This window comes from Tachyglossus aculeatus, chromosome 16 (assembly GCF_015852505.1).
Source record: "Tachyglossus aculeatus isolate mTacAcu1 chromosome 16, mTacAcu1.pri, whole genome shotgun sequence".
NCBI lineage: Eukaryota > Metazoa > Chordata > Mammalia > Monotremata > Tachyglossidae > Tachyglossus > Tachyglossus aculeatus.
Window position 1 is genome coordinate 24681466 of NC_052081.1, and position 144179 is coordinate 24825644.

A 144179-nucleotide genomic window follows, 5' to 3' on the forward strand; every position below is an offset into this window, starting at 1 on the left:
AGAATGAAATGACTTTCCCCCTTTTAGACTGTGAGCCCACTGTTGGTTGGGGACTGTCTCTATATGTTGCCAACTTGTACTTCCCAAGCGCTTAGTACAGTGCTCTGCACACAGTAAGCGCTCATTAAGTATGATTGATTGATTGACTGATTGATTTCCCCCTCTAGACTATAAACTCGTTGTGTGCAGGGAATGTGTCTGTCCATTGTTATATTGTACTCTTCCAAGCACTTAGTACAGTGCTCTGCACACAGTGAGCACTCGATAAATACGATTGAATGACTGACTTTCACTCAGAACCAACTCTTTAAGAATCTCATGAAATCACTAATTATGGGAGTATATTACCAAGGCTGCTCCTGTATTTTTTATGGTATCTGTTTAGCACTTACTATATTTCAAGCACTGTTCTAAACGCTGGGGAAGATATATGTTCATCAGGTTGGATACAGTCCCCGCCCCACATGGGGCTCACAGCCTAAGTAGGTGGGAGAACAGATACTGAATCCCCACTTTACAGATGAGGAAACTGAGGCACAGAAAAGTGACTTGATCATGCAGCAGGCAAGGGGCAGATTTCTAAGTGAATTCCTGCCACTCGCTGCACAAGCACCACTCCCAAGAATACAAAGAGGTGGAAGAGAAATTTGGAGAGCAGATAATAGTATTTCTTTGCTCAAATCCAACACATTTAGCTCCCAGCTTTAGCTCGTCAGCTGAGTGAGAGGCAGAGACGGGGAGAGAATTAAAGAAGCTGCTTCTAAAAAAACGAGAATTGGGCCACTTTTCCCTCAACACGTCACTCGACTGTGGGCAGCAGACTGATGGCAAGTGATTGTGGAATTCCCCAACCAGGTTTCCCTCCATAGCCTGCTAGGATTATACTGGTGTAGCCCTTCCCTCACACTAGGTAGCCTTTCTCTCTCTCCAAGTATGGCCACATCTATGACCTGGGCAGACTAGAATGACTAGAATCTCTGAAACCAGAGCCCATGTCGTCAGGCTCCTTTGCAGTTCTGAATGCATGTTCATTATTCATGATCCCAGGGACTGGACGGATTGAAAAGGAAAAGGAGCAGGTGAGGAGGTGGGGTAAAGTCAGTAGAAAAGTATAATGTCGGAAAATAAAGTCACGAAACACCGGCAGGCTTGGACTGAAAGCTCTGAATGCTTGATAGAATGACAGACTTGATTAGCCACCTGCTACTTTAGCAAAAGAGCACTAGCAAGTCAGCTGTTTTGCTTCCCAATTAGATTTCATTGCCAAGATCCGCCCTTTCCTCTCCATCCATACCGCTACCCTGCTCATTCAAGCTCTCATCCTATCCCATCTGGACTACTGCATCAGCCTTCTCTCTGATCTCCCATCCTCGTGTCTCTCTCCACTTCAATCCATACTTCATGCTGCTGCCCGGATTATCTTTGTCCAGAAACGTTTGGGGCATGTTACTCCCCTCCTCAATAATCTCCAGTGGCTACCAATCGATCTGCGCATCAGGCAGAAACTCCTCACCCTGGGCTTCAAGGCTGTCCATCCCCTTGCCCCCTCCTACCTCACCTCCCTTCTCTCCTTCTCCAGCCCAGCCCGCACCCTCCGCTCCTCTGCCGCTAATCTCCTCACCGTACCTCGTTCTCGCCTGTCCCGCCATCGGCCCACGTCATCCCCCGGGCCTGGAATGCCCTCCCTCTGCCCATCCGCCAAGCTAGCTCTCTCTTTCTCCCTTCAAGGCCCTGCTGAGAGCTCACCTCCTCCAGGAGGCCTTCCCAGACTGAGCCCCTTCCTTCCTCTCCCCCTCGTCCCCCTTTCCATCCCCCCATCTTACCTCCTTCCCTTCCCCACAGCACCTGTATATATGTATATATGTTTGTACATATTTATTACTCTATGTATTTATTTATTTTACTTGTACCTATCTATTCTATTTATTTTATTTTGTTAGTATGTTTGGTTTTGTTCTCTGTCTCCCCCTTTTAGACTGTGAGCCCACTGTTGGGTAGGGACTGTCTCTATATGTTGCCAATTTGTACTTCCCAAGCACTTAGTACAGTGCTCTGCACATAGTAAGCGCTCAATAAATATGATTGATGATGATGATGATGATGATTTCAGGCTGCAAGGCCCATCTGGGTATTGCACGTCTACCTAGATAGAAATCTCCTTCAGATTCAGAGATGGTCCTGCAGATGGGGACTGTCCACTTGAGTCTGAAAAGCTTTATGGGAACCTCTGTCCCGAGGGCCAGAAAAACCAGGGCTTTGCTGCCCGTCCTGATCATCGGGGCGGCTTTGGAATTGATCCCTCGGCACCCGCATCTTCTCAGAGTCCAACCCCTCTCCTGGTTCGTGGATACCAGGTTTAGCTCCTTCTGGATTATTATTTCCAACTACATGGGTTTAGTGTAGCGGTTCCTTTGTTTCGTGACCGTTGGGCTGCAGAGAGCACTGATAATGACAGTTTCTAGAGCATGGCCTCGGAGTCAGTGGACCTGAGGTCTAATCCGGCTCTGCCATTTGTCTGCTATGTGACCTTGGCCAAGTCACCTAACTACTCTTTGCCTCAGTTAACATCTTTAAAATGGGGATTAAGACTGTGAGCCCCACGTGGGACAGGGCCCAATCTGATTAGCTTGTATCTATCCCAGTGCCTAGCACGTAGTAAGCGCTTAACAAATACCATTTAAAAAAGCATTTACCACGTGTCAGGCACTGTACTAAGCAATGGGGTGGATTCAATCAATCAATCGTATTTATTGAGTGCTTACTGTGTGCGGAGCACTGTACTAAGCACTTGGGAAGTACAAGTTGGCAACATATAGAGACAGTCCCTATGCAACAGTGGGCTCACAGTCTAAAAGGGGGAGACAGAGAACAAAACCAAACATACTAACAAAATAAAATAAATAGAATAGATATGTACAAGTAAAATAAATAGAGTAATAAATATGTACAGACAGTAATAAATATGTACAGACATGTACATATGGGGTGGATTCAAGGTAGTGTATGAATGAAATCCTTGGATTGGTGGTGATCAACAACAATGCAGCATGGGCTGGGAGTCAGAAGGACCTGGGTTCTAATTCTGCCTCTGCCACGTGTCCGCTGTGTGACTTTGGGCAAATCACTTAACTTCTCTGTGCCTCAGTTCCCTCCTCTGTAAAATGGGGATGAGAGTGTGAGCCCCAAGTGGGAAAGGGACTGTGTCCAACGTGATTAACTTGTATCTACCCCAGCTCTTAGAACAGTGCTTGGCACATAGTAAGAGCTTAACAAGTACCATAACTACTATTACTGTTTTTATTATTTTTAGGCCTTGTCAGCTCTACTGCATGGAAAATGTTTCTTTTTATTAGGTCAGTGGTTTGGGAGGCACTCCCTTTTATCACGGCCTTGAGTGGTGGCAAGGTGTTGAAGGCTCCTAGTGGGCAGAGATCATTCCAACCGACTCCATTTTCCTCTCCCACGCTTAGTACAGTGCCCGGCACACAGTTAGTGCTCAAGAGATGTCACTGATTGACCACTGATATTTTAGATTAGTTTACCGCCACGCTTGTTGTTGCTTTTAATTTCTGAGTCATTTACATCAAACCAACCACGATGGTGTCATTTTGCTTAACCCAGTCTGGTTGGTTTCCTGAGAGACAGTATCATCATCATCATCATCATCATCAATCGTATTTATTGAGCGCTTACTATGTGCAGAGCACTGTACTAAGCGCTTGGGAAGTACAAATTGGCAACATATAGAAACAGTCCCTACCCAACAGTGGGCTCACAGTCTAAAAGGGGGAGACAGAGAACAAAACCAAACATACTAACAAAATAAAATAAATAAAATAAAAAGTATTGCAGAGAAGTGGCCATTCTCTGTTCACCCTGCCATTTCCGGATGGGACTCGGCCCTAGTATGACTTCCGTGATGGCTTACAAAGCTTATGCCAAGTTCTTCATTCTCCCAGACTTTGACACGGATGGTATGGGCTTCACTTTGCAGTATGTTGCCAACCCAATTTTGCCATGGATCAGGTGGCATTCGATCAATCAATGGTATTTATTGAGTGCTTACTCTATACAGCCTCATATGCCACCTGTGAGCCCATCTGTAAAATGGTGAGAATAAACCATCGCATCTACCACCCTAGACCCAATCTCTGTGCTTGAAAATATGTATCCCTCTAGACAATCAGCTCCTCATGGACAGGTAACATATCTACCAAATTGTTGTATTATAAATGCTTAAAATAGTTCTCTGCACACAATAAGCATTCAATAAATACAATCGATTAATTGATCGGTTACACAGTTACGTGGAGTCCTTAATAGAGAATAGCTTTAGAAGAGCAATTTGCATGTGTGATAGATTTAAATAACAAAAATAGAGATTTTATAAAAAAAACCCATCTGCCCCTTAAAAACAGTGGCTAGTTATCTATTCATTAAACTTTACTCTCAGTTTTCAGTTCTGTTTCAATATGTGCATCTTTGAATCAACTTTCTTGGTGACTTTCATTTGCTCATCTCCTTGCATGGCTTAGTGAATCTGCCCTTCCTCTAATCATATTTTGATTATGTTTTCATTCTTGAAGGGCTTCATTCTTTTAAAATTTTCATATCACATTTTAATATTTTAACTGCGAGTCCAACACATTTTTCTAAAATGCTCAAAGATATTTGATATAAAAGGCATTTTATATTGTTGAATGTCTTAACCTGTTTCTTCTCCCACGCAGCTCCCTGACACACTCACCCACTTTCCCAAGACAATTCCGTGTCTCAGTCCTCTCTTCCAGCTGGATCGGTTAGCATGGCAATAATCCAGCTCCAACGATGGACGGCTGAATGTGATGGAGGGAGGAGAGTAAGGAGCTAAGGACTCTGAGAAGACCCAGGAGTTTGGGGTAAGGATTGGTTCTTGTAGGTTGATGAGAGGTTTACAGTTAAGGAGAGGGGAAGAGGATAAATAATTTGGAGGTCCAGAGGAGGAACAGAAAAGTTCAAGGGGTTCTAAAGATAACCTTCCCAAGGACCTGCTTTCTGACCTAAGTTGCTTATTTATTCATTCAATCACATTTATTGAACGCTTACTCTGTGCCCAGCATTGTACTAAGTGCCTGGGAGAGTACAATACTACAATAAACAGACACATTCCCTGCCCACAAAGAGCTTACAGTCTAGATTGGAGGAGACAGACATTAATATAAATAAATGACAGATACGTGCGTGAGTGCTGTGGGGCTGGGGTGCGGGGGAGAACAAAGGGAGCAAGTCAGGGTGTGCAGAAGGGAGTGGGAGAAGAGGAAAGGGAGCACTTAGGGAACAGCTCTGGGAAATGTGCCTTCAATAAGGCTTTGAAGCCGGGGGGAGAGTAATTGTTTGATGTGTGGGAGGAGGGCATTCCAGGTATGAGGCAGAACTTGGGCAAGGAGTGAGTGGCAAGACAGGTAACATCGAGGCACAGTGAGAAGCTTAACATTAGAGGAGCTTCTGTGTTTCTGTGCTTCAGTTTTTCTCATCCATCATTCATTCATTCAATCGGATTTGAGCACTTACTGTGTGCAGAGCGCTGTACTAAGTGCTTAGAAAGTACAATTCAGCAACAGTTAGAGACAATCCCCACCCAACAAGAGGCTCACCATCTAGAAATTAGAGACAGACGACAAAACAAGTAGAAAGCCATCAATAGCAATCAATCAAGGGTATTCATTGAGCACTTGCATGTGGAGCACTATACTAATCAATCAATCAATCAATTGTATTTACTGAGCGCTTACTGTGTGCAGAGCACTGGACTAAGTGCTTGGGAAGTACAAGTTGGCAACATATAGAGACAGTCCCTACCCAACAGTGGGCTCACAGTCTAAAAGGGGGAGACAGACAACAAAACCAAACATACTAACAAAATTAAATAAACAGAATAGATATGTACAAGTAAAATAGAGTAATAAATATGTACAAACATATATACATATAAACAGGTGCTGTGGGGAAGGGAAGGAGGTACTAAGCTATCAATAGTATTTATTATACACTCCCTGGGTGCAGAGCACTGAACTAAGCACTTGGGAGAGTACAATAGAGATAGCAGACCTGGTCCTTGTCCTCAAAGATGTTGCTCAGCGCTTAGAACAGCATTTAAATACCATCATTATTATTATTATATCATAGCAGGGGAGACAGAAACTAAAATGATTTACAAATAGGAGGAAAGAGGAAAAAAAGGGAAATGGCTGATTTTTTTTAATGTGCCAGGAACGTACTAAGTGCTGGGGTAATTACAAACTAAGCAGGTTGGACTAAATCCAGGTCCCACACAGGGCTCACAGCCTTAATCCCATTTTACAGGGATTAGAGAAGCAGCGTGGCTCAACGGAAAAGAGCCCAGGTTTTGGAGTCAGAGGTCATGGGTTCAAATCCCAGCTCTGCCAATTGTCAGCTGTGTGACTTTGGGCAAGTCACTTAACTTCTCTGTGCCTCAGTTACCTCATCTGTAAAATGGGGATGAAGACTGTGAGCCCCACATGGGACAACCTGATTACCTTATAACCTCCCCAGCGCTTAGAACAGTGCTTTGCACATAGTAAGTGCTTAATAAATGCCATTATTATTATTATTATTATTATTATTACAGGTGAGGTAACTGAGGCAAAGAGCGGTTACGTGACTATCCAAAGGTCATATAGCGGACAGGTGGCGGAGCAGGGATAAGCATGCTGGTCTTCATTTTATTTGTACATACTTACTATATTTAATTAATGATGTGTATATAGCTACAATTCTATTTATTCTGATAGTATTGACACTTGTCTACTCGTTTTATTTTGTTGTCTGTCTCCCCCTTCTAGACTGTGAGCCCACTGTTGGGTAGGGACCGTCTCTATATGTTGCCGATTTGTACTTCCCAAGCGCTTAGTACAGTGCTCCGCACACAGTAAGCGCTCAATAAATACGATTGAATGAATAAATGAATTAATGGTCCTTCAGACTGCCAGGTTTCAACTAGGCCATGCTGTTTCTCAAGACCTTGGGCAAATCACTTACCTGAGTTTCCTCATCTGTAAAATGGGGTTCAATCCTACCCTGTCTGCTTAGACTGTGAGTCCCATGTGGGTCAGGGATTGGGTCCACACTGATTAGCTTGTATCTACCCCAGCACTTACAGCATGGGAGTCAGAGGGCTCTGGGTTTGAAATCCTGCTCTGCCACTTGTCTGCTGTGTGACCTTGGGTAAGTCACTTCTCTGTGCCTCAGTGACTTCATCTGTGAATTGGGGATTATGACTGTAAACCCCATATGGGACAGGGACTGTGTCCAACCTGATTATATTCTATCTACCCCAGCGTGGAGTTGGTACATAATAAGCACTTAATAATAATAATAATGATGATGGTATTTGTTAAGCTCTCATCCTATCCCGTCTGGACTACTGCACTAGCCTTCTCTCTGATCTCCCATCCTCGTGTCTCTCTCCACTTCAATCCATACTTCATGCTGCTGCCCGGATTATCTTTGTCCAGAAACGCTCTGGACATATTACTCCCCTCCTCAAAAACCTCCAATGGCTACCGATCAATCTGCGCATCAGGCAGAAACTCCTCACCCTGGGCTTCAAGGCTGTCCATCACCTCGCCCCCTCCTACCTCACCTCCCTTCTCTCCTTCTACTGCCCAGCCCGCACCCTCCGCTCCTCCACCACTAATCTCCTCACTGTACCTCGCTCTCGCCTGTCCCGCCATCGACCCCCGGCCCACGTCATCCCCCGGGCCTGGAATGCCCTCCCTCTGCCCATCCGCCAAGCTAGCTCTCTTCCTCCCTTCAAGGCCCTGCCGAGAGCTCACCTCCTCCAGGAGGCCTTCCCAGACTGAGCCCCTTCTTTCCTCTCCCCCTCGTCCCCCTCTCCATCCCCCCGTCTTACCTCCTTCCCTTCCCCACAGCACCTGTATATATGTATATATGGTTGTACATATTTATTACTCCATTTATTTATTTATTTATTTATTTTACTTGTACATTTCTATCCTACTTATTTTATTTTGTTGGTATGTTTGGTTCTGTTCTCTGTCTCCCCCTTTTAGACTGTGAGCCCACTGTTGGGTAGGGACTGTCTCTATGTGATGCCAATTTGTACTTCCCAAGCGCTTAGTACAGTGCTCTGCACATAGTAAGCGCTCAATAAATACGATTGATTGATTGATTGATTGATTAAGCGCTTACTATGTGCCAAACACTGTTCTAAGCACTGAGCACTTAAATACCATAAAAAAAGATCACACAGCAGACGAGTGGTGGGGGTAAGATTAGAACCCAAGTACTCTGACCCCCAGACTTCGACTCTCCACTAGGATAAGGTGCTTCCCTGAGCTTCCCTGAATAATTATGATTGATCGATTGACTGGTTGACTGATTATGAATTTATAAGCACGCATATATCTTCTCAATTCCTTTATTTTGACTACTCTAGTTGAAAATATTTTTATGTTTGTCTTCCCTGTTACAGTATAAGCTCTTTGTAGGTGGGGAATATGTCACTTTTGTTATTCTGTACTTCCTCAGCACCAATTAGGCACCCAATAAAATTATGTTATTTCTACCACTATTAATTATGGTACTTGTTAAGCACTTACTATGTGCCAAGGTAATCAGGTTGGATAGAGGTCCTGTCCCACACAGGGCTCACCCCCTTAATCCCCATTTTACAGATGAGATACCGGAGGCCCAGAGAAGTGAAATGACTTGCTCAAGGTCACACAGCAGACCTGCGGCAGAACTGGGATTAGAACCCATGACCTTCTGACTCCCAGGCTCTTAGTGCTCTATCCATTAGGCCACGCTACTTTTCCACATTACTGCTGCCACTACTACTACGATTCCTGTGACAACTATCTTGACGCTTGAGTCCTACCCTCATTTTTAGTGCTACAACCAGTCTGAGTTCATTGATGCCTCTTCATGATATGCATCACAAAGAGTGGTGGAGGCCACCAGGCCCGAAGATGACCACCGTAACCATCTTCATCTCTAAATGGCAGAGGGAGCCAGGCTTAAACAGATCAGGCCAAGCAGTTCATACAGCCAACCATTTCTTCAGGTCTTTCCTAAGAAGCTGGAGTACAAACCTAAAAGAAGTGAGAGGGCCTTTTTTTCCTATAGAAATGCATCAAAACCTAGATCAGTAGCATTGCTAATGGGGGAAAATGTGAAAAACTCAGTGGGTGCCCAGTAAATGTGAAAAATGAACAGGCAAAAAAAGCCAAGCCAAAAGGAGATGAAAGGAACGAGAGTTTGGGGAAATTTTTTTTCTTAGCCACCTGTCACTGCTGTGACAGCAAACCACATTTCAGAGCCCCCTTTCCCCAACTGTCTTGAAATCCCTCTCCCTCCCACTTTTGGGCTCACGACCAGGCTCAGATCCAGAAATCAACATTCCCACTGGTAGCATTTAGTGGGATTCCATGAAGCAATTAATCCCAATGGATTAAAGCAACCTCACAAAGCTCCTTCAACTGACATTGTCATTCACATCTGAAGCCGTCTCAGGTCTTACTGTCATTCCCAAAGCACATGCTTTCTCTCAAACAGTGTTTAGAACAGCATCCAATACCTAGAACAGTGCTTGACACATAGTAAATACTAAACAGATACCATAATATTTTTTTAAAAAGTGACTCTTGAAAGCATTCAGTCTTGGCTGCTGGCAACTTGAGCCCAGGCTAGTGGTTAGCCCCACTGAAATATCCTAGGAATGATGGGGAGAAGAAATCCAGAAATCCAGGGGAGAAGAAGTCCAGGTCCATTGAAACAGATTCCTAATGCTACCTTTCTTTCATTTTTCAAAAATGAAGAATTACTGCACTCAACTCAGCAACCATTTTATCTGTGATTTTGGTCTCCACCACTCAGAAAATTAACAGTATTTTCTGAATGTTTGCATTCAGAATGAAATCTGAATTCGCATTCTGAATGTTCGCAAAAGATTGTTCTTGTGCAATCTTTTAGCTCCAGTGTATCATTATCATCATCATCAATAACACCATCACCATCGCCAGTTTATATGGAGAAACCTGCAGCGTGAAAAGCCCCTGCACTTGGCTGCTTTGGAAAATACGCAATAAGCATAGAAGACACAGTCCCTGCCTGGCTTAATGGATAGAGCACGGGCTGGGAGTCAGAAGGACCTGAATTCTAATTCTGGCTCTGCCACATGCCTGCTGTGTGACCTTGGACAAGTCACTTCACTTCTCTGTCCCTCCGTTACCTCATCTGCAAAATGGGGATAAGAGTGTGAGGCCCATGTGAGACAGGTACTGTCTGACCTGATTAGCTTGTGTCTACCCCAGTGCTTAGAACAGTGCTTGGCACATAGCACTTAAATACAATCATTATTATTATTATTACTATTACTGCTTTCAAGGAGCTTGTAATCTAATTATTTATGTCCATGTTTTTCATCTTTCCTATTTTGGCAAGCCTGCCCTGGCTTTCATTCAGACTTTCTGAATGGCCGAGTTAGCCGTGATCTCACAGGTGACCCTTGTTTCCATTCACCCTGCTGGGGTTTTTCTATAGAAACTGGCAAGTTGTTCTTCAGCCCTTTCAAGGGGGTTGCCCTGAGCTGTCTGTCTGTCGCCTAGTAGGGATGACCACTGAGTCCTCACATAGAACTCAGCTTGTCTCACTGCACGTGCCTCTTTCTCTGAACACAATCAGTCGCTCTTCTGGGAAGACGTCTAATTGACATTCACGTAGCTGAACCTCTCAAACAAGGTGTTTGCTTCCTCCTTGGTGTCTTAACAACTCAGAACAAAAATCAAACCTCATCACCCACTTTGGCTGAATTTGGACCTCTACTAGCAAGAGATACGGTTAACAAAGCTTTAAATATACTCTGGTTCGATTCTCTAAATTTTTCAGAACAAAAAAATCCCTATTCACCTGAACTCTCTGAATAATTAAAACAAAAGGTTGGGATAATTTGCTAGCACAGTTCCTTTGGAACTGAATAACTTTTCTTGCCACTGCATTGTTCCCGCAGTTACAGTTATGGATGGGGGAAATCACTGAAACTCGGTTACTTCAAATAAAATCTACACACATACAATATTTCATTTTGAACATTTGGGTGAAAATGGAGCTTGAGGGGAGCAGGGTATCTCAGCAGATGAGGCGGGAGGGGGGAGTAAGAGGGAAAGAAAGGGTTAGGGAGAAAAGGAGGAGGAAAGGTGTAAGAGGAAAAAAGAGAATGGGGAAGAAAGTAAGGGAAAGGAGAAGGGGGAAGAGGGTAGAAATAGTGGGAGTAAGAAGCAAATAAGACTCACTCATGCAGCCTCTCTTTCTCTTCTTCCTCTTCCTCCACCATTTTCTTTCCAGTCCTCACCGAGAACTGGGTTAGGCATGAGAGGTTCCTAAAATAAAAACAAGCACTGAACTAAGCAATAGGGGAGGTACAAGATAATCAGGTCAGACAGAGTCCTTGTTCCACATGGGACTCACTGTCTAAGTGGGAGAGGGGAACAGGTGTTTAATCCCCATTATATAAATGGGGAAATCGAGGCCCATAGAAGTTAAGTGACTGACCCAAGGTCAACCAGCAGGAAAGGGGCAGAGCCACTCTCACTTCTGCCCCAGAGCCTCAGGGAGGAGAAAAAGCATACCCACCCCTCTCGCCTGCCTGGTCAGTCCAGGCAGCCTGGCAGTCCCAAGGGGTGAGGGAATTGGAGTTCTGGAGTTGCCAGGGGGCCGCACAAACAAGGGTCGCTTTCAGGCGAGGATCTGCGGCCATTCTGGCAACCTAGCCCCATAGCTCTGAGCCAACTTGCTTCCCATGGAGCTGGGATCCTTGGGCAGGCAGAGTAGCTGCAGCTGAGACCGCTAGACCAGGCTTAAATGTAGCCCAACTTCATCAGATGCGGGTGGGAAATGTTAGTCATGGCTACTCACATTGCCCCAAAAGCTATGAGACTTAGCCTTATGGGTGTGGGGCAATTGGCTTCCTTGGCCCCGGAGAAGAGAATCCCATTCATACACGGCTTTAGCTCTAGTTTGAAATCCCAGGCTAAGACCACCGAAGTCCGATGAGCCTCATCCAAGCCCCTCAGTGACCCATGTATGTGTACTGCAGTGAGTTATGTTCTCCTGTTAAAGCTCTCATTAATTAGAAATTCGATTTCAGTTTAAGCAAACATTAGAGCTCAGTTATAAAATCAGAACACTCTTGCATTTCTTAGTGCCCTTAAAAAATCATCTGCTTTCCTGATTTTTACTGCAGTAAGGAGAATTAATTAATAATAAAAAGCTAAAAAATAAAGTTTTCTAACCAGGGCTTGTTATGTTCGATGTGATTACTTACACTGTGCCAATTCCAGCAATATTAACTTGGCATCTGGCTCCCTCCACAGAATACGAACATTGTTCTTATGGTAGTAACTGATGTTTTAGGCAGGGATTGCTTTGCACACAGTAAGGTAAGCACTCAATAAATGATTGATTGATTGAATACAGCCTCTAATCTAAAATCTTACTTGGAGACTCAGGGAAGGAAGTACCTTAACTGGCTACTCAACCTCAAATGATAATGTAGTATATAGCGTGCCTCTTTTGAGGGGCTATCATTGAAGCCCTGGAACTCAAAAAATCAGGCCAATTCACCCAGACCCCATATTCCTGGTCATTACGGCAGCTCCTCCTTATTTATATCCTTCCTTCACAGCATAATATCCCCCTTTCTCTCCTTGCACTTATGCTGGTCTAATTGACATGAAAATCTCCCAGACAAAGCCTCAGTCTAACCCTTTCACCACACATTTTACCTATTCAATGGGGTTAAAATCTTCATTTTAATCTGGTGTTTCCTAGAGAAGCAGTGTGGTTCAGTGGAAAGAGCTCGGGCTTGGGAGCCAGAGGTCATGGGTTCTAATTCCGGCTCCGCCACTTGTCAGCTGTGTGACTTTGGGCAAGTCACTTAACTTCTCTGGGTCTCAGTTACCTCATCTGGAAAATGGGGATTAAAACTGTGAGCCCCACGTGGGACAACCTGATCACCTTGTATCCACCCCAGCAAGCGCTTAACAAATGTCATTATTATTATTATTATTACTATTCTAATTAAAGGAATTTAGAGTGACTAGTTAGTCCCATCTCCATCTCTTGGCAGAAAACACTGATAATTGTGGTATATGTTAAGCATGTACTATGTGTCAAACACTGTACTAAGCACAGAGTTGATACAATGCAATTGGATCAGGTACAGTTAAGAAGCAGCATGACTTAGTGGATAGAGCATGGGCTTGGGAGTTAGAAGGACCTGGGTTCTAATCCCAGATCTGCTATTTGCTGCTGTGTGAGCTTAAGCAATCACGTCTCTGTGTCTCAGTTCCCTCATCTGTAAAATGGGGATTAAGACTATGGGCGCCATGTGGGACATGGATTGTGTCCAACTTGATTAGCTTGTACATACCCGAGCATTTAGTACAGTGCCTGGCACATACTAAGCCCTTAACAAATACTATTTAAAAAAAATACATTCCCTGTCCTACATGGGGCTCACAGTCTGAACTCCGGGAAGGCTGGTGACTGTCATAGTAGTTGCTATGGCTATGGATGTGCCCTGATCTCTGAGACACAAGGAGCCTGAAATTCTGCTCCTCTAGCCACAGCACCCTACTGATCGTGTTTGGATTTTATTTGTCTGTGTTGTGTTTTGCTTCATCATTCCTGATGCGTCTGTCTCCAATCCCTTCTTCTCGCTTAGACTCATAGACTTTGAGCCTCGTGAGGTACAGGGACCATGACTAATTGCCAACTTTTGTTGCCTCTTCCAACGCTTAGTACAGCATTCTGGACACTAAGCACTCAATAAATACAATTACTACTACTATTACTATTGCTACTATTACTGAAGCTGGGGAAAAATGGGTAGTTAATCCCTATTTTACAGATGAGGACGCTGAGACCCAAGGAATTTAAGTGACTTGTCCAAGATCACACAGATGGCAGTTTCAGAATTAGAACCTAGGACTCCTGACTCCCATTCCTGGGCTTTTTCAGGACAAAGACCTGTTTATCTTTTTCCTAAAGGGTTTCTGGCAATGAACTTTTGCAACTTCACCAATTCATAGAGAAGCAGCGTGGCTCAGTGGAAAGAGCTCGGGCTTTGGAGTCAGAGGGCATGGATTCGAAACCAGGCTCCACCATATGTCTGCTATGTGATCTTGGGCAAGTCACTTAACTTCTCTGAGGCTCAGTTACCTCATCTGTAAAATGGGGATGAAGACTGTTAGCCCCACGTGGGACAACTTGATCACCTTGTATCCCCCCCAGCACTTAGAACAGTGCTTTGCCTATTGTAAGCGCTTAACAAATGCCATTATTATTATTATTTAGTCACTTCTTGTAGTCCAGATTTGCCAGGGTGTGGCACCGATGCCATTTACCACAAATGAGACTGCCTAGGAAGACAAACTGCCTTGGCCCCTGACAACTCCAATCAGCAGCGAGGTGGCCAGAGGCCAAGATCCCCTGGTTGTTAGGCAATCATCACCCCTCAGGTAAAAAGCTTCCTTTTTGGTATGTTCTCAAGCACCTGGTAAAGTGGAATACCACAGAAAAGGCATATCCAAAGCCCAGCATGGCCTTCTGCTCACAGTAGGGGCCTGCTCACACAGCGCTCTGTTCTGATGATGATGATGATAATGATGATAATGATGATGTGAGTCAGCCTAAGGCAGGAGAGCAGGATTGGGGTCGTAGTTGGGTCTCGGGTACAATATAATAATGGGTACAGCTCCAAAATTTGTGTCTCTCTCAGTTCTGAATTGTGGGAGACAGCTAAATCCTTCCTGTAGCAATTTAATGATCTGTCCTGTGGTTCAGTTCTGTTTCAGTATATCTGGGCAACTAAATTCACCTTGTGACTCTCGTCTTATGCACTCAGTTCTCCTGAAATAATACTAATAATAATGGTATTTGTTAAGCGCTTACTATGTATTAAGCACTGGGGTGGGTACAAATTGAGTTGGACATAGTCCCTGTCCCACGTGGGGCTCAGTCTCAATCTCCATTGTACAGATGAGGTAACTGAGGCACGGAGAAGTGAAGTGACTTGCCTAAGGTCACACGGCGGACAAGTGGCAGAGCCGGAATTAGAACCCATGACCTTCTGATTCCCAAGTCTGTGCTCTATCCAGTAAGCCATGCCACTTGGTGGATAATGCCAAAAATGGGCATTATGTTCCTGATGAACCCCAAGTTCAGAAAAAGCCATGTGATATTTTGTGTGTTTTTACTGGTGCCTTGAATATGCTCACAAGCTTCTCTTGGAACATTGTTCTGTGTTCTATGCAGATAAACACACACTTTTGGTAGAATGTTTTCTTTCTAATTGCCAAACAGTGTTCTCTTCTCCAGAAGGGTTTCCCCTCTGCATTGTGGAATTATAATAATTGTGGGATTTGTTAAGCGCTTCCTATGTGTCAAGCACTGTACTAAGCACTGGGGCAGATGGAAGATAATCAGGTCGCATAAGGGGTACACAGTCTGAGTAGGAGGGAGACAACAGGTATAGAATCCCCCTTTTGCAGATGAGGGAACTGAGGCACAGAGAAATGAAGTGATTGCCCAAGGTCATGGAGCAGACTAGTGGCAGAGTCTGTGGTCTTTCCACTACATCACACTGCTTCTCCATAAGAGCTGCATGAATTACCTTTTTTTTTTAAAGAGAAATGTGTTCACAAGATTCAAGGCCAAAATTACTCCCACAAAGGGAGCCTGTCGGGGAGTGGAGAGGGATGGTGGGTGCGACCGTTTCTGAGACTTTCTAGGCTCAATGTCCTGCTGCTCTGTTGGTGATTAAATAGGAATATGTCTCCGGGCCTGATATTTCTGGTTCATTAGCATGACGTTTCTGAGCTCCAGATGGATAGCCCTGTCTTCCTCATTTGGGGAGGGTGGACACTGCCTTTTCCTAGCTCACTGAATAGCAGTAATGAGGAAATTTCTCAGAGTTTGTTGGTGCAGTGGATATGGAATTTTCTAACAGGGAGTGTCACACGCTCATTACCGACCTCAATCAATGAGTGTTGGCTGTGTGTGTGTGCGCACACATGCATTTTAAAGCAGCTAGAAAGATCCTGTCTTCTATTTCAAAGGATTCTACTGAGGCTGTTCCAAGGAAAGCATTTCTCCTTTTTCTCTCCAAGATAATCAGCCTACTCATCTATACCTTTAGTCTAGACAGACAGGTAGGTAGATTGGTAAATGACAGACAGACAGAAAGATAGTCATGCACACAGGAAGGGAGGAAGAAAGAAAGAAAAAAAGAAAGAAAAGAAAAGAAAAAAAAAAGGAACGACTTCTATACTGGACTCTCTGTGGACTCCCTTCTGACTTCTAGGAACTCTTGGGGGGCCACCAGCCTGATCTGGAGCCTGCCTCTCTCCCTGCTGCCTGAATAAATTCCCTTAGGCTCCCTTAGGACAGAAAGCAAAACTCAACACCCATTTTAATGGGCTGTGTGTTCAATCAGCCTGGACAATTTCAAAGCTTTTAGTCAGGTCAGTTCTTTTCTCCTCTTAATTCGGAGGCTGGGTTTTAGTGCTCTGAGTTCCACCTTGTAAATCCACTAATAGCTATTACATAATTCCATGTTTTCCCTAAATTAGGGACATTATTCATTTTTTTTTCCACAATTTAATGGTATTTGAACTTTGTGTCACTTTCAATTAAATGACTTTCTCCTCTTAGAATTGCTTCTTTCTCCTCAAAGTTCCCAGCCCTGGTCTGCCTGGCCCAAGCTACCCAAACATGGGCCAGTGGCAGTACCACTTTCTGAAATGGAGAAGATTTTGACTTGCCACCATTGCATCCTTCACTCACCATCCTGCTCCCCAAAGAGCTCCTATTGCTGAATGCCCCAAGGTCTTCTGGAAAAAGGCTGTGTCAGCAAGGATTGGAAGGGGAGGGAGAGAGAAGCAGCTCAGAACAAACTCGCAGCCCATGAAACGCCAAGCCAGCCATGGAGGGAACATCTAGGCTCCGCTCAATGGCCCACGAGCTTATTTTGCCATACTCCCAGTTGTGAACCCACCTAGTGAGATTGGAGTGGGACTCTGGTCTGGTGGCAGGGCCTGGAGGGGAAAGCAAGAGGGCAGCCACCATGCTTCTAGTCCATCAGTCAGTCAGTCAATTGTATTTATTGAATACTTCGTGCAGAGCACTGTACGAAGCGCTTGGAAGAGTATGATATAACAATATAGAAGGCACAGTTCCTGTCCACAGTGAGCTTACAGAGGGGGTAGGAGGCCTCCTTGACTCCTCCCAACATTAGGGCAGCCCCAGAACTCACCAGGAAATGCCACGCAACTTCGGGTTCAAGTCAAGGATGGGCAGTGCCAACATGCCCACTTTCAGGTCAGACCCTGAGGAAGAGGATGACCACCCAAGTGTCTGGTCTGGGTCAAGCGTTGTCTGCATTTATACGAAATCTACGGTGACTGTGAGATATTCCTCATTGATGCTGTGCAACGTTGTGCTTAACACGTGTAAAGTTAAAATACAATAAATACTGGAGCCCTTCCAGTTTCAGAGAGCCTGGTATTTTCCTTTTATGAGACATTTTCTGTATTGGTTTTCAGTGCTTTTTGCAGTTCAATATTCATGTTTCTCTTTCGCTCTCCGCTCGATTCTTCATTTCCTTAAACCAATAGTTGATACGGTAATAAGAACCCTCCTAGGAGAAAGCCATTGTTTAACTCAGTTAGGGCACTACTACTAGAGCAAAGAGGACACAGCAGGCCTCTCAGTTATTATATATCCTGGAAACTTTGAATTTTAAATTCATAGCTGTAAGCCACTTCTTGCTAAAGCATAGTACAGTTCAATTCTAGAATTTCTGTTCTGGGTCAAATCTAGATCAGAATTGAATCAACAACTCTGGGAAGAAGAGAAGGAGCACTTGGGGCTCCTGCTGATTTTGAAATGAATTACAAGACCAAAAGGAAGCAACACCAAGATCAGTAATATGTTTTGAAAAGTGGCAAAGTAGAAAATGAGCCTTCCCCACGGCTTCGGATGAATCCTGTTGGAACTGTGAATGTAAGAGAATCACTGTTCTGAAATACCATCCATTAGGTCCTCCTGCCAGGCTGACTTTAGGGTCCAGTTGGAGATAAGCTCTCTGACGCGGTCATTTGATGTTTGCTGATTCCTCAGGATGGATTCTGTGGACCATCAGGTTGGAGCAACTTGGATGCAGGCACTCCCTTCCCACACACAACCAGGCCTGGAGTACCGAGGTCCGGCATCCTCCTTCCGTCCCCTGCTCCAAGTGACACCTGAGCAGGTCTTTGGACAGCTGCAGGGGTGACGTTGGTTGTTGTTCCTGTTTTTCTTGGCTTTCTTCAATCCCCCAAAGCCAACTGGATATTGTTCTTTCTGTCTCTGGGTTGGTGGGAGATCCAAACGAGGAGAGAAATGAAGGTGAGTTTTCGCCTTGGCCTCAAATGGCTGTGTATCAGAACGATGACGGCCTGACACCGAGGATGGAGTACGACTTCTGGGGGCCGACCAGAGCGAGCACGGGGAAGGGGAGGGATCTTCTGCTGGATTCAGCTAATCTAGACTTAGACCATCTCTGCCATCACTTGACACAGATGTATCACAGACCCCTCTGATTCCCTCTCTCATTGAGGTCATCTGCATGGCTCTAGAGCCCCAGGATACTCCTCCTCCTCATTGCCTAATCTTCCCTCACCCACCAGTCCCAAAGCTTTGCCCTCTCCTACCCAGCTGTTGACAACTCTGGGCCTGGGAATGGCTTGGGGCTGAAGGAAGGAAAATCTAAGACCTCACAGCTCCCCAGCCCACTGGGCATGAGAGATGGATAAATAATAAAAATAATAACTGTGATACTTGTTAAGCACTTACTATGTGCTAGGCACTGAACTAAGTGCTTGGGTAGATACAAATTTGTCAGGCAGTGCCTGTCCCACGTGGGGCTTATAGTCTTAATCCCCATTTTACAGATGAGGTATCCAAGGCCCAGAGACGGAAAGTGACTGCCCCAAGGTCCCACAGCAGACACGTGGCAGGGATTAGAACCTAGATCCTTCAGACTCCCAAGCCCGTGCTCTATCCACTAAGCCATCCTAGGGACAGGAGGATTACTAGGAGAGAGAGGGGGAGCAGGGAAGTGGGGCAAGCTGGAAGGGGATTTGGGAGGATCACGAGAGAGCTTCGTTCAGAATTGAGGACGAATCTCAAGATGATGGCTGAATAGGAGAAATGCCCGGGCAGGGAGATGTTACTCTGAGACTCTAACTTAACTCCAGTGCCACCCCAACCCTTGTGACCAGTTGGCTATGCAGGCCACCATCTTGGGAAGGTGTAATTTGGTTGTCATTTTGAAAGTTCCAGATCAACCCCCACCTTCAGCGTTCAGCCCCTCCCACCACTTGAACCGTGGGGTTATGGTTTAGTTCATCTGCCGCCTGAACTAACAGTCCCCCTCCAGACTATAAACTCGCTGTGGGCAGGAAATGTTTCTGTTTATTGAAAATGGAGATTGAGAATGGGAGCCCCACATGGGACAGGGACTGTGTCCAACCTGCTATGCTTGTACCTACCCCAGCGTTTAGTACTGTGCCTGGCACGTAGTAAGCTCTTAACAGATACCGTTATTATTAGTAGTACAGTGCTCTACATATAGCAAGTGCTCAATTAATATGATTGAATGAATGAAGAAATGAATGAATCTGAAGCCAGCCCTGCCCCATGGCTCTGTTTGAAGAGGTCAAGGTGTCATATGCAATGTACCAGAGCTACTGAATGGCTTCTTGTCCTACTGGGCAGCTGTTCCTACCCTAGAGAAGCAGCGTAGCTCAGTAGGAAAGAGCCCGGGCTTTGGAGTCAGAGGTCATGGGTTCAAATCCCGGCTCCGCCAATTGTTAGCTGTGTGACTTTGGGCAAGTCACTTCACTTCTCTGTGCCTCAGCTACCTCATCTGTAAAATGGGGACTGAGACTGTGAGCCCCATGAGGGACAACCTGATAATCTTGTAGCCTCCCCAGCGCTTAGAACAGTGCTTTGCACATAGTAAGCGCTTAATAAATGTCATTATTATTATTATTATTATTCAGTGCAATTCTACTTAGGAAACTCAGCCTGGTTCTGTCTTTCTGCTTGCTGGAAGAATAAACTGAACAAGAGGGGAGTTGGGAGATGTATGAGACACCTTGCTCAAACTGCCACCAGCCCCCAGTGCTTATAGAGTGTGTCGGGGGTGTTTCTCACTAGAGCACAAGATCCAGAGGTGATAAGGCCAGCAACTAAACATTAGCTTCATTTCTGCAAGTTTTGGGGCATGGCAAGCAGCAGTAGCTAGCCTCTCTCTCCCTCCTGCTTCTCGCAATGGAAAAGCTTGGGGCCACCAGAAGCCAAAGAGGTAAGCGGGGCCGGGCATCCCGATTAAGGGACCCTACATGTCTCATTCCTTCCCAGCTGGGAATTGGCACCCTAGGCCCCACCCAGCCCCAAGCTCAGGCTGCTTCGTAAAACGGGTGTAACAATAATGATAATTATAATAATAACCATAATGGTATTTGTTAAGCGCATACTACGTGCCAGGTACTGCACTAAGTGCTTGGGTAGATGCAAATTTGTCAGGCTGCACACAGTCCCACATGGGGCTCACAGTCTTAATTTCCATTTTGCAGATGAGGTAACTGAGGCCCAGAGAAGCCACACAAATTGCCCCAGGTCACACAGCAGACAAGTGGTGGATCTGGGATTAGAACCCATGATCTTCTAACTCCCTGGGCCCGTGCTGTGTCTGTTGTCCTTCTCTGGTCTCCCCTCCTCATATCTATGAGTGTCTGTGTTCTTTCCCCGGTCTCCCCTCCCTGGGACCATGTGTGTTTTGGTATTTTTTCCTGGCCTCACCCCTATATTCACCATGAGAAATGGGTCTTAGGATTTCCCAGCTAACTGGTAAGTGTCAACGCCTTCGAATTACTGTTACATCAACCTTGATTATGTGTTTATGTGCTGGGCCAAGACTGATCTGATCTCTGGGGGAAAACAAAGCCCTACTAAAATCATATTTCCTCCAGGAACCCTTAGCTGACTAACCTCTCATCTCCCCACCCTATTTTCCTTCCCTTCTGTGCCACCTATGCCATAGAGTCTGTACCCCTAAACATTTTAACACTCACCCCACTCCAAACCCACAGCACTTATATACATACCCTTATCTTTCATTCATTCAATCGTATTTATTGAGCACTTACTGTGTGCAGAGCACTGTACTAAGCGCTTGGGAAGTACAAGTTGGCAACGTATAGAGACGGTCCCTACCCAACAGCGGGCTCACAGCCTAGAAGTACTAGAAGTACTAGAAATACATTATCTCTGTAATGTATTTTCACGTCTGCCTTCCGAAGTAGATTGTAAGGTCCTCCTAGGCAGGACTCAGATCTACTGACTCTACTGTACTCTTCCAAGCTCAGTACAGTGCTCTGCAAACATTAAGTGCTCGATAAACACTGGTTATTGATTTAGTGATCGATAACCCAAGGGAATCACTTCAATCCCATTCCTTGATAGCAAGAACTCGAGACCTAAGTGAGGAAGACAGAAGCATAGAGCAAGGACAATATTATACAAACAGAATGGAAATGTGTTAACGCTCAACAATAAAAACATGAGAAATACAAAAAAGAAGGGTTAAACGGGGATTAGAAGGGGCAGTCCTTGGACTCCTCCCCACCCCAGTATGGAGTCTTTGGTCATTCATTCATTCAATCATATTTATTGAGCGCTTACTGTGTGCAGAGCACTGTACTAAGCGCTTGGGAAGTACAAGTTGGCAACATATAGAGACGGTCCCTACTCAACAGCGGGCTGGTCATAAATATCTACAGCCTCCTCTGAGGCTCTCCCACAGTGGATCACAACTCAATCATGCCCAGAGAACTCGTGCAGGCAAACTGTTCCTGGGATGAAAAAAACTGTGGCCTGAGAGCAGGTTGCCTTCCAACCAAGGGGAAGCCAGGAAGGAGATAGAACAGTGTTTTGCACATAGTAAGCGCTTAACAAATACCATCATTATTATTATAACAATCATCACCATGGCAACGAGGAGAGTGAGGTCCAAAATTGGGAGTCGATAGGCCTTGGGAATGCAAAACTTCCAATCTGGCCAAGAGAAGCAGATCAATAACATCGCGGTTTTATGCTATTTGTTAAGCACTTACTATGTGTCAGGCACTGTACTACGCACCGGGGAAGATACAAGCTAACCAGGTTGGACATGGTCTGTGTCCCATGTGGGGCTAGCGGCCTTAATCCCCATTATACAGATGAGGTAAATGAGGCACAGAGAAGTTAAGTGACTTACCCAAGGTCACACGACAGATAAGGGACAGAGCTGGGGTTGGAACCCAGGTCCTCTGACTCCCAAGCCACTAGGCCCCGTTGTTTCCTAAGAATAATAATAAATGCGGTATTTGTTCAGTGCTTACTATGTGCCACGCACGATACTAAGCACTGGGGTGGTTGCAAGCAAATCGGGATGGACACAGTCCCTGATGAATCCCATGATGGGATTCACAGTCTTGGGGAAAGCAGCATGGCGTAGTGTTTCTGGGAGTCAGAAGGTCTTGGGTTCTAATCCTGGCTTTGCCACTTGTCTGCCATTTGACCTTGGACAAGTCACTTTACTTCTCTGGGCCTCAGTTCCCTCATCTGTAAAATGGGGGTTAAAGACCGGGAGCCCCATGCGGGACAGGAATTGTGTCCAACCCAAATTGATTGTATCCACCCCAGCTCTTAGTAGAGTGCCTGGCACGTAGTAAGCGCTTAACAAATACCGTAATTATTAAGTCCCCATTTAACAGATGAGGTAACTGAGGCCCAGAGAAGTGAAGCGACTTGCCCAAGGTCACGCAACAGACAAGTGGGGCAGCCAAGATTAGAACCCAGGCCCTTCTGAATCCCGGGCTCATGCTCCATCCATTAGGCAGCACTGCTACGTGCTCCAGGGGTATAGCGGGTTGTGGACGGTGGCAGCGAAAACAACGGGCAGGTGGGATGGAGGTGGGGAGGACGCCCACAAAGGCCAGGGTGCCAGGGTCGCCTTTGGGAGACGTCGGGCTGTTGTCACCCCGAGACAATCACCACGGCCCCAAAACCACAACGACGCATGTTACCTACCACGCTTCTCACCGCGAGCCGCACAGCACGTGACGAAGAGCTCCAGTGGACCCCCCTCATTCTGTGACGCTGGGATTTCGTTTCCATTATAGCAACTTCTACTAATAACAAAGCTCTGACTTTAGACACTTTTCCCTGAAAATCCTCCAATCCCACGGTCTTTAGTAGACCTTTTTATCCTCTCAGGCCATTTGCAGAGAGCTTCTAAACTGTTTCCTGCTGTCCCGCATGGGGCTCACAGTCTTTAACCCCCCTTTTACAGATGAGGGAACTGAGGCCCAGAGAAGTAAAGTGACTTTTCCAAGGTCAAATGGCAGACAAGCGGCAAAGCCAGGATGAGAACCCAAGACCTTCTGATGCCCAGAAACTGAACTGGGAGCACCTGACAGGAATCCATCATCATCATCATCGATCGTATTTATTGAGCGCTTACTATGTGCAGAGCACTGTACTAAGCGATTGGGAAGTACAAACTGGCAACATATAGAGACAGTCCCTACCCAACAGTGGGCTCACAGTCTAAAAGGGGGAGACAGAGAACAAAACCAAACATACTAACAAAATAAAATAAATAGAATAGATATGTACAAATAAAATAAATAAATAAATAAATAGAGTAATAAATATGTACAAACATATATGCATATATACCGGTGCTGTGGGGAAGGGAAGGAGGTAAGATGGTAAGAGGTAAGAATCCAGCAAGTCAACTCCTGGCCAGGAAGATAATAAAATAAGGCTTTCAGTGTCTCCCATCTAAAAGAGAGAAGTGTATTTGCTATGTGCAGCTGGCAGAGTTTATTCAAATTCTGGTCATGCAATAGTTTTCACTAGCGCTCGGCTTATTAGTTCTGGTCTTTAAGCAGAATCTCCCCTATCTTTGGTGCACCTAAGTGTGTGACAGCATTTTCTCCATTGTGATTTACTGTGGCAATAAGGGGGAAGGAAAACTTTCTATGCTGCCTCTCTGGGAGCGAACATAAGTAATTCCATGAAACTGCCCATTGATACTAATTACAATGGCAAATCAACTTATCTACCGCATGAAGAGGACACATTCCTGTAATTTAAATTCCACCTAGGATTTGTTGGGAAATGAGCACATCGACTGAAAAATGTTATGGAATCTCTGGAATGCTCTAAGAAACCGTGAGGAAGATTTTGTCGCCTTAGATAGTCTATTTGCTGTTCCATGAATGTCTATTCATCAGGAAATGATACAGAAGAATATATATGTTATTACTGTTGTGTTACTGTTATACGAGAAGCAGTATGGCCTAGTGGAAAGAGCACAGATCTGAAAGAAGAATCTGGTAGTTGGAAGAACGGGGTTCTAACCCAGCTATGCCACTTCTCTGCTGTGTGTCCTCAGGTAAGTCGCTTTACTTCTCTGGGCCTCAGTTACCACATCTGCAAAATGGGGGCCAAGACTGTGAGCTCCACATGGGATGTGGGCTGTGTCTGACCTGATTAGCTTTAACCACCCCAGCACTTACTACAGTGTCTGGCACATAATAAGCATTTAAGAAATAGCATTAAAATATTTATTAATAATAATAATAATGATGGTATTTGTTAAGCACTTACTATGTGCCAAATACTGTTCTAAGCGCTGGGGGAGATATAAGGTAATCAAGTTGTCCTTCATGGGTCTCACAGTCTTAATCCCCATTTTACAGATGAGGTCACTGAGGCCCAGAGAAGTGAAGTGACTTGCCCAAGGTCACACAGCTTACAAGTGGTGGAGCTGGGATTAGAACCCATGACCTTTGACTCCCAAGCCTGGGCTCTTTCCACTGAGCCACGCTGCCAACTATGTGCAGAGCATTTTACTGGGCATTTCAGAAGGTACAATGAAACTAGAAGACTCAAACCTTGCCCTCAGGGTGCTAATAATTCACGGGGAAAGACAAGAAGACAAAAAATAGTCACCAAAAGTGGAAGCAGGAGAAAAAAAACATGTAGCAACTGTTAGAGATGGGAGTTAAGCAGAATAAATAAAGTAAAAGTGTAAATTAGCACAAAACGAGACACACAGAAGTGGTAAGGATCAATTTATAAACCAAAATCGCTGGATCAACCTGACCTGGGAGGAAGGAGATTAACTAGGGGCAGGTGGGATTTCAGAAGGACTCTGGCAGTGAGAAGAGGTGGGATCATCCATATGCAATTGAGTAACAATTGCTATGCAGAAAACATCTGCAAGTTTGGAAAAGTAAATGATTCCAGTACAGTCTGCCTGAACTGGAATTTTTTCAAGGAATCCCACCTGGATGGCCAGGCTGTTGAGGCCCCCTACCCTCCACATCTTTGATTTCCATGGCTTGTTATCATTATCATCATCATGTTGACCCTCTCCAGAATGCAATTCTGCTTTTCATCCTAATTGACTCGCTCCACTTCATCATGCTTGGGTGACAATAATAATAATAGTAATTGTGCCATTTGTTAAGCGCTTATTATGGGCCAGGCACATTTGTTAAGCGCTGAGGTAGGGACGAGATAATCAGGTTGGACATAGTCCCTGTTGCACGTAGGACTCACAGTTCTAATCCCCATTCTACAGATGAGGGAACTGAGGCCCAGAGAAGTAAAGTGACTTGCCTAGGTCACACAGCAGACAAGCAGCAGAGCCAGGATTAGAACCCAGATCCCTCTGAACACCAGGCCCATGCTCTATCCACTAAGCTGTACTGCTTCCCTGATACCACCCTGACCTCCATTGTCAGAAAGATTTGCAGGCTTATGAACACTAAGAAGGTGAACTCAATCCCCAAAGCCACTGTTTGAAGTGTGAATTACACCATTGGGTGGCCTATAATTATTAAATCAGCCTTCTATTTAAGTTTCTCTTAGCCCTGTGTGAAATCAGCTTATAGAGCTCTGTGGGGAAAGCATGCAGTGTTAGGCCACTGGTTCCATATCTGCAACAGAAAGAAATCTCTAGGAGGACGGAGTCGTTGGGGAGTCCCAAGACCTCATGAATGTCCTACCCCCTAGAAGTGGCTAAGGGGCCATTGATCGTTTTGTCCAGCTCTCAGACAAATCCAATAGGCCCTTGACTTCTCTGCCACTTTTGACTTTGTGAGCAGTTCCAACCTCCTTAAAACACTTGGTTTTCGAGAACACGGTTTTTTGGTTTTAAATGGTATTAAGCACTTACTATGTGCCCCCCACTGTACCAAGCACTGGGGCAGATACAAGATAATCAGCTTGGACAAAGTCCGTGTCCTCCAATGGGGCTCGCGATATTAATTCCTGTTTTACAGATGAATTAACCAAGGCCCAGAAGAGTTAAGTGGCTCACCCAAGAGTACACCACAGACAAATGGTGGTGGCTGAATTAGAACCCGGGTCTTTCTGATTCCCAGGCCAGTGCTCTATGAACTGGGCCTCACTCTTTCTCTATTGCTGTTGTTCCCACCAATTTCTCCTCCTATCTCACTGATAAATCCTTTTCAGTCTCAGTCACAGATTCCTCTTGCACCTCTCAAGCCCTCACTGTAGATGTTCTGCCAGATTTTTGCTTCCTTGCCTCTCAACTCTACCGCTCCAACCTTGACCTCTTACCTAATTTGCAATCCTGGATTTCCTCTTACTCACCAGGATATCTCTATTTGGAAGCCCTGCTTCTCAAACTCAGCATGTCTAAATCTGAACTTCCCATCTTCGTTCTAAAACCGCGCCTCCTCTGAACATTTCCATATCCATCACGCTACTATCCTCCCTTTCCCAGAACCCTGGAATCAGAGCATCATCCTTGATTCCACATTATCTTCCAGTTCACACTTTTAATGAATTGCTAAAGATGGTCAGTTTTTACTCCACAGTTCCCAGATATGACCCATTTCCCTCCAGCTTCCAACTTGCTTCCCTCCAGCCTTCTTTTTTTATTATAGCCCGCTACTCCTCCTGCCCACCTCCTAATTATCCTTCCTTCCCAATTCTCATCCCTCCAACCCCTCACTCCTGTTTCCCAGAGAGGGCCAAATTACAGCTCTCCCTATCTTCAAAGCCTTCCTAAAATCCCACCTCTTCCAGAAAGCCTCAAAGATTCTATCAATGAAGTTCAGCCAGTTCTATTTTTCCTGAGACGTGAGGATGTAGGAGGCTGCCTTGTTCTGTCTGGGAAATAGACGAGACTGGCAGCCCTTTCAGCTTCGTGCTTTACTTCAAAGCAAATTTCTTAATTTTAGAGGCACTGTTCAACCCTATTCTTGCATTTTTGGAAATAGTATAACAGGGCTAGAGCGACGGAGAAAAATCCAAGCCTATTATCAAGGCTTCGAGCCATCAGGCAGAAATTGAAGCTGCAGCTCAGCTGCGTGTACACAAATGATCTGGGCACTGATGGGAAGATGGTGTGCAGAATTCACTTGGTACTTGGCATTCTGCCTACCTAATGCAATATACAATGAATGGAATCAGAGGGAGAATCGAGTCTGTCGGTTTCGGATTTACAAGTTGCAGTCATTTCCCTGGAAGAACACGGTCCAGTATCTGTGGGGACGAAGCTCAGTTTCATCATTCTCAGTCTCCTTTGCCGGCTCCTCCTCCCCCTCCCATCCCCTTACTGTAGGGGCTCCTCGAGGGTCAGTTCTTGGTCCCCTTCTGTTCTCTATCTATACTCACTCCGTCGATGAACTCATTAGCTCCCACGGCTTCAACTGGCATCTCTACGCTGATGACACCCAAATCGACATCTCCACTCCTGTTCTCTCTCCCTCCCTCCAGGTTCGTATCTCCTCCTGCCTTTAGGACATCTCCATCTGGATGTCTGCCGGCCATCTAAAACTCAACATGTCCAAGACTGAGCTCCTTATCTTCCCTCCCAAACCCTGTCCTCTCCCTGACTTTCCCGTCACTGTAGACGGCACTACCATCCTTCCCGTCTCACAAGCCCACAACCTTGTGTCATCCTTGACTCCGCTCTCTGATTCACCCCACTCAACCAATTCATCAACAAAACCTGCCAGTCTCACCTCCACAACATCGCCAAGATCCGCCCTTTCCCCTCCATCCAAACCGCTACCTTGACGATTCAATCTCTCATCCTATCCCGACTGGATTACTGTATCAGCCTCCTCTCTGATCTCCCATCCTCCTGTCTCTCCCCACTTCAGTCTATACTTCACTCTGTTGCCCAGATTATCTATGTACAGAAACTCTCTGGGCATGTCACTCCCCTCCTCAAGAATCTCCGGTGGTTGCCTATGAATCAAGCAAAAACTCCTCACTCTCGGCTTCCAGGCTCTCCATCACCTCGCCCCGTCCTATTTCATCTCCCTTCTCTCCTTCTATAGCACAGCCCGTATGCTCCACTCCTCTGCCACTAACCTCCTCACTGTGCCTCATTCTCGCCTGCCCCATCATTGATCCCTGGCCCTCGTCCTTCCTCTGGCCTGGAATGCCATCCCTCCACACATATCCGCCAAGCTAGCTCTCTTCCTCCCTTCAAAGCCCTACTGAGAGCTCACCTCCTCCAGGAGGCTTTCCCAGACTGAGCCCCCCTTTTTCCTCTCCTCCTCCTCATCCTCTGCCCTACCTCCTTCCCCTCCCCACAGCACTTGTATATATTTGTACATATTTATTACTCTATTTTATTTGTACATATTTACTATATTCATTTTATTAATGATGCGTATATAGCTATAATTCTATTTATTCTGATGGTATTGACACCTATCTATTTGTTTTGTTTCACTGTCTGTCTCCCCCTTCTAGACTGTGAGCCCGTCGCTGGGAAGGGACCGTCTCTACATGTTGCTGACTTGTACTTTCCAAGCGCTTAGTACAGTGCTCTGCACACAGTAAGCGCTCAATAAATACGATTGAATGAATGAATGGATGAATCCATCTCGCCTCCTATCCCTCGCCTGCATCCTCCCTTGGGGCTGGAACTCCCTTCCCCTTCATAATAATAATAATGATGGCATTTATTCATAGCCACCAGTCCCCCACTCTCCATACTTTCAAACCCTGTGGAAATCCCATCTCCTCCAAAATCCTTCCCTGACTAAGCCCCCATTTCCCCTACCTGCCCTTTCCACTGCTTCAACTAAGCACTCGGCCACGGGGACGAGCATAAGCACTTTGATGATCACCTCAGTTCCACAATTCTCGTGCACATATTCTTATACTCTACTATTTCCCCCATCTCTAATCTATTTTAATGCCTGTCTCCTCCTCTAGACTGTAAGCTCCTTGTGAGCAGGGATCATACTTACCAACTCTGTCCCAAGCGCTTAGTACAGTGTTCTGCATACAGTAAGAACTCAATAAATACCACTGATTGATTGATTGATTGATTCTGGGAGATAGATTAGGTTCCCAAACAGTTAATGCAGTGTGAAAGCCTCATGGAAATGTCCCTGTTTACACGGACAAAGAAACCTTTGGGGATTGGAAACTCGGTTGGCCATAGGCACAAAAATCCTTGTAAACAGGGATCACGTAATGTCCTCTCCCAAACGTTCAGCAGAGTGCTCTGCACCCAGTAAGCACTCAATAAATACTACTGATTTGGACTTTTGGGCTTGGACTTTCAATCACTGCACAGCAGAGAGCTCAGACCTCGGCAGACGACATGGGGCACAACTCACTGAGGCGGCATGGCATAGTGGGTAAAGCACGGGCCTGGGAAGCAGCAGGTCCTGTGTTCTAATCCCGATCCACCGCCTGTCTGCTGTGTGATCTTGGGCAAGTCACTTCACTTCCCTGTGCCTCGGTTCCCTCATCCGTAAAATGGGGATTGATATAGTGAGCCCCACACGGGACTGGAACTGTGTCCAACCCAATTTGCTTGTATCCCCCCCAGAACTTAATTTGGTGCCTCACACATACTAAGCATTTAATAAATACCATAATAATTATTATTATTGTTACTTCCAGCAGTTGCCTGAATGAGGAGAAGGTTTATGTGGATACAAAGAACTGGTGACTTGCAGTGCTGACTTACTCCTTTCACATTAGGCCCAAGTTCAATGGTACCTCCAAAGTTGGGTCCATGAATATCCTAGTCACTGACTCCTTTTTTCAATGGCATTTGTTAACCGCTTATCCTGTGCCAAGCACTGCACTAAACACTGAGGTAGATATGAGGTACTCAGGTTGGACACAGTCCCTGTCCCACAAAAGAATCACAATCTAAGTAGAAGGGAGTGGATTGAAATCCCATTTTACAGATGAGGAAACGGAGGTCCAGAGAAGTTCAGTGACTTGTCCAAGGTCACACAGCAGGCAAATGGCAGAGCTGGATTAGAATCCAAGTCCTTTGATTCCCAGGCTCATCCCTTCCCTCATTCCCATGCTTCTCTACTGGCTGTTCCTTTTGCTTTACTGGTCCTTCGTTGGCCTCGCTGGCATTGGGATAGAGAAAGGTTTCGAGCTCATTTTATCTTGCATTTGAATTTATGCCCAAGCATTCACTGAGGGTTGATTATGTTCACTAAAATATGTAATTATCCCTGTGTTCTCTTTCAAGGGGACCTCCTCTTCTCCCTTTCCCCCAGTTTAGAGACCAATGCTATGCCCTTGGTCTGTTCTCTCTCAGTCCCAAAGCACTTAAGTACATTCCCCCTTTTCGACCGTGAGCCCACTTTTGGGTAGGGACTGTCTCTATATGTTGCCAACTTGTACTTCCCAAGCGCTTAGTACAGTGTTCTGCACACAGTAAGTGCTCATAAATACAATTGATTGATTGACTGATATCCATCTGTAACATATTCTTGTATTACTATACCATACCAAGCACTGGGAAAGAGTTTTACAGGTGGGAATTAGAATTGTATTTTAATGTCTGTCTCCCCCTCCAGTCTATAAGCTCCTTGTGGGCAGGGATTATCTATTCCTACTCTTTTATATTGTCCTCTCCCAAGTGCTTAGAACAGTGTTCTGCACACATAATTGCTCAGTAAATAACACTGATTGATTGACTACAACAGTCAGGGTAGAGTTGGCCTACTGCTTGTCCGCCTCCCCCCAACTCCAAATATCATGTCCAGAAAATGCTCCGCCTTTTACCCTTCCAGCTCCCACCTACCACTCTCCAGTCTGTGTGACTTTGGGCAAGTCACTTAACTTCTCTGTGCCTCAGTTACCTCATCTGCAAAATGGGGGTTAAGATTGTGAGCCCCACGTGGGACAACCTGATCACCTTGTAACTAACTCAATGCTTAGAACTGTGCTTGGTACATAGTAAGCATTTAACAAATACCATCATTATTATAACCTTTTTTTTTGATGGTGTTTGTTAAGCGCTTATTATGTGCAAAGTGCTGTTCTAGGCGCTGGGGGGATACAAGGTGTCCCACGTGGGGCTCACAGTCTTAATCCCCATTTTACAGATGAGGGAACTGAGGCACAGAGAAGTTAAGTGTCTTGCCCAAAGTCACACAGCTGACAATTGGCGGAGCGGAATTTGAACCCACGACCTCTGACTCCAAAGCCCTTTCCACTGAGCCACACTGCTTCTCTGACCTGCCATCTCACCCACATCCCCTCCTTGCCTGCAGACCCACCCCCTCACCATAGCCTCCTGACTCTGGACCCACTCTGCCTAATAGTAACAATAATTAGGGTATTCGGTAAACACTTACTATGTGCCAGGCACTGTACTAAGCACTGGGGTAGATTCACGATAATAGGATCAAATACAGTCCCTGTCCCACATGGGGCTCACATTCTAAGTGGGAAGAACAGGTATTGAATCTCCAATTTTCAGATGAGACACAGAAGAAATCAAGTGACTTGGGCAAGGTCATACGGCAAGTAAGAGACACAGCTGGGATCCTCTGACTCTCAAGGCTGTGCTCTCTCCTTTGCACCGTGCTGCTTCTTCCACCCATCCCAGGCCATCACACTCCTCCTTCTTTCAATCGTATTTATCGAGCGCTTACCGTGTGCAGAGCACTGTACTAAGCGCTTAGGAGTACAAATCAGCAACATATAGAGATGGTCCCTCCCCAACAACGGGCTCACAGTCTAGAAGGGGGAGACAGACAACAAAACAAAACAAGATGGCCTTCCCAACCCTTACAGACCTTAGCGCTAAAATCCACATACTGAACTTTGCCCTCTCTGCCTTAGTTTCTCCCCCTGTTCTGAGATGAGTCAAGTTTTCCTGTCACCCCTGCTGCAGACTCTTCAGTCATCAGCGGGGCCTCTCTGGGCAGGGGGAAGGGGAAGGTGTGGATGAGAGAGTCCCCTTTCTCTCCATCCTTTCCTCGGTCCTGGGGTAGATACGAAACGTCTGCATTGTGACCTTGAGCGAGTCACTTCACTTCTGTGGGCTTCAGCTACCTCATCTGTAAAATGGGGACTGAGACGGAGAGCCCCACATGGGACAGGGACCGTGTCCAACCCGAGTTGCTTGTATCCACCCCAGCGCTTAGTGCAGTGTCCGGCACATAGTATTGCTTAACAAAGGCCACAGTTATTACCATTATTATTGTTGTTAAAATGATTCAGGCAGAGCCTGTGTCACTTCAGGGGCTTACAAGCTTCGTGTTGGGGGGATAGTCACATGGAGGGATGTTGACTGGTCAGAATCTTCCACTACACACAGACACACACGCTTTCCACTCTAATGAAGCAGGACAATTGATCGTTTCATCAAGTGTGGTCTCCCCATCAATGCAATTCTCCCTGGTAATATGCCTTTAATGGAGGAGAACAGGCGTACAGACATAGACTTCCTGATTCCTCAGTCTAAGAGGGGAGAATTCTGTTCATATTATATATATATATATATTTGATTCTAGTTCCATTTTCATTTTAGCCTATCTTTAGCAATTATTACTTTGCTAGATAAAGCTGATTCACTTTTACAACAATAAAAGATAGATCCGAGTTTTTGCCTCCATACTGAATAAAGATTTTAGTAGGACCTACCCCCATGCTTCGCGCGTGGCTCAAGAGAAAGAGCACACACAGGCTTGGGAGTCGGAGGTCATGGGTTCTAATCCCGACTCCGCCACTTGTATGCTGTGTGACCGTAGGCAAGTCACTTCTCTGTGCCTCAGTTACCTCATCTGTCAAATGGGGATGAAGACTGTGAGCCCCACGTGGGACAACCTGATCACCTTGTATCCTCCCCAGCGCTTAGAACAGTGCTTTGTACATAGTAAGCGCTTAATGTTGCCAACTTGTACTTCCCAAGTGCTTAGTACAGTGCTCTGCACACAGTAAGCGCTCAATAAATACGAATGAATGGATGAATGAATTTGTTCCCTTCTCCAATTTCACTGTTATGGGAAGCAGTGTGCTCTAGTGGACAGAGCACAGGCCAGCGAGTCAGATAACCTGGGTTCTAATCCCAGCTCTGCCACTTGTCTGCTGTGTGAACTTGGGCAAGTCACTTCACTTCTCTGGGATTCAGTTCCCTCATCGGCAAAATGGGGATTCAATATCTGTTCTCCCTAGTACTTGGATTATGAGCTCCATATGGGACCTGTTGATCGCGTATCTATCCCAGCGCTTAGGGAATACTAGGTCAGTTGACCACAGAACATAAGGCCAGCAGCCCATGGAATACAAGACAAGCCGATTCGGGAATCGCCAACAGCGAACAGAGAACAAGTCCAGGTGAACAAAGAGTACAGAGCCAGTTGACCTCAGTATTGAATAGATACCCTTTAATGGGAGAGAGAGGGTACAATTTTTGCCCCCTAATTAAACATGAGAAGCAGCGTGGCTCAGTGGAAAGAGCCCGGGCTTTGGAGTCAGAGGTCATGGGTTCAAATCCCGGCTCTGCCAACTGTCAGCTGTGTGACTTTGGGCAAGTCACTTCACTTCTCTAGGCCTCAGTTCCCTCATCTGGAAAATGGGGATGAAAACTGTGAGCCCCCTGTGGGACAGCCTGATCACCTTGTAACCTCCCCAGAGCTTAGAACAGTGCTTTGCACATAGTAAGTGCTTAACAAATGCCATTATTATTATTATTATTATGTCCCCTAATTCACTGGCTGTCCATATACTGCCCCAACTACCATATCAGCCTTTTTGCTGACCCCCTGCCTACAGTCTCTAGTCTCTCCAATCCATATACCACTCTGCTGCCCAAATCATTTTTCTAAATACAAACTTTCAGTTCACATCTCCCCGTTCCTCAGAATTTTCCGGTTGCCCATCCATTGTCACGTCAAGCAGAACTGCTACCAGTGGTTTTAAGGCCCTCACTAAGGCCCTCATTCAGCTCTCCCCTTTCTAGGGAAACCCCCTAATCTCCTACCACAATCCAACCCAAAAACTTTGCTCTTTTGTCACAGCCCTACTCACTGTTACTTGATCTTATCTGTCTCCACCAACCCCGTTGCTCACATCCTCACTCTGTCCAACTCCCTTCTTCTTCTTATCTGACAGACCACCACTCTCCCCATCTTCAAAATCCTACTAAATTAACAGATCTTCCAAGAGACCTTCCCTAATTAACCTCTCCTTTCCTCACCCATTTGCCCTCCCTTCTGGGTTGCCTATGAAGTTGAGTCTGTCCCCTTTAAGCACTTTAATTCTCTCCCCACCCCAGCCCCACATCACCCTTAAACACTTTGTTATTCAATCCACCCCCTAGCCCACAGAACTGATGTTCATATCCTTATACTACGCCACCTCTCCTATCTGTAATATATTTTATCATCTGTCTCCTCGACTACACTGTAAGCTCCGTGACGGTAGGAATCCTGTCTACCAATTCTATTGTATTGCACTCTCCCAAGCACTCAATACAGTGCTCTGTATGAAGTAAGTGCTCAATAAATACTATCGATTGATTGATTGTTTGGTGGCATCATGCTGATATAGTCAAAGGTATCATTGGGTCAGATACTTACCCACTGTTGGGTAGGGACTGTCTCTATATGTTGCCAATTTGTACTTCCCAAGCACTTAGTACAGTGCTCTGCACATAGCAAGCGCTCAATAAATACGATTGATGATGATGATGATACTTAAGGATTGAATTCCCTTTATATGGTGCCCGACTAACCCAGCAACAGAACAAAATATCTCATGGACAGAGCGCGTGGAAATTAAAGCTGATCTTGTTTTCTGTCTTTTCCTTGAGAAAGTTGCGAACTCTCTCCGCACCAATTTTTACACTATGTGTGTGTGTGTGTGTATGCAACTGTGAGCAGCACAAGCTCGTTTTCAAGCTGTCATGGAGCACCAAGCGCATCACAAAACTTGCCATTCTTTTCCTTTCCTCCATTATTCCTCCTTTCCTGCTCTCCCCTCTGTGGCTTACCCCACTCGGGAGACAGTTCCTCTTGCTACTGAAAAGGTTCTTGCGTCTCCTGCCAGCACTCATCCTGCCCCTTTACTTCTCTTCCTCTTCTTTATTCTGGGCCTCACAAGGAATCTTTTCTTCTGCGGCTCCCTGCCCCGCCCCCCAGCCTCTAATTCCAGGGAATCTTCTCCGCTGGCTCGGCCTGGGCCACCGCTTTTCTCCTACCTCCACAGCTGCAGCTGGCACAGTCCGGGTTCGGACCAACGCCTGTCAAAGCAGCCACTTTCTTCTGAAAATGAATCCCCTGAGTTGTATGGTGACATTCATTTAGCCTTCTTGTAGTGAGCATTTAGGCCACACAAAAGCCTAAGTTGTGCAAACACCTTCCAGGGGCAAGGAGTAATTAGTACAGAGATGGAGATTTTGTTGAGCGATTCTTCTCCATTCTCAGCTGGACCACAAGCGGCAGGGCCTGGGGACCGTGAGTGGCACTGCACAAATCGCTACCCGTTCTAACTGAAGCATTTAAAAATCTAAATCTAAATTCTGCGGTCTGGAGTTCAGTCGTTTTTCTTGATGGGAGACCCTAGCATCGCCATCTTCATCCCAGTTAAAATTTATTTAGCAGATAAAGCAATCGTCTTTTGCTCTACAAAGCAGAGGCTCTACAACATAGGCTCCTTTTTAAAAAAATGGTATTTGTTAAGCACTTACTATCTGCCGGGCACTGTACTAAGCGGTGGGATAGATACAAGTTGGATACAGTTCACGTTCCATACAGGAGTCACGGTCTTAATCCCCGTTTTACAGATGAAGTAACTGAGGCACAGAGAAGTTAAGCAACTTCCCAAGGCCACACAGCAGGCAAATGGCAGAGCCAGATTTAGAACCCAGTTCCACTGAGTCCCAGGCTTATACTCTTTCCACTCTTTCCTTGTGGAAAGAGAACTTATTTGCCAACTCTGCTGCATTGCATTCTCCCAACCAGTGCTTTGCACACAGTAGTCACTCAATAAATGCCACTAGTCAAACGCTTGCAAACCACCTAAAATGTGCTTTTCTATCACTACTCTGGAAAGCAGCATGGCCTAGTAGAAATAATAATAATGAGAATAATAATGTTACTTGTTAAGTGCTTACTATGTGCCAGGCACCGTTCTAGGCGCTGAGGTAGATACAAAATAATCGGGTTGGATAAAGTCCCTTTTCCACACAGGGCGCAGGGTCTTAATCCCCACTTTACAGATGAGGGAACTGAGTCACGGAGGAGTGAAGTGACTTGACCAAGGTCACCTTGGGCACAGTAGACAAGTCGCGGGTCTGGGATTAGAACTCAGGTCCTTCTGATTCCCAGTAACGTGCTCTATCTGCTTTCCATAAAGGACAGAGGCCTGGGACTCATAGGACCTGTCTAATCCTGGCTCTGCCATGTGCCTGCTGTGTGACTTTGGGCAAGTTACTTAATTTCTCTGACCCTCAGTTTCTTTATCTGTAAAATGGGGATTAAATTCTACTCCCTTCTATTTAAACTGTGACTCCCATGTGGGACTGGGATTGTGTCCATCCTGATTATCTTGCATCCAGCCCAGTACTTAGTATAATGCTTGGAACATAGAAAGTGCTCAACAAGTACCAAAATTATAATTATTAAAAAAATATTTCTGCAATGTTAAACTCTAGTCCTCATCCCTTTTTCTGGCTATCTACCTGGATTAATGGGAGTGAAACAGTGGTAGATAATTAGGGATAAATATGAACTAATCTCTCCTGAGCACTTGTCTTCCACAGAGATGCCTACTATACACTAATCCAAACTTCCTTTAGATTTTCTACAATTCTGGTGTGAATTAAAAGCCTTCTCTTGGATCCCTCAAGACCCTTTAGCTGTTGCCGCATCTCCCTGCTTCAATCTCTGTCCAAACTCTTCTCAATAATAATAATAATAATAATAATAATGATAATAATAATAATAATAATGGCATTTATTAAGCGCTTACTATGTGCAAAGCACTGTTCTAAGCACTGGGGAGGTTACAAGGTGACCAGGTTATCCCATGGGGGCTCACAGTCTTAATCCCCATTCTGCAGATGAGGTAACGGAGGTACAGAGAATAATAATAATAATGCCATTTATTAAGCGCTTATTATGTGCAAAGCACTGTTCTAAGCGTTGGGGAGGTTACAAGGTGATCAGGTTGTCCCACGGTGGGGCTCACAGTCTTATTCCCCATTTTACAGATGAGGTAACTGGCACAGAGAAGTGAAGTGACTTGCCCAAAGTCACACAGCTGACAGTTGGCAGAGCCAGCATTTGAACCCATGACCTCTGAGTCCAAAGCCCGGGCTCTTTCCACTGAGCCACGCTGCTTCTCAGGAATATGTTCCTTCTAAAGGAATATATTAGAATTTATAATTCCTTCTAAAGGAATATATACATCTGTTGTCTCCACTTCCTCTCCTCCAAATCCCACCTTGATCCTTTACAATCAAGTCTCTGATCCCTGGACTTCCCTAAGACTGCGGTCTTCAACGTCACCAGTGACCGCTCGCTTCCGACACCTAACCTTCCTTGACTTGTCAGTCGATCAATGAATTGTATTTATTGAGTGGTTACTGTGTGCAGAGCACTGTACTTGGCGCTTGGGAGAACACAACAGAGTTGGTAGACATGATCCCTGTCCACAAGGAGCTTAGGGTCTAGAGGGCAGAGACAGACTTTTTTTTTAAATGGGATTTATTAAGGCTCCCGGGATTTATCCCGGCTCCGCCACATGTCTGCTGTGTGACCTTGGGAAAGTCACTTAACTTCTCTGAGCCTCAGTTACCTCATCTGTAAAATGGGGATTAAGACTGTGAGCCCCACGTGGGACAACCTGATCACCTTGTGTCCCCCCCCAGCGCTTACAACAGTGCTTTGCACCTAGTAAGCGCTTAACAAATACCAACATTATTATTAAGCTCTTATTATTCATTCATTCATTCAATCGTATTTATTAAGCGCTTACTGCGTGCAGAGCACTGTACTGAGCGCTTGGGAAGTACAAGTTGGCAACATATAGAGCCAGTCCCTACCCAACAACGGGCTCACAGTCTAGAAATGTGCCAGACACTAGTAAGCACTGGGTAGATACAAGGGACGCTGACCTCCCATCACCTCAAACTTCATATGGCTAAAACTGAACTTATCTTCCCACCCAAACCCTGTCCTCCTGCTCACTTTCTCATCACTACTGGTGGCACCGCCATCCCTTCTGTCTCACAAACCCGTAGCCTTGGTAATAGCCTCGACACCTCTCTCATTCCACCCACGTAGTCAAGCTGTCACTAAATCCTGTCAGTTCTATCTTCACCACCTCACCAAAATCCACCCCTTCCTCTCTATCCGAACTGCTACCACATTAATACAAGCACTTATTCTATCCCGCCTTGATTATTGTATCAGCCGCACCTGCCTCCTGTCCCTTTCCACTCCAGTCCATACTCCATTCTGCTGCCTGAATCGTTTTCCTTCGAAAGCATTCAGACCATGTTTCCCACTCCTCAAGAAAGTCCAGTGGTTGCCCATCCACCTCCGCATCAAACAAAAACTCCTCACCATTGGCTTTAAAACACTTGATCACCTTGCCCGCTCATACCTCACCTTTGCTGCTCTCCAACTGCAATCCAGCCTGTGTACTCGGTTCCTCTGTTGCTGTGTTCACTGCACCTCGATCTCATCTGTCTCGCCGCCAACTTCTCACCCACATCCTACCCGTGGCCTGGAATACCCTCCCTCTTCATATCAGACAGATAATTGCTCTCCCCCATTTCAAAGCCTTATTGAAGGGCATCTCCTTCAGGAAGCCTTCCCTGACTGAGCCCTCCTCTCCTCTTTTCCCACTCCCTTCTGCGCCGCTCATATTTGCTCCTTCATGCCTCCTCCCTCCCTTCCCCACAGCACATGTTTATATATCTGTATACATCTTTTATTTATTTATTTATCTATTTATATTAATTCTGTCTCCCCCTCTAGACTATGAGCTTATTGTGGGCAAGGAATGTGCCTGATGTCATATTGTACTCTCGCAAGCATTTAGTACAGTGCTCTGCATACAGTAAGCACTCAATACATGCGATTGAATGAATGAATGAATGAATGAATGTCTAACACTGAATTCATCTTCCATCCTAAATTCTCTCTTCCACCTACCTTTCCTTACTGCACTACCATCTAGACTGTATGCTCCTTGTAGGCAGGGAATATGTCTACCAGTTCTGTTCCATTGTACTCCCCTAAGCGCTTAGTACAATGCTGTTCTCACAGTAAGGATTCAATAAAAAACACTGTTTGACTGATCACCACCTTCCCTGTTTTTCAATCCTCCAACCGTGGCATTATTCTTGACTCCTCCCTCTCTTTCAATTCTCATATTCAGATGGTCATGAAATCCCATCAGTTTCTCCTCCTACGATATTTCTCAGGTCTGCTCCTTCCTCTCTATCCAACTGACCACTCTGGTCCAAGTTCTTTTCATATCTCAATTAGACTACTGGATCGGCTTCCTCCTTGTTCATCCTGTCTTCAGCTTTTCCCATCTCCTGTCCATTCCTCACTCGGCCGTCCGGATCATTTTTCCACAATACCGATTTGCACACACCTCCCCGATCCTCAAAACCCTTCAGCGGTTATCCACTCCTCTCTGCATCCCACAGAAACTCCTGACCGTTAATTTTAGGGCATGCCATCAGTTCTCTCCCTCTGGCTTTTCAACTCTTCTCTATCGCTATGACGCCCTTCTTGCCTCTCAAACAAGCCTATTCATTGTGCCTTATTCTCATCCGTTCGTTCTCCATCCTCTTGTTCATGTCTTTACTCCTGCCTGGAGCATCCTGCCATTTGATATCCAGCAGAAGACATCTCTCCAATTTTCAAAGCCCTTAATTTCTCCTTCCTCTTCCAAGAAGCCTTCCCTGATTAATTTTAAATCTCCCCAGGTCTTAGACTTCCAATTACCCCCTTAGTACCATTGCTCCAACTCTGTATTTATTCATTCAATCGTATTTATGGAGCACTTACTGTGTGCAGAGCACTGTACTAAGCGCTTGAAAACTACAATTCAGCAACAGAGACAATCCCTACCTGACAACAGGCTCATATTTATGAACGAACAACCACTCATAGCAATTCTATATGTATTTAAGGACTTCCACTAGACTGTAAGCTCAACGTGGGCACGGAAAATATCTGTTTATTGTTACACTGTACTCTCCCAAGCATTTAGTATGGTGCTTTGCACACAGTAAACAGTCAATGAAATCCAACTGAATGAATGAATGCTCACCCACATATCTGTAATTTCATTCTCTTTCTCCTCCAATCTGTAAATTATTATGCATTGGTCTCTCCTGGAAGACTGTAAAATCCTTGAAGATAGAAACTGTGTCTTTTAATTCTACTGTTCCTCTCAAGGGATTAGTACGCTGCTCGGTACACAGTAGTGTTTTAGTTAATACTACTGACAATGTATTGGAGAGAGGAAATAGGCCTGAGAGGGTCAATTACAAATCCAGTCTTTGGATAGATGTGCCATCATCATGGGGTTTCAAGATTCACGTGGAAGCAGGATGGCCACCAAACAATCACACTTGCCCCCTTCAAAGCCCTACTGAAGGCTCACCTCCTCCAAGAGGCCTTCCCAGACTAAGCCCCCCTTTTCCTCGGCTCCCCCTTCCCTCCGTGTCACCCCGACTTGCTCCCTTTGGTATACACCCCCTCCCCACCCCACAGCACTTGTGCATATACGAACATATCTATAATTCTCTTTATTTATATTGATGCCTGTTAACTTGTTTTGATATCTGTCTCCCTCCTTTTAGACTGTAAACCTGGTGTGGGCAGGGATTGTCTCTCTTTATTGCTGAATTGTACTTTCCAAGCGCTTAGTACAGTGCTCTGCACATAATAAGCGCTCCATGAATATGAATGAATGAATGAATGATAGAGCATCAATCAATCAATCGTATTTATTGAGCGCTTACCGTGTGCAGAGCACTGTACTGAGCGCTTGGGAAGTACAAGTTGGCAACATATAGACAGTCCCTACCCAACAGTGGGCTTGGGAAGCAGAAGGTCATGGTTCTAATCCCAGCTCCACCACTTGTTTGCTGTGTGGCCTTGGGCAAGTCACTTCACTTCTCTGTGCCTCAGTTACCTCATCTGTAAAATGGGGATTAAGACTGTGAACCCTATGTGGGACAGGGACTGCGTCCAACCCGATTTGCTTGTATTCACCCCAGTGCTTAGTACAGTGCCTGGCAACTCAACAAACACTATTATTACTATTATTATCAATATTAATACAATCTATGAAAGAGTTCAATATGACCGCTATATTTACTATATCCTTTTAAAGATGGAGTGTATCTTCCATGCAAAATGCCTAATTTGATGTCCTTCGGTGGTGAAAGTGGGCAAATATCCCTAGGGCTGTGGTTTGGTTTGAAATTTATAGGAAGCAAACAAAAATACACTCGGCTGATTACGATAGCACAAATGGCATCTCTTGGACTGGAATAAATGGAGTATGGGTATACAGAGGTGGCTATTACAAAGAGGCAGATGCTGAAATTCAAAAATGAAAGCAGCCCTTGTTTTACTTTCTTAACCTGTTCCTTTCACTAAGAGAACTACATCATAATGCTCTTAATTTCTTATATGGTCTAGCTGGATATATTTCTGTTGCATTTTTCTAAGGAGATTGCAGCATTGCTATGAAATAATAATAATAATAATAATAATAATGGCATTTATTAAGCGCTTACTATGTGCAGAGCACTGTTCTAAGCACTGGGGAAGTTACAAGGTGATCAGGTTGTCCCACGTGGGGCTCACAGTCTTCATCGCCATTTTACAGATGAGGGAACTGAGGCCCAGAGAAGTTAAGTGACTTGCCCAAAGTCACACAGTTGACAAGTGGTGGAGCCGGGATTTGAACCCATGACCTCTGACTCCAAAGCCCGTGCTTTTCCCACTGAGCCACGCTGCTCCTTTTTAGAGAACAAGAAATAGAGAACAAGAATGCACTGTTGACTTGCATTAAATCTGCATTTACCTACAGTTTGCACCATCAGTTTTCAGGCAATGTTCAAGACAAAATTTTGCTCCCGAAATAATTTTCTCTTATTTTTCCTGCACCTCACATCATTAACGTAAATCTCATCCCCCCGAATTGAAGCAGTAGACTGGGGCAGGTGATGATGACTATAGGACTTGTTAAGGGCTCACTCAATGCAAAACACTGTTCTAAAAGCTGGAGTAGATGCAAGTTAATCAGGTAAGGGACATTCCCTGTCCCACATAACAGTCCAAGTAGCGGGGAGAATAGGCACTGAATCCCCATTTTACAGACGAGGAAACTGAGGCCCAAACTTATCCAAGGTCAAACAGCAGACAACTGGTAAAGTCAGAATTAGAACCCAGATCCTCAGACCCCTGGGCCTGTATGCTCTTTCCACTGGGCCATGCTGCTCGATGCCGAGATCCAGAAGAAAAAGAAGGGTCATTAGAAGAAATCTGTGTCTGGTCACTTCTGAAACATCAAACCAATGAAAACTGGAAAAGTTATGGAAAAAATATGCATAATTGTGATGAATATCTGCTTTTCTAGGTAAGATTTGAGTACCTTTGGCAACTCCGTCACATGATTAAGTCAATAGTTTGTCTCTCTTTGCCACTTTCCCTGTTTATATTCAGTTCCTTGGGGATGTTGTGAGGTAAATATCTCCCTAAAATTCACAAAGGTCATTTATGACTTCCATGTTAACTGTATTTGGGGGCATAATTTGCCTTTGAAACATTCAAAGTGAGACTTCAATACAATCTGGAAGAGCCCCATGAATGGTGAGGTAGATTCATTCATTCCTTCATTCAGTCGCATTTATTGAGCGCTTACTGTGTGCAAAGCACTGTACTAGATTGAAAGCGATACAGCGTTTGCAATATCGAGGGCACTTACTGCTCATTCTGGTTGTCAAAAAGAAATGACAACATGCGGATATACAAAAACCCACATTCATGTGCAGCTTTATTGGACCATTACAACGTTACACTTCCTTCATATTAACAGAGCATGAAATTGAAATACATTGATCCACAAAAATGCCTTTCCTGGTACGCACTGGTAATTACGGCTCCTAAGGAGTCATCCATAAGATTTTTCTTTATTACATCTATTGTAACTCTAATTACATTTTAATCAAAGTTTTTATGTGGCCTGCTTTATGATTCTCAATTTAATTATCTCCATTAAAGATACTTTATTATTTGTTGCTTTGAAAAGTTCTTTTCAGCCATTTATAATGAAATAAACATAGTTATGCTGCATTATCCCAGAATTTTAAGTTGCTCCTCATCTGTGACGTACCCCTTCTGATCCCAGCTAATGAGGGAGACATTTCTTCCATATCAAAAGCTCTTATAAAACTGGATCCCAAAGCACTGCATTAAAGTGGTTTTATCTATTCAATAGGTTTTAAAAAAGGAGAAAAAAGGCAAAATATCCTTTTTAGAGCATCATTCTTTGAATATCAATTTTTTTAACATTTCTGTCCATTATGCAGAAACTGTTGCAACGCCAACAACAGAACCATCTGGGGCCTAGTTATTGTCCAATTTCTTACACCTTTTGGCCAAGGAAGTTTAAGAATTAATCTTTAAGGTACTGGTCTTGTTTAGTTTTCAAAATAACTCACCAATGTGATGGTGTGATTGACACAAATCTCCAGCACCCACTGTGGATGGAAGCGGCTCGCAAGTCCTTACAGCTTGAAATTGAACTTCACGCCACGGAACTGCTAGAACCAGATAGGTTTTGGAAAAGGATCTCGGGTTTTGCCAGCTTGAGTGAAGCCCGATCTGCATGATGTGCATAAGGTGGTTTATGCAAGATAATTATAGTTTTGGGGTGATCTACCCACCAAGAGCATATAGCAGCTGAAAGTTGCCATTCTTGATTCATCTCCGATGGCTGATCAAGGCCATAAGCTCGTTATGGGGCAGGGAATGCGTCTACCAATTCTATTGTACTCTGCCAAGCGCTTAGCACAGTGTTCTGCACACAATAAGCACTCAAACACCACTGACTGATTGATTGATTGATTGATCGATCCAGGCAGGAGCTGATCCACTATTAGAGAAAATTGTAGTACATTCACTTTGGTCTTCCAAAACCATCTGCTCAAATAAACGAGAAGCAACGTGGCTCAGTGGAAAAGAGCACGGGCTTTGGAGTCAGAGGTCACGGGTTCAAATCACGGCTCTGCCACTTGTGAGCTGTGTGACTTTGGGCAAGTCACTTGACTTCTCTGTGCCTCAGTTCCCTCATCTGTAAAATGGGGATTAAGGCTGTGAGCCCCCCGTGGGACAACCTGATCACCTTGTAACCTCCCCAGAGCTTAGAACAGTGCTTTGCATGTAGTAAGCGCTTAATAAATGTCATCATTATTATTATAAGTTTGAGGAAGTGCCACTCTTTGGGAAGGTTTTGGGGCTTTCGGAAAACGCGTCGTTCATCTAGAACAATAGTAACACCAGCTCTTTTTTTAAATAGAGCTGGGTTGACTCAACGGACAGGTGTCTTCCCCGAGAAAGAGTACACACATTTGGTCCACTGGTAGAGAGAGAGTAGCGTGTGTCCCAGTTAAAAGAGGAAAACAAAGGAAACGGATCCTTTTCCTAAAAGTGCCCTTGAAGAACTCTCAGGCCGAAAGTCACCCTGTCACATCATAAATGTGAAACTCACTGCTCCAAAAGGAGTCTCTGCCATTAGGACTGGGACTTTTAATCCTTGGTCTGTCGATTGTTTGTTCTTATTCTTACTCAGTCTTACAGCGATGGGGAAGTCCTTCTACTTTGCAGTGTCCCTGTTTCTTCATGGATGAAAAGAGAACCCCAGATACTAAATGGGCCCATGCAGAACGGTGGTGTAGACGGAGAATTAATGCAATGGTGGTAGACTGTGCTTAATTTGTACTGGATGAGAGTCCAGGAGCCAAATTCCCTATACCTCTTCCACTCTGCTCATCCCAACCCAAATGTATTGTTTCTCGGGTCGATTTGAGGAGTGGAAATTGCTTTTTGTGAGCCAAGTGTTGAGGGTCTAACCCTTGCACTGTGTGTGGATCTGGTCCTTGTGATGACTGCTGCAGAGAGGAATTTGCACGTCACTTGCCAATAAATCAACAGACGCCAGGGCTACGCCCAGAGGTTCCAAGGCCCAGAGATGGGCCCCAACAAGTCCTGGATCCATTAAGCTCTGAGGGCGTAGCCCTCTGCAGAGGAAAAATGCAAACATCATTAGCTCCTTCAGGCTGGAAGAACCGATGGCCAGGCTTCTACGTGGGGCTTAGCCATCAAGCCCTGGTTCCGTCGCCTCCGCATCGGCGGCTGCTCTTAAGGTTTTTGGCACCTGGCGGCCTACCTGCAGAGCTCTTCTTTCCATTTCAAACGGAAACCAAGCCTCTTAGAGCTGTGAAAACGCTGGGGTGGGAGAACAGGGTTTCCACTTCACCCGAGACACATGTGTTCCAGCGCACTGACAAATGAGAACGGTCCCCAGCAGAAGAGGAAACAGCATTGGTGTCTATTCCAGAGCCTCTCTCGTCTATGCCCTCCTGTGCCCTTGCCGCTTTGGCTCCAAATCGCTCCTTCAAACGGGAGGACCAGGGCACAGGATCCATCGGGCGGAGATTTACTACGGTATCGTGAAAAACGCAAGTCCAAGATACGTCTAACAGGAGTAGATAAAGGACCACCTGGAATGCCCTGGAAACAATTTCTTAATCGCTTTTGCCATCTTCCATCCGTTTGCCTTCCAGCTTAAAAATGGAACTCAACAGCACGGTATGGATCCCGATGTAAAACTGAAGCAAGTAGAGAACAGAGTCCAAGAAGAGGGCTGAAAAAGCACCAAAGCCACCCAAACTACAGGGAATGTTCGCTCCCAAGTGAAGACACCAGGACGGAGGGGGAAACCCGGTGGGCTAGAGTTCTCTCGGCTTGTGGGTGGGTCATATAGGTCCTTCGCTCATCCCCTCGAGAGGCAGCCCCGGGCTGCTGTCCACTGCAGACCCCTCATCTTTCTTCAGGGGCGTCTGAAGTCGGAGACTCACGTAAGGTTTGTGACACGCTAGGTTAGCCAGAGGAGGGTAGTGTTGCCTATAGCAAATGTAAGCAAAGATGAGGCCAATTACTCCTCCCACAAAAGAATCTAGGCAGAAAACAAGAATCGAAAAGAGAGCAGAGTTACTATGGGCACAAATTAGAGCCTTAAAACAGTAATATGCACACTGGTCTGGTTTAGTGACCAATCACCAACCCCGAGAAAAAGCAATGTATTTCAGTAAAATACTGTTAGCGGTGAAATTTTCATTATGGCATTTGTTCAGGGCATATTATGGGACAAACACTGTGCTCAAGCCCTAGGATATAAAATGATTGTGGGATTTGTTAAGCCCTTACCACGTACCAAGAACTCTATTGTGCACTAGGGTATGGACAAGATAATAATAATAATAATAATAATGGCATTTATTAAGCTCTTACTATGTGCAAAGCACTGTTCTAAGCACTGAGGAGGTTACAAGCTGATCAGGTTGTCCCACAGGGGGCTCACAGTCTTAATCCCCATTTTACAGATGAGGTCACTGAGGCACAGAGAAGTTCAGTGACTTGCCCAAAGTCACACAGGTGGCAATTGGCAGAGCGGGGATTTGAACCCATGATCTCTGACTCCAAAGCCCATGCTCTTTTCCACTGAGCCATGCTGCTTCTCTTGCTAATCAGGTTGACCAAAGTCCCTGTCCATACTGGGTTTACAGTCTAAGTAGGAGAAAGTAAGATTTAATCCCCATTTAACAGAAGAAGAAACTGAGGCACAGAGAAGTTAAGCGACTTGCCCGAGGTCACACAGCAGACAGGTAGCAGAGCCAGGATTGGAACCCAAGATAAACAATCAGACCAGGTCCCTGCTCTACGTGGGCCTCCCCTTCCAGTTGGGTAGAGGCAGAAACACGGCAAATGGAAACAAATTACAGACAACCGATTACCGACAATTGGAGAAAATTGTAGTCAACCAAGATTAAGACTATTAATTATGTAGAGAATCAATCCTTGAAGAGGGGGCAAATGGGGGTAGAGGAAGGGGAGCTCCTCTGGCTCCTCACTGCTTCAGTTTTTTCCAAATTGCCCTAGCCTCCGCAGCGATGGCCTCTGGCTCCTTGGGGAGTGGGAAGTGGGACAGAGCCCAGAACTGAGCAAATGGTGGGTTTCCTCACTCAAAACATCCTCATGCAGAATGCTTCTTTATCCCTGCCGTCTATTTTCATAATTTCCACAGGACTCTGAAATTACTTGGAGGCTACCGAATCAAAATTGCGAATTTCCAGATGTTCCGCATCTGACAGGAGGATCAATTCAATGCTGCACACGCATAGCGGAGAGAACTTCCTCTTCCTTCGAGTGCCCTAAAAGTGCTTCTGTGTTGAGTTCCAAAACATAACTTAATAAAAAAAATTCTCATTCGTCTCGAGTATTCTCATTCTCATTCGTCCCCCTCTCCATCCCCCCCATCTTACCTCCTTCCCTTCCCCACAGCACCTGTATATATGTATATATGTTTGTACATATTTATTACTCTATTTATTTATTTATTTATTTTACTTGTACATATCTATTCTATTTATTTTATTTTGTTAGTATGTTTGGTTTAGTTCTCTGTCTCCCCCTTTTAGACTGTGAGCCCACTGTTGGGTAGGGACCATCTCTATATGTTGCCAATTTGTACTTCCCAAGCACGTAGTACAGTGCTCTGCACATAGTAAGCGCTCAATAAATACGATTGATGATGATGATGATGAAGTATTTCCTTGGGCGGAGAGGAGCAATTTAAACCCTAGACAGATTGATCACGGTACTTCCCGATAAATCAACATTGGTAAGCCTATATGTTTTTCAACGAGAGCCAACTGGAAGAGGAAATCAAGCAGAGAAGGCTGAGTAAAGTGTTAACTCTTTCCATCCACAAAAGGCCCAGGTAGCACCGTTGTGAGTGTTAGGTTTTCTAAGTGGGAAAGAACATCGTGTAATTAGACTGGTCTCAGGTGGCCACCGGAATGTTTCTCCTTTCCTCTCCCCACCTTAACAAAATGAACGGACGACTGCTCTCCCCACCTTCGGAGCCACATCTCCTCCAGGAGGCCTTCCCCGACTAAGCCCTCAATTCCTCTGCTCCCACTCCCTTCTGCATCGCCCTTCCACTTGAATTTACACCCCTACCTCAGCCCCCCAATACTCACATACAAATCCGTAATTTCTTCTGATATTGATGTCTATCTCCCTCTCTGGACTGTAACCTCCCTGAGGGCAGGGAATGTGTCCACTACTTGGCTATACTGTACTGTATAATAGTACTTGCTAAGCACTTACTACGTGCCAAGCACCGCTCTAAGTGCGGGATAAATACAAGTTAATCAAGTTGGACACAGTCCCTGCCCCACATGGGGCTCACACTCTTAATCCCCATTTTACAGATGAGGGAATTGAGGCCCAGAGAAGTGAAGTGACTTGCCCAAGATCACACAGCAGACAGGTGGCAGAGGCGGCATTAGAACCCAGGTCCTATTGACTCCAAGGCCGGTGCTCCAGCCACAAAGCCATGCTGAGGAACGTAGCCGGAGTGGCTGGGCTATAGAGGTAGGAGCTGCTTCTTTCCCTGGAGAATCCAGAAAAGTGAAAACTCGAGTGTAAATCCCTTTTAGAGGAAGTGATTTCTGCTCACCTGATGTGGTACCTCTTGATTCGAAAGCTACCGTACCTGAATTCATTTCCAGAGACCAACATCCCCCAGGCTGATACCACTTTGGTTACTAAACTGAGATCATATTGAAGCCTTCGGATGTGAAGACTCAGAATACTTGGAATACTTCCCTTAGGAAAGGGATGAGTTGTGTTAATAGGGCCACAAAGATCATGGCAGGAACCTAGGAAAATAAAGCAGCGACAAGGCACCAAACCTCCTCCAAAAAAACTCCTGAAATGGGAAAATGCTTGATATTTCACCTCCATTTCATCAGTCGATTACTCATATTTCCTGAGTGCTTACTGTGTGCAGAGCACTACACTAAGTGCTTGGGAGAGTACAGTCTAACAGAACTGGTAGACAGATTCATTCATTCAGTCGCATTTACTGAGCACTTACTGCATGCAGAGCACTGGACTAAGCACTTGGAAAGCACAATTCAGCAACAAAGAGAGACAACCCCCGCCCACAACGGGCTCAGTCTAGAAGTGGGGAGACAGATATCAAAACAAGTAAACAGGCATTAATAGCATCAATATAAATACATGGAATTAGAGATATATATACCCAATAGAACAAGTAAAACAGGCATTAATATAAATAAACTGAATTATAGATAGGTATACACACAGGACTGTGTCCAACCTGATTGTCTTGTATCGGCCCCAGTGCCTGCTACTAAGCACTTAATAAGTACCATTATAAAAAATAAAGTTTGGTCCCGAAGCCTCCTGTTCTCTCAGAGAACCAGGCCCAGAGCCAGCTTACAGTCTAGAGGGACTATTGGCCCGCACCTTGCGGGGAGGATTCCTAACTCTCACACTCACTAAAGCTCCCTTGGCTGGTAGGGAGAGACCCCCACAACTCCTCCAGCCCCTCAGGAATGGAAAATGGTGAGCTGGGTAAGGAGCACAGCAGCCAACAGCTGCTTCACGATGAGCCGAAATGGGATAATCATGAACTAGCAGGTAAGACGGATGAAATGCTTTCAAGCCACAGCGATGTGACAAAGCAACAAACCTGAGACCAGGTGTAAAACACATTCCAGCCTCCTTGGAATATAATAATTAGAATAGGGTGTCCTTCTGGGAGAAACACAAACAGTGCCTGAGTGTGTAGGAGCCAATGCAGCAGTGCAGAAAGGGGAAATCCTTACAGACCTCAGTGATGAACAGTGCTTGGCACATAGTACGAGCTTAACAAATACCATCATTATTATTATTGTCCCCACGTTTCGGCAGAGGAACACTCTAATAGGCACCTGGAAGCGTATGAGGATATCAGGGTTCGCGCCCTAAGCAGTCAAGGGAAACAGACAAAAATGACTGTACTCTCCCAAGTGCTTAGGGCAATGATCTGTCCGAGGAAGAGCTCAAAAAATACCACTGATCAATTAATTGACTCATTGATTCATGAAAGCAGGTGGAAGAATCTGGCTGTAGCAGGAGATAGAGTAGATCAGGGTGAAATAGCTGAATCAACACTTGATGTACAAATGAATATATAAAGAAAGAAAAAGAGTTCCCGTAGATGTTCACGAAGGCTTGGTTGTTAGGGGTGGGATATCATGATTTAAGCGGGAAAGGAATCCTGGACTTGGTGGGAATTTAGGAGATTTTTGAAGATGGGGTGAGTTGTAGAAGAGTAGATTGCTGAGGGAGGGAGACCCGAGATGGGAGAACAGCATGGGTAAGGGTCAGAATTGGGGGAACTGTAAATGAGGTACATTTCCAAGGTGGATTTCAAAGGAGCAAGGACTGCAAGCTGGGAAACAGTGGGTGAAGTGAGCCAATACGGAGGATGGAGGGAGTTGGTGGACAGCCTTGAAGACAATGGGAAGGAGTTTCTTCTTGATGTGTAAAGAGAAAATGGTAGCAATAGGAGGTTTTTCGAGATGTGGAGAGATGTGAAAAGCAGCCTGCCTGTTTACTTGTGTTGATGTCTGTCTCGCCCCTTCTAGAGACAACCCCTGCCCACATGGGGCTTACTGATTCTTCCCCTGCTATAGTAGTTTCCAGAGTGGTAGCCTGGAACTATTTTTACTATCAGATGCAACATCTTTTCTGGACATCAGATGTACGGTAAGGATTTCATTGATGAAAGCATCATCTTCAAAGACGAAGAATAACTCTCTCTCTTTCTCTCTTTTTTTTACAAGGTAACTTGAAAAAGATGGAAGAAAGCCCTGAACAAGAATAAAATAGACTATAAAATTGAATGCTAGTCAATTAAACTATTTCTTCTGAAGAAACAGCATGGTCCAGTGGAAAGAGAATAAGCCTGGCAGTTAGAGAGCCTACGTTCAAATTCCAGACCTGATGCTTCTCAGCTGAGTAGCCCTGGGCACGTCACTCAACTTCTCTGTGCCTCAGTTTCCTCGGCTGTAAAATCAGGACTGAGACTGTGAGCACCATGTGGGTCATGGACTGTGCTTACCTTGTATCTATCCCAAAGCTTAGTACAGTGCTTAACAAAAACCTTTGGAAGAAAAAAAGGAGAAGCATCTGAGGCATTATTCTATACATATGGGATGGATACCAAGAGTCTACATTTACGCAGATGGAGAAATAAATCTAGGAGAAATATGAGAAGCTCTTAATGGTGAGATCTAGAGAATCCTTGTGGTCTAATTTAGAAGGACCTGGGTTCTAAACCATGCTCTGCCACTTGTCTGCTATGTGACCTTGGGCAAGTCACTTAACTTCTCTGTGCCTGAGTTACCTTATCTGTAAAATGGGACCCATGAGCCCCATATGGGACATGGACTGTGTCCAATCGGGTTAGCTTGTATTTACTCCAGTGCTTAATACAGTGCCTGACACAAATTAAGCCCTTTACAAATATCATAAAAAAGACTACTAAACCTAGAATGAGACAGGGAGAGAAATTATTTTAAGAAGCTTAAACACAATAAATATTTTCATCAGTCTATGACGGGTATATGTGGTCCTGCCTGAACTAAATAGTAATGGCCTCCCACCAATTTAAAATTGGTGTCCTATATGCAGCACACTGAGAATCTGTGAAAACTGTTTAGAAGGTCTCTACCAGTCCCATATCACAGTAGCTCCATATGGCCCCAAATTTCCTACAAAAGATTGCTCTGGGACAATACCATGGTAACACTTTGGAGGTGTTTGATTGGATAAAGCAAGTGCTTAGTTTAATGCTTTGCACACAGTAAGTGCTCAATAAATATGATTGAATGAATGAACGAAGCGTTCAGGAAGACCAAGACAAACATGTCTGGGTGTGTGTGAGGTTTGTGGGTCAGCTTATGAGTTCAGGAGAGGAGCAGTTATTCAGGGCCTGGGGTTTGAAGTTGAAGAAAGGCACATCAAATTGAGCTTTTTAAAGTTAAAAAGTAAATTATCAGCAAATCTCTCCCAGGACTTGTTTGCCAGGAATATTCTGAAACAATATTTCAAGCATGGGGTCTGTGAGCTGAGAGATTTTGGTTGAAGCTCAGCATTCAATCGTATTTCATTCAATCGTATTTATTGAGCACTTACTGTGTGCAGAGCACTATACTAAGTGCTTGGGAAGTACAAGTTGGCAACATATAGAGATGATCCCTACCCAACAATGGGCTTACAGTCTAGAAGGGGACTTCTAGGCTGTCTAGACTGTCAGCACTTTCTCCACCAGCAAGTAATTGTCATTGGAGACAAAATAACACTCTACACATGAACTGTGCCTGGTGGACACCATCTCTCTGAGTTACGTGGTAAGAATGTTGTCTCTATGTATGTTCTTTATATGTCTTTCAGCTACAGAGTATTTTGAAAGGACCATTTCATGCCTCAGTGACAATAGCGATAATGATGTTGGCTTTAAGAGACTTCTCAAACATATGGAGTAAGGCTAGAACTGCCTGTATTCAACTGAGTGTGGCTAACTCTTCTTAATCACTATTTTCTGCTGTAAAGACAGAATGATGTAGGTGGTTATACAATATTTTCATGCCACAACTGCAAATTTTACTGATGGCAGCTATAAATAGGCTCTTCTGATTTTGAACCATGATCCCGATTATCGATGCATGCTTATATTGCTTCCCTGCCTGAATTTTCACATTTATTTTCTCTAACACTAGAATTCCTGGAGATCTGTGAATTATTGAACACACTCTCTTAGTCACATGGTTGAGATTCTTTACTCCATATGCCCTCTAGTGCATTAAAGGTCTGGACTTTGATGTAAAGTTTAAGATACTACAGAGAACACAGAAATACAGGGACATTTGAGATTCTTGAAATGTCAGGCAGTGGCGGTTTGGGAAAATAGGCTGATCGCTATGTTTTGCCAACCCGTCCCCTTCCCCCCTCTCCTTATCCTCAGCTTTAAGGCATCTAAATATTGATAGGGAGGAGAGAAGAAGGAAGAGGATGAGAGGGGGGATTGCAGTGGGAAGGGGAAAAGATGAGAGGAAACCTGATTTTGTCCCAGGGTTATATTCTTAATGTGTGGTTTAATTAGGTGCATTTGGGAGCTTCTGTAATTAAATGCCAACTGTTCACGTGTGCACACACACACAGATATAGACTCTCCCCTCATTCACATTCTCTCTCTCTCTCAATCACCTACCGAAAGGATTAAGCAGCAGCAGTGGGTTTCCCAACATGAATATGGCTCTCCACAGAGAAGGTAGCACTATTAGGTCAACACTTCGAACGTGTCTAGAATAGCATTGCAGTTGCCCTGTGACTGTGCCCTGGCACTCAATTATCGTTAGCTGCTGGCCTTCAAGGTTGAAGTCTAAATCAATATGGACTCCAACCACAAAACTCACTGTAATGAACTGGCTGATAGGCCACGTTTCACTTGTTGATAACTGAGAATCAGCCACAGAGAATAAAGGACACAAACGGAAAAGCAATGGAACAAGAAAACCATCGGGAAAGTATCCTAAACAACAGAGAAATTCTGAAGCAGTAACAATAATTATTATTATAATGATATTTCTTAAGCACTTACTATGCGTCAGGCACCGTACTAAGAACTGGGGTGGATACAAGCAAATTGAGTTGGACACAGCCCCGGTCCCACATGGGGCGCACAGTCTTAATCACCATTTTACTGATGGGGTAACTGAGGCACAGAGGAGAGAAATGACTTGCCCAAGGTCACATAGCAGGCAAGTAGGAAAACTGGGATTAGAACCCAGGTCCTTCTGACTCTCAAACCCGGGCTCTATCCACTAGGCGACATTGCTTCGACTACATTTCTCCTAAATAAACTTAAATTTCTAGCTACTTTTTTACGTTTACCGTCTCTCCAATCTCATTTTATCACAACCCAGAGAATTCTCACATAGTTACCCTAATCTTGAAGTTGCTCCCATTTCCCTAATGCCTCTCAAATCACAGACCAAAGGAGATAAACATGGGTCCGTGATCTATCTTTCTTATATGAGACAAAAAATTGTGGCTCTCTGACTATTGCTAACATAAGACCAGGTTCTTTTAGATGCAACAGTGACTCAAAAGTTCTTTTTTTCTTCTTTCCTTTCATTGACTTCGGGTGCTAGTGTCGCTCTATTGCATTTTTGAAGTTTATTCCTCTGCTGGTTATGAGTTGGACTGGAATACCAAACTCCTTTGGGGAATCTCTGATGCAAACAACTGAGCCAAAAAGTCCTTTCCTTCCTTTCTCTCAAGCAAAGACACCTCGCTTTTCAGCAGATGGTACTATATACACCTCTACAATTGATCGAGATTTAAGGCACTCACTGAAAGCTTTAATGCACTCAATCAGCTCTCTCCTGCCTGCCTTACTTTGCTGATTTTCTACTACCACCCAACCCGCACACATCATTCCTCTAACACGAACCTACTCTCTGTATCAGTCAATCATATTTGTTGAGTGTCTTCTGTGTGCAGAGTATTGTACTAAGTGATTGGTAGAGTACAATTTACCAGAGATGGTAGACATGTTCCCTGCCCACAGTGAGCTTCCAGGCTAGAGGAGCTAGATGCTCTAGATAGCCTAGACACTCTCTGTATCTCACCCTCATCTATCCCACTACCAACGCCTTGCCTACAGATTGTCCCTCAGGCCTGGAACTCCCTTTCCCTTTGTAATAATAATAATAATAATGATGGCATTTAAAAGTCCACCCTCTTCCTCGCCTTCAAAAACCTCCTAAAATCATATCTCCACCATGAAGCCTTCCCTGACTTACCTCTTATTACCCTGCTCATCCTCCCATTTGTGTTACCTAGACACTTGTTTTAAGCACTTTGATATCCACCCCCAGCCCCACAGCACTTAGGCACATATACACCACCATTTCCCCCACCTCTAATTTATTTTAATGTTTGCCTCCCACTTCGGACAAACAATTCCCTGTGTGCAGGAAATGTGTCTTCCATTAGGGAGGCTGCATAGCCTAGTGGAAAGAGCCCGGGCCAGGGAATCAGGGGACCTGGCTTCTAATCCCGGCTCTGGCACATACCGGCTGTGTGACCTTGGGCGAGTCACTTAACTTCTCTGTGCCTCGGCATTCTCATCTGCAAAATGGGGAACCAATTCCTGATCTCCCTCCTGCTTAGATGTGAGCCCCAGGTGGGCCTTGATCAATGTGTATCTACCCCAGCACTTAGTATATCATTATTATTATCAATATTATCATCATCATCAATCGTATTTATTGAGCGCTTACTGTGTGCAGAGTACTGTACTAAGCACTTGGGAAGGACAAGTTGGCAACATATAGAGACAGTCCCTACCCAACAGTGGGTATTTGTTAAATGCTTACTATGTGCAAGGCACTGTACTAAGCGCTGAGTGGAAACAAGCAAATCTGATTGGGCATAATCCCTGTCCCACGCAGTCTCAATTACACAGTAAGTGCTTAACACAAATGTCACAATTATTATTATTACCAACTCTGTGGTATTGTACTTCCCAAGTGCTTACTACAGTGCTCTGCATACAGTAAGTGTTCAATAAATATCACTGATTGATTGATTGATCTAGAGGAGCTGAAACCTCAAAAACAAGCAATCAGTCAATCATATTTATTGAGCACTTAATCTCCTGACCTCTACTGAACAGGACTAGGGACACTTTCAAATGCTGAGGTCATAGGATTTGGGAGCCCGAGAAGCCCTACCCTCAGAAAAGACATTGCAAGTCAAGAGAGGAAGAAAAACACATGAAATGACCTTTTAGACTGTGAGCCCACTGTTGGGCTCTATATGTTGCCAACTTGTACTTCCCGAGCACTTAGTACAGTGCTCTGCATACAGTAAGCGCTCAATAAATACGATTGATTGATTGATTGATTGACCCAAGCAAAAAACTGAAGCGGTATTTCAGGCCCCAACATTTGAACCAAGTGATGATGCACATTCAGTTAGGTCAGAACTAAGTGCTTGTAACAGTTCTTGACACACAGAAATGCTCAGTAAATACCATAAAAAAAGAACTCTATTAAGCCTTTAAGCACTAGTACAGCGCTCTGCACACAATAAATGCTAAATAGATCAATTGAGCGAATGAAATCATCTGCATCTTAACCCGGGGTCTTCTGGGGCCTCTCCGAACACATGCCAAGACAGACACACACCAATATCTATCAGAAAAAGGCCAAGCTGAAAAGGAGTTTTGAACGAGAACGAAACATAAAAGCAGACGATGGCAAAGCCACGGCATTTCAAGATCTCCGACTCTGGCAGAGAAAGCAGCAGACCACGAGGAAAGTTGAGAAAGCGCCATCGGGCTCACCTTGCCAATGATGCTTGTAATCACACATGCGTGACAGGGCAATCATCATGGCACAGTACAGGGGCAGAATTGCTGCACAGAGACGCCAGCTCCTCCCTCGCCCATTTTCTGTGAAGCAATGTAACTTCCCGGCTAAGTAGAAGGTTGTAAAGCCAAGACCTGAAAAGGCAACTGCCAAAGAAAGACAAAAGTGCGTTCGTTACTAAGCCAAGCAGTTCATAATGGAAACAGGTGCTTGCCTCGGGGCTCAATTGCGTTGTACTGTGCCACCCTCCCGGCCTTTTTACCTTTATGCCAAGTTCATTCATTCAGTCACATTTATTGACTGCTTACTGCGTGCAGAGCACTGTACTAAGCGCTTTGGCGAGTACAGTAGAACATTCCTTCCCCTCTATGAGCTGATGGTCCAGAAAGAGCTTACGGTCTAGAGGGAACTTACCGTCCAGAGGCGCAGGGACTGGGTTCTGGAACACAAGTCCATCAGGCAAGATCCTGAATCTCCCACTCTGTTCTCCCATTTAACCGTCACTGTGTAATGGAAAGATGGGGGAGGGTTCCACTTCTCCCAGGCATGGCTGTTTTGCAGGGCACTTCTCCTTATTTGTTTTTCTAACGGCTGTCTTTTATTTATTTATTTATTTAACTTGTATAGATCTATTCTATTTATTTTATTTTGTTAGTATGTCTCGTTTTGTTCTCTGTCTCCCCCTTTTAGACTGGGAGCCCACTGTTGGGTAGGGACCGTCTCTATATGTTGCCAACTTGTACTTCCGAAGCTCTGCACACAGTAAGTGCTCAATAAATACGATTGATTGATTGATTGATTGATGATCTGCTTACGAAAAGCTCCCTGAACATGAGGCATGAATCCACAATCTCCCACTCTGGGACTTGCCGTGAAAGGGTGGGAGAAGAGCGCAGACCTCCCTGCCACCCTGGCAATCCTCAGGTCCCTCCTGATATTCAACCTGGCCCAGCCAGACCCTCCTCCATCAGAGAAGCAGTGCACTTAGTGTATAGAGCACAGGCCTGGAAACCAGAGGACCTGGGTTCTAATCCCGGCTCCGCCACACATCTGCTGTGTGACCTTGGACAAGTCACTTCACTTCTCTGGGCCTCAGTTACCTCCTCGGTAAAATGGGGATGAAGACTGTGAGCCCCACGTGGGACAACCTGATCACCTTGTATCCTCCCCAGTGCTTAGAACAGCGCTTTGCACATAGTAAGGGCTTAATAAATGCCATCATCATTATTATTATTATTCTCTGGGCCTCAGTTACCTCATCTGCAAAATGGGGATTAAGAGTCAGTGCAAAGCACCGTTCTAAGCACTGGGGACGTTACAAGGTGATCAGGTTGTCCCACGGGGGGCTCACGGTCAATCCCCACTTTTCAGATGAGGTAAAGAAGGCACAGAGAAGTTAAGTGACTTACCCAAAGTCACACAGCTGACAACTGGCGGAGCAGGATTTGAACCCAAGACTTCTTGTACCTACCCTGGTGCTTAGAACAGTGCTTGGCACAGAGTAAGCACTTAACAAGTAGCATTATTATCATTATTATTATTATCAGGGCCGCAAATGGGAATGTCGTTATAATGAAATCCTGTACAATGAGTTGAACTGCTCTACATCTGAGGCTGCCTTTCAGAGCGGAGGTCATTTACAAGCAGAAAGCACAACAGCCATGCCAAACTGCTAAGGCCCATTAAAAAATATCTTCTTCCTATCTGTAATTTATTTCAGTGTCCATCTGCTCCCCCACCACCCCGGATAGACTGTAAAGTCCTTGAGGGCAGGGAACGTGTCTGATAATTCGATCGTACTCTCCCAATTGCTTACCCTGTTGCTCTGCCGCCGGGAGGACCCCAATAAATAAGATTAAGAGATTCATTGACAAATTCATCTTCCTTGGGACCTTATACTGTAAAAGCAAATTTTTGAGCTTTTTAAATTTCAGAGATTCAAGGAATTCGACCCTGGCCCCTTTAAGGCGACAACCCGCTCATTTCACATCACTACTGATTTCATTTCACATACCCGGCTGATTGACCCATTTCGATTTCAAGATTCACGGTGTTTCCTATGGTCTCAGGACTTCAGTGAGTCCGAGTGCCTCTTTCTCTGTTTGGTAAATTACGACTTTCGGTCTGTTTCACCAGTTCACGCTTTGTTTTCTTTCTGATTCATTTCGTATTAGGTTGGCATGGTTAATAAAAAAATGAACTTAACACCTGGTCTTAGTTTCATCTGGGAAGTGGGGTGTGGGGGAACTGGGAATCACTGGAAAAGACAGTCAACATAAGTTTGTTAAACATGGTTAATGGTGCTACTATAGCTGGAGGGGAAGGTTTGTGTTGGAATTTGGGTCTCCAAATCACACAGGGACAGGAAAAGGAGGAATACGTGCTTGGTGGGGTGGGTTTCAGGGAAGGGAATTGTTGAATAAGCTTCCTTCAATTTGTTTCCTCGCAACCTGAGCCAAATCATCCCTTCAGCCAACTCTAGAATTGATAATCTTGCTTCCAATCCCTTAGCATTCATGTGTGCATAGGTGTGACTGTGATTATTTTGGTCACTCTAGTTGTAAACATATTGATGTTTGTCTTCCCCATTAGAGTGCAAACTGCCTGTGGGCAGGGAATGTGTCATTTCATTCTTATATATATTAATACTGATACATTTATTAAGTGCTTACTATGTGCAAAGCACTGTTCTGAGTGCTGGGGATTTACAAGGTGATCATGTTGCCCCACGGGCGGCTCACAGTCTTAATCCCCATTTTACAGATGAAGTAACTGAGGCACAGAGAAATTAAGTGACTTGCCCAAAGTCACCCAGCTGACAATTGGCGGAGCTGGGATTTGAACCCGTGACCTCTGACTCCAAAGCCGGGCTCTTTCCACTGAGCCATGCTTCTTCTCACGGTTCTTATGGTGCATCGCGTCAAATGGGTGCTTAATAAATGCTGCTCTGCTGCTGTTGCTGCCACTGTGACTACTACTACTACTATTATTTCTGAGCGTGGCTCAGTGGAAAGAGCCCGGGCTTTGGAGTCAGAGTTCATGGGTTCGAATCCCAGCTCTGCCAATTGTCAGCTGGGTGACTTTGGGCAAGTCACTTAACTTCTCTGTGCCTCAGTTACCTCATCTGTAAAATGGGGAATAAGACTGTGAGCCCCACCGTGGGACAACCTGATCACCTTGTAACCTCCCCAGTGCTTAGAACAGTGCTTTGCACATAGTAAGCGCTTAATACATGCCATCATTATTATTATTATTATTATTATTACTAGTACTGTCAGTCGGCTTGTAAATGGACAGGGGAAGGAGGAGTGTGTTTTGATTGAATGTGTCTTCTTAGCAGAGGAAATGATTGCAGGGAGTGGAATATTTTGCCCTGCCCTGCCTTGGCCTGGCTGACCTTGGTGAACAGATTAGCAGCTCGTAGGGGCCCGTGGTAGCAGCAACAGGAACAATTGTACTTCCCAAGTGCTTAGTACAGTGCTCTGCACACAGTAAGCACTCAATAAATACGATTGAATGAATGAATGAATGAACATTAGGTGGAGCAGGCGATGCAGCGGATGGAGAGGCAGGAGAATGAATGCAGAAAGGGAAAACCAGAAAGCTCTGGAAGACAGAGGGACTGGGGGTAAATAATGCAGTTTTTAGGGACCTGATGTCATTGATGGGATTGGATATGGTGATCACAAAACACGGTATAAATTCAGAGACGTCCTAAGCATCATTAATGAAGCAGCATGGCCTAGTGGAAAGAGCCCAGCCTCGGGAATCAAGAGAACCTGGGCTCTAATCCCAGTTCTTGTCACTTGCCTGATGGCACGTTGCTTAACTTCTCTATGCCTCAGTTTCCTCATCCATAAAATAGGGATTAAAGACCTGTTCTCATAATTCCTCCTGGGCTGTGACCTCTACATGTAAAAGAACTGTGTCCAACCTGATTACTTCGTATTCATTCATTCATTCAATCGCATTTATTAGCGCTTACTGTGTGCAGAGCACTGTGCTAAGACTTTGGGAAGTACAATTCAGTAACAGGGACAATCCCTACCCACACGGGCTCACAGTCTAGAAGTGGGGAGAGAGATATCAAAACAAGTAAACAGGCATCAGTAGCATCATTATAAATAAATGGAATTATAGATCCATGCACCATCATTAATAAATAGAATTATAATTATAAATATGTACATATATTCACATGCACTGTGGGGTGGGGGGTAGGGAAAAAGGAGCAGGTTGGAGCAATGGGGAGGGGGAACAGAGGAAAAGGGGGGCTTAGTTTGGGAAGGCCTCTATCCCAGTGTTGAGCACAGTGTGACTCTAGACGTTGAGATCGTTATGGGTAAGGACTGTCACTCTTTATTGCTGTATTGTACTTTCCCAAGTGCTTAGTAAAGTGCTCTGGACACAGTAAGCACTTAATAAATGCGATTGAATGAATGAAAATATGATTTGAAGAATGAATGAATGAAAAGTGCTTGGCATACAGTAGGCACTGAACAAATACCATAGTTCTTATTATTTGTCACACCTCGGGTGGTCGAAAGTTGAGTTTTCCTGAACGTGCTAATCCATCCTTCAGGTAGCAGCTGAGTTTTTCAAATGGGACTCCTGAACCTATTCATTAAAGGGCAACTAAGCCATCCATCATATTTGACTTGTGGAACTACAGTATGCCTTCTCCTGCTTGGCAGAAATTTTCTGACCAGAGAAACTGCAAATAGGTATTTGACGACACCGAAAAACAGCAGTTTATGCAGCCCTAATCAGAAAAAGTGGTTTCTGGCCACTGAGAGCTTCCTACGTTAAAGGAAATGATCACTACAGTCCAGTTAGCTAGGGGGGAAATTGGCAAGAGAAACTGCTTCATTGATTCTTAATCCAACCCCAGGTGAGAGCATTCTTCAAATATCCTTAGGCTAAAATTGCCTCAAATCAAACTCATATATATTTGTGCCACTTCAACTGCCAATAACGAAACCGTTTCTCCTGGCTTAGACTCACTCTTAGGTTGTTACCCAAGAATGGGTAAATTTATTCCACAAAGTTTCAGGATTGTAAGAGGTCTTAAACTCCAGGGAAGACAAGGCTTTCTCAACACTGAAAACGTTCGACCTCTGAACAAGAGAAAGGTTGCAGTGTATAGCTACCCTCCAAAATTTACTCATTGGTATTTTATGGAAACATGTATCAATCTCGCAGTGGAGTTGAGTCCCTTTAATATGCTCTTGGGAAAAAGGATGCTACTATTCGGGAGGCCAAGCATTTTAGTAATCTTCATCTTTAACTTTCACAGGTTACGTATTTTTTAGCTCACTGTGGGCAGGGGATGTGTCTACCAACTGTTACGATGTACTCTCCCACGCACATAGTAGAGTGCTCTGCATACAGTATGCACACGATAAACACGATTGATTGACTGATTGATTACTAACTTGGTGACCACTGGTAGGACCAAATTCTGAGGTCAGTAAATCCCTTTTTTAGAAAAAAAAAATCTATTCGGGGAAAAAAGGAAATGAGGATACAAAATCTATTTTTCAGGGTCATTTATTTGCTTCCTGGTGGGACTGGACTCAACCCACATTTCAAAACCTAGGACTGAAAATGCATAATGTAAAATGGAGCATAAAAATAATAAAAAATATGGTATTTGTTAATGACATTTATTGAGCACTTACTACGTGCAGAGCACTGTATTAAGCACTTGAGACAGTACCATACAACAGAATCGGCAGTTACGTTCCCTGCTCAAAATGAGCTTTCTTTCTGAAGGGGGAGACAGACATTAATTATAAATAATTTACAGTATGTAAAGATATGTACATAAATGCTGTAGGGTTGAGGGTGGGGCGAATATCGAATGCACAATGTGTATGTCTAGATGATGCAGAAGGGAGAAGGAACTGGGAAAAAGAGAGCTTAATCGGGCAAGGCCACTTGGAGGAGTTGGGACCTTAATCATGTTTTGAAGGTGGAGAGATTCGTGGTCTTGCATATATGACAGATAGGACAGAGGGAAGTGGGCGAGGGGCTGGTGGTAGGATGGATGAGATGGAGGTACAATGAGTAGGTTGGCATTGGAGGCGTGAAGCCCGCTGGCTGGGTTGTAGTAGATCAGTGAAGGTGGTGAGATGGGAAGGGCAATGTGATTAAATGCTTTGAAGCTGATGGTAAGGACTTTTTTGTTTGATGTGGTGGTGGATGGGCAACCACTGGAGGTTCTTGGGGAGTGGGGAGACATGGACTGAACTTTTTTCAGAAAAATGATCCGTGCAGCAGAGTGAAGTATGGACTGGAGTAGGAAGAGATAGGAGGCAGGGAGGTCAGTGAGGAGGCAGATGCAACAATCAAGGCAGGATAGGATATGTGCTTGGTTCAGAGTGGTAGTGGGTTGGATGGAGAGGAAAGGGTGGATTTTACCAATGTTGTGAAGGGAGAACCCACATGATTTGGTGATATTGAATATACGCGTGGAATGAGTACATATTTATTACTCTTTGTACATATTTATTACTCTATTTATTTATTTTACTTGTGCATATCTATTCTATTTATTTTATTTTGTTAGTACGTTTGGTTTTGTTCTCTGTCTTCCCCTTTTAGACTGTGAGCCCACTGTTGGGTAGGGACTGTCTCTATATGTTGCCAATTTGTACTCCCCAAGCGCTTAGTACAGTGCTCTGCACCTAGTAAGCGCTCAATAAATACGACTGATGATGATGATGAGAGCGATGAGTCACGGGCAACGCCCAGGTTTCCGGTTTGTGAGGTGGGGAGGATAATGATACCTGTCGTTGGGTAAGGACCGTCTCTATATGTTGCCAACTTGTACTTCCCAAACGCTTAGTACAGTGCTGTGCACACAGTAAGCACTCAATAAATATGACTGAATGAGTGAATGAGTATTGTCTACAGTGAAGGGAAAGATATGAGAAGGACAGTGTTTGGGTGGGAAGATAAGGAGTTCAGCTTTGGACACGTTTAGTTTGAAGTGCTGGCGGGACATCCAGGTAGAGATGTTCTGAAGCTAGGAGGAAATGCAAGATTACAGGGAAGAACAGAAGTCAGGGCTGGAGATGTAGATTTGGGAATCATCTGCATTGACATGGTAGTTGAAGCTATAAGAGTGAATAATTTGTACTTCCCAAGCGCTTAGTACAGTGCTCTGCACACAGTAAGCGCTCAATAAATACGATTGATTGATTGATTGCTCTGCACACAGTAAGCGCTCAATAAATATGATTAAATGAATGAATGAGGGTGGGTGGCAGAGAAGGAGACAGAAAAAGAAACTGAGAAGGAGAAGCAGTGGTCAGAGAGATAGGAGGAGATCCAAGAGAGGGAATTATCGGTGAAACCAAGGTTGGATAAAGTTTCAAGGAGAAGGGGATGGTAGAGGCCATCAGAATGAGAAAGGGAAATTGCTCTTCAAACTGACTTTCAAATGTCTTCTATGTTTCTGACTATGCTAAGGAAGGGACACAACAGTAATTACAGAAATTTCATTGTCCACCTTTTCACAGGTAAAAAAACAAACAAAAAACAAACAAAAACTTGCCTTGTCTGAAGATGGGTGGCCTGGATAAAAGCCAAGTAGTAAATTAGTGACCCAAGCTCTTAGGTAACTGGCAGTCCCTTCTAGTGACCTCTGCACTGCAATATACATTTCTGACTCTGGAAAGGAGATAATTTACAACATCTGTGCCGGTCACTGCCAAGAAACACAGTGAGGAAAGCTCAAAAGGACTTGGACGGCCAGGCCCTAATGAAAGCCTCCTGCAAATTAGATGAACGATTTCAAGGACAGGCTCCTGGAAACAAACGTTTCAAGTGCACCTCATAAAAGGAATTTTCTCCTGAAAGAGGAACTATAACTCTGGAGAAGTTCATTCATCTATCTAATGGAGGATCCATAAATTCTTTTGTGAACTGGGGGGGAGGGAAAAGGGGGAGTAAAGCAGGAGGAGAGTGGCGACTGCTCCTTCAGAGCTGTGAAACTTCCCCAAACTCTACACCTCCCGGCACTGTGACGTGAACTGTCCACCCCTTCAAGGGGCTGCGGGTCGCACCGTGTAACGGGAGGGCGAGTGGGTCTTCAGCTTAAGCCAGCTGAGGTGATTGAGGCCATGGCAGAGTCTCCTATAGTGCTCGCAGCGATTACTGCTACATCCAGGGAGCTCTCCAGCCTGAGCCTGGCCGTCTCCTCTTGGGCAGCCCTGACATGGGATGGGAAAGAAGGGTGACGGCGGGAGGGAATCCCGGACCAGGCCTCTGGAGGTGGTGATGGGGGTGACACAGAGCCTTATTTATTCACATTAGTGTCTGTCTCACCCTCTAGACTGTCAGCTTGTTTTGGGCAGGGAACGTGTCTGCTAAATCTGTTGTATTGTACTCTCCCAAGCAATGCTCTGCACATAGTAAGGGCTCCATAAATATGATTGATTGATTGATTTCCTGCCCCGGAGCAGTGCTCACTCTCTACTGGGTGCTCTGGGTGCTCTCTAGCCAGCCCGGGTTTCCCCACTGAGGTCCCTCTGCCCTGACTCCAAAGCTGCCACTGAAGCATCACGGCATAATGGCTAGAGCACGGATCAAGGGGGAGTCAGAGGGTCGTGGGTTCTAATCCCAGCTCTGCCACTTGTCTGCTGTGTGACCTTGGGCAAGTTATTTAACTTCTCTGTGCCTCAGTTTCCTCATCTGTCAAGTGGAGATCGAGATGTGAGCCCCACATGGGACAGGGACTGCGTCCAACCCGATTTGCTCATATTCACCCCACAGCATAGTGCAGTGCCTGGCACCCAGTAAGCGCTTAACAGATACCATAATCATTCATTATTATTATTACTCCATTGCTGGCCTGGGGCTGGGCGCCATTTTTGGCTGGGGAAGAGGAGTTGGCAGAAATTAATCCCCCATACGCGGCACCATTGTGCCGTAAGTAGGCTCTGGCACTAGTCTGGCGGCCACCACAATCCTATTTCCCCTCCTAGCCACCTCAGGGAGACCCATTCCTTCTCCCTCACAGGTCAAGATCAGCCAACAGAATCAACTAGGAGGGAGGAAGCGGGGAAGGGGCCAAGGACTGGGGCCTCTTGTGACCTGTCTTTCACACCTACACTCCTTCCCCTCCCTCGTACTGTCTCCCGTTGACCCCGCTCCTTCATATCTTGCTACCTCAGACCAAAAATCACCAATCTTATCAATCTATAAACAGGTCACATCTCCCCCCTTGAAGAGATACTCCTTTGTTTGAAAGCCACTGCTCTAGGTAATTTTGCTCCCCCAAATTTGCTCCCCTCCTTTTAAGCCACCCCCCCAATAATATCAGTAGATCCATTTTAAAGGATCTAGCGTATTCTACAAAGTGCTTAGTATAGCGCTCGACACATAGCAATCGCTTCATCAATAGTATCGATTGAATGGCTGAATTTTTCAGAGAAGGGAAGGGAGAAATATGAAAGATTCCTTAACCCAATAGGACACTGACTCAGTTTGCATTGCTGACTTTCCAGTAGTTTCCCCTGCTGAGAGAGTTGATAAAATACGCCAGTCATTAATATTTATTCCACATATTTAGCCTGGTTCAGAATGTAGTTCAGCTGCAGGAAAAAGAAAGTGCGCCTAACAAGGGCTCATCTATATGGGTAAAATAGGGATCTTGTTCTTTAAAATGAACAGGAGATGGAGATGCAGAAGGGCTTTTTCCTGGGGACCAGGGACACTTGCTACCTACCATTGCAGAGGAAAACCCTTGGGCCAAGATTCCCCAGGTCCCCTACTATCAGAGAAGCAATGTGGCTCAGTGGAAAGAGCATGGGCTTTGGAGTCAGAGGTTGTGGGTTTAAATCCCAGCTCCACCACTTGTCAGCTGTGTGACTTTGGGCGAGTCACTTAACTTCTCTGTGCCTCAAGTTACCTCATCTGGAAAATGGGGATTAAGACTGTGAGCCCCACGTGGGACAACCTGATCACCTTGTATCCCCCACCCCCAGCACTTAGAACAGTGCTCTGCACATAGTAAGCACTTAATAAATGTCATTATTATTAATAATAATAATGATAATAACAGTGGTATTTGCTAAGCACTTACTATGTGCCAGTTACTGAACTAAATGCTAGGGTGACTACAAGCAAATCAGTTTGGATGTAGTCCCTGTCCCCCATGGGGCTGGCATCTTAATCCCCATTTTACAGATAAGGTAACTGAGGCGCAAGAGAAGTTAAGTGACTTACCAAAGGTCACACAGCAGACAAGTAGCGGAGCTGGGATTAGAATACGGGTCCTTCTGACTCTCGGGCCCTTGCTCTAACCACTAGGCCATGATGGGGCAGAAAGGGGCAGCTTCCTTTCACCCCGTCCACCACGATACAGCAGTGCTGCATCCTACAGGGGCAGTGGGGTGAGGGAAACTATTTCCAGGCATTTAGGTTTAGGTGATTTTTTTAAAATGATATTTGTCGAGCCCGCTTACTATGTTCCAGGCACTGCACTAAGCGCTGGGGTAGATCAGGTGGGACACATGGGGCTCCCAGTGTTAATCTCCAGTTTACAGATCACGTAACTGAGGCACAAAGAAGTTTAAGTGACTGGCCCAAGGTCACTTTTGCTACAGCACTTAGCCCAGGGGTCAGTGGTCACCACGCGGCCCAAGAGTCGGGCCACTCAGGACCCCGGCCCTGGTCCCAGGAAGCCTTTCCCAAACTTCTTGGTAAACTTCCTGTCTGCCCTGAGACCTCCAGGATGCCGAGCTGGGATTTTTCCTCCAGACAGATTTTGCCAGATGAGGGGCACAGCCCAAGGTCTGCCCCCAATTAACATTCACCTACCTTGAGGTGAACATGATTAAATTTTTGATTTGCGGAATTTTCTCTTATTCTTGTTCTGACTCCAAAGTCATTGTTCTATGTGCCTCTACTGCTCCCTTTTCTTGCGAGCCAGGGCTGTGCCTTAATCACGGAATCACTCCGGTGCTTAGAACCACACTTCACAAAGTCCGTCGAAATTATTTAGCAAATGCTAGTCATAATAATGATCATTATCATAGACAGAATCAGGCTGGTATATAAAATGTTATATACTGCTTAAACTCATTAGGCATCTAGAAATGCATTAAATTAACCCCCCACAGATTCTTCCAAATGAACAGATAACTGAGCAATAGGTGGCTTAGGACCGATGGGCTTTAAACCTATAATTCACTCAGACTTAGTAGATGCTACTAACAAGAAAGATATCAAAGAATGTGTTCATGTTTGTAAGCTCATCGTGAGCAAGGAACTTTACCAACTCTTTTATCTTTTACTCTCCCAAGGACCTAGTACAGTGCTCTGCAATAAATATTCTAGTGGATACAGCACGGGCCTGGGAATCAGAAGAGAATCCAATCTCCACTCTGCCGCTTGTCCGCTGTGTGACTTCGGACAAATCACTTAACTTCTCTGTGCCTCAGTTCCCTCATCTGTAAAATGGGAATTAAGACTGTGAGCCCCAAGTGGGACAGGGACTGCATTCAATCCAATTATCTTGTATCTACCTCAGCGCTTAGAACAGTGCCTGGCACATAGTAAGCGCTTAACAAATGCTATAGTTATTATTATTTTTATTATTATAAATACCATTGATTGGTTGGCTGATCAACCCCAACTACTTTACAGTTTAGACACTGGCCTAGTCAAAAGGAAAAGCTTACTTGACCTATAGGAAAAAGCAGATTTAAAAAAAAATTTGCCTTAAAATGTGTACAAATGTCTAGTTTGAGAATTATTTCTAAATACTTTAGGTTAGTTTTTCTGTAAAATACAGTAGTTTCTAAAATGCATTTAAACGAGCCATAGGGTAGGAAGACCAATAGTTTCTCATTTTAAATATTTGCAAATTTTCACTTCACAGGTGTCAGAAAAAGTGGATTCCAAAAAGAGAGAGAGGTGATGTTAACTACAAGAAGGGACGATGCTTATTCTTCTTCAGATTATGTGGCATGGGATTACTAACTTCTGCTTCCTGGTATTTAGAGAAATAAAACTCCAGCCTTCTTCTCATCTCGTGGACACAAGTCTGTGTTTCCATGGCTCCCTGAGATACTATGGTAGTTTTCTTTTTTTTTTTCACTGCTTGGTATGACCACGAGGAAAATCTTATTCCAGAGAGCAACAAATTAGGAGATTGGCAAACAATACTTTCAAAGTTGCCTTGTTAACAGTCAGGAGGAATAAAATATCTTTCTGTCCTGTGCTTCTGTCCTTAAAACGATTATCATCCATTTTACAAAATCAAATTGATCCGATTTGGCAGGCTGATTTTTCATTTGACGGCATTCAAAGAACGAAAACTGGGTTTTACGAAATGGAGCTAGGCTTATCTCCCACGGTGGGGTGAGTCGCAACAGTAGAACTAATACAAAGAACTTTCTGCAAGAACAGGGTAGGCCAAAGGCTGGAAAAGCAATGTTCAGGTCAGTAATCATCTGCCTCGCTGTATGAAGTTGATCTTTTTCTGCAGGCTTCACCCTAACGCTATAAGGAGGATTAGGCAATTACCTGGATGACTGGAGAAGAGAAAAAAATTCAGGTTTTTTCCTCAAATCTCCAGGTGCCTGCTTCAACCTGTCTCTGAAGATACAGTCTTCAGGTTGATCTGTTCTGATGCAGATATCTACTTTTGCAATATTCTCTTTTCTTATTTAAAGTTCATTACGGAAGTCAGAGGGAAATCTTACTGGGTCACTAGATCTGTGGCCTCAGACCCATAGAGCTAAATGACCTTCCGTCCTTAGCGGCTGAAGAATAAATCAATCTGCAGCTCCAGATGAATCCACATTGAGTATTGAATATCGGAGTGCTAACTGGCTTGGCGACCGAGATTCTAGATTTTAAGCTCCTTGTGGGAAGGGAATGTATCTACCAATTCTGTTGTACTTTACACTCACAAGTGCTTTAGTGCTTTGCACACATTAAGCACTTACTACATACCATTGATTGATTGATTGATCGAATCAAAGACCCTGACATGGGGCTCATTCTCTTCTTTATCTTACCCGACTCTGTCCTTGATGGGAGGGTGTGATGTTTTTGATCAACACGGCAATTCAGTAATTAATGAACAGAGTTCCAAAAGTTGGGAAGTAGCATCAACTGAATCAAAGAACCCGGTGCCAGGAACTCATCTCTTCCGTAACCCATTCAATCTTTACTGAAGGAAACAGGGTTTTTCTCCATGAAATGGTTGGCAGGAGATATTAACCGCTCTGATTTAGAATCCAACTATAATTGCAATTTCAGGAGAAAAATATGACATAAATTACCCAACAGTTTCATGTAAATTTCTCCTGAAATGACCACAAATGACTTTTGGGGCTGATGGATCATTTCTAAGACCTGTTTTAAACATGCTTTTCTCCAGCTCATCTGCCATCTATTTGTTTTATCTGCAGGGTGGTGGAAAGGCCATGGGAAGGGAATATGAACATCAAACTTTTCAGCTTATCTGAGATTTCAGATTTCCTTGGGCTCAACTCTAAGCGGAAACACCAGAGAGATAGTGGAGAATCCAGGAATTTGAAGGATTTGCTCTCAAGTCCAGTTGCTCTCAAGTTAAAAGGGTACAACTTGAGTTATTAAAAACTGAACCGATTTAATGCGGGTCAATGGGGACAATCAACATATATCACATGACTTTCTATTTTTCTCTCTAGAGGCAACTACTTTTTGTATATAGCTATATCTAGACAGAGAGTTGCCCCTGAGGGAGGATTTAACCATGTCTGCAGAAGTGATCTGTAAGTAATCAGGTTGGACATAGTCCATATCCCACATGGGGCTCACAGTCTTAATCCCCACTTTATGGAAGACGTAACTGTGGCACTGAGAAGTTAAGTGACTTGCCCAGGGTTATACAGCAGAGAAGTGGAAGAACTGGTAGATTCTCTGGCACCCAGGCCCGAGGTCTATCCACTAGACCACTCTGCTTCACTTCCTTCTCTACTGTCATGTCACCCCACAAGCCCTTCCTTCTGCCTGGAATTCCCATCACCTTCAAATCTTCTCATCTTCAAAGTCTCCTTGAAATCAACTCTTTCCCAACACATGATTTCCCAATTCATTCCTAATATCCCAGGCGGGGTCCATCCAATAGCTGCCCTAAGCATTTATGTTTACACACCTCAGAATTTACACATATTCTCAACTAATAGGAATTTGCCTTCACTTAGTCATCCTATACTTTTCTGTCATCATCCATTGCCTTTTGTGAACAGCCTGTGACTGTTCCTTTTTCTTATTATTCATTCAATAGTATTTACTGAGCACTTACAGTGTGCAGAGCCTGGACTAAGTGCTTGGAAAGTACAATTCAGCAACACACAGAGACAATCCCTGCCCACAACGGGTTCGCAGTCTAGAAGGGGAGAGACAGGCATCAAAACTTAGAACAGGGCTTGGCACATAGTAAGAGCTTAACAAATACCATCATTATTAAAACAAGCAAACAGGCATCACTAGCATTAATATAAATAAATAGAATTATAGATATGTACACATCATTAACAAAATTAATAAAATTATAGATATATACACATGATTAATAAAATAGATATAATTATAAATATATACACACAAGTACTGTGGGGCAGGGAGAGCGGTAGAGCAGAGGGAGCGAGTCAGGGCTATGGGGAGGGGAGGAGGAGCAGAGAAAACGGGGGGCTTAGTCCGGGAAAGCTTCCTGGAGGAGGTGAGCTTTCAGCAGGGCTTTTAAGGGGAGAAGTGTGCTAGTTTGGTGGATTGGAGGAGGGAGGTCATTCCAGGCTGGAGGTAGGACGTGGGTGGGGGTTGATGGTGGGACAGGCGAGAATGAGGCACACTGAGAAGGTTAGCACCCGAGGAACAGAGTGTGCCGGCTGGGCTGTAGAAGGCGAGAAGGGAGGTGAGGTAAGAGGGGGCGAGGTGATGGAGAGCTTTGAAGCCAATAGTCAGGAGTTTTTGCTTGAAACGGAGGTTGACAAGCAACCACTGAAGATTTTTTTTGGGGGGTGACATGCCCAGAACGTTTCTGTAAGCTCCCTCAGTAATCCAAAGCAATCTTCCCATCCATGTTAGCCGATTCCCAATTTTCCCAATTCCTGTTGTGTAAATGATAAGAAGCGTTCTAACTCCAGACTATTTTAATTGCATTTTTATGACACCTCGTATTAACGGGAGCACTGAAGTAGTACACCCCAGGAGAACCAACAAAAAAGCTACCCGAACACTGCCTCATTATTCAAAGGCGGCCACCGCCAATTAATACTGAATTGCCAGAGTCATCTTAGGGGTTCAGAGAAAACAACACACGATGTTCTTCTGGGTGGATCTCTCAGATCTCTGGCCACAGAGAGTTCTGAAAACATGGGTTGAAGAACAGAGAGGAGAGACTTCTGAAAGCATTTTGCTGAAATAAAGACAAAGTCTGTTTATAGGCCAAAAACCGGTGGCGGGTAGGGGGTGAGGAGTTGGGACAGAGCTGTGGGAAGCTGTCCTTCATTTCCAAAGTTGATCCAACTGAAGGAAAGATCTTACCCTTGTATGCGAGTGTGTCTCCCCACCTTATAATAATAAAGGTGGCATCTGATAAGCACTACCATGTGCTGAGCACTATACTAAGTGCTGTGTTCGATAAAAGACAATCATGTTGGACATAATCTTTGTTCCACATAAGGCTCACAGTCTGAGGGTCAGGGGGAACAACCATTTAATCCCATTTGACAGGTGAGGAAACTGAGGCCCAGGGATGGTAAGGACTTCCCCAAAGTAAGAGCCGAGATTAGAATCCAGGACTTTCCCTTTTCTACTCGGTCTTGCTGCTTCCCTTATATCCCTCCAAGTATCATTTCAGTCCTTCTGAGCCCCATAAGCTTTTAAGTGATCTCAGACCTCTGTAGAACATACATGCATATCTTAACTCTATTACTACATTTTATATTCACTCATATTAGTGTCTTTCTACCCCCCTCAATCCTCTTATGTATCCTGTTGTCATCCTCTAGGCTGCGAGCTTGTTGTGGGCAGGGAACGTGCTTACCGACTCTGTTGTATTCTCTCAAACATTTAGTACAGTGCTCTGCATACAGTGAGGCCTTGATGAATATCATTGATTAACTGATTGTACCATCCTTCATATTTGTCTTCTCGATAGCGCTATGTAGCTCTAAGTCTTCCTTCAAAGCTGATAAGCCAACGTTAGTTCCAGGACCACATTTTGGGCCATCTTTCCCTGTCACTGGACAATGAATATGGTTCATAGGTGGCAACTACGAACTGCTTTAGAAACTGAATGTGCCCCCCTGAAAACAGGTCTGGTCTTACAGCCAGCAAGGAAGTTGGACACCGCAGCAGTAGTGAAGTTGATGCTTCCTTCTCACTGCATCTGGTTTCGCTGTCTGCCAAGAGCCAGGCTGGCGTTTTTATTCCATTTTCTAGCTCTTCATCCGTCTGTTTATCGTTGGACGGCATACTGCCTATATAGTTGAATTCAGTGACAGATCTGAGCTCTGTGTTATCAATGAAAACTTTGGTTGCATGTAGTAGACTCTCCCAGATGTAGGCTGGGGAAGCACAGTGGACTAATGGAAAAAGCGTCAGAAGATCTGGGTTCTTATCCTGTCACCACACCCTGCCCACTGCGTGACTCTGGGCAAGTCACTTAACTTCTCTTTGTTCTCATCAGTGAAATGGGACTTCAATACCTGTTCTTCCTCCGACTTCAACTGTCAGCCTCATGTGGGTCAGAGACTAGGTCTGACTTGATTATCTTGAATCTTAGTAATGTGCTTAGCACATAGTAAGCACTTAACAAATGCCACAGTTATTATTAGTATTGACATAACATTCATTTCCTTCACTCATTTCCAGTCCATAGTGCTGCGCTTTGCTGAATCGGCAAAGTGATGCTTTATCAATCACATGTCTTCCTGTGATTGTGGCTCTAGAACATAGCTATTTTCACAACGCAGTTCCTGAATCCTTCTAGACTGTGAGCCCGCTGTTGGGTAGGGACCGTCTCTATATGTTGCCAACTTGTACTTCCCAAGCGCTTAGTACAGTGCTCTGCACACAGTAAGTGCTTAATAAATACGACTGAATAAATGAATGAATGAATCACTGTCAACAATTTGACTGATTATATTATTTGTAAGCATCTACTGTGTGCTGAGCAAGGTGCTAAGACTTTTGATGATACTCATAGCCTATGGAGCTGGAAGAGTTTCCCAAAATGCCAGCAACATTTCTGATGCCAGTCTGCTGTTAAAGTAATAATAATAATGGTATTTGTTAAGACTGTGAGCCCACTGTTGGGTAGGGACTGTCTCTATGTGATGCCAATTTGTACTTCCCAAGCGCTTAGTACAGTGCTCTGCACATAGTAAGCGCTCAATAAATACGATTGATTGATTGATTAAGCGCTTACTATGTGCAAAGCACTGTTCTAAGCGCTGGGGAGATACAAGGTGATCAGGTTGTCCCATGTGGGGCTCACAGTCTTAACCCCATTTTACAGATGAGGTAACTGAGGCACAGAGAAGTGAAGTGACTTGCCCAAAGTCACACAGCTGACAAGTGGCAGAGCCGGGATTAGAACCCATGACCTCTGACTCCCAAGCCCGGGCTCTTTTCATTGAGCCACATTGCTTCTCAAGTAGAATATATTAGTGGAGAAGAAAAGCAGTGATGATGTAAAATGGAAAAAAAAAATATTTTTTTTAGCTTATTTGTTACTGAAAAAGTTTCAATGGACCACTTCAGTAATTCTTCTTTTCAAAAAAATCATAGCTTCAGCGTCAAAGCCACTCAAACAGTGCTGGTCTTTTAATACCCAGTTCCATTCAAAGGCCAGAAGAAGAATTTAGCTATCACATTCCAGAAGGAAATTTTCCCAAAGACGTTTCTGTTGGAAAAAATGTAATATAGCACTGTATATTTCCCAGAGCGATGAATTATAAGTGATTCAACAGCCTAGAAACATGGCTTACAGGGCCAAAGTGGAGATCCTATCTGTGGTCCCAACCCACCCCCCAACATCTGCACTGCCCTCCATTCCTGAAAGTGACACCCCCAAGCAACTTGTCAGCTGGGGGTATGAGCACTCTGCAGGAGATTCTTCGGTAGAAAAGATGAACTCTCATTCATTCACAGTGCTTACTGTGTACAGAGAACTGTAATAATAATAATAATGATGGCGTTTGTTAAGCATTTACTATGTGCCAGGCACTGCACTAAGCACTGAGGTAGATACCAGCAAATCAAATTGGACACATTCCCTGTCCCTCGTGGGGCTCATAGTCTTAATCCCCATTTTACAGATGAGGTAATTGAGGGACAGAGAAGTGAAGTGACTTGTCCAAGGTCACACAGCAGACAAGTGGCAGAGCCGGGATTAAACTCATTAGAACTCAAGACCTTCCGACTCCCAGCCTGTGAATATCCAGTACGCCATGCTGCTTCTCTACAACGCACTTGGGAGAGTACACTATCACAATCAATCAGTGGTATCTACTGAGCACTTACTAGGTGCAGAGAACTGAGCTAAGCTCCTGGGAGAGAAAAGAGAGTTGATAGATACGTTCCCTGCCCACAACGAGCTTACAGTCTACAGTCTTTTTCTCTCATTATTATGAGGTTTTTTCGGTTTTTTCTCTTGCTCCTTCTATCTCCTCACAATTTATGTCGGACTATCTCCGCCATTAGATTGTAAACTCTAACTGAATTCTCCCAAACACTTCAAGGTTCTGTCCATGGTAAGTAGATGTTTCGTAACTATTATTGAATGAACGAATGTGAGAATGAAGAATAACTTTTTATATCGATTTCTAGCAATCTAGACACAGAGGAGAATGAGGGTGAGATTTATAATTTTCTTTCAAATGGCTTTCCCACTTTTCTGGGAGTTTTTTCCCTGTTCCCTCTCTATGTTCAGAATTTATTCTGCCTATCCCCACCATTAGATTGTAAGCTCTAACTGAACGGTCCCACACACTTATTTCAATGTTCTGTCCATTGTAAATAGGTGCTCCATAAATATTACTGAATGAATGAATGTTAGAATGACGAACTTTTTATATACATTTCTAACAATCTAGACACAAAGAAAATGAGGGTGATTAATCATTTCCTTTCAAATGGCTTTCCAAAGGCTTTTCCTTCAACTTTGAAAGAAGGAATGAACCACATGCATCACTTCTACTTCTTGCCAGCCACTGCCAAATAAACAAGGCAAGATTCCCGGAACTGGAAATTTTAGAAGAGATAAACATCTTTCTTATTACTCCCTGTTGTTAGGTCTGTTAATTTGATGGTTTTAGAACCGCAGGATATGAAACAAAGGTGAAAGCCATCTACATATGGGGTGTTTTTGCAGGTTGCTTAGCTAATTAATTAAAACCTTTAGTTGAATTTGAAGATGATTCTCTCTCTTGTGATCATTTTTAAAATGTCCTACAAATGTTTGAAATAGATATAACGGCTGATTTCACTAAATTAATTTAAAGAGCACTCAAATTCCAACTTTCAGCTTAATGACATGGTGATTAATGGTTTGTCCTTATTTCAGTTGCAGTATATTATCCATTAGATAAACAGGCAATGGTTGAGAAAATTGTCATCTAAGTGAAGTTTCTATCAGGGCTACCAAGATTCTGGAAAAGATACTACTTCTTACTGTATTGCAACATTACAATATTACAATACTACAACAGTAATGCAGTTGAGGTTACAGTAATACAACAGCTATTGAATTAGTAACAAATAGTAGGTCAGAGTCTAGAAACTCAAGCATTTGAAAAACAAGGGAAATTGTCATTATTTTGACAACATAACAAAAACCTAAAGCAGAATGGATTGGGGTGGGTTTAATTTTCCATTCAGATCGTTTAACTTGCTTTTAATCAGAATTGTGAGAAGAAAATAGCCACTTGTGCATATAAACCAATTATTTTTTAAGTAGCTTTAACTAGATCTTCCAAATTGTAATTATGATATATAATCTGTATACTTTTCAAGATTAAAACTAGCCTAGTCTGCCCCATTTCTTGTCTATTTCTGTTCCAAGTCTGTATGATAATGAACACTGCAGAAATAAAGAGGAAACCGCAGAGCTGAAATGCAGTCCCACAGTCTATTCTGTCACTTTGTCCGAACGAGTCAACAGAAATTCAAGACGGAGAAACAGTTGACTTGTACCCATCCCAGCGCTTAAAACAGTGCTCTACACATACCAAGTGCTTAACGCATACCATAAAAAAAAATCTACGGTGTTTACTGAGGGCTTATTGTGTGCAGAGAATTATACTAAGTGCTTTGGAGAGAGGTGGTAGACACATTCCCTGCCCCCAAAGAGCTTGAAGTCTAGTGTTATTTGTACCCTGTGTAAACCACTGCCAATTCTGCCAGTAGTAGTCCTATGGGGCTTTCAAGAATCAATCTATCAGTAGTATTTATTGTGCACCTATTGTGGGCAGAGCACTGTAATGAACATTTCGTAGAGCAAAATACTGTTAGTAGTTGAGAAGAAGCATGACAGTGGAAAGAGCACAAACCTGGAAATCATAGGACTTGGGTTCTAATCCCGGTTTCACCACTTGTCTGCTGTGTGACCTTGGGCAAGTCATTTCAGTGCTTAGAACAGTGCTTGGCCCATAGTAAGTGCTTAATAAATACCATCATTATTATTTACTTCTCTGTGCCTCAGTTTCCTCATCTGTAAAGTGGGGGTTAAATTTACTCCCTCCTATCTAGACTGTGAGCCCTTTGCAGGACAGGGACTGTTAACCTTATATTTACCCCAGTGCTTAAAACACTGCTTTGCATATAGAAGCACTTAAATACCCTAATTAGACATAATCGCCACCTTTCACAATCTTACAAAGCATTGGGATAGTTGTTCTGTTTCTAGAACAGTGCTTTGCATATTGTAAGCACTTAACAAATGCCATTAATATTAATAGTATTATTATTATTTTGGCAGACCAAACACTGGCAAGGACTACTCCAAGACCTTGAATGAAGGAAGAGGGAAAAAGGATCTTTAATGTGGTATCTTTCCATCCTGAGTCATGAATGAGCCATGAAATGTTAATTAACTGTGGTGTTCTAGTTTGAAGTTTCTGATCCAGCCACTTTGATCCTAATGGAAGGACTCCCCAGAAAAGGCAAGCTAGGGATCCAACACCACTCAACATGAATATTGGATTTCTTATCTATGTGACCTTTAATGATGTTTTCGAGTGCAATTTTTAACTTCACTCATTAAAAATATGACTGATGAGTATGTCAGCCACATTCTATTCTCATTTAATTTTTTATTACCAATATTTGAACTAACATTACAGCTGTTTAAACCCAAAACATGTTAGCTCCACCAGCCAATCCATAGGGGGTTTGAACTATTGAACATTTTACAAAGCTTAATGTAAGTAGCTACAGAAAGCAGCGATCGACATGTTCAGTTTCGCAGTATCAGTTACAGATGAAACCGTGGTAAAATGGGTAGGGCAGAAAAGAAAACCTTCCTTTAACTGCTTCTGTCAAACTGATAAACTGACATGTTATCGGTCAGAGAACCAGTGTGGCTTAGTGGGGAAGGACCCAACGCAAGGGAGTCAAGAGGAGCTGATTCTAATCCCACTCTGCCACATCTGTTGTGTGACCTTGGGCAAGTCGCTTCACTTCTCTGGGCCTCAGTTACCTCATCTGTAAAATGGGGATTAAGACTGTGAGCCCCATGAGGAACATGGGCTATGTCCAACCTGATTATCTTGTACCTATCCCAGTGCATATCTACTTCGGCACACAGTAAGCCCTAAATACCATTTTTTTAATGTAGGGAAAAATCGAATTAGAGCCAGTTCAATGCCTTATTAGAAAGGATGTCTGCCTTTTGCTGATTCAAGATCTGGATCATGGAAAATAAGCGTGGCTCAGTGGAAAAAGCCCAGGCTTTGGAGTCAGAGGTCATGGGTTCGAATCCCGGCTCTGCCACACGTCTGCTGTGTGACCTTGGGTAAGTCACTTAACTTCTCTGAGCCTCAGTTATCTCATCTGTTAAATGGGGATGAAGACTGTGAGCCCCACGTGGGGCAACCTGATCACCTTGTACCCTCCCAGCACTTAGAACAGTGCTTTGCACATAGTAAGCGCTTAACAAATGCCAACATTATTATTATTATTATTATCTGTCTCTAGAGGGAAGAAAAAAAGCAAAAATTTACTACTCATTGATCTGAGTAACCAAAAAAGGGAACTTATGCCTAAGTTGAAAAATCTTAGCAAATGAGAGGACATGCAACGGCCCAAGTCCAGCTGTCCACCGGGCACCATCTCTCTGGAAGAGGAACGCTTGCCTGGAGACCCTAAATGCATTATCCACCTCTGCTTTCTTGACAAAAAACAAATTTGTCTTTTATTGGATTGAAACCATGACTGCAAGGGGTTACAAGACATTCAATATCTGGTTTTATTTTCTCTTTTCTTTTTGAAACAGACATTTCTTTTGTCGTGTTCAGTGGTATCTGCTGAGTGTTGAGGATGTGCAGAACACTGGATTGAGGGCTTGGGAATATACAATGCAATAGAGCTGGTTAGACACGATCCCTACCCACAATGAGTTTACAGTCCAGTTCAACAAATGTTTGCCCTTGGTGAGGAATTCCCATTCAGATACATCATTAGAAAATTTGAGTCATACAATTTGATGAAAAATAATCAATCACTCAAGGGTATTCATTGAGCACTTACTACACGCACAGCACTGTACAAACTAAGCTCAGGAGAGTACAAAACAACAGAATTAGCAGACATATTCCCTGTCCATGTGAGCGTATATAAAACTAGAAGTTGTGTCTGGTCCCTGAATAGGCCTGAACACTGAGGATGATAATGTGAATTTATTTAGTGTTTTCCTCCAAGGAGCACAAAGCACACTGCATATTTAAATAGGTGCACCCCAAATCACATCATAGCTGCTGTCTTCCAGTGATTCAAATTGCTTTGGTTTCAAGTTGCTCACTTTTGGGGGTAAAGAAACAATAAAACATCTCATAGAGAAATAAACACTCTGAGCTCTGATTGACCTAAGAATGGGGCATGTGGGCAGGTGAAGGTGAAATCCCATCCCTCGTACTAGGATTAACTACTACTGATAAGTGAAAAGTCAGAAGGGAAGAAATCAGCTATAAGATCAGTTGTGACTTTAAGAATTTTTCAGTTTGGACCAGAGAACTTTTATATCAAACTAATTTTTCTTCTTCACCATTTCTGCAGGCTCAATTGGTCCCTCCGTGCAATCTAAAGCAAGAGATAACTGTTTGTTTTTCATGTCAGATTGCTAATTTTCTAGTTTATCATTTAAAATTTAAATATTGTACTGTGCTTGGGTCCTAAGGTTATTTTTTAAAGTACTGAGGACAATTTTGAAAGTAAAATTAAATTTAAAGAAGCAAAAATGAGGGAAAGAAATTCATATCGCATTTGTGTTGAACATTTAAATAACAAAAAGGAAGCCAAAATAGACTGCCCATTTCTAAATACCACTAAACAGAGAATTAAAGAACGTGGTAAAATATGGTACTTGGAAACATGATTCCCTCATACTTTTCCAGCTCTGTAAAAGGAGAGCTCTCCTATATGAGCTCTCCTATAAGGAGTTTGATCATTGATCAAATGATTGGAGAATAATAATAATAATAATAGCATTTATTAAGCACTTACTATGTGCAAAGCACTGTTCTAAGCACTGGGGAGTTTACAAGGTGATCAGGTTGTCTCACGGGGGGCTCCCAGTCTTAATCCCCATTTTCCGGATGAGGTAACTGAGGCGCAGAGAAGTGAAGTGACTTGCCCAAATTGGCGGAGGCGGGATTTGAACCCACGACCTCTGACTCCAAAGCCCGTGCTCTTTCCACTGAGCCACGCTGCTTCTCCAGCTTCTGGAGAACTTCATACAAAACAGGCGTCCTCAACTTCCCATCCAAACCCTGCCCGCCATCTGACTTTGCCATCCTGTAGACAGCATCACCATCGTCCCAGTCTCACAAGCCCGTAAGCTTGGCATGATCTATTCATCTCTCTCCTTCAATCCACATGGTCATCCCGTCACCAGACCCTGTTGATTCCACCTTCACAACATTGTTAAAATCTGGCCTCTCCTCTCCATCCAAACTGCTACCATGTTGATCCAAGCACTTAGCCTATCCCGCCTTGATTACTACATCAGCCTCCTTGCTGATCTCCCTGCCTCCTGTCTCTGCCCACTCCAGTCCATACTTCACTGCTGCCCGGATCATTTTCCTACAAAAACATTCGGTCCATGTTTCCTGTTCTCAAGAACCTCCAGAGGTTGCCCATCATTTCCGCTTCAAACTCACCACTGCCTTTAAAGCACTAACTCACCTTGCCCCCTCCTATCTTACATCCCTGATTTCCTATTACAAGCCAGGCTGCACACTCTGCTCCTCTAATGCCAATGATGATGATGGCATTTATTAAGCGCTTACTATGTGCAAAGCACTGTTCTAAGTGCTGGGGAGGTTACAAGGTGATCAGGTAGTCCCACGGGGGGCTCACAGTCTTCATCCCCATTTTACAGATGAGGGAACTGAGGCCCAGAGAAGTTAAGTGACTTGCCCAAAGTCACACAGCTGACAGTTGGCGGAGCCGGGATTTGAACCCATGACCTCTGACTCCAAAGCCCGTACTCTTTCCCACTGAGCCATGCTGCCTCTCTTCTAAGATTGGCCTTTAGAGCCAATCTTCTCACTCTACCTCGATCTCATCTGTCTCACTGCCGACCTCCCATCCATGTTCTGTCTCTGGCCTGGGTTGCTTTCATCTTCATATCCAACATACGATCACTCTCTTCACCTTCAAAGCCTTATAAAAAGCACACCTCCTCCAGTAGGTCTTCCTCGAATAAGACTCCCTTCTGTGTCAACTTGTATTTCCCAAGCGCTTAGTACAGTGCGCTGCACACAGTAAGTGCTCAATAAATACAACTGAATGAATGTCACCCCTGCAATTGTATTTGCACCCTTTATTCACCCCTCCCTCAGCTCCACAGCACATATGTACATATCCGAAGATGAAAACGAAGCAGCGTGGCTCAGTGGAAAGAGCCCGGACTTTGGAGTCCGAGGTCGTGGGTTCAAATCCTGGCTCCACCACTTGTCAGCTGCGTGACTTTGGGCAAGTCACATAGCTTCTCTGTGCCTCAGTTACCTAATCTGGAAAATGGGGATGAAGATTGTGAGCCCCATGTGAAACAACCTGATCACCTTGTATCTCCCCAAGCACTTAGAACAGTGCTTTGCACATAATAAGTGCTTAATAAATGCCATTATTATTATTATTATCCATAGTTTATATTATTGTCTCTATCCCTTAGAGCAGGGCTGCACATGCTAAGTGCTCAAATATGATTAATTGATTGATTGATGGATAAAAAGGCTTATTCGTACTTACTAGTGAGGAAGAGCAGAGGAATGCAAACGTATTTCCATGTCTGGGTTGGATTTCAAAGGAAAAAGTTGGAGATGAGCTAATTTTACATTTTTTCCAGCTTCATGGTCCACTGCCCCTAAGCCCCTACTAGAAGACAGAAATGTCAATATTCCACAGATCACAGCTCTGATGGCCGGTGGAAGAAGGGAGAGTCCTATACCCTGATAATACAAATACAGATAGTGGATAAAGCACAGCCTGGGAGTCAGAAGGACCTGGGTCCTAATACCAGCTCTGCCACTCGTCTGCCGTATCCTCTTGGTCAAGTCACTTCACTTCTCTCTGCCTCAGTTACCTCATCTGTAAAGTCGGAAGACTGTGAATCCCCTGTGGGACGTCGACTGTGTTCAATCTTATTAGCTTGTAACGACACCAGTGCTTAACGCAGTCCTTGGTACATATGGTAACAAATACCATAAAATGCAACAAATAGATATGTGATGAATGATCTAGGTGGATAAGAGGAAGAAAAGAGAATGGTTATTGGAGTCTAAATTTAAGATCCAGCCCTCTTAACCATTCCCGTGACCAGCAGAGTGAGGAAAGCAAAATTACGAGGGAGAGTAGTTGGCTGAATCAAATGGAATTCATATTGCTAGGCTCCTTACTCTTCTGTGCATAGACGTCTTCTTCCCCTTGGAATCAATCAGTCGTATTTATTGAGCGCTTACGGTGTGCAGAGTACTGTACTAAGTTCTTGGGAAGTACAAGTTGGCAACATATAGAGACAATCCCTACCCAACAGTGGGCTCACATATCCAAGCCCAGGAATAGATGAGGTTGTGAAGAAGATTCCCTCTAGAGATGACCAAATTGCAGGTCTAAAAGTAAGCAAGTTGAAAGCTGCTGTCTGCATTGTTTCATTTTTCACTGGATATCTACCACCAACTGTGAAATGATAAGTGAATACGGAATCAAGCATTAAATGCATTTCTTACTCCAGATAAGGTTTTGAAGGTTATTATGTGTGAAACACTACTCTAAGCACTGGGTGAGTACAAGTTAATCAGGTCGGACACAGTCCCCGTCCCATATAGGAAGGAGAACAGGTATTGAATTCCCAATTTACAGTTAAGGAAAGTGAGGCCCAGGGCAGTTACGTGACTTGCCCAAGGTCACACAACGGACAGATGGTGGAGTTGGGATTAGAGCCCAGGTCTTGTGCTCTTTCCATCAGGCTATGCTGCTTCTAAATTAAATACATGTTCTCCCTCCCCTTCAGACTGTAAACCCCATATGGGACAGAGATTGTGCCTGAATTGATTTATCTTGTATCTACCCTGGCATTTAGTAAAGCACTTGGCACATAGTAAGTGCTCAGCAAATACCACAATTATCAGTATTACCCCCTGCAAGTCTCTGTTCTGGGCCCCTTACTCTTCTCCCTCTAAGACTACTTTTTTGAGAAGACCATGATCTTTATTTCTATGCGGATCACCTTTGTAGCCTTGACCTCCCCCCACTTATCCCATCCTGCCTCTCCTCTGCCTCCAGGATATTTTCACTAGGATGGTCCACTTGAACTTCAAATCAACATGTCCAAATCGACCTTCCCAACTTCTCCATCTCCATTTAAAATCCTACCCTTCTAACCTGGGCTTCAGTCCCAGGTGTCAGCCATGGTACTTTGTTCCTCTAGCACCAACCTGCTGTGCCCTAATCTCGTCTGTCTCACCACGGTCCCCTTGTCCGCGTATCTCAAAGTTGGACCTCCTTCCCCCCAATATCTGACAGACCACCCCTCTTACCATCTTCAAAGCCCTACTAAATTTGTTATCTCCTCCATTAGGTCTTTTGTAAGCCCTCATTTCCCCCGTTTGCCCTCCTTTCTGTGTTGCCTATGCACTTGGCCTCAGCCCCCCGACATTTAGGTTTAGAACCTCATACTCTGCTGTTTCCCCTATCTGAAATTTATTCTCATGCTATTTCCCCCACTAAACTGTTAAATTCCTTGAAGAGAGGATCATGTTTACCAACTCTGTAATCTGTAGTCTCCCAAGTGCTGACCTTTTCCCAGGTCCAGCTCAGTCTCCTCACTGCGGCACAGATCATCTTCCTAAAGCATTGCTCAGCACACACCTCCCCATCCCGCAGAACTCCAACGGCTGCCCATCAGGAAGCAATATGGCCTAGTAGAAAGAGCACAGGCCTGGGAGTTGGAGGACTTGGGTTCTAATCCCATTAAATTGATTTATATTAATGTCTGTCTCGCCCTCTAGGCTGTAAACTGATTGTGGGCAGGGAAAGTGCCTGTTATACTGTTACGTTGTACTCTCCCAAGTGCTCTGCGCACAGTAAGTACTCAGTAAATATGATTGACTGCCTGTTGTGTGAACCTGGGCAAGTTGCTTTGTTTCTCTGTGCCAGCTTCCTCAACTGTAAAATGGGGATTTGACACCTGTACACACTCCTATTAGATGGTGAGCCCCATGTGGGGCAAGGATTGGGTCTGACTTGATTAACTTGCATCTAGCCCAGTGCTTAGATCAGTATTTGACATATAGTAAGCGCTTAACAAGGACTAGAAGTATAGTAAGTGTCTCCCTCTGCAAGATGCACAGGTTATCATTTGCTTCAAATCCCAGGGCAGCTCTCTTCACCCAACATATGGACTGTCCTTGCCCTCCCTCCTCACTACTCTCACCCAACTCCTCCCAAGCTCACATCCTGGCCACATCTCACCCTCCCATGGTGTCCAAACCTTTGCTAATATTTTCCCCAGGACCTGAAACCTCCTTCTCTCCCAAATCCCAAATTGAAGCAGTGTTGCCTAGTGAATAGAGCACAGGCCCGGGAGCCAGAAGGCCCTGAGTTTTCATCTCGGTTCGGCCGCTTGTCGGCTGTGTGACCTTGGGCAATCACTGGGCCTTAGTTACCCTATTGGAAAATGGGGATTAAGACTGTGAACCTCATTTGGGACATGGACTATGTCCAACCTGATTACCTTGTATCTACTCCAGTGCTTAGAAAAGTGCCCAGCACAAAGTAAGTGTCCAACAAATACCATAAAAAACAAAAAAAAATCCACCAGACCTCAACCCTCCTAAAATTCCACCTCTTCCAAATGAGCCTTTCCCAAACAACTGCCAGGACTCCAATTTTTATCATCTTTTCATCCTGCTCTTTCAATTAAGTACTTACTCTTGCCCATCCTCAGCACTGTGGCTAGACTTAGAGTCAAAATTTCTGAATTCCAACTTCTCTTTTGGGATATTGATTTCTTGTGGGTGGGGACTGAGTCTCGGGCCTTATTTGACATCCAGAAAGGTAGCAGCAAAATGCTGGGACCATCTCAAGGGGCACTCACATGAAACCCAAGAGACACATTCAGCTGCCCCAAGGCAGGGAGTACTAAACTCCTCCCTCCCCATGCAACATGATGTCCTCACAGTGTGCTCCATGGGCATGTAGTAAGATGTAATGACATCTTGCAATAATCTCTTCAACTACCCTATAGCCTCCTTTGTGGCCCCTTCCAGATCCCCGTTACCCAAGGCCTTGCTTCCAGCAGCTGGAGGCGATGAATTTTATCCGTCTCCACCCTCTTCCCAGCCCTGACCATACATTTGGAGATACTGCTCCTCTTGGTCCCTGTCTAAACCTAGTTTGGGTCCTCCCTCAACGGCTGCAAATTCCTAGGGGCTCTAGAACCCAGAGGTTAAAAAATAGGTGTTAGCACTCAAAAAGTGACTAAATATCACATGGCAGCTGATCTCCCACCATGTTGTTTTCTGCTATTCTCCTCCTGTTGAATCTCAGAAAAATCACCTCATCTCTAAGTCTCAGTTGTCTCATCTGTAAAAAGGAGATAATAATAATAATAATTATAGCATTTATTAAGCGCTTACTATGTGCAAAGCACTGTTCTAAGCGCTGGGGAGGTTACAAGGTGATCAGGTTGTCCCACGGGGGGCTCACAGTTTTAATCACCATTTTACAGATGAGGGAACTGAGGCCCAGAGAATAATAGCTGCTTCTTCCTACCCAACACTGAGGATAAAATTAGACAATTTACATAAATTTGGAATATGGAACTAAAGTTCCTTACAGTGACATGGTATTTACGTGCACAGTTATTCCCTTTTATGCAGAATGTTTTGTAACATTAAAATGGGGATGAGGCTTTCACAGTGGTCATATAATAATTAAGTCTAGCAATATGGGGAGCAGGAGAAAGAAAAAGAGAAAAAAAATTAGGGAAGAAAGAAGACTAACGTGAAAGGATACTTGAGGTGCTATCTCTCGCTTCTGCTGTACTCTCCCAAGTGCTGCCTACAATAGGCAATCAGTGAATTAATCCCTTCTCCCTTCTCTGCTTTTTCCCCCATCATAAACTCTTGCCAAAGAAGAAACTTCCCATTCCCCAGCAGGAACCCATTTCTGCTCATGTTCTGACCCTTCTCCTTTTCCTCCCATGGCACAGGCTGTTATTGCTGTTTACTCTGTGTAGTAGAAAAAAATAAATAAATAAAACCTTTTATTTTCTCCTCCAAAATAGGGGAGGCAATTATGTATATCATATCAATAATATCATATTATCGTTGTGGGTTTCCTCAGCTTCCTGAACGAGCTCTGCTTTGGTTTCTGAATCAGACCGGTAATTCCTGACATACTACCACCAGGTTCTGTAGGAAAAAGACTCTAATTCAAGGCAAGATTATATCTTTATTACTTTGAGGGTCAATGATAACGGGCTTCCTACATTGGAGGAAGCAGGTCTATCATGCCGGCTGAATTTGAAGCAAATGCCACATGGCCTGGCCGAACAAGAAGCAGTGACAGACACAGCTACGCGAGGTCAAAAGGATGCAGAACTATGATGCTCTCTGGTACCCTTCTGGCACAGGGCAAACAGTACTGCAAGCAACATAAACAATAAGAAGGATTCTCTGAGACTCTAACAGGGGAAAAACTAACCCAAAACATCAAAGACTTATTGCTTGCAGTGTTTACTTTTCAGAGCTTGGAAAACAAACCCTAAGGAGAAATGGAGGAGGAATGGCAAGACAATGATACCGTTTCTAATTGCCTGGTGATTTTCAATGGGTGAGACTACAATCAAACCACATGTACAGTGGTCATGCATTAGTGCTTGCCTTTCTTTTTCACTCCACGAAAAGCTTTTACCAGCTAATTACTCAGCAGTAATTCCTGGGCTAAGAACACTGGCACACAGTGTTTTTATGAAGTTACTTTTTGCTAATGTACCTAAATTCCACTAGAAGATTCAGACGCCCAGCATGACCTCTTTCTCAGATGTAGGAGGGTCACACTGGGCTTATCACAAGCAAACCTAGTAGCATATCACAGATCATCCCAGATCTAAAGAGTTTGAAAGAGTTCCGAGTTTTGCTCTTTTGATTTTTAAGGACAGAGTCACTTAGGGAGCAGCCTGGTGGAGTGGATAGAGCACAGGCCTTGGAAGTCAGAAGGTTTTAATCTGGGCTCCACCACGTGTCTGCTTTGTGACCTTGGACAAGTCACTTCACTTCTCTGTGCCTCAGTTACCTCATCTGTCAAATGGGGATTAAGACTGTGAGCCCCATATGGGACAGGGATGTGTCCAACTTGTTTACCTTGTATTTACCCTAGCACTTAGAACAGTACTTGGCACGTAGTAAGTGGTCAACAAATACTATTATTATTATTACTATTATTATGAGGTTCCTAGAGTCTTCTTCCACATCTCAAAGGTCACCAATGACCTCCTGCTTGCCAAATCCAACGGCTCATACTCTGTCCTAATCCTCCTCGACCTCTCAGCTGCCTTTGACACTGTGGACCACCCCCTTCTCCTCCACACGTTATCTGACCTTGGCTTCACAGACTCCGTCCTCTCCTGGTTCTCCTCTTATCTCTCCGGTCGTTCTTTCTCAGTCTCTTCTGCAGGCTCCTCCTCCCCCTCCCATCCTCTTACGGTGGGGGTTCCCCAAGGTTCAGTGCTTGGTCCCCTTCTGTTCTCAATATACACTCACTCCCTTGGTGACCTCATTCGCTCCCACGGCTTCAACTATCATCTCTACGCTGATGACACCCAGATCTACATCTCTGCCCCCGCTCTCTCCCCCTCCCTCCAGGCTCGCATCTCCTCCTGCCTTCAGGACATCTCCATCTGGATGTCCGCCCGCCACCTAAAGCTCAACATGTCGAAGACTGAGCTCCTTGTCTTCCCTCCCAAACCTTGTCCTCTCCCTGACTTTCCCATCTCTGTTGACGGCACTACCATCCTTCCCGTCTCACAAGCCCGCAACCTTGGTGTCATCCTCGACTCCGCTCTCTCATTCACCCCTCACATCCAAGCCGTCACCAAAACCTGCCGGTCTCAGCTCCGCAACATTGCCAAGATCCGCCCTTTCCTCTCCATCCAAACTGCTACCCTGCTCATTCAAGCTCTCATCCTATCCCGTCTGGACTACTGCACTAGCCTTCTCTCTGATCTCCCATCCTCGTGTCTCTCTCCACTTCAATCCATACTTCATGCTGCTGCCCGGATTATCTTTGTCCAGAAACGCTCTGGACATATTACTCCCCTCCTCAAAAACCTCCAATGGCTACCGATCAATCTGCGCATCAGGCAGAAACTCCTCACCCTGGGCTTCAAGGCTCTCCATCACCTCGCCCCCTCCTACCTCACCTCCCTTCTCTCCTTCTACTGCCCAGCCCGCACCCTCCGCTCCTCCACCACTAATCTCCTCACTGTACCTCGCTCTCGCCTGTCCCGCCATCGACCCCCGGCCCACGTCATCCCCCGGGCCTGGAATGCCCTCCCTCTGCCCATCCGCCAAGCTAGCTCTCTTCCTCCTTTCAAGGCCCTGCTGAGAGCTCACCTCCTCCAGGAGGCCTTCCCAGACTGAGCCCCTTCTTTCCTCTCCCCCTCGTCCCCCTCTCCATCCCCCCGTCTTACCTCCTTCCCTTCCCCACAGCACCTGTATATATGTATATATGGTTGTACATATTTATTACTCTATTTATTTATTTATTTATTTATTTTACTTGTACATTTCTATCCTACTTATTTTATTTTGTTGGTATGTTTGGTTCTGTTCTCTGTCTCCCCCTTTTAGACTGTGAGCCCACTGTTGGGTAGGGACTGTCTCTATGTGATGCCAATTTGTACTTCCCAAGCGCTTAGTACAGTGCTATGCACATAGTAAGCGCTCAATAAATACGATTGATTGATTGATTGATTGATCTTTAGCAATTGCACTGCAGAAAGTAAGCTCTCAATACATATGACTGATTGACTGGTTCAGTAAACTATCCTTCTCCCTTACAACAGCCATTGTTGAACTTATACAGCTGTACAGTGAATATTAAAAAGATTAAAAAGGAGACAATGCGTGATGATAATTACCATCTCATCCTTCCAAATATGGTTCTCTTTCCTTATCCATGTCTCTCTGGCTCTAACTGCCAAAGTTTGTATTCAGGGTCAAGACAATTCAAGTTTTTAGGCCTCATTTCATCATAATCTTGCCTCATGACTCTCTCTGTGAGCAGGGAGCGTGTCTGCCAACTCTGTTACATTGCACTCCCCCAAGCACTCAGTACAGTGCCCTGTACTGAGCACTCAATAAATACCACTGATGATTAATGGTGACATCCTATAAGTGTCTTACGCCTAAGAACAGACTGTTGTTGGAAATTAACTGCTGAATCTATTTCACAATTCTAAGCCTGAGACATAAGTCAATAATTCCTCTCTCAGGCTGGTGTGCAAAGGCATATGAAGAAGTTTGTTTCCAAGAATAACAATAATGATAATAATCCCCATTTTACAGATGAGGAAACAAATACAGAGAAGTCAGCTCCTTTTCAATGGACTGTGTCCAATCTGATTACTTTGTATCTACCCCAAAGCTTAGAAAGGTGCCTGGCACATAGTAAGTGCTCAACAATGGTATTCAACAGGTTAACAATTTACAGAGAAATACTATCTGAAAAATATTTTTCACTTTCTCCACTATCCATTCTTAAGAAGCCAATAAACTGGGTTTCTGAGGGCTATAGATAATCCTTGAATGCCTTAATTAATGAGAGATGCTACCTGGAAGGCTAAATGTGTCATAACTTCCCTAAACAAGTTGTAGTACAGTATTAGAATTAGTAGCAGTAGCATTTACCAAATTCCTATAATGACTCAGGAACTGCCAAACAAGTGACCCGAAATTTGGAGAAAACAATTAAAATGAATAAACGCAAACACTTTTCAGTGGCAAAATAAACCAGAATGACAGATTTGGACATGCAGAAACGATGCTTTGAAAACTAGCACGTTCGGTCAGGTGACAGCAAATGAAACTTCATTTCGGTCTTGGGAAACCATCATTTGGTTTGGCCTCACTTACCAAGATAACAACCTTCTCCTTTTCTGTTTATTCCTATTTATTTACTGTGCCACTGACTCTGAAAGGGTGCACCCAGGGAATTAAGATGGGCCTGAGTTAAGCAAACTAATGAAAAATTGAGAGAGACTGTTCCCTTTACTGAGATGGATAGTCAAATGGAAGGGCAGTGTAATTGACTTGGCTGGAGAATTATACTATTTTCTGCCCCACCGAATGAGACTTTTAATCTCTGTGGCTTCCAAACTAATATTTTTTAACTTTCCATTTTCCCAACTTGTGCAGGTGCCCAGAAACTTTTCAAGGAACAGGCACAGTTGAGAAATAAAATCAACAACAACAGTAAATAACAGTGCACAGAAAAGTATTTCATGCATGGCTATTTTTCTAATGATAAAAACTCTTACTGTGTGTGCTGAGGGTGATATAAGCTGAACAGGTTGGACACAATCCCTGTCCCACATGGAGCTCACAATCTCAATCCCCATTTGACAGATGAGGTAACTGAGACACAGAGAAGTGGAGTGACATGCTCACGGTCACACAGCAGACAACTGGCGGAGCCGGGATTAGAATCCAGGTCCCGCTGACTCCTAGGCCTGTGGTCTATCCACTAGGCCACACTGCGCTGTGGGCAGGAAATGTGTCTACCCGCTCGACTGTACTGCACTCTCCCAAGTGCCCAGAACAGTACTGTCCACACAGTAAGTGCTCAATAAACACCACTGATTGATTGATATGTTCTAAGTGCTGGGGTAAATTGAATATCAAGTGCCTTCAAGATACAGCCACAAGTGCTTAGGCGGTGAGGATGGGAGGGAGAAAAGGGTGAGGAAATGAGGGGGTTACTCAGGGAAGGCCTCTTGAAAGTGATATGATTTTAGTAGAGTTTTGAAAGTGGGGAGAGCGGTGGTCTCTCAGATATGACAGGGGATGGAGTTTCAGGCCAGTGTGAGGATGTGAGAAAGGGCTTAAGGGTGAGACAGAAATCAAGATACATGAGTAGGCTGGTGTTAGAGGAGCAAATTGTGAGGGCTGCGGTGTAATAAGAGATTAGATTGACCTGACCGTGTACTTTATTAATCACGGCATAGAGGATACAGAACATGCCTGGGAGTCAGAAGGACCTGGGTTCTAATCCTGCCTCCGTCAGTTGTCTGCTGTGTGACATCGGGCAAGTCACTTCATTTCTCTGAGTCACCTCATCTGGATAATGAACCGAATTTTTATAAGAAAATGGATACGGGCAGCAAACTGAAGTATGGACTGGATCGGGAAAAGACTGGAGGCAGGGATGGCAATGTTGATAAACCCATTACATTGATTGTCTCTCCAAATTCCAAAGATACACAAATGATAGCTGGAATAGTAGCACAACCATGATGTTCTTTGCAGAATGACTACAGATCTTTGATTGATTGATTGGTTAGTTAGGAGACAGTTGTTGGTTCCTGGGCTGAATCAGTGGAGACTAGTGCACATTTACAAACAGGATGTTCCCAGCCCCTAGGGAGGGTGCATATTGGAGGATTTCCATTACGCAAACTACAGAGCCTTTTTTGAAAATATGCCAGATTTCATTTCAGAAGGCTGGAGACAACAAAACATGCCTGTCAATGAGAATAATCCATTTTAACGCTGTGGTTCAAGCTCTTATGTTTATAGCACTTTGGTGGCAATGTTTGCCTTTTAGTATTTTAGTATGTTGCAGTACTTAAATCTGAAATTATACCCACTCTCACACTCACACACACAATGTGTATATATCTATGATTGGGAAGACCACCTTTCTGAAGTCAAAAGAAGTGTCCAAATCTGGTCATAATTACACGACCCAAAATAAATGACCAAAAGAAACTTGCAGGAATAATGCTAATAAGGACCTGAAAATACACAGGGTTAGGATCTCAGAAGGTCTTAGGGGTTTCACTGTAGGAGAAATAAATAAAATGTTCTTTTCACCATGTTGCTTTAGGATGAAGGGCCACCTATTGATTACCTCAGACAGGTGGTAATAAAATATTCTGTACATATGGATAAAGTTTGTTGGATTTTTTTTCCCCCTCAAGGTGGTTAGATTTTTATTGCTTAGTTTGACTCAACAAAGCTGGACCAATTCCTCAAGACACCTGGCCACACAGGAAAGGTCAGCTGCTCCATAACTAAAGCACATTCCTGATTTTCCTAGAACCTGAGAGAGACTCATCACAGAAGTTGGCCCACGGACCAGAGGCCCGGGGACGGGAAGCGTGAGACTTACAGGAAGAGTGAATGCTCGGGAAGCTCTTCCGCCCTTCGGACACCAGATCAGGATCCCCCGTGCAGTGCATCTCAGAGTTCATCACTCCATCGGGGAAGCAGCGGTAAAAGAAATCAGGACGCGGTCTACAAGAAAGACCAGGGATGTTTTCAGTATAAAACCCAGAGGCACTGGGACAGCCTTTCCCCTCTCCCATAAAGCCGAGCTATAAATTCACTTTGCCAGGAAACAAAATGGATTCCCGCCCTCTTGTACCTCCATACAGCTCATTCCCTTCCCGTGCGGCTTTATTTCCTAAGCAAGTCTTTGATGCTCACGTACTTGGAGAGGCAATTTCTAGCCCGATCCGTTTAAGGACTCGTGCTGCCTGGATCTCCAGGCATTCCTGTGTGCACGTCCAGCCTTCTAATGATATAGCCTCAGAATCAGTTCTTCCCGTGGGATTTCCATCAGGAACATGTAGCCCCTGCGGTGGGCAAGGTTGAACTAGGCAATTTGTTTTTAAAAGACGTGGTGATGAAGAGTCCCCTATCCAATAACAAAAAGGCCAAAAGGCCGTCCTGGAAATGGCCAGATCTGAACAAGTCACCAGCCTTGGACAGGTTTGTATGTGTCTGTCATTTGCGGACACATACATAGAGAAGCAGCGTGATTTAATGGAAAGAGCACAGGCTTGGGAGTCAGAAGTCGTGGGTTCTAATGCCGGCTCCGCCACTTGTCAGCTGTGTGACTTTGGGCAATTCACTTAACTTCTCTGTGCCTCAGTTACCTCATTTGTAAAATGGGGATTAAGACTGTGAGCCCCATGTAGGACAACCTGATAACCTAGTATCTACCCCAGAGCTTAGAACAGTGCTTGGCACATAGTAAGTGCTTAACAAATACCATCATTATTATACACATGGATTATTTTATGCCAATACTCTCTTTAGAGTTTTTCTTGTTTAAATTCCCCACCTCATCGCTGATTCTAAAAATTCACTTTCCTTCCAAGAGCATAATGGAAATTCACCCAAAATACCTCTCTGCCCTGTGGTAATCTAGCCACTACAACCTATATATCTATTGCTGTTTCATGGCCAAGTGGAAAGAGCTTGGAACTGGGAGTGAGGCGACCTGGGTTCTAAACTCAGCTCACCATTGACAAGCCACTGAACTGTTCTGTGCCTCTGTTTCTTCATTAGCAAAATGGAGAGAAAAGTTTGATTCCCCCTTCCCCTGAGACAGGAGGCCCATGTGGAACAGGAACTGTGCCTGATTTTATTATCCTATACCTAGTCCGGCACTTGGTAGAGAGTTTGGATAAAGTTTGCTTTTTTTTCTCTCAAGCTGGCTAGATTGATTGTTATTCATGTGTACATATGCCATATTCACTCACATAGTTGTCTCCATTGTGTAATTCTCTCCTCCCCAAACGTCCCTGTCAATTTTCAAGGAGGAAGTAAAAGGATTTTGTAAGCAGTGATAACCGTGTGGGCCTGGATAGGAAGAGGAATAGGGTCAGAACAACAAAGATGCAGCTTGCAGAGGCCTGCAAACTCTGGGGTAGGAAGAGGAGAAGCAGGGGAGAGAAGTACCATAATTTTTAGAATGCTTATTAAATGCAGCACTTGGGAGAGATCAACAGAAGATGCAGCTTCAAGTGCCTTCTTACCTTACTCTTCCTTCTCCCACCTTTTATTTCTTCTCCTCTCTCTGCTTTCTCCTCCCTTTATTGCTAGAATGATTTCCCCACATAATAGCCCCTCCACTCTTTGGGGCTGCAAAAATTATGCCAAAATGAGTTTGGGTTAGGGAGGTCTTGGCATTCTATCCAAAGCAGATTCGGATCACGAGAGTCAGGCTAGAGAGTGACGAGTTAGAAACTAACATGCTCGAGACCCTCTCCTGGATTCTTCCTCTGCAGGGAGCACTAATTCACCTCGACAGAAAAACCCATCATGTATCTGGGGCACAGTGAAAAGTCTTGCAACTCCCAAGTCAGGAATAACCAAAAACTGCCAGAGTCTTGGGGGTGATCCCAGCATGCAGAATGTCTCCACCATTCAGTACACTCTGATTCCTCCTGGATTAACCTATGATGGTTTTGCACGTTCCCCTGGGGGAATGGGAATTTATGCTGCTGTTTGCAATAGGTCAGGACTTACCTTCCAACTATTAATTTTATAGTATTTGTGCAGACGCCATTCAGAGCTAGAGCCAAGGAAACCGCTACAAAACAAAACCAACAGACAGAGAAGATAATAACCTAGCTATCAAAGTCAAGGAATAGACTGTTCAATGGCATTTGGTTTATGACGTGAAGTTTGTAGCGGACTGAATTTCACTCTATCAGGGGTAGAATAAGATTTTTAGAATTTATTTTATTTTCTAGTTGGGGCTTTCCAGGGCATGCTGAAAAAAAAAAATCAGACTTTGTGGTTTGATGTTTAAAATGATGGAAATGAAATGAAATTAGGCAAAACCTTGGGTGACTTCTCTTACTGTACATTGCTTAAATTAACACTATACCTCAGACACCAGTTTCTAGTTCAGTGTGAACTGATTTAGTACTGCAGCTTGCTAGAGGCTTGTGTTTACTGCTAGCAAGAGACTGTAAATTTTTTTTTTCTTGGATACTGCCCTCAGGCCCAATTCGGTTTTAGACTGTACTGTCATCTCTACATCAACTCTCACTGCTGACCAAGCCATTCCCCTCCCATTGCTCCTTGGACATCTGCCCATTTGCTACCCCAGAAATCATTGCTAATTGGACAAACACCAATAATCGACACAGATGTTCACAGATGTGATTCTTTTTTGTCTTGTTCATATGAATGGCCCCTATTAAAATATAAAGAATCTTCCTATGGCTGTTCAGGACTTCACCAAAATAACCGGACACCCTCTAGACTGCTGCCTGTATCACCAACTCCACCCAACCACTTCACTCCCAACTCATCTTTTTTTATGGCATTTGTTAAGAACTTACTATGTGCCGAGCACTGTTCTAAGTGCTGGGGTAGATACAAGGTAATCAGGTTGGGCACAGTCCCTCTCCCGCATTGGGCTCACAGTCTTAATCCCCATTTTACAAATGAGGTAACTGAGGCACAGTGAAGTTAAGTGACTTGTCCAAGGTCGCACTGCAGACAAGTGGCAGAGACAGGATTAGAACCCAGGTCCTCGGACTCCCAAGGCCATGCTCTTTCCATTAGACCACGCTGCTTCTCCTTTTTTTTGCCTTTAGCAATAAAATAAACTATTACATTACATGTATCTTTAAATTATTTATTCATATTGAGAGAAGCAGCGTGGCTCAGTGGAAAGAGCCCGGCCTTGGGAGTCAGAGGTCATGGGTTCTACTCCCGGCTCCGCCGCTTGTCTGCTGTGCGACTTTGGGCAAGTCACTTAACTTCTCTGGGCCTCAGTTACCTCATCTGTAAAATGGGGATGAAGACTGCGAGCCCCATGTGGTACAACCTGATTACCTTGTATCCCCCCTCCAGAGCTTAGAACAGTGCTTGGCACATAGTAAGTGCTTAACAAAAACCATTATTATTATTATTATTATTATATTAACATCTGTCTCCCCCTCTAGACTGTATGCTCATTATGGGCAGAGAATATGTTTGTTTCTCGACTGTGAGCCCACTGTTGGGTAGGGACCGCCTCTATATGTTGCCAACTTGTACTTCCCAAGCGCTTAGTACAGTGCTCTGCACACAGTAAGCGCTCAATAAATACGATTGAATGAATGAATGAATGTTTGCTAATTCTCTTGTTCTGTACTTTCCCAAACAGAACAGTGCTCTGCACATACCAAGTGCTCAATAAATACCATTGACTGACTAATATAACATTACCATAGACTATGCAGATATTTAATGTTCATTAAAAACTTATAAAAATATATATTCCTCACAGAATTTTCTCTCATCTTCTCTACTGGATGGCATTGCGTTTTGGTCCACGTTTTTCCTGAAGCCCAATATTAAATTTTCAATACAGTACTGTACAATACTGTACTGAACATTTCAGATACACTACAAGGATGGGAGAGGGTTCATCCCTAATAAGGGGATAAAAATGTTTTCAAGGCACCTAGTATGGTGTTGAGAAGGCTTAAAATTTTCCTCAAAAAGTGAGCTCCACGAGTTCACAGAAGACCAAAAGCCAGGAGGGACACAAGATGTCATCTCTTCCAACCCACAGAGGTAAATGAAACCATTCAGCAAAGATAGTGTCTACAGAAAGATCTTCAAGAAGGAGACTACCAACATCCCTCCATTATCCCTTTTCCCACCAATGTTTATTACCTTGAAATTGAAGACATTCTCCCCCTCTATGTCTTACTTCTCCTAACTACTTTAAACACATCTCTTCTTACTTGGGCATTTAGGTGATAAAAGTTCTTCAAGTCTCTGAAGATGTTGAGCAAAGCACTCCATGCCCCTAGAGACTTGAAGACACCTTCATTCAACTCCATTTTTTCTTCTCTAGACTAACCAGCCTCATTCCTTTAGCCTTTCCTCAAGAAACCTGTTTTTCTAGTCTCACATTCACTTTGGTTATTCTCCTCTAGATGCTTTTCAGCTTGCCAATATTCTTTTTTAAATGGTGCTCACCAAAACTGGGCAGAATGTTGTACTGAGGCTCTGACCTCTCACATATGACCCACCTCACAAACATTGTGCCAACATATATTGTTCCTTCTGCTGTTGCTTAAATGCTGAAATCTCCCATAGCTACAGTGGCCAGGTTCCAGCCACAACGAGCTTGCTTTCAACATCTATGCAAAAACTCTTCAAACTCCCCATATTTCATGAATTTTGACAGCTTTCTCTCCCAGACAATATTCATCCTGAAAAGTCAAACGTAGAAGAATATTTTGTAGAGCTTTGCAGACACTATCCTTTTTGAGGATAATTGATACCTTTACAAGGGCTAGCCAAACTGAAAATTTCTAGGGCATAGCAGAAGTGGAACAGCGGCGAATAAATGCCTCTCAGTCAGAGATAGGATGTTTTAGCACAGAGACAATGCCCTGGAATCTAATGAAGATATTTCTCGGAATGCCATTGATTTGAGTGCCTTGTTGTCTATCTCCCATATAGTCCAAAATGTTATTTATGCATGAAAAGAATCCGGGGTAGGACAACACAGCCTCTGGCCTTAAAGGAGTTGGATTTCAACCTCCCTTAGCCATTCAGGTGTTGGAGAGTTGTAGTATGAAACAAAAACGGTAGTAATTATGAAGTAAATTCCTAGCCCCTGGGCTTATATTGCAGCCTTTGTGCAGAGTTCACTTTAACTAATGAGGTGAAAGCAAGGGGGTTTTTTTTTTGTGTGTGTGTGTGTGTGTGTGAAAATCAGTTTCTGAGAGGTGTGAATGCACTATCTAGAGTCTTCTGGAGTGAGAATCTTAAAGTGTAAATTCAAGCCAGTGTTCTTTCTTATCTATCAATGATTTGGGAAATAATTACATTGCTGTGATAGCCCAGTAAGCACCTTTAACTGGTTCCCAGAAAACTGTGTTAAGGGAAAAAGGGCTAAACAAAGTAGAGCTTCCCTTGGGAAGAATGTAAAGTTCATTAAAGCTTTCCCTTCCCCCCAAAATGATCCCAGACAATACAAAGTTGACTCTGAGTGTATGTATCTAAATGTTTTATTTTCAAAGTTTACTTTTCCCATCCTATCCAGCTAAAAAAGGTATATTTTGCTAACGGTCTAAAGATCTTTGAAAATCTATATTGATCAGATATGCAATTATCATAATCAATGGTATTTATTGAGTGCTTACTGGTTGCAGAATACTGAACTAAAGTGCTTGGGAGAGTACAATACAATACAGAGTTGGTAGACACGTTCCCTGCCCACAACGAGTTTACCTGATGCTAAAAGTGAGCTTTTATAATAAAAAATAATTAAAATGATTCAAAAATTAAAGGCTGAGAGGGGAAAGGCAGCATATGAACCAAGGTGAATGCTGCAGTAATATCTTGAGAAGCAGCGTGGCTCAGTGGAAAGAGCACGGGCTTGGGAGTCGGAGGTCACGGGTTCTAATTCCGACTCTGCCACTTGTCAGCTGTGTGACCTTGGGCAAGTCACTTAACTTCTCTGTGCCTCAGTTTCCTCATCTGTAAAATGGGGATTGAGACTGTGAGCCCCACATGGGACAACCTGATCATCTTATATGCCCCCTTGCACTTAGAACAGTGCATCGCATGTAGTAAGCACTTAACAAATACCATCATTGTTATTATTGAAGAGGGAGAACATTGTGAGCAATACTGAACTGGTTATGGACAGGAAATGTGTATACTAACTCTGTTGCATTGTGTTTCCCCAAGAGCTTAGTACAGTGCTCTGCACACTATAGGTGCCCAATAAAAACCAGTGTTTGAAATGTAGCATTTCCATTCAAAAGCGCGATCACCAAAGAGTGCTGAAAGAAGATCGTTAGAACAAGAGACGGTTGAATCAACAATTTGGTTCAGAGAGAGCTAGTAATGCAAACTACAAACCTTTAGCCAAAGCTAAGCTAGCTCACTAAATCACCCTGTCCTAATTCAGACTTGAATTTGTAACTCAAGTTCAAGTATTTGCTTGGCCCCTTGTTTCTTGTTTCTTCTTCATTGTTAAATATAGCACTTTTGTCTTTCCTAAAAGAACCATTTATGGAGCATGGTTCTTTCTCATTCTTTAGAACTCAAGGTTTTATTAAGAAAATCGGACATACAATATTACATTATATGCTTCCTTAGAAAGTGGAACTCTGGATTGATATAGTTTGCTCTTTTCTGGAATGTCACTACGGTAGATTTAGCTAATACTGGAAAGGGTCAGTGATGGCAGTGAACTGGATGGCACTTTACCCACCTACCACCTACCTGCATATTCTTTCCCAGCGCTTAGTACAGTGCCCTGAACACAATTATTGTACTTATTGTCATTAATTTGAGCGAATAACCTTACTCCAGAGTTAGTCAAAGCATCAGCATATCCATTAGAGATGAAAGGAGAGAGCATTCTCACCAAGAGAAAGTTTTGCACTTTGCACTTCTGCAATGTAGTAACGCACTGGAACCAACAATGAAGCTCGGTTATCCAGCAAAGAATGAATCTCAAGAAAGCAATTTAAAACATCTTGGAAGTTACACTGTATTCTTGAAGAGGCTTTGGAGACTTCAACCACTGGAAAATGATCCCAATATAAGGATTTGGGGGGAATTTAAGGAACAATTTTTCTTGGTTTGCTTTTAGAGGAACATCTTTACACCCGGATGGCCAATAAGGAAAAAAAGGCTATAGATCACTTCCGAGTTCTCCTTAACATACCAATTTCCAAAATAAAGATTGGTAATTCCAGGTGAACCAGAAAAACCAAGTCCAACAGAAATTACAGCTTGGAAAAAGACACATTCTTGCCAAATACCTCCTAATCTGCTGACTTTCAAAGGTCAAATTCAGTGCCTGAATACCCAGACATAAGTGGAGAATAGAAAACAGTTTCTATTCATTCACTAGACAACAATGGTAAGTGCGTTGTTACTCTGAGACATTTATCCAACCTTAATTTGAGCAAGAAATGAGTAAACAAGGCACCCAAATGAGCTACAAACAATATGGCTTTCACATTCTTCAGGGCTGACATTATACAGTTGTTCCTTTGCCCTTGGCTTACAATACAACTTACCTAGAAAAGCCTCTTTAATTTCAGTCTTATCGGTTCGCCGGATAATTTTCACCACAAAGATGACTGCGAGAGGAGTGAGGAATGAAATTGCCTGAAAGAGAAATCATATAATCACCTCTACATGCATCCAGTTTGCTGTCAGCAGAGTTAATTAATAATTAGTTCCAGTTAGCTTCATTTAGACTGGAGACTGAAATATTTTTTACTGAACTACTTACCCCAAGCAAAGTTTAATGATTTATACTCTGGTATACAGTTCCACAGAGGTAATAGGTCTGATTATGAATTATAATTGGCTAGTAATTGCCTAAAGCTACATTTAAGGCATTGATTTTTAACATAACAACAATGGTCCATAATTATAATGACTCATTTTTCCTTCTACTCCATCCTAATCCTCCTTGACCTCTCAGCTGTCTCCAACAATCTTGACCACTCCATTCTCCTGAAAACGCTACCCACGCTTCTTCACTAATACTGTCCTCTCCTGGTTCTTCTCCTATCCCTTTGGCCACTCATTCTCAGTCTTTTTCGTGGGCTCCTCCTCTCCCTCTCACCCCCTAATTCTATTATCTATCTACACCCACTCCCTCGGAGAATTTACTTGCTCCTATGGCTTCAACTACCCCCTCTATGAGGATGATTCCCAAATCTGCATCTCCAGCCCTTCTCTTTGTCCCTCTCTGAAGTCTCGCGTTTCCTCTTGCCTTCGAGACGGCTCTACTTGGATGTCCTGCCCTGTCCTCTACATCCAAACTGCTATCACGTTAATCCAAGCACCTATCCTAATACCCTCCTTGCTGACCTCCCTGCCTCCTGTCTCTCCCCACTCCGGTCGATTCTTCACTCTGCTGCCCAGATCATTTATTTACAAAAACATTCAGTCCTTGTTTCCCCAGCCCTCAAGAACCTCCAGTGGTTGTCCATCCACCTCTACATCAAACGGACTCCATACTATCAGCTTTAAAACACTCAATTGCCTTGCCCTTTCCAACCTTACCTCACTGTTCACCTATTACAACCCAGCCCATGGACTGTGCTCTTCTAAAGTCATCATCCTCACTGCACCTCGATCTTTTCTATCTTGCCGCAAACATAGTCCCCACATCCTGCCTCCGGCCTGGAGAGCCCTCCCTCCTCATATCGGGCAATTACTCTCCCCACTTTCAAAGCCTTATTGAAAGCACAACTCCTCCAATGGTCCTTCCATGATTAAACCCTCATTTCCTCTTCTCCCACTCCCTTCTTTGTCACCCTTGCACTTGATTTGCTCACTTTATTCACCCCTTCATCAGCCCCACATATGTACATATATGTAATTTATTTATATTAATGTCTGTCTTCCCCACTAGACTGTAAGCTTGTTGTGGGAGGTGAACATATCTATCAACTCTGTTATATTGTTACATCGTACTCTCCCAAGCATTTAGTACAGAGCTCTACACACAGTAAGTGCTCGATAAACATGACCGACTGACTGGAGAGGAACCCCACCTGATTACTGTATCCACCCCAGTGCTTAGCACATAGAAAGCACATAGCAAATACTATTAATTATTATTATTAGCCAGAAAAGCCATACCAAAACTCTAGCCATCTACTTGCTGCTGCAGGATGTCCCAGGGGCCATTGCTTCCAGAAAAGCTGTTCTGCCTCTTCCCTGTTCCCTGAGTCCACTCCAGTTTCTCCTGGAAACTGATCAAAATGGTTGTCCAACCCTTGGCAAATCAATAAAGGTTTAACTGCTGGTCAGTTACCACCAAAGCAGTGAGCTGGCTCCTTCAGTTTAGCTAACTGTGAAATCCACTGGGATACCTTGATACCTTACGATGAGCCACAGGGAAGAAAGGAATAAGCAAGGACCACTAATTTGCTCTTCTGCCTAAAAATGGCTTCTTTGCTATCATTAAACATTGGGTTCATTAGCCAATTTGGACTCTGGATTTAGCTGTATATAACTAGGATCTTTGCAAAGGAGCAAAAACTTTACAAAATCAGCCACTTTCATCACTTCTTTCAACTTGTGTGCTTTACCAGTGTAAGAGTGCACTGAAAGATGCTGAGTAATATACAGTGTGACCCTGGATTGTCTAGGGATAAAAAAATCCTTTCATATCTCTTTTCTTTGTAATATTATTTGTTCCCTGTCTCAAACTGTTTGCTTAAACTACTCCTTCACAAGTGTGATAGCATCTCGGTGTACTATTATCAAAAAATTCAAAGGACAATGATAGATAGGAAGTGCTCCAGTAGGAAAAATCCTGTATTTTTGGCTGCAGAGCAGATGGTAGCTGATCTAACAGCATTAAGCCAAAGGTGTGCTGAGAAAGATATTCGAAGAATTATTTCAGCATTTTTTATTCTTTCAGAAAAGTCTCTACTCTGCCAGCTCTCTCTTGCCGTAGGAAACGAATGATATCATATCACGAAATGAAAAAAGCTGTTTGGATCTTAACTTTAAAGGAGTCCTAAAATTAAACTGTCCATCATGAAACTACCTTACTTATATGTCTTCATAAAAATCTAATTCTACTTCTATCCTGCTAGCAAACATATTAATCCTTGTACTTGAAAGTATTACTGTCAAATCATAATAAGAATTATTAATAGCAACATTGCCCTGCAAGATATGTTGACCTCAAAAAGGTTTGATCTTTATTTTATAGAGAAAAATCCATAGCAGAAAATAATTTATTTTAGAATACATATGGCTCTCTGATAATAGATAGGGTTGAAATGGAGTGATGTTATGGAGTTAGATATCTTTCACACAGACCAGTGCACAAGTCATTAAGAAAGGAAAGAATTAAAGCAGCTATTTGTTCCAAATTGCCATGGATTAAAACTTCAAACACATGGCACTGGAGCATATAACCTCTTCTTACATTTCTTATACACTGTTTTGGGATCTGTAGACTCTTGTGCATGAAAAGGGGATATTAATTAAAGCTACTGATGCCCCCCTTTAGGGAAAAATATCCTGGAAATAATAAATCAAGCTTTGGTGACTATGTAGGAAAAAATATTTCTCAGAGCTCTCTCTGGGCAAATAGAAGTAGTCTTGGCTAGGAGTGTCGTTCTTGCAGGCAAATTCTTTGAAAGACACCATGCCCTTGGCTTTTCTGCAAATATTGTACAATCCAAACCTTTTAAAAACTAAGATGCAATAATTCCCTGGATGTATGTTACAGGAAATTCCTCTTAAAACAAATCAATCAATGGTATTTATTGAGCAAAGAGCACTGTACTAAGTGTTTGGTAATAAGAATGATGGTATTTGTTAAGTGCTTACTATGTGCCAAGCACTGTTCTAAACACTGAGGTAGATACAGGGTAATCAGTTAGTCCCACATGGGGCTCATACTTTTAATCCCCATTTTACAGATGAGGTAACTGAGGCATAGAGAAATTAAGTGACTTGCCCAAGGTCACACAGCTGACAAGTGGCAGAGCTGGGATTAGAGCCTATGTCCTCTGACACCCAAGCCCCGGCTCTTTCCACTAAGCCAGGCTTGATAAAAAACAATTAGAGAAAGTCCTCAAAATTAAATTGTTACAAGGTAAGACAAACGGCATTTACAACACTTCTAAGTATGCACCCTGTTTCACCTTAACAACACACTGGATTCAACATTACAATACAATCAATGGTATTTATTCAATGCTTACTGGGTGCAGAATACTGGACTAAATAATTGGGAGAGGACACTACCATAAAGTTAATAAACATGATCCCTGCCCATAAGGGGTTTAACCTAGTTGGGATGGAGGGAGGAGGAAGGGCTGCAGGCTGTGTGGACTTGAGGGAGAATGCACGGGACCTCGGCAGAAATGCGGAAACAATTTTAAAATTTGCAATCTGGGGGCCGGGGGGGAGGGAAGGAAAGCTTCAAGATGGTGGGATGGGGGGACACAGGAGAGAATGGAGGGATTAGATCAGGGGGAGTAGACAGAGTGCCAGGTGGAATTACCCAGGGAGGACTGACATCCGTTTTTCTTTCAATGAAGTAAAAGTTGGCTACCTCGTTGTGGAAAGCAGCTATGATATTCATCTACAGGTGATTACACACTTCTGAATGATGTGGGTTAAAATCATTCATCCTTTTAGACTGTGAGCCCACTGTTGGGTAGGGACTGTCTCTATATGTTGCCAATTTGTACTTCCCAAACGATTAGTACAGTGCTCTGCATATAGTAAGCGCTCAATAAATACAATTGATGATGATGATGATGATTCATTCATTCGGTAATATTTATTGAGCACTTACTGTGTGTAGAGCACTGTACTAAGCACTTGGGAGAGTATAATATAACAATAAACAGACACGTTCCCTTCCAACAGTGATATTACAGGCTGGGGGGGGGGGTGGGGATGGAGGTGGAGGGAGTGGTGGGAGACGGACGTTAACATAAAAAAATAAATTATGGTTATGTACATAAGTTCGGAGGGGGAAACAACAGAGGGAGCAAGTCAGGGTGACACAGAAGCGAGTGGGAGAAGAGGAGAGGGGGGCTTAGTCAGGGAAGGCCTACCGGAGGAGAAGTGCCTTCAATAAGGTCTTGAAGTAGGGGAGAGTAACTGTCTCTGTAACTGTCCTTCGAATCTGACTGTAACAGGATTTGAGGAGGGACGGAATTCCAGGCCAGAGGCGGAACATGGGCGATGGGTCCGCGGTGAGATGGGTGAGATGGAGGCACAGTGAGAAGGTTAGCTTAGAGGAGCGAAGTGTGCAGGCTGGGTTGTAGTAGGAGAATAATGTGGTGAGTCAGGAGGGGGCAAGGTGATGGAGTGCTCTAAAGCCAATGGTGAGGAGATTCTGTTTGATGCGGAGGTGGATGGGCAATGATTGGAATACTTTGAGGAGTGGGGTGACATGTCCTGAATGCTTTTATGGAAAAATGATCGGGGCAGCAGAGTGAAGTATGGACTGGAGTGGGGAGAGGCAGGAGGATGATGTACCCAGAGTTGGTTTAGGAACCATTTGTAAGACTGTTCCTATGAGCAAACTGGTTCTAACTTACAACCTTTTGACTTAATATGCAATTTTGAGGGGCCATTTGGGTCGTAAATCCAAGTACCACGCATTTAGCTCCTTCCTGGGACCTTTTTGCTTTTAGGATGCAGAACCAGAACAACTGAAATGACTCATCTGAAATTAGCAGTTGCCAAACACTAATTGCCCTTGACCAAATATTTCAGTAAGTAGAAGCAGACCCCCGCCCCCCGGCAAAGATTCTTAGATAAGATTATTTGTTTGGATCAAAGCATTAAAATGAAATTTGAAGAGATCCCAAGATTCGCTTAGAAAACATTCGATAATGAATTACTAGCGCCTACTGAGAATACTTCTATAATGATCTTAGAGTTGAAAGTATCAGTGCAACTCTATGCCTAATTAATTAAAATTACTACTATGGCATAGCTTGATACTTATGTTGTGTAAAAGATAGTTCATTCTGCTTTAAGTAACCCTACAGATGTAATTTAGGAAATGAAATACACTAGGTTCATTGTCATTGCAGAAAAGCTTTAAATATTTTAAGGATGTAAATGAAATTTATCAAATTGATATGAAACAAAGGTTAAATTTATTTTGTTATGTATTTAGTGAAGATGAATGACTGCTTAAAAGTAAATGCACATCTTTCCTTTGAGAAATGCGCTAATGGAAAACTCCTTCAGCCTCCCTCTCTTCTTGCTGCCGGCATGGAAATATAGTCAATCTTACTCGTCTTTCGTCTCTAAGTGTCAGAAGAAATAACCCTAGCTAATCAATCCAGTCTTTGAAACAAATTTTCAACAACCCTGCATGATAATCCTGAGGATCTCATTTCCATAGTACACTTTATAGCATGAGAAATATGAATTATTTGCAAGTAGGAAGGCAAATGATGAATAATATACTTTTTTATTAAAGAACTAATACCAAACCAATTGGAAACAAAATCCATATTTTTCACTTATCGGTCTCTAGCCGTCCTCTAGACTGCAATCTCCTTGTGGATAGGGAATATGTATACCAACTCTGTTGAACTGTACTCTCCCAAGAGCTTAGTACAGTGTTCTGCACAAAGTGCTCAATAAATACCAGTGATTAATTGACCGTAGTACATAGAAATGGCTGCCAATCGATAAAATTGTGAAGTTCAGCATCAATAATGATAATAATGATGGTATTTGTTAAGCTCTTACTATGTGCCAAGCACTGCTCCAAGAGCTTGAGTAGATACAAGGTAAACAAGTCATCCCACGTGGGGCTCACAGTCTTAGTCCCCATTTTACAGATGAGGTAACTGAGGCACAGAGAAGTTAAGTGACTTGCCCAAGGTCACACAGCAGACAAGTGGTGGAGTCGGGATTAGAACCCACGTATCATCTTCGAATCTGAAAGACGTCTATAAACAATTGTGAGTATTCTATACCGCATTTCACTTCTCTCAGGTCTCAAAAGCACCCTTGTCCATCCCATTCTCAGTTCATCATACCCATTTTCAGTCCTTGCAGTTTAAAAAATTATTACAAAGCATCTTTTCAAAGCTGTTATGGTTATATTCTATTTCAGATTCACAGAACTGAACGATACAAATATCTTTCTAACTTGTCATAATTAAAGTGATTTTTTTCCCCAAACTCATGGGTCCTTAACGGGAACATAAAAATAAATGAGTTAAGGCTCCTTGGCTCGTGGATTAGTCACCTCGGTAATTAACGGACTGCAAACAGAGACGACGCTCAAGCTGTCAGCCACAACAGAAGAGTGTTCTAAAAAAATGCAATTACATTTGCTTTGGAAAGACCTGTTGAGGAAGTCCTAATGTAATTAGCGATGAGCCAGTTCCACTCCATTTGGCACCTATTCCCACTCTGAACAAATATGTACACACATAATGTGGACAGCAGGCAGAGTAACAAATACTTACCCGCCAGTGACTTCCGTACTTGAGACAGAGAGTGATAGTGAAAGGACGCAGTGAGGAAAGGGGAGAATGAATTCATTCAAATAAGGTTCCCAATCTGCTCTATCCTGAACAGTTTGGATTTCAGCTGGCCTGCTCCCTGTTCGGGAAGGATTCAACATCAGATGCTTTAGGGTTCGGGTATTTGTATTTTCGGCACCGAGCTCCATTTTCCATGGCTCGGAAGCAGCAGCCATTTTCAATTCAATCAATCAATCAATCGGATTTTCAATTCAATCAATCAATGATCCCGAGTGTTTACAGTGTGCATTTATTCTATTTATTCTGATGGTTTTGACACCCGTCTTCTTGTTTTGTTCTATTGTCTGTCTCCCCCTTCTAGATTGTGAGCCCATTGTTGGGTAGGGACTGTCTTTTTATGTTGCCGACTTGTACTTCCCAAGCGCTTAGTACAGTGCTCTGCACACAGTAAGTGCTCAATACATACGATTCTAGGAATGAATTTACACTGTACTAAGCACTTGGGAGAGTACGGTGCAATAGAGTTGACAGACACAGTCCCTGCCCTAAAGGGACTTACAATCTAGTCGGGGAGACTGACATTAAAATAAATTAGAGAGACGAGAAGCAGCAGGGTATAAGGACACTAGACTGTAAGGTCTTTTTTTAAAAAAATGGTATTTGTTGGGTATCTTGGGGCCCCTTTTCTTTTGAGTGTCTCCATTCCCTCTAGACTGTGAGCTTGTTGTGGTCAGAGAATCTGTTTGCTATTGCATTGTACTTTCCCAACCGTTTAGTACAGTACTTTGTACACAGTAAGTGCTCAATCAATACGATCGAATGAATGAATGAGTTGACTATCCTTAGTATGAAACCAAAGTCACTTCCAGAGGGGTATGGGTCCCCCTGGAAAAGAGGGGAGGTTGTTTGCCTTGCACATTTCTAGAACATGAAGTAACTGTTAGGACGTCATAAGGGGTTCCTGGGCTACAGCTCCACAGCCAGAGCGCCAGAGTCAAGGGAACTGAGAAAGGCTGAACAGGATGCCTTGGGAGGCAGTAATTCTGGACAAATGGGACACAAAAGTGGACACATGGGCTTTCCCACGATGGCCCAAGCTTTGCCACTCTCAGAGCACAAGACAACATCCAACAAAACCAGTATCCTGGGCCTGTGTGGGCACACAAGGGGACAAGCTCAGTTCAGAGGCCAAGACTAACCACTGCTAAAACACAGGCATTCTTAGTAAGTTCGATTAATGTATGTGCACAGTGACTGTCAAGTCAACATCACATCTCATTTTACAATCAATGGGATCTGTTCTTGATGACTGTCCAGAAATCTGGTCCATTCCTACGTCATTTACTTAGTAATTGGTCAGTTAAAACAGATCGCTCATCGCTCAGAGATTACACGTAGAAGGTGTTTTCTCTGAAGCACTGAGGTGAAAACATCTTCTTTTGGTTCCAATTCAGATTTGTTTAAGAGATCGCAAATCTGGCAGGGTTAGGCTCACTGCTTGCTATCTTCTCTGTATTGCTATACCCTATGTGGTTCTGTACTCTGTATACAGTGAACTCCAATAATTGTTACTGGTTGGGTGACTTAAATTGGGAATTGAATCGTCATCAGACTGGGCTACCCTACTTCTACTTTTGAATATTTCCTTATCTTTTAATTTGCATCAGAAATAGAGATGAAACCCCATTTGGTTTACAGTTCAAGGAGCTGTCAAATCATGCATTAAATTTTCAGTACTTACAAACATAAGGCGGGTTGGTATGTTGTCTGACTGCACCAAAGGATTTTTATAGAGCCAGATTTCTTCTGGCTGGATGACTCGCTGAAATGGATCCAAAAACTCTGTAAAACTGAAACAAAGCAATGACAAAAGTGAATTCTTACGGTGGCCCAATAACCAATCAATCAATGGTAATTATCGAGCGCTTATTATGTGTAGGGGAGTGTACTAAGCGCTTGGGAGAACACAATACAATAGAGTTGGTAGATACATTCCCTGCCCACAAGGAGCTGACAGTCTAGAGGGGGACAGATATTAAAATAAATAAATTACTAGTATGTACATAAGTGCTTGGGGCTGAGAGTGGGGTGACTATCAAGTGCTTAAAGGACACAAATCCAAGTTCAAGGGCGACCCAGAAGGGAGAGGGAGTAGGGTAAATGAAGGTTTATTTGGAGGAGATATGCTTTTAATGTGTCTTTGAAGTTGGAAAAAGTGGTGGTCTGTCATGTCTGGAGGGGAGGGAAGTCTAGGCCAGAGGGAGGACACGGGGAAGGGGTTGGTGGTGGGATGGATGATATTCATTCATTCATTCAATCGTATTTATTGAGCGCTTACTGTGTGCAGAGCACTGTACTAAGCACCTGTTATTGAGGTACAATGCACAGAATGGCATTAGAGAAGCAAAGTGTGCAGGCAGGGTTTCTTCAGACTCTAAGGAGGCTGGCATATCCTCAGCTGGAAGGCAATAAACCCAGGACAAGCTGCTGACAACGAATCTTTGGGGCTGATGGACCGCAGCAGCAAACCTAGACCTCCTCAGAGAGGGAAGATTAACCGGTAGGGCTTGCAGTGTGCTTATGGCCTATAAAAGAATTTTACACCTAAACTTTAGGTTACGATGACAGAAGCATAGGTTAACTTCAAGGATGGACTAAATGACAGTAAGAAGCAGAGTGGCCTAGTGAAAACAGCATGGACACGGGAATCACGGATGCTGAGTTCTAATCCCGGCTCTACCAACAGCCTGATGTATGATCCTGGGCAAATCGCTTAACTTATCTGTGCCTCAGTTTCCTCATTCGTAAGTGGGGATGCAATTCCTGTTCTCCCTTCCCCTTAGACTGTGTTGACTTGATCATTTTTCATCTAGCCCAGTACTTAGTACAGTACTTGGCACGTATTAACCGATTCACAAATACCCCAATTATCATTAATATTGCTATAACTTTATTACTGTACTATATTTTTGATCTGCCTAATGTAAGCTTGTCAACACGGCAATGTAGTTACCGGGCTCCCGTCACAGCCGTGGATATGGTAAGGTGGTATCACTAAGACCTTTAGACATAAATGAGGGCAGGAAACTATCAACTCTATTAAGTTGTACTCTCCCGAGTGCTTAGCGCAGGGCACTGCACACAGTAATTGCTCAATAAATACCACTGATTGATTGATTGACTCTCAGAGGGAGGCAGTACGTTTCAAATCGGGATTGGTAGCTTTATTTGGAAGCCTAGATAAATTCATCATCCAACCAAAAGCCTCTTCCACAGATCTGCATATCGTTATCTCCTCTGGGAAGCCTCATCTCTCAACTCCCCACCCTGTTTTCCCTCCCTACTCTGTCACTGATGCATTTGAATTTTACAGGCCAAGAATCGCATTCTCACCCCACCTCCATCGCACTTATGTGCATATCTTTTCTACTCAGTTGCTTCCCCTTCTGGTAATTTATTTAATATCTGTCTCCCCTGATAGCTTGTAAAGTCCTTGAGGGTGGGAATTAAGTCTACTAACTCTCTTGTCATCTCCCAGGTGCTTGGGACAGTGTTCTTGCCCAGTAAGCTCTCAAATGCCACTGATTGATTTTGAGAAAAACTGATCATGAGTTTTGGGCTTGACGGTGGATTTGTTGTTTGCAAAAAGACAGCAATCTTCAATCTTTCCTTCTGAGCACCCGTCTTGAGGGAAATAAAGGGAAAAAGGAAAATGAGGTTTTCAAACAATCCAGAAGGCTGAACAGTCGGATGACCCTGGAAGAGGTGTAAACTCTAGGAGAGATGTAGAAAAATCTATCTGAAATTTCTTTATTTCAGAGAAAACCCACTGAGTGAATTTCTACAGCAAAACAATGAAACTTTCTTCAGTGGATTTCCAGAAAACTCCAGTTAAACTCAAGGATAAATCTTAACTTTCAAAAGACAACCAAGTTTTCCCCCATTTCAAACTCCAGGAGTGAAAACCTGAGGCATTAGATGCTAGAATGAGCCAAAATTGTTCAACTTAGATAAAAGACAGAGCATTAATGCTTCAGTGAAGACTGCAGCTGAGTACATTCTGACGCCAACAGTAAATACACCAGAAGGCTTCTTATTTCACTTTAGTGTGTGCTTCTACCATCATGTTCAATGTGCGTGCCTCAGTGCCTTCACTGCAAACTGTGAAACAGAATTACTAATTGTGGTTCTCAAAGTGGATGTGGTAAAGGTCTATGAGATACAAAGGTAAGAATACTTTGAAGCCAGCAAATAAAAAGTGCACAATAATTTGATAATTACATGCAAAATATAACTATATATACAGCCATTATCACCTACATATATTCCTTATGCACAGAATGCTTCCCTACATTTATTTTTATCTGCTCCTCTGGAATATTTTCAAGCAATGATGTTAGTACAGGGAGCGGAGGGAAAGCATTTTTCTATGTTCCAAAAGGATCAATTAAAATATTATAAGGAAAAATAATAGGAAAGAAGAGTGAGCTGTTACAAAATAGGAAAGTAGAAACATGAAGAAAAACAACAGGGTAGGGCGGAAGAGTGTGGGTGGGGAAAGAGGGGGGAAATCACATTTTTTTTCCCTTCAGGCAGATCTTGGCTGTCAATTAATCTTTCATGCTGAAGCTCTATGAAATGGAATTATTCCTTTTCTAAGCATCCCCTTTGATGAGCCCATAACGGAAATTCCCTATATGCCCCACCTTATTGATCATAATGATTTATAGGTTTCCCTACTGGTCTGACACAAACAGTTCATTTTTCTTCATCCTCTTTGAGAATATAATCTATTGCTCTTCATGCCAGGGTAGCAAGCTTCTTAATTTGAAGGTACACTGGGTTCACAAACATCAACAGTTCTACATACACATTACTTCAAATATATTAGGGCTGATTTGCGTTACTGATTTGCGTTGAGAAGCAGCATGGCTCAGTGGAAAGAGCCCGGGCTTGGGAATCAGAGGTCAAGGGTTTGAATCCCGGCTCTGCCACTTGTCAGCTGTGTGACCTTGGGCAAGTTAACTTCTCTGGGCCTCAGTTACCTCATCTGTAAAATGGGGATTAAGACTGTGAGCCCCACGTGGGACAACCTGATCACCTTCTATCCCCCCAGTGCTTAGAACAGTGCTTTGCACAAAGTAAGCTCTTAACAAATACTATCATTATTATTATTATTACTGAATAAATATTTGTTTTCATGACAAATGAAAACTGACGACTTCCTCTTGCCTCATGTTCAGAGACAATTATTTTCATCTGACACAATCTATGCTCTGGCCTTTCCAATTGTTTCATAGTTAAGCTAGATGCCAAAGGCCAAGATTTTAAGTACATCCATTCCACCTCTTCCCCTAGTTCATCTGTAAACTGGGCACTTTCATGTCTCATGGCTCCTCAAGAGAAAGGTTAATCCGACATTTCAACACAAAAGAAACTCGAGAGAAAAGGTTCCTAAATCAGAAGCAGGATCCTAAGAATCCAAAGAATGTCCCGACAAGTTGCTTGAGTTTAAGGGATGAAATGAAAAGACAAAACTGATTGTACTTCAGTCATAACTACTTTCATCCAGACTGTCCCTTCTACTAAAACAACTTGACTATTCTCCATTCCCACTTGGTCCAGGGACACTTACTTAGCCATGGACAAGGGATATATATGTGTTGTCCTACTTCATAGGACATTTGCTTTTGCTTTTGCATTTGCTTCTGCTTTCTACTGAGGCAATTTTTTCACTCCGCTTGGGAGTAGATTTTAAATCAATCAATCGTATTTATTGAGCGCTTACTATGTGCAGAGCACTGTTAAATCATCTAACTGTGCATACTGGAAGTGGATAGAATGGTTTTAGCGATCCAAAGTGGATTTTATATTGAAACCATCAACACGAGATCCAAAGAGTCCACGGGGAAGTGCAGCGTTTACAAATGCCCTGTTAATTTGCAAGCCTATATTATCTGAACTCTTTTGGGATGATGGGGGTGCTGGGAGGGGAGAAGTGGGGAAGTCATTTTTTTTTCTTCGATAACTTTTGGGGCTCAACTTCCATCCTCGCTTAGACCCAGATCTCCAGAGAGAACTGAACATCCAGTTAGGCCAGAGAAGAGTTAAAAACCAGAGCTGACCCAATAGCTATCTCTCTAAAACCTCCATTGCCTCTTGCAAATCCCTTCCAAAAGTGTCCCCCTCAGCACTCAAATCAACACCACCCTATTTACTGAGGACTTACCGTGCTCACAACACTGAATTAGCTACCGAATTAGCCACTTGGGAGCCTATAGGAGTAAGTATTTTATCTTGCATTAGGCAAGGAAACAACCATGACAGAATGGAAATGCTTTGTGAGCATTCTCCTGCCTCAAACTCCCCCGTGGGACATCTTGAGTGGCAGAAACAACCTCCACCCCCAGTCCCGCAGCATTCTGATTCAGCAGACCACTTCAAAGATGTGGTTAAATAAGGTTTAATTGATTTCTCTTAGGAATTCTACAGGCTGCGTCAGGCTTCAAAGTCGAATTAAATTCGCCATCTGCAACCTGCATCAACACACTCACACACAAGCCTACGTCTGGCCTCTCCTTTGCCATTCACCACGTCCACAACCAGGGCTCTTGGTCCAGAAAGGGGATCCTACTATCATTATTTCTTACATTTGTTCAGGGCTTATTTAAGATGCTTAGCGCCTCCTCCATATCACTATTATTGATTTATTGGCATCAGACATTCTGCCCTCAGGACCAGAGGATTGTACCAGACTACTCACTGATTTCCCTGCCTCCAGCCTCTCCACCTTCCAATATATACTCTACAACACTGCCTGGGTCATCTTATTTAAGCATTATTCAGAGCACACCTCTTGGTTCCTTCAAGCCCTCCTTTGGTTTCCCAGTTCCTCTGGGCCTAGCAAACATGCCTCATGATCAGCTTCAAGTTCTAGTTCATATCCCCACCACAAATCTTACAGACCTCAAAGCCCTCCTAAAAGCCACCCACTTTCTCCCAACAAACCTTCTCTGATTACCTCCCAATATTAAAAGTCACATCAACTAGCCACCTGAAGCCCTTACATATTTATTTCCGCCCTTCCTCAACACCTGTATGTATGTGCGTATGTGCAGATATATACATATATGAGGGCCCCGAGGGATAGGAGCGTCTTCCCAACCTTATTCTCCATTAGGGAGAATGGAGAAGCAGTTCTGGCCTGGCGGGTAGAGAGGGTGATCTGGTTTCTCTTCCTACCTCGGGGATATTGTGAGGACAAAATGAGATCATGGATGTGAAAGTGGTAAAGTGGAAGAGCTGTTCCAGACGGTCAGCAGGGCAGTCCCATCTGGCCCCATTCTAAGCCCCCTTTTTCCTCTCCTCCTCCCCATCCCCCTCCATGCCCTACCTCCTTCCCCTCCCCACAGCACTTGTATATATTTGTACAGATTTATTACTCTGTTCATTTTACTTGTACATTTTTACTATCCTATTCATTTTGTTAGTGATGTGCACATAGCCATAATTCTATTTATTCTAACGGTTTTGACACCTGTCTACATGTTTTGTTTTGTTATCTGTCTCCCCCTTCCCGACTGTGAGCCCGTTGTTGGGTAAGGACCGTCTCTAATGTTGCTGACTCTCTCAAGCACTTAGTACAGTGCTCTGCACACAGTAAGCGCCCAATAAATATGATTGAATGAATGAATTAGCTTGTATTTACCCCAGTGCTTAGAACTGTGCTCCGTAAACTTTATAAATACCACAATTATTTTTTTCAATTGTGTAGTCGTTTCTTCTAGTCTATTTGTAAATAGTTTATGACTGTCCCTCCCTCAGAGTGTATGTTCCTGTGGACAGGGTATGTCTCTTGTACTTCTGTGGTACTTCTCCAAGAGGGTTAGCACAGTCCACTAACCTCCTACTCCACCCCACCTCACCCACTCACCAATGTGGCCACACAATCTCTTCATCTCTAGTCACTATACAGTCTCTATCCTCACCAACTCTAAAATACCTCTCTCTGACCCAAATCTCCTCTCCTGCTTTCGCTCCCAAATACCCCCTCCCCGCAAATCTGTTCTGTTCTTCAAGGACCTCCAAACTTTTGACCCCATCCAATTTTCTCAATTCTTAATGCCCCATTTAGTCTCCATACCTAAACTACCTTCTCTTCACAAAAAAAATTGACACCTTCAAGACCACCCTCTCTACTGAACTCAACTCACTCACTCCCCTTTCCCTTGATCAAGCTGTTAACATTAACCCAAAGCCTGGATCATCTCCAGTCTGCTTCCTTCAGTACTATGCACAAGCCGGGAAGGCTGCTGGCAGAAATCCAGGTATCAGGCCGAACTCGTCCACTTTGAATTCATCCTTCCCTGCAGTAACTCTGCCCTCTCCTCTGCCCGGCAACTTATTTCCTCATCCTCATTAACTCCCTCCTCAAACACCCTGCACCCCTGCCTCTCCCAACCCTTGCCCTTAATGACCTGGCTATGTACTTTGAAAAAATAGAAAAATAAACGGCATTAAGTGTGTGTTTTGAGTGTTCCTTAAAACAGGTAAACTGTTTCTGGAATGCATTAACACACATACGCACACAGACACCACTTCATATGGTGCCTGGTACATAGTAAGTGCTTAACAAATGCCATAATCATCCAACACACACACACACACACACACACACACACACACACACACACACATCATCATCATCTAAGAATCCTACATCTCCCTTGTATTCTCAATTTATGTAAGCCATAAACAAAGAAACAGAAGACTCACAGCAGAGGGCCTTTTTCCAATGGTTGCCTCCATCAGAGCTTAAATGATCACCCTGCCCAGAATTCACTCTAGGCTGGAGGGTGAGGGGTGACTAGGTGCCAGGAACTCCCAAATTTCATCACTCCACTGAGGCCCCTGGGGCTGCAGCATAAACGTCTGCATGCTGATGCAGCTGTATAGGCTGCGGAGGAAGCCACTTTCCAACTCTGGTAAGGTTTAATTATGGTACTTGTTAAGCACTTACATTGTGCCAACCACCGTACTAAGCAATCGGACTGGACACAGTTCCTGTCCCATATGAGCCTCACAATTCACACATCTTCCAGAGCCCTGTGAAGCTTTGGGCCAACACGGAGAGCATCCAATGTGGGCATTCTTTCTAGGCAAGGTCAACATATTTAATTTACTTCCACCTGTTAAAAAATGTACATCAGACAAATGTTTTTATTGGTGATTGCATCTGGGTACTTGAGATTTTGACAAAGAAAATGCTAAATGCCAAAGATGAACTGAGAAACAGACAAAAGACCGATCACATGGGCCAGAGGTGGTAGAGAAAGCGGTAAAGTGAGATAAGCAGTTGCCCCTAGTTTATCACCATCTTCCTAGGGGCTGAATGGAAGTCAGAATTTTATTATGTATATAGACGGAATATGGACAACTCTTTGCAATACTAAAGAAAGTCCACCTTCATTGTTTTCCGCAAGTTTACCTTGTGGGGGTCATCCAAATGAATGTCTTTCTATACACATATTTGGCTAAATCAGATTAAAAAGGGACACAAATAAAAATTCCAATGTGCAGAGGTTGGAGAAACCATGAATGATCAGAAACATTTAGTATTCATGGAGGTGGTGAGCAACACCTTTGCAAGGCAATTAAACACCCATCAATATATCATTAAACATTTGGGGTACATGCTGCAGCTGTTCTTTCAAAAAACAGAATCAGCACACTGAAGTCATAATGGGATTCCCACTTGCCCCACAGTGAAGGATCATGAAAAATGGAAAGCTGTTTTGATAAAAGCCAGGTTTCTTTCCTTCATTTTAACTGCTGAGATGCTACATTAATTCTTCTAAATAAAATGCACAATGCAATGCTTTCACTCCTCTCTGATTGACTTACTAGAGTCTACAATCTTAGTTTAGAGCCTTTGTCTGTACGATACACAGGGACACCGAGGTATTTAGTATTCCTCCAAAGGATGGTTCACTGATTGTTCCAGACAAGCTCTGATTATTTTAGAAAAACAAAAACCACATGCCTCTCTGTGTCCATGGGAATGGTGGGTGATTAGTCAGCTATTATTTGCTGAGTAATTTACTAATTGCCCCTCCCCAACTTTATCTCCCTGATTTCTTACTAGGACCCAACCCAGTAATTTATCATTAGCCCATGGAGTTTGCACAGTATCATCCTCAATATGGTCTCAAAATTTCCTCTTACTAAGACCTCTTTTTCCTCTCTTCCCACTCCCTTCTACTTCGCCCTTGCACTACAGTTTGCACCCTCTATTCATCCTTCCCTAAGCCCCATAGCGCTTATCTGTAATTTAACAGAATTATATTCAGGCCTGTCTCCCTCTCTAGACTGTAGGCTCATTGAGGACAGGGAACAGAGCTACCAACTCTTACATCGTACTCTCCCAATCGCTTAGGACAGTGCCCTGCATACAGCAAATTCTCGATAAATACAATTAAGTGAACAATGGAAACGAAGCAGCCAGGCTCTACTGAGAGGAAGCAGCATGGTCTAGTGGAAAGAGCACAGGCTTGGTAGTCAGACGACCTGGTTTCTAATCCTGGCTCTGCCACTTGCCTGCTGTGTGATCTGGGGCCAGCATTTCATGTCTCCGTGCTTCAATTTCCTCTTTTTTGAAATAGGGACTCAACACCTATTCTTCCTTCTACTAAGACTGTGAACCCCCTGTGGGACAGCCTTTGTCTCATCTGATTATCCTGTACCTGTTCCAAGTGCTTGATATATAGCAAATGCTTAACAAATAACATAATCACTGACAAAACTAGACTTTCCCTCTCTCCAACCTCAAAGCGCATCTACGTCTTTAAATGAAAACATTAACATTAATTTGGTGGTCAGAGTAGTAGTAGCCATACTTACTTGTACATATCTATTCTATTTATTTTATTTTGTTAGTATGTTTGGTTTTGTTCTCTGTCTCCCCCTTTTAGACTGTGAGCCCACTGTTGGGTAGGGACTGTCTCTATATGTTGCCAACTTGTACTTCCCAAGTGCTTAGTACAGTGCTCTGCACACAGTAAGCGCTCAATAAATACGATTGATGATGATAGTAGCCGTGGTAGTTTATCCATTGGTGCAATGCACTGAATTGGGTAAAAGAAGTGAGAAATACATTCCTTACCCACAGGGAGCTTCTACTGTAATGGGGGAGACTACTAGGGGAATATTATTGAAAATTCCGGGTCACACCAACACTGGAGAGAAAGGAAAGGTTGTGGACAGAATGCAGGGAGGCTCAGCGAAGACTAAGTTTTGAAACAGAAGAGGGGCAGAGGTGCTAACAATCACTCACTGTTTCTTAATGGATTTACCCCTCTTTAAACTCTGCCCCTCTTCTGCTCAGCAACACCACTTATCCTCCGTCATTGATTCCCAAGTCCACCGTCCTCTCCAAACATCCCAGACTCCCTCTTGAAATATCCAGTGCCTCCTTTATCTCTCTTGCTCTGATAGCTTTGCCAGCTGTGTTGTTAACAAAATTCAACCAACAGGCATGAGCTCCTCCAATCTCCCCTCACATCTCCAGCTTCCTCGCGCCCCTACTTGTCTCTGATCCCGTGCAGATATCCTCTCAGCCGACCACCTACCTGCTTTCAAAGTCTTCACCCTCCAGCTGCACCTCTGAACCCTTCCCCTCTCGCCTTCTAAAATAAAATGTGCTCTCTCCTCTTCTACCCCTGACCACCACCTTCAACTTCTCAACCTCTGGTGGCTCTTCCCCTCTGATGCCAAGTCTCCCCTAACCGAGAAAGACCTTCTCTGAATTCTACAGCATCATCCAATTATCGGGCCATCTCCCACCTTGCATTCTTGTCAGAATTCCTTGAACAAGTTGTCAACACTCCCGGCCCCTACTTCCTCTTCTCCAACTCCCTGCTTGACACATTTCACTCCAGAACTTCCCTGAGACTGCTTTCTCCAGGTCACCGATGATTTCCTTCTCAAAAAATCTAACGGGCTCTGTATTAATCCTCCTCGAACTCTCAACTGCCTTCATCCCTGTGGACCACCTCCTTCTCCTGGAAATATGTTTATTATCATATTCATCACGTTATCATTTTACTGATATTTATTGAGCACTTACTGCGTGCAGAGCACTGTAGTAAGCTCTTGGGAGACTAAACTATAACAGAGTTGGTAGACATCTCCCCTGTGCACAATCTCTTCAACCAGCTTTTCATCTGACTCTCACCACTAACTCCTGGTGACCCTAACTTTCCAGTGTACATATATTTTGAGAGGAGCTCATTCTCCCCCATGGTTTCAACTACAGCTCTCTGAGGATGACTCCTCAATCTAACTCTCTAATTCTGACTTCTCTCTGCAATCTAGCATTTTCTCTTGCCTCCTTCTCTCCACAGATGACCCACTGAGCCTTCAAGCTTAAACTGAAATCCTCATCTTCCCTCCCAGATACTTTCCTCTTCCTATCTTTCCATCACAGCTGACACTTTCCTCCTCCACTCTGAAACCCCAAACCTTGGCATTATCCTTAAACCCTCCCTGTCCTTCAACCGTCTCTTATCCAGCGTCTCTAAATTCTATTTTTTTTCTCCAAAACATTTCCAAGAACCACTCATCCCTCCCCATCCCAACAGCTATCACGCTGATCCAAGCACTTGTCATAATCATAATTTAACATTGGAAGCCCCGTGGCCTACTGGAAAGAGCACAGACCTGGGAGTCGAAGGCTCTGGGTTCTAATCTCAGATCCATCACTTACCTGCTGTGTGACCTTGGAGAAGTCACTTCACCTCTCTGAGCCTCAGTTACCTCATCTATGAGGATTAAGACTGTGAACCCCATGTGTCCAACCTGATTACCTTGTATCTACTCCACTGCTTAGTACAGTGCTTGACATAGAAAGTGCTTAAATACCATTATTATTTTTATTATTATTCTCTCATCTGCAAAGTGGGGATTCAATACCCATTCTCCCTCTTACTTAGACTTTGAGCCCCACGTGGGATCTGATTATCTTGTATCTAGCTCAGTACTGTATTGCACTATATGTCTGGCACGTAATAAGCACTTAAATACCACAATTATCATTATTATTATCATTATTATTATTACAACCCAGCTTGACCATTGCATTGGCCTCGCTGCAGATCTCCCTGCCTCCACTCTCATCTCTCCAGTTCATACTTTGCTCTACTGCCTGGGTCATTTTTCTAAAATGTCATGTTGACACGCCTTCCCAATTTTCAAAAACACTCAGCAGTTGTCCATTCCTTTTTGCAACAAGCAGAACAACTCCTAGCCATTGACTTGAAAACACTCAATCAGCTCTCCCTCCTACTCATCCACCCTCTTTTCCAACCACACACCAGCTCATGCTCTTCATTCCTCTCAAGGAAAACGACTCAATGTGCCTCCTCCTTGTTTCTCCTGCCTCTGACCTCTTGATTACACCCCTTTCCCCTGCCTGGAACTCCCTCCCACTTCAAGTCCTCCAACCCCCAGTTATCTCCATCTTCAAAGCCCTTCTGAAATCATATCTTCCAGAAGGCCTTTCCTGATTTATTTCTCAACTCCCCACTGTCTATACCAGCTCTTTCAGGCCACCAGAGCACCAGAAGTATGCCTAACCCCTTGAGGCACTAGTTCACATTCTTATATATTTGATTTCCACTAGATTATAAACCCCTTAAGGACATAGAGCATGTCTTCCAAGTACTTAGTACAGCATTCTGCACACAATAGGCACTCAAGAAATGCTTTTGATTGACTAATTCTATGGCCCCCAGAAGACTGAGGTAGTGGAGTGTGGAGGAAAAGGAATTGGGAACTGTTCAGCGGACAGATAGGGACGGACATTAAGGATTTGGAGGGGTTTTTAATAAGTTTCAAGTACTGAACGGAGAAGCAGGGGAAGTCCCTGGGGAAGTCTAGAAGTCCCCCTTCTAGACTGTGAGCCTGCTGTTGGGTAGGGACCGTCTCTACATGTTGCCAACTTGTACTTCCCAAGCGCTTAGTACAGTGCTCTGCACACAGTAAGCGCTCAATAAATACGATTGAATGAATGAATGAAAAGCAGGGTGACCTACTGAAAAGAGTAGAGACTCCTGAGAGTCAGAGGAGCTGGGTTCTAATCCTGCTTATCTGCTTTATACCTCAATTTCCTCGCTGGGTTTAGTACAGTGTTTGGCACTCAGTAAGTGCATAACAAATACTATTATTATTTTTACAGCACAGTCAACTGTAATCTGTGTGTGGTAATTATTGAATGCTATCTCCAGGGCATTTTATACACTGCTCCAAGCCTGTAGAGTTGAAAGAGTACCCCAAAGGAGAAACACCTATACTTGGGGCTCTTACGGAGTCCAGAAACACACAGAGGTAAATGCTGTCATGGAATTCTGTTATGTAAGGAGTCCATCGACTAATGATAGACAAGGAACAGGACTAAGAACTTAGACATATTTTTTAAAGGGAGTAGAAAACTGAATCAAAAAGATTTGAGAATACTTTGGAAAACTGTCAAGCAGAGGGTAAGGGCAGCAGGCCATCAGGTTCCAGACTAATTAAAGGCTTACAGAGCTGCAGCAATATCTAAAGCCATGATGCCGGGACTTACCACAGAAGTAGTAGTAGTAATAACCTCTTACTGTGTGCGGAGCACTGTACTAAACACTGGGAGAAAATTCACAGGTGGGAATTAGACATAGTCCCCATCCCTTGTGGGACTCACAATCTAAAAGTTTAAGTGGGAGAAGGGATCAGAGCAACGTGGCTCAGCGGAAAGAGCAGAGGTCATGGATTCTAATCCCGGCACTGCCACTTGTCAGCTGTGTGACTTTGGGCCAGTCACTTCACTTCTCTGGGCCTCAGTTCCCTCATCTGTAAAATGGGGATGAAGACTGTGAGCCTCACGTGGGACAACCTTGATTACCTTGTTATCCCCCCCAGAGCTTAGAACAGTGCTTGGCACATAGTAAGCGCTTAACAAATACCAACATTATTATTATTATTATTATTGGAGAGAGTTACAACGGGAGTTGTTATATCATGTTCTCCCAAGCACTTAGTACAGTGCTCTGCAAACAATAATCACTCAATAAATATGATTGATTGATTGACTGATTGAGTGAAGACATTTAAAAAACAACACAGACAGACGAAAATGTGCTCCAAGTCTCTGGAGGGATGGAGGAGTCTGAAAGCATGAGAGAGCGAAACAGGAACAGGGGCCCTCGGAGGTGGGAAGGAAGGCAGCAGTTCCACGGTTCTTTTCTCAGAGACTATGGAAGACTCCAAGACCACGTGGGAGCAGTTTCGAAGGGCTTCTCAAAAAGAGATAATAAAAGTTGTAGCCCCAGTACCTGCACTCAAAATGTCTAAGATAGATATTATCATCTCCCCTTCTAAAACCACACCCCCTCCTCACTTTTCCATCACTCTTGAGCTTCCCTGCTCCAGAAGACTTCCTCCTTTCGAAATCCAATGGCCTTGACCCCATCCTAATCCTCCTTGACCTCTCAGCTGCCTTTGACACTGTCAACCCCCTGCTTCTCCTGGAAATGTTATTCAACCTTAGCTTTACTATCCAATCATTCCAGGTTCTCCTCTATCAACTCTTTCTCTAGTCTTTTCGTGGCTCCTCCTCCACCTCCCAAATTCTAACTGTGGGGGTGCCTCAAGGCTCAGTTCTGACTTCTCTTCTATTTTCCATCTAGATCTACGCCCCTGGAGAACTCATTTTTTCCCTCAGTTTCAACTCCCAACTCTACTCAGATGACTCCCAAATCTACATCTCCAGCCCTTGACCTCTCTCCTCCTTTGCACTGTCACATTTCCTCGTGCCTTCAGGACACCTCCAGTTGGATGACCCACTGACCCCTCAAACACAGAATGTCGAAAACAGAACCCCTTATCTTCCCATCCAAACCCTATCCTTCCCTGACTGCCCCATCACTGCAGGCAGCCCCACCATACTCCCTGTCTCACAAGCCTACAACCTTGGTATTATCCTTGACTCATTTCTCTCATTCAACTCACCTATTTTAATGTGTCACCGAATCCTGTCATTTTTACCTTCACATTTCTAAAATCTATCCCTTCCTTTACATCCAAACTGCTACCACACTGGTCAGGCATTTATCGCCTCCTGCCTCGACTACAGCAGAAGTCTCCTCGCTGATCTCCTTACCTCCAGACTCTCCCACCTCCAATCCTGCCCAGATCATTTTAATACAAAAATCATTTTAGGCATATTTTCCTAGTCTTCAAAAACCTCCAAACGGTTGCCCATCCATCTTTTCTTCAGAGAGAAACTTCTCCCCATCGGCCTTAAGGCACACCTCCTGCTTCCTAACCTCGCTCCTTTCCTACTACAACTCAAACTGAACACTTCACTCTCTTAACGCCAACCTACTTACTGTGCCTCGAGCTCATCTCTCTCTCCAACGACCCCTTGCTCATATCCTTCCTCCTGCCTGGGAAGTGCCTTCCCACTTCAAATTCAACAGACTACAATGCTTCCCCTCTTCAAATCCCTACTAAAAATCTATCTCCTCTAAGAAGCCTTATTTTAAGAATCTCTTTTCTCCTCCTACAATGCTTCAAAATCCCTACTAAAAATCTATCTCCTCTGAGAAGCCTTATTTTAAGAATCTCTTTTCTCCTCCATCCTATTCTCCCTTGTTTCTATTCTTTCTTCACCTTGGGCTGTCATCCCTGTAGCATTTTGATACCCCACAGCACTAATGTGCATCTCCTTCTACTCTGCTGCTTCTCCTAGCTATAATTTATTTTAATCTCTGTCTCTCCCATTAAAATGTAAGCTCTTTTTGGGCAGGGATCGGGTTTTTCCAACTTTATTGTACTCATCAAATGCCTTGCACACAGTAAGTGCACAATAAATATGACTGATCAATTAAACAGGGTGCATTCCCGAACTCTTTGCTGTCTTTCAATTATTTTAATCACACTCTTATCAAATCCTTCAGTTCTTCCCACATATGCCCTATAGTCACTCCTCTTTCTCTTACCAAACAACTGTGGTCTAATATCTATCTTAGACCCTGGTCTAAGCTCTAGACATACAATGGCTCGACAATTGTATCAACCTCCTTACTGGTCTTCCTGCCTCCAGCCTCGCCCTGCTCCAGTTTACACTGTCCACTCCTGTATGGATCATCCTCTTGGAGCATCACTAAGTACACATCTCTCCACTGACAGTTTGTGTATTTTGCAGTAAACAAAAACTCCTCCCACTCAGTTTCAAGGCTCTGAACCAAGTTGCTCCATCTTAGCCAGCTGCAGTCTTGGTCTGCTACACCCCAGCTTTCTGCCCTTTCTCTTTCCAAGCTATCTAAAGACACCTCGCTCTCAACTCTTCCACCTTCATCTCCTCACCTACACTGTTTCTCCGGCCTGGAATGCCCTCCCATCCCAAACCAGTCAGACCACAGTCAATCAGTCAATTAGATTTACTGTGCACTTACTGCATGCAGAGCACTGAACTAAATGCCTGGGAAAGTACAATGCAACAGAGGTGGTAGACACATTCCCTGCACACAACAAGGTTACAGTCTACAGGGGGAAACAGACATTAATATAAATAAACAATTTATGGATATGTACGGTGGGGCTAAGCGTAGGGTGAATACCAAATGCCCAAAGGGCATGGATCCAAGTGTCCAGTACTCCCTTTATCCTAAAATCCCACCTCCCCCCAAACACCCTCCCCTCTAGACTGTAATCTCATTGTAGGCAGGGAACAGGTCTGTTGCACTCTTCCAAGTGCTTAGTACAGTGCTCTGCACACAGAAAGCAATTAATCCATGGAACATGTCTGCCCTGTGGTACTCTTCTAAGCACTTAGTACGTACTCTTTACATAGTAACTGCTCAATAAATACCACCGATGATGATTGGTTATACTCTGAAGTTGTAGAAACCTGTCAGCCATCTCTACCATTTATGCACGGCCATCCTGAATCCTTCTGTATATCTGTTTTTCAATATTACACTCAGTTATTTACTCTGATAATTCTATCTAAAAGTATTCTTAAGCATGTAAGTTCCTTGTGGGCAAGAACATATCACTTCTCTGTTTCATATTTCTGAAGCCCTTAGTACAGTGCATTGCAAATTCTATTACTATTACTACTCCTCACAGTTTATAACCCCCCACAAAAGACAACTCTACCATTACTAAGAGAATCACTGACTGGGGAACAATATCCTGCCTACCAGACAAGCTGACAACAAGTTAGGAGCACAAAAGACCAATAAATCAAGGTCTGTGCAAAAAGGGTCCTCAGTTTGGCTGCTGTGGGCAGGTCTCTGCAACCAGACTGTGAACGAAAATGTAAAATAAGATGTCACAAAAAGGTTCCACTGAACTCTCTTTGGGGGCTAAGATAGCCACTTTACTTCTCCGGCTTTGATTCCCAATTAGAAGTACAGCAAGAACGAGTGATCCTGCCTTAGGACAAGTTTTCTAAACTTCAATTCAGTTTTAAAGAACTTTGAAAATGGGGCAGAGGATGTCCCTGAAGTAAGAAGGAATATGAAAGGAACACTGGATCCTCAGTTTTCGTAAGGCAAAAATATTTGCATATTTCCTGATAGAAGCATTTATCAAGGGTCTGGCTGTTCTGCTGCTGCATGAATGATTATTTCCTTGGAACTGGGTTAGGTGGAAGCAAAGTGGTGCAAAGCAAAGCAAAGTTTAAATATAAACATATATATGTCTATATGTTTGTACATATTTATTACTCTATTTATTTTACTTGTACATATCTATTCTATTTATTTTATTTTGTTAGTATGTTTGGTTTTGTTCTCTGTCTCCCCCTTTTAGACTGTGAGCCCACTGTTGGGTAGAGACTGTCTCTATATGTTGCCATCTTGTACTTCCCAAGTGCTTAGTACAGTGCTCTGCACACAGTAAGTGCTCAATATATACGATTGATTGATTGATTGATTGATTGATTGAGAGTAGAATCCCAGGACACACCGCATCAATATCTGAACAAGATGGCAGTGACTACCAAGGCAGCAACAACCGGTCGGTCTAAGAGAAGCAGTGTTGCCTAGTGGATAGAGCACAGGCCTGAAAGCTAGAAGGACCTGGATTCTAATCCTGGTTCTGCCACTTGTCTGCTGTGTGACCTTAGGCAAGTCACTTAACTTCTCTGTGCCTCAGTTACCACATCTGTAATAATCTGGATTTAAGAATGAGCCCCATTTAGAACCTAGACTGTGTCCAACCTGATTATTTTGTATCTACCCCAGCACTTAGTGTCTGGCACGTAGTAAGCACTTTAACAAAGACGGTGGAGAAAATGTACTCGCGCATATCTGACAAACTCGACACACCCTACAGGCACCAAAGAATCCCATCTCATGGTCCATCTTCTGAGGGAGGTGAAGGTAATTGAAGTGAGGGGATGCACTCCCAGGGGGTTCGGTAGAAGCAGTCCAAATGGAGGTGGCAAGAGAAGCAATCCTTTCCTCCTCCTGCCATCCAGTATGCAGCAGGATTTCCCCCCTCTACCCCCCTTCCACCACACACACATAGACACACATAAATACACAAAGTGTCCGGAGCTAATGCTATAAAGGAGTCAAAACTGGTATGCTGCAAAGTTGAACACGGTGCAAACGTGTCATTCATCTTAATCAGTCGATCGTATTTATTGATTGATTGATATATTTACTGTATATATGTTTGTACATATTTATTACTCTATTAATTTATTTTACTTGTACCTATCTATTCTATTTATTTTATTTTGTTAGTATGTTTGGCTTTGTTCTCTGTCTCCCCCTTTTAGACTGTGAGCCCACTGTTGGGTAGGGACTGTCTCTATGTGTTGCCAACTTGTACTTCCCAAGCCCTTAGTACAGTGCTCTGCACACAGTAAGCGCTCAATAAATACAATTGATTGATTGATTGATTGAGCGCTTACTGTGTGCAGAGAACTGCACTAAGTGCTTTGGAGAATACCACACAATAATGTAACAGACACATCTACCACTGCATCAGACACATCCCCTACCCACAACAAGCTTAAAATCGAGAGGGGGGGATATGTACATTATTTATATAATTAATATAAATAAATTACTGTGGGGCTGCAGGGGACTGATGCAGAACAGAGCAGGAAAAGAGGAAATGAGGGCTTAGTCAGGAAAGGCCTCTTGGAGGAGATGTGCCTTCAATAAGGTTTTGAAGGTGGGGAGAGTCACTGTCCGTGGGATATGAAAAGGGAGGATGTTTGAGGCCAGAGGCATGATATTGGTTAGGAATCGGCAGCGAGATTGACTAGATGGAGGTACAGTGAGTAGGTTAGGATTAGAGGAGCAAAGTGTGTAGGCTGGCTTGTAATAGGAGAGTTTCTAAGTGAGGTGGGAGGGGGCAAAGTGATTATGTGCTTTAAAGCCTATGGTTAGGAGTATTTGTTTGATGCAGGGGTAAATAGGTAACCACTGGAGGTTTCTCAGATTGAAACATCATTACTTGATGACTCTGGGCATTACAGTGAAGCATTGTTACTTTCAAGTGACAGGAACTCTAACTAAGACTCCCTAACTGATGCAGCATTTCTTATGCTAGTTCACTCCTCGTCCCCCTCTCCAAACCCCCATCTTACCTCCTTCCCTTCCCCACAGCACCTGTATATATGTATATATGTTTGTAAATATTTATTACTCTATTTATTTATTTATTTTACTTGTACACATCTATTCTATTTATTTTATTTTGTTAGTATGTTTGGTTTTGTTCTCTGTCTCCCCCTTTTTAGACTGTGAGCCCACTGCTGGGTAGGGACTGTCTCTCTATGTTGCCAACTTGTACTTCCCAAGCACTTAGTACAGTGCTCTGCACACAGTAAGCGCTCAATAAATACGATTGATTGATTGATTGAATTGGCATTTTCTTCCCTAATTTTTCTTTGGCAAAGAGTACTTTCCTGTAAACCGACTGGTTGAAATTAGTGTTAGATTAATGTCAGAGATAGAACTCCTTGCCTCCCTGGGATTCCAGCATGCTTAATTACCCACTGCCTTGTTCTCTTTGGCTTTTTAAAACTGGTATTATCGTGGTGAAGATTGTTCACGTCCTTAGATGATGCTAAATGTTTAGCTCTTTGGAAGGTAGCAGATTTGCTCCTTTAGGGTAAAGGCATGACACATTTTCTTTAATGATTCATCTTCATCTCCTTTGTCAGGTGAGAGTCTCACTATGAAACAAAATATTATTTGATTGTGGCTGACCAGCTGAGATCTCAATGTGGGGCTGGTGGGGGTGGGTAAGGGAGGGCTTTGTGTTGCTTCGTGTTGCTCTGCCACCTTCATCGGTTCTTCCCCATCAAATTGAACATTGAGAAATGGCTCAAAAATAGCAAAGATGGTGCCATCATCAACATCTCCAAAAAGAAAGGGGAAAGAGCTCACTGCAGTGAGTGTCTTAGAATTTCACTTCTCTCCACTGCTGGCAGGATGCTGGTTCAACTTCTTCAATCAGTCAATCAATCAATCGTATTTATTGAGCGCTTACTGTGTGCAGAGCACTGTACTAAGCACTTGGGAAGTACAAGTTGGCAACATATAGAGACAGTCCCTACCCAACAGTGGGCTCACAGTCTAAAAGGCCCAACACTGAAGATTATACATTTGTGGACACACCTCTTCAAAATCTTTCCTCATCACAGGCAGAGTGAAGCAGAGCTGTGTTCAGATCTATCCAACCAATTCTGCACAGTCATTTCATTCATTCAATCATACCCAGTGCTTTGCACATAGTAAGTGCTTAATAAATGCCATCGTTATTATTTATTGAGTACTTACTGTGTGCAGAGCACTGTACTAAGCCCTTGGGAGAGTACAGACACATTCACATTCCCTGCCCACAGTGAACTTACAGGCTAAAGGGGGGAGACAGACATTAAAATAAAGACATAAATTACATATGTGTACATTAGTGCCGTGGGACTGGGGGCGGAGGGGTGCGGGGGATGGGGGAAGGCAGAGGGACGGAGAAGGGAGTGGGAAAAGAGGAAAGGGGGGCTTAGTCTGGGAAGGCCTCTTGGAGGAGATGTGTCTTCAGTGAAGCTTTGAAGGGAGGGAGAGTGATTGTCTGTCGGATTTGAGGAGGGATGGTGTTCCAGGCCAGAGGCAGGATGTGGGCGAGGGCTTGTGAGACTGATGAGATCGAGGCACAGTGAGAAGGTTGCCATTAGAGGAGAAAAGCGTGTGGGCTGGATTGTAGTAATAGGAGAGTAGCGAGATGAGGTAGGAGGGTGGCAAGGTGATTGAGTGTTTTTAAAGCCAATGGTGAGGAGTTTTTGTTTGCTGTGGAGATGGATGGGCAACCACAGAAGGTTCTTGAGGAGTGGAGAAACATGCCCTGAGTGTTTCTGTAGAAAAATGATCAGGGCAGCAAAGTGAAGTTTGAACTGGAGTGGGGAGAGACAGGAGGCTGGGAAATCGGCAAGGAGGTTGATGCAGTAATCCAGGCGGGATAGGATGAGCGACTGAGCACTTACTGTGTGAAGAGCACTGTACGCTAAGCGCTTGTCAAGCTCAAGACTGCAACAAGGAATCTGGTAGCCGCTTTCGAAATATGATTCCAATGTCTGTTTTCCCTCCCTTTTGGACTGTGGGCTCCGTGTAGGTCAGGGACTGTATCTGGTTTGACTACTGTAGCTACTATAGTGCTGAACACAGTAAGCATTTAAATACCACAATTATTACTCTCAGTAAGACACACCGATGACCGTGACCCACTTCTTTGAATCAGCAACGCGCTATGGACTGAGGGGTCTGAAGAAGATGGAGAAAATGTACTAGCACACACCTTAAAGACTCAACACAGGCACCCAAGAATCACATCCCATAGTCCATCTCCTGAGGGAGGTGATCGAAGTGAGGGGAAGCAGTCCCCCAGATCAAAAGTCAGGGTTCGGTAGAAGCAGGGCAGATGGAGGTGGCAGAAGAAGCGAACCCTTCCTACTCCTGCCATTCGGTGGACAGCAGGATCCCCTCCCCAAGGGGTCTAGAGGTGGGTATGGGGAAGATATAGGTGTAGAAAATGATTCCTCTCTGAGATGCTGGGCTGCTCCCATCGGAAACCTAGTTTTAAATCCCAACACTGTTTGGGCAACAAGCTGCCTGGTGGAGGCTTTCAGAGTCAGTAAAGAAGTTACTGCAGAGTCTGCTCAGTTATTACCTCTAGGGCTTAGGTCACAGCCCTACTGAGAGCTCACCTCCTCCAAGAGGCCTTCCCAGACTGAGCCCCCTTTGTCCTCTCCACCTCCCCATCTCCCCCCCCCCCACAGCACCTGTATCTATGTTGGTACAGATGTATTACTCTATTTATTTTACTTGTACCTATTTACTATTCTATTTATTTTGTTAATGATGTGCATTTAGCTTTAATTCTATTTTTTCTGACGACTTGACACCTGTCCACATGTTTTGTTTTGTTGTCTGTCTCCCCCTTCTAGACTGTGAGCCCGTTGTTGGGTAGGGGCCGTCTCTATATCAATCAATCAATCAATCGTATTTATTGAGCGCTTACTGTGTGCACAGCACTGTACTAAGCGCTTGGGAAGTACAAGTTGGCAACATATAGAGACAGTCCCTACCCAACAGTGGGCTCACAGTCTAAAAGGGGGAGACAGAGAACAAAACCAAACATACTAACAGAATAAAATAAATAGAATAGATATGTACAAGTAAAATAAATAAATAAATAGAGTAATAAATATGTACAAACATATATACATATATACAGGTGCTGTGGGGAAGGGAAGGAGCTATATGTTGCCAACTTGTACTTCCCGAGAGCTTAGTACAGTACTCTGCACACAGTAAGCGCTCAATAAATACGATTGAATGAATGACAATGCTTTGCAAACACTAGACACATAACATCACTGTGTAAGCTCACTGTGGGCAGGGAATGTGTCTGTTTATTTTTATATGGTACTCGTCCAAGTGCTTAGTACAGTGCTTTGCTCGCAGTAAGCACTCAATAAATATGATTGAACGATCATTTGAAAGACGGACCAACTCTGAGGACTGCAGCACTGCTTCAACATTGCTCAGAACTGTTTTCATCACAAGAGTGTCAGTAATGTGTAAGCAAGTGATGCCAAAGTTACTAATAATGGTGTTATATGTTAAGTGCTTTTTTTGATAGCATTTATTAAGCACTTACTATGTGCAAAGCACTGTTCTAAGCACTGCCTTACTATGTGCCAAGCACTGGCATAGATTCAAGATAATCAGGTCGGGCTCTGTTCCTCATTGGGCTCACAGTCAAAGTAAGCGGGTGAACAAGTAAAATGAATCCCCATTTTACGGATGAGGAAACTGAAGCATGGAGAATCAATTGTATTTATTGAGCACTTACTGTGTGCAGAGCACTGTACTAAGCGCTTAGCACTGTACTAAGTACAGTGACTTAGTACTGGAGAAGGTACGTGACTTGCCCAAGGTGAGAAGCAGCGTGGCTTAGTGGAAAGAGCCCGGGCTTGGGAGTCAGAGGTCGTGGGTTCTAATCCTGCTCCACCACTTAGCAGCTGCATGACTTTGGGCAAGTCACTTAACTCCTCTGTGCCTCAGTTCCCTCACCTGTAAAATGGGGATTAAGACTGTGAGCCCCATGTGGGACAACCTCATTAACTGGTAGCTACCCCAGTGCTTAGAACGGTGCTTGGCACATAGTAAACTCTTAGCAAATACCATTATTATTATTGTTATTATACAGCAGGCAGGTGGCAGAGGTAAGATTAGAACCCAGGCTCTATGAGTCCCAGGCCCATGTTCTTCCAACTAGGTCATGCAGCTTCTCAGAGGCATTTCAGGTTTGAAGGCTCCTTCATCTCCCTTCAGGGTGGTCAGCAAGGCCATGGTCTCTGGCTTCACCTTGAGGAGTTTATCGTTAAACAGGGACAAATAATTATAAGTGTAAGAGAATAGATCTAGATGCCAAACAAGTGTGCTGTTCAGAGCACTGAACTGGGCATCTATTGTGGGCGAAGCACTATACTGGCACTTGAGACCATATACTACAAGTCAAGGTCATGATCCCTGCCCTCTACTTGCTTGCAATCTAATAAAACAGACAGGCGTACACTAATAATAATAATAATGGTATTTGCTAAGTGCTTACTATGTGCCAACCTCTGTTCTATCTGCTGGGATAGATACAAGCTAATCAGTTTGTCTTAATCCCCATTTTACAGATGAGGTAACTGAGGCACAGAGAAGTTAAGTGGCTTGTCCAAGGTCACACAGCAGACAAATGGCGGAGCTGTGATTAGAACCCAGCTCCTCTGACTCACGAGCCCGTGCTCTTTCCACTAAGCCACGCTGCTTCACTGGAAACAATACAATAGGACTCAATCAGTGGTATTCACTGAGAGCTTACTGTGTGCAGAGCATTGCACGGAGAACTTGGGGAGTAAAGGAAAAGCACGGGACAGAGGTGATTAAAACAAAAGTAAAAAATAAATAAATGAATCAATAAGCAGATAAACATGCTTGCTAATGGTGGCCATTGGGATGTCATGATCAGAAAAGTAGGAATTAGTGGTTGCTTTAAAGAGCTGACTTTTTAGGAAATTTTACGATGGGAGGGATGTGGTTTGGCAGAGAAAGAGGAAATTCCAAAGAGAGGAAAAGCCATGTGCAGTGGATCAGAGGCAGGACAATCAAAAGCTGAGTGCAGATAGGAGGTGAATTTGAGAGGCGAAAAGACAGCAGTAAGGCAAGAAGGAGGGAGATAGTGAAGAGCCTGAAGACCAGTGGTTAGGAATTTGGTTCATGCTTGCAAAATATGAAAATCATGGCATTATCTCCAAAACCAAATCTGAAACTAAAAAGAATGGAAGCAATTCTCTCGATGGGAAGCTTTACCACCAATCCTCTCCTTGTAATTAAGTTTTGCCCAACAATATTTTAAAACCTCGGTAACAGCAAAAGGCCTTCCAGGAGTAATTTTAAATGCTGACACAGCAGTAGCAAGCCTTTTTGAAAAGCAGCATTCCACTGCCGCTTAAAAGCGGGTGTCTCATTTGTGAGAGAAAAATGAGACTCTATGATTCCCATTTTCAGGTTAATTCACCCAAGGATGTGGATAACTTAATCAAGTTACTTCTGATACAACTGAGATCTATTGCATCTGCTCTTCTGAAGCAGATAATATTCAACGATGCCTACTTTCAGCTCTGAGATACGGAAAAAAAACCAATTTGCTGGAAAAAAAGAACGGACTCTATTTCAGGGATGAATCGCAAACAGAGACCCAGGGAAGAGGTGTGGCCTAGGGAAGTAGAAATGTGGAATTAATTCACTTTCATCCAACTCTTCGCCAGCCCTCTCTTCCCTACCCCAAATCCCCGTCCTCCAGCGCTGTCCCCCATCAGCTCACTCCCATTCAATCCCTTCCTATCTCTTCCATCTTTCCCACCCGACATTCCCTCCCCATAGCCTCGGCCAAGTGTGGCCTGTGTAACCCTGGCTCCATCATGGAGACGCTTTCCTTCCTTCATTATTGACCTGTTCCTGAACCAATCACTGCTTTTTCTCACTGTCACTGAAACCTGGTTCTCCCCAGATGACACAGTCTTCTCTGCTGCTCTCTCCAGTTAGGGGAGAGCAGCTGTAATAATAATAATAATAATAATAATAATGGCATTTATTAAGCGCTTACTATGTGCAAAGCACTGTTCTAAGCGCTGGGGGATACAAGGTGATCAGGTTGTCCCACGGGGGGCTCACAAGCTTCATCCCCATTTTACAGATGAGGGAACTGAGGCCCGGAGAAGTGAAGTGACTTGCCCCAAGTCACACAGCTGACAGTTGGCAGAGCTGGGATTTGAACCCATGACCTCTGACTCCAAAGCCCAGGCTCTTTCCACTGAGCCACGCTGCTTCTCCAGTAAGACACACTGATGACTCGAGAGAGAGTTGTTTGCATCCATTGCCTCCACTTCTGCTCCTCCAATTCTCTCCTAGATCCCCTCTAATCTGGCTTCCGCCCCCTTCACTCCACAGCAACTGCTCTAAGGTCACCAATGACCTCTTTCTCACCACATTCAACAGGCTCTACTCCATCCTAATCCTCCTCATTCTCTCAGGCACCTTTGACACTGTGGGCAGCCTCCTTCTCCTGGGAAAATTATAATAATAATTACGGTATTCGTTAAGCACTTACTATGTGCCAGGCACTGTTCTAAGCGCTGGGGTGGATACAGGCAAATCGGGTTCAACATAGTCCCTCATGGGGCTCACAGTCAATCCCCATTTCACAGAGGGGGGAGCTGAGGCACAGAGAAGTGAATATATATGTATATATCCTGTACATATGTATATATGTTTGTACATATTTATTACTCTATTTATTTATTTATTTTACTTGTACATATCTATTCCATTTATTTTATTTTGTTAGTATGTTTGGTTTTGTTCTCTGTCTCCCCCTTTTAGACTGCGAGCCCACTGTTGGGTAGGGACTGTCTCTATATGTTGCCAATTTGGACTTCCCAAGCGCTTAGTACAGTGCTCTTGCACATAGTAAGCGCTCAATAAATACGATTGATGATGATGATGATGAAGTGAAGCGATTTGCCCAAGGTCACACACAGCAGACAAGTGGTGGAGTCGGAATTAGAACCCATGACATTCTGACTCCCAAGGTTGTGCTCTATCCACTAGGCCATGCTGCTTCATTACCTAACTTTAGCTTCACTAATACTCTCCTGGTTCTCCTCCTATCTCTCTTACTTCTTCTTCTCAGTTTCTTTTTCTGGCTCCTCCTCTGCCTCTCACCCTCTGACAGTGAGGGCACCTCAAGGCTCAGTCCTACACCCCCTTCGATTCTTCATCTACACCGACTCCTTTAGAGAACTAATTCAGTCCCACGGCTTCAACTACCGTCTCTCTGCAGATAATCCCCAAATCCAGATCTCTAATCCTGACTTCCTTTCATCCTGGCAAATCTCAAATTTCCTCCTGTCTTCAGAACAACTCTACCTGGATGGTCCCACTGACATCGTGGCTCAGTGGAACGAGCACGGGCTTTGGAGTCAGTGGTCATGTGTTCAAATCCCGACTCCACCAATTGTCAGCTGTGTGACTGTGGGCAAGTCACTTAACTTCTCTGGGCCTCAGTTATCTCATCTGTAAAATGGGGATTAAGACTGTGAGCCCCCCGTGGGACAACCTGACCACCCTGTAACATCCCCAGCGCCTAGAACAGTGCTTTGCACATAGTAAGCACTTATTAAATGCCATTATTATTATTACTATTATCTCAAACTAAGCATGTCCAAAACTGAACTCTGTATCTTCCCTCCCAACCCCTGTCCTACCCATCTTTCCTATTACTGTAGATAATACCACTATCCTCCCTATCTCACAAGTCTGTAACCTTGGCATTGTCCTCTACTCATTCCATCCCTATACTGACTATCTCCAAATCTTGTGAATTCTACCTCCACACACTGCTAAAATTTGCTGTTTCCTTACGATCCAAACTGCTACCACATTAATCTAAGCATTTATCCCAGCCCGCCTTGATTACTTTAACAGCCTCCTGGCTGACCTCCCTGCCTCCTGTCTGTCCTCACTCCAGACCTACTTCACACTGCTGCCTGGATAATTTTTCTTCAAAAAAGTTCAATGTTTCCCCACTCCTCAAGAACCTCCAATGGCTGTGCATCCACCACCGCATCAAACTCCTTCACATTTGGCGTTTAAGCACTCAGTCAGCATGACCTTGTGGACAGAGCACTCGCCTGGGACTCAGAAAGATCTGGGTTCTAATCTCAGCTCTGCCACTTGTCTTCTGTGTGACTCTGAGCATGTCACTTCACTTCTCTGTGCATCAGTTACCTCATTTGTAAAACAGGGAGTTAAGACTGTGAGTCCCATGAGGGACATGGACTGAGTCCAACCTGATTAGCTCATATATACTCAGCACTTAGTACATTAAGTGCCTAGCAAGTACTCAAGCACTAAGTAAGCACTTAACAAATACCTTTAAAAAAAAAAATCAGCTCACCCCATCTCACCTCACCTCACTCATCTTCTCCGGCTAGATTTCCCTACTGTGTCATCTCTGCACTTAGATCTGTGACCTCTGGGCATTTGATATTTGTCCCACCCTCAACTCCACAGCACTTATGTACCTATATTTAAATTACAATTTATTTATAAATTATTTGCTTATACTAATGTCTGTCTCCCCCACTAGACTGTCAGCTCATTATGGGCAGGGAATGTGTTTACTAATTCTGTTGCAATGTACTCTCCCAAGCATTTGTCAGTGCCCTGCATATAAGACAAACTCAGTATATAAGATTGATTCTTTGATCTACCTTATTGCTTAGTACAACATCTGGCACATAGTAAGAACTAAAGTACCATTTTTTTTTTAAAAAAAAAAAAAGCATCCCAATTACCCTGCTCCCTGCTGGCTCAGCAAAGTCAGAATGACATGGGCAGATATGTTGAGAAGTGGGCAGGAGAAGCTTTTGTAAAAGACCTCCAAGAGAGACCTCAGCAGAGCAAAGGGGCATTACGAGAGCCCATGAGGGTGGGCAACTATATATGAGAATGGTAAACTGCCGGCAGCGTCAACTTTGCACACCCACCCTTGCATTGCACAATCTAAAAAAATGGGGAGGGTGTCAGAGTAGCATATACAGCTGCTGATGGAGAGTGGTGGAGTCTTGAAATTTCTTTGTAAATAGTTTAATCACTTTCCTGGCCCTTGGCATTCTGCCTAGGTTCCCAGTAGCCGGCCAACATGCAACTAGGCAACAGCTTACGGACCCTCTGACCCTTGCAAAATGGCTCAAAACAGAATTCCACCCTGCTCACCCAGAAGGGCCCCTGTTAGAGAGGGTTTAACAATGCAAAACCACTTCTGCTGATCACCCTCTCACGTTTTCTGGGGGGCATCTCTCAGATACATAGATAGGGACAGAAAGCAATTCTCAGTGGCTCTTTGGAAACCTGTTTAGTGAAAATAATCAGTGCCGAGTTTCACCTGTCTTGCTCTAGGAAGCACTGACTAAAGCAAGAGATTATACCATTATATTAATGATGGCATTTATGAAGTGGCTACTATGTGCCAGGAGCTGTACTGAGCACTGGGATGGATACCAGCAAATCAGGTAGGAAACAGTCCCTGACCCACATGGGGCTCACAGTCTCGATCCCCATTTTACAGATGAGGTAAATGAAGCACAGAGAAATTAAGTGACTTACCCAAGCTCACACAGCAGGTAAGAGGCAGAGCTGGAATTAGAACCCATGACCCCCCCAGCCCATGCTCTATCCATTACGCCAAGCTGCTTCACATGTTACCGTGGAATGTGGAAAAACAACATTTTTGTGCATGGTCGGCTCTGTTTACTATTCATTCCCTCTGAGCCAGTCATTTTTTTTTTCCTACTGGAGCTCTATGTTGGGCCCCTTGGCTGTCTATCGAGGACATAAAAGTAACAAGAATTGTTCCTATAGTCAGTCTCTTAAGATTGAATTTGGCTGTCATAATGAGAGACAATCCAAGGCTCTTTGGAAAAACCTATGAATTTTGAACAACTCTTCCCTTCTCCGTAACAGGACGTGAGAATAAGAAACCAGAGATAGGCAATGAATGAACATGATCAAAAACTTTACGTACATATAAATTCAGGCAGTTGCTCCAAGGGACAAACAGAAACGCTGCCCAGGAAAAACTGAGTGAAGCAGGCAGATCCACACTGCACATTCACTTCCAGGATAACACAACTCCATTCCTCCAAGAACCAATTAACAATGACTCTGTATTAGAAAGTGTGCTAAAGAATAAGCACTGTACTGTCAAGGAAACTGATTACAAAGACATGTGCCACAGAGGTAAGCCTAGCAAGATCTTAAAAGTGTCCGAGACTACGTCGCAGAAAAGAATGCCTGTCTGCATTTTTTATACCTCGTGAGAACTCACATCACATCCACAAGAGTCCTGATAGTGCTGTGAAGCCAAAAATGAACTACCAAGACCCCGTAACGTAACGAACAGATAGAAATCTATCCTTTTTTTAAGAAAAAAATATCTCCAGGGGGGAAACTTCTACAAGGGTCATCGATATCCCACAGTATACATGTTGACTATGGAAGGTGAGAGGCAGCGTAAAGTCAGAGATGACAGCATTTCCGCCAGCTTCCAAGAGGATCCAGAAGGGAGTGATAAGAAAGTTGAGAGGAGTAGCCGCTTTATGGGGGAAGAATCAAGCAGTCAATCATATTTATTGAGCTCTTACTGTGTGTTGAGCACTGTTCCAACCTCTTGAAGAGGAATTCTGTTTTGCGCCTAGTGAATTTAAGGGGACAACAGAGAATCTAGATGGATTGACCCAGGAGGCAGGAAGAGAGGTAAATTATCTCCCAACCTTCTGTCTCTCCCCACTTCAATCTATACTTCACTCTGCTGCCTGGATTATCTTTCTACAGAAACAGCCTGGGCATGTCATTCCCCTCCTCAAAAATCTCCAGTGGTTACCTGTCAACCTTCAGATCAAGAAAAACTGCTCACTATTGACTTCAAAGATCTCCATCACCTTGCCCCCTCTTACCTCACCTCCCTTCTCACCTTCTACGGGCCCGCACACTCCGCTCCTCTGCTGCTAACCTTCTCACTGTGCCTCGTTCTCGCCTGCCTGTCATCGACATCTGACCAATGTCCTACCTCTGGCCTGGAATGCCCTCCCTCCCAACATCTGCCAAACTAACACACTACCCCCTTCAAAGCCCTACTGAGAGCTCACCTCCTCCAGGAGGCCTTCCCAGCCTGAGCCCCCCTTTCCCTCTGCTCCTCCCCCTCTCCCCATCGCCCCGACTCGCTCCCTCAGCTCTCACACCTCAGCACTCATCCCACAGCACTTGTGTATATATGTACACATTTATTATTCTATTTATTTTATTAATGATGCATATATATCTATAATTCTATTTATTCATATTGATGCTATTGATGCCTGTTTACTTGTTTTGAAGTCTGTCTCCCCACGTCTAGACTGTGAGCCTGTTGTTGGGCAGGGATTGTCTCTGTTGCTGAATTGTACTTTCCAAGCGCTTAGTACAGTGCTCTGCACACAGTAAGAGCTCAATAAATACAGTTGAATGAACGAATGAACTGTAAAGCAGAGAGACAGGGCTGCAGATTTGGACTTGGAAGTCACCTATACAGAGCTGCTAAAACCATACAAATGTAAGCTCCTTGTGGGCTGGGAACAGGTCTAGCAACTCTATTAGACTGAACTCTCCCAAGAGCATATTACAGTGCTCTAGAAACAGTAAGCACTCAGTAAAATGAATGGATGAGCTCCTGGAGGGAGAAAAAGTCTGGTAAAAAGGATAGAAAACATGTGAGTCCCTTTTAGATTATGAAGAGACGGGGACCGCGTCTAATTCCCACCTGGGCAATCTTTCCCAGAATTTAGTACGGTGCTCTGCACACAATAAGCACTTGGTAAATACTACCAATTAATTGATAGTAATTATTCAGCACTTACTGTGTGCAGAACACTGTACTAAGTGTTTGGAAGAGCACCATACAACACTACTACAAGTACTACAGAACTATTTGACCCCCCGATTAATTGGTTGAGGAGGAAATGAGTAGCTGACAAAGGAGGAGAAAGGGCTATCAGAAGAAGAGAAGCAGAAGAGTTCTCTGTCTGCAAAAACCAAAGGTGGAAAGAGTTTGGGGATGAAAGAACGGGGCAACAGGTATTAAAAGCAGGTGAGAGGTTAAGAAGGATTAGCAGAGAGCAGAGTCCTCTGAATTGATGCCAATATGGAAGTCACAAGACAACTTGGCAGGCTCACTTTCTGAGAGTGAAAGAGAAAAAGATTCAGAATGCCAGAGGGAGGAAAAGATCCAGGAGAGAGATGAGAGGAAATAAAAGCAGTGGGCATTTATCATCGGGCTGTGGGCATAAATGAGAATAGGCATGTGGGGCTATAACTTTGAAGTGAGGAAGAAGCAGCATGGTCTAGTGGCCTGAGGGACAGAAGGACATGGGTTCTAATCCCTGCTCTGCCACTTGTCTGCTGTGTGATCTCGGCCAAGGCATGTAACTTCTCTGGTCCTCACTTGCCTCATCTGTAAATCAGTCAATCAGCAGTATTTACTGAGCGCTTACTATGTGCAGAGCACAGAATTAGCAGACACGTTCCCTGCCCATAACGAGCTTGCAGTCTAGAGGGGGAGACAGGCATTATTATGAATAAGTAATTTATTACATATAATTTAAAGATATGTACATAAGTGCTGTGGGGTTGGGGATGGAGCGAACATCAGATGTCCAAAGGACACGGATTCAAATGCACAGGCAATGCAGAAGGAAGAGCAAACTGGGGAAAGCTCTTGGAGGAGATGTTACCTTTAACGAGGAGGGCAGGAGTTTCAGGGTAGGGGGAGGATATGGGAAAGGAGATGGCAGCAAGATAGATGAGATCAGGGCACAGTGAATAAACTGGCTCTAGAGGAGCGTAGTGTGCAGGCTGGCCTGTAGCAAGACATATGTGCAATTCGCAGGATATTTGTTACTCATTGATTGGGTAGAGGTTATCGGTCTACAAGACTCTCTCCAAACAATGAAATTCTCCAATGCCCTGCTATGGGGCAAGGAAGATTCAGATGCTGATGGTATCAAACATTTCTTTCTACAGCAGATATTTAAAAGACATCTATAAGACTGTGTTATTGAGACCTTTTCCTCTTGGCTGGGTCATCACAACACTGTTAAGAAATATGTGGACAGTGTTACCAGCCACTGGAAAACGTTTAGTACATATTTACTATTCTTTGTATTTTGTTAATGATGTGCATATAGCTTTAATTCTATTTGTTCTGATGATTTTGACACCTGTCTACACGTTTTGTTTTGTTGTCTGTCTCCCCCTTCTAGACTGTGAGCCCGTTGTTGGGTAGGGACCATCTCTATATGTTGCTGACTTGTACTTTCCAAGCACTTAGTACAGTGCTCTGCACACAGTAAGCGCTCAATAAATACGACTGAATGAATGAATGAATGAAGACATCAGTGAGGTGAGGTAGGATGGGGTAAGCTGATTGACTGCTTTAAAGCCAATGGTATGGAGTTTCTGTTTGTTGTGGAGATGGATGAGAAACCACCGGAGGTTCTTGAGAGTGGGGAGACATGGACTGAATGATTTTGTTGATAAATGATCTGTGCAACAGAGTCAGCGGGGACAGACAGGAGACCGGGAGGTCAATGAGGAGGCAAATGCAGTAGTCGAGGAGGGATAGGATAAGTGCTTGGATCCGCATGGTAGCAGGTTGAATGGAGAGGAAAGGACAGAATTTAGCAATGTTGTGAAGGTAGAGCCAACAGGATTTGGTGACAGATTGAATATGTGGGTAGAATGAAAGAGATGAGTCGAGGACAACGTCAACATTACGGGCTTGTGAAATAGGGAGGATAATCGTGTTGTCTACAGTGATGGGAAAGACAGTAGGAGGACAGGGTTTGCGTGGGAAGATAAGGAGTTCAGATTTGCATATATTTAATTTGAGTTGATGGCAGGACATCAAAGTTTATATGTCCTGAAGGCAGGAGGAAATGTGAGATTGTGATATTGCAGGGAAGGAGAGGGGTCAGGGCTGCAGATGTAGTTTTGGGAATCATCCGCACAGAGATGGTAATTGAAACAGTGGGAGCAAACAAGTTCTCTAGGTGAGTAGAAGGAGAACAGAAGGGAACCTAGAACTGAGTCTTGAGGGATTCCCCCACTGGTAGAAGATGGAAGGCAGAGGAGGAGCCAGCAAGAGACTGAGAAGGAGAATTCAGAGAGATAGGAGGAGAACCAAGAGAGGACAGTGTCACCGAAACCGAGGTTGGATAATGTGGATAAGCGTGTGGTCTACAGTGTCAAAGGCAGCTGAGAGGTCTAGGAGGATTAGGACAGAGTAGAGGCCATCAGATTTGATAAGAAGGTCATTGGCTATCTTAGATGGTAAATTGGGGATTAAGACTGTGATCTCCATGTGGGACAGGGACCGTGTCCAACCTCATTAGCTTGTATCTACCCCCAGCACTTAGTACAGTGTCTGGCATAGTAAGCGTTTAAATACCACTCAAAAAAAAAAAAAAAGAAATGAGCAGTGATAATAGTGCAGTGCTTTTAACACCGCAGTCCAGAACAGATGAAGCACTTTGGAAGTAGGGCCCTCGGCGGCAGGAAGACAGAAGTTATCGTTTGCTTTGTTCAACCACAGTGGAGAAGACCCAAGATCAGGCAGCGGCAGTTTTTATCTGGTCTGCACGGTAAGACAGTTCTATCCCCTAATTAAACTGATTGGTTTGAAATCTCTATTTGAATTACCTTCTATTCTTTTCAATTGTCCAACCGATTAAAGTATTGTTGGCAGACATGTTTAAATCAGAGCAGTGTGGCCTAGTGAAAAGAGCACAGGCCTCAGAGTTAGAGGACCTGGGTTCTACTCCCAGCTTTGCCAAACGCTGCTGTGTGACCTGGGGCAAGTCACTTAACCCCTCTGTGCCTTACTCATCTGTAAAATTCAATACTTGTTCCCCCTCCTACTTAGGCTGTGAGCCCCATGTGAGACAGGTACTATGTCCAATATAACTATCTTGTATTAATCCCAATACCTTAGTACAGTGCCTGGCATATAGTAAACACTTAAATACCACAGTAATTATTATTATTATTAAAATGGGGATTAAATACCTGTTTTTTCCTGCCCTCAGTCTGTGAGCCCAATGTGGGTCAGGGACTAACCCTATCAGATTATCTTGTATCTACACCAGTGTTTAGTAGAGTACTCGGCATATAGCAAGCCTTTAACAAGAACCACTATTGGGTTTATTATTATTATTATTATTACAACTCTTCCAAGGACTAAGACATAGTTCTCTTTCAGATTCCAGTCACATTTCATATCTCAATAAATATGCTCAAAAATAAGATTGAATTAATGAATATCTCCTTTGTTCCTTGTCAATATCTGGATTTATAAAGGCCTCCTCTTGTTCATGTTCTAGATGATTTAGCGAGGTGGCCCTCCTGCCAAACAAAAGGAGGTTCTAAGTTCCTTAAGGGCGGAAATCGTGTTAACCTACTGTACTGTACTCTCTGCACAAAGTGCCCACTGATCTTCTGATTGACTTGACTGTCAGGGTTGCTATAGAAATGACAATATCTAGGAATAGCCATTGCAGAGAACTCTTACAGAGAAAGAGGCAAGCAAAACTCCCTGCTCTAACTGTCCCTATACCCATATTCCAGGTGACATACTGCTCCACAGTACACGGCTCAGCCAATATCGAAAGTCTAAATGTGCACCAGCTCTGAATCATCTCTCATTTTTAAATTACAG

The 144179-nt window shown here is 43.9% G+C and overlaps 1 protein-coding gene across 1 annotated transcript; it reads right to left on the minus strand.

Moving 5' to 3' along the window:
- Window positions 1-44849: 44849 nt before the first annotated feature.
- On the minus strand, window positions 44850-100896 carry PLPP4 (phospholipid phosphatase 4). Its single transcript, XM_038758127.1, has 4 exons — window positions 100818-100896; window positions 93140-93264; window positions 56989-57159; window positions 44850-46668 (listed from the first exon to the last, which is right to left on the minus strand). Exons 2-4 carry the CDS (start codon window positions 93219-93221, stop codon window positions 46469-46471), a joined length of 453 nt encoding a protein of 150 aa, XP_038614055.1. The 5' UTR covers window positions 93222-93264; window positions 100818-100896; the 3' UTR covers window positions 44850-46468.
- Window positions 100897-144179: the final 43283 nt, after the last annotated feature.

What these genes read in the sequence shown, in the direction of transcription:
- PLPP4 (XM_038758127.1), bottom strand. Translation starts at nt 93,221, where the DNA reads ATGAACTCTGAGATGCACTGCACGGGGGATCCTGATCTGGTGTCCGAA. An exon ending in CCCGAGCATTCACTCTTCCT is followed by an intron (nt 57,160 to 93,139) that starts GTAAGTCTCACG and finishes TTTCTTTGGCAG; the next exon opens with TTGCCTTTTCAGGTCTTGGC. An exon ending in TTACAAGCATCATTGGCAAG is followed by an intron (nt 46,669 to 56,988) that starts GTGAGCCCGATG and finishes TTTTCTGCCTAG; the next exon opens with ATTCTTTTGTGGGAGGAGTA.